Source organism: Pelophylax lessonae, assembly GCF_965119305.1.
Source record: "Pelophylax lessonae genome assembly, chromosome: 4".
NCBI lineage: Eukaryota > Metazoa > Chordata > Amphibia > Anura > Ranidae > Pelophylax > Pelophylax lessonae.
The window spans coordinates 294,230,687-294,374,865 of record NC_138771.1 but is presented as its reverse complement, the minus strand read 5'-3'; the positions used below and the strand labels follow the sequence as shown (position 1 = coordinate 294,374,865).

At 45.0% G+C, this 144,179-nt stretch overlaps 1 protein-coding gene across 1 annotated transcript; it reads left to right on the top strand.

Annotated features, from left to right (window-relative positions):
* The first annotated feature begins 73,995 nt into the window (after nt 1-73,995).
* TMPO (thymopoietin) lies at nt 73,996-130,423 on the top strand. The gene is made up of 9 exons (XM_082252688.1): nt 73,996-74,481; nt 95,924-96,062; nt 106,042-106,185; nt 113,411-113,508; nt 119,881-120,000; nt 120,109-120,204; nt 120,347-120,457; nt 122,524-122,648; nt 130,093-130,423. The coding sequence occupies exons 1-9, from the start codon at nt 74,257-74,259 to the stop codon at nt 130,382-130,384; spliced, it is 1,350 nt and encodes a 449-aa protein (XP_082108814.1). The 5' UTR covers nt 73,996-74,256; the 3' UTR covers nt 130,385-130,423.
* Nucleotides 130,424-144,179: the final 13,756 nt, after the last annotated feature.

The following is a 144,179-nucleotide window of genomic DNA, read 5'->3' as shown; positions in this document are numbered from 1 at the left end:
CCCTTGCCCAAAAGCACCCACCCCCCCCCCCATGTTGAGGGTATGTGGGGAGGGCATGCGGGAGTTCTGCTGCCAACTGAACAGGGGGTTGTTTGGCCCATCTCTAATGCAGATACTAGACATGAGTTCAGGGCCCAATGAATGGAGACAGGTATGATGAATCGAGGGAAGGTGGCAGAATTTAAGTTCAGGTAGAGATCACCTCCCTCTGAGTGACCTAGTCCCAAGAGTTTTACTGAGTGAACTGGGCAGGACTTTAATGTGTAAAAGTTGACCGCACAGTAAAAGCATCAGCTGAATTTCAGACTAGATTGCTTTTGTGGCATGAGGTATGTTTGCCCTAATTGCATAGGTTATTCAGATGCCAGAATAGCTACAGAGGTGGGTTGTTCAAGAGCTTTTTGGAACACAAGTACTAAACAACCCACTTGGGGATAACGTGGACCAGTCTTCTCCAGATCACACTCCTGGAAGTGGGCATTTATTTGGATGCTAACGGCAATCAAGTCATCCAGGGTGTAGGGTATGTTTCTACCAGCTAGTACATCCTTAATACAATCCGCTAAGCCCAGCCAAAACATAGCAGTAAGGACATCATGCCATGCTAGATCCTAGGTGTGAAACTAAACTGCATATTGACCAACAGTCAAGCCAAAAAAGAACCCCAGCAACAGATGAGGCCCTGCTTTGCACATCGAAGGTCCCAAGAATGTGGTAAGACTGAAAATTATAGGATTTTGACACTCTCACTGGCCCAAGCCAGAGATATGAATAAAAAAAAAAAAAAAAAACAACAGCAATACCCTGTACGAGTCAATGGCAACCTATCAGACGCCTGTAGGCTACATAATGGGATTAGACAGGGTTGCCCTCTCTCTCCCTTACGCTTTGTTCTCACCTTTGAACCCCTTCTAAAAACAAAATCAGATCCAACCCAGACATAAAAGGAATTACAATACATAACCACACATACAAGCTAGCTGCCTTTGCAGATGATTTTCTTTTTCTTACTGACTCCCACATATCGATTCCAAACCTACTTCAGGATTTAGATTTCTTCCAGAGAATCCCTAATCTGAAAATAAATCATTCCAAATCAAACGCCCTTATTATTTTGTTATCACCAGACTTAGTTAAACTTTGTAAAACTAACTTCCCTTTCAACTGGGCAAAAGACGCTATAACCTATCTTGGTATTCATATCCCCACAAAGCTTTTTCAACTCTTCAACTGTGGCAACACTCTGGAGGAAACACACAAAGACTTGAAACATTGGGCTTCTCTAAAAATCTCCTGGTTTTGGAGATCAGCATTGATTAAAATTACAATACTATTGCTATAAAGTGTTAATTGTAAGTAGGTCTCTCCCATAGAGTGCCTCCTAAGTGTTCTTCTCCAAATTGTTAATTGTGATAATTAATTCACCTATTGTTTTTGTCAGTCTGCTCATCTCTTGAATAGGTGATTAATATTGTGACCACTGTACCTTGTTATTGAACCATTGTGGGATGTTACATGTTTATGTTGATTAACCACTTAAGCCCCGGAGGATTTGGCTGCTCAAAGACCAAGGAATATTTTGCGATTCGGCACTGCGTGACTTTAACGGACAATTGCGTGCGAAGCTGTACCCATATGAAATTGACGTCCTTTTTTTCCCACAAACAGAGCTTTTTTTTGGTGGTATTTGATCACCTGTGTGATTTTTACTTTTTGCGCTATAAACAAAAAAAGAGCAACAATTTTGAAAAAATAACAATATTTTTCACATTTTTTTATATTAAATTCCTCAAAAAAAATGTAAAAATCAAAATTGTTTAACATTTTAGGCCAATTTGTTTTCTGCTAAATATTTTTGGTGAAAACAAAATCGCAATAAGCGTATTTTGATTGGTTTGCGCAAAAGTTATTGCGTTTACTAACTATGGGAAAGATTTATGTCATTTTTATTGTTTTTTTTTTTAACTAGTAATGGCGGCGATCTGCAATTTTTTTTTTGCGGCACTGCAACATTGCGGCGGACAGATCGGACCCTTGACTGACATTTTTGACACTTTTGGGGGTACCAGTGACATTACTACAGTAAATTTGCTATAAATATGCACTGTTACTGTAAAAATGACACTGGCAGGGAAGGGGTTAACTTTATTGGTGATCAAGGGGTTAAATGTATCCCCAGGGGCGTGTTTCTAACTGTGGGGGGGGTGTGGCTAGTGATGTAACCACAGAGACATACGATCCTACATAGCAGGATCATATAGTCTCGGCAATTACTTCAGTAAGAATGACAGGCGGCTTTGTTTACATCAGCCGCCTGCCTTTCTCCCTCTCCTGCGAGAGATCACGAGTGGCCGGCGGATATCGGAGCCGCCGGTCACTCGCGCCGGGATGTTACTGAACGAGCAGGGGCTGGTTCACGCCTCTGGCAGCGCGCGCTCGCCCCTAGAGGCTCGTGGGCGAGCGACGTAGTACTACGTCGCTTTGCCCAGTAGGGGCTGACTGCCGCAGTAAATAGTCGTGCGGCGGTCGGCAAGTGGTTAACTTACAGGTTAATTAAATCACTGTCAGCTATTAGTTGCAAGATGTGGATTAGCATATAGTAAATGTTGGTTGTTCTTTAGCTATGTTAATTATATTTCCGTTTACAGTTTGTATTGTTAGGGTAATGTGGTCAGGGGAATATCCCCCTGTGGGGTATAAAGTATCTGAGTTTAAATAAACAGTTATTCCATTGATTCTATCCCCACATATTGTCTGTGTACAATGATTGATGTAAAAAGGGCTGGTGTTAGCTCTTGGTCTGCTCGGAACGGTTTGGAGAGCAGGAGGCTCTGGTTGGGGAAGCAAGTATCCTATTGGGGTGCCAAACAGTTCCGTCACAAGTGCAGAATTAAATATTCTAAAGTGCAATCTGTGCTCCACATAATGTGTAGATAAGGGCAATCTGGTGTTGTGCTCCCCTCCTCATGTGCCCTCACTCACCAACTCTCAATATGTATGCACCTGTCAGTATATGGTAAACCTTGGAATCCTTAGAATCCTTTGTTGTATCCCCAGCAGTTCTCCATGCATCCTGCAGAGACAATCTCTCAGTGTTGGCATGTAAGAAGAATAATCAGGAGATAGCCATAGCGTAATCCCGTTTATTTAACAACTTGCCGACCGCCGCAAGTACATATACTGCGGCGGTCAGCCCCGGGCAGGCAAAGTGACGTATCCATACGTCACTAGTTCCCGCCGCTCTGGGGCGCGCGCGTGCGCTCCCGCGGTCCCGCTGATGGCTTGATTGGGTTCAGAACTGATCAGTCATCAGGTCCAGGCCAATGATTTTTGGCCTGGACCTGTTGATCGGTCCTGCCCAATCAGCTTACATGCTGAGCCTGTGTAATGTAAACACAGGCTCAAAAAAGACGTGCTCTCCCCTCCCATGATCCTTTTTGGATTCATCTCAAGAGGAGAGCACATCTAATTGTAAGTACTGCACCAAGCACATACATATACACTTAGAGAGGCACATTTAACCCACGATCGCCCCCCCCCCCAGTTAACCCCTACACCCCCTGTCAAAACACACACTGTATACTATACATAGCATTTTCCTATATACCCATATAAGTGTGATTTGTGATGACCAGGTGTAGCGCTTGCGGCCCCCCCTTTTACATTTAAAATACCCGCCCCCCCCCTAATAAAGATTTAACCCCCTGATCCCCCCTGATCACCCCCAGTTAACCCCTTCCCCCCTGTCACATTGCACACTAATACAAACGTAATATACTGTTTTTCTGTATTTTGTATTAGTGCGATTGTGACTTGAGTTAGCTCTAGCGACTTAGTTTCTGTCCCAAGTAGGTTTAGGGTACCCGACACCCCCCCCCAATAAAGATTTAACCCCCTGATCCCCCCCTGATCACCTCTACACCCCCTGTCACAACACACACTGTATACAGTATATAGCATTTTCCTATATACCCGTATAAGTGTGATTTGTGACCAGGTGTAGCGCTTGCGGCCCCCCCTTTTACATTTAAAATACCCGCCACCCCCTCCCAATAAAGATTTAACCCCCTGATCACCCACAGTAAACCCCTTCCCCCCTGTCACAATGCACACTAATGAACAAGTAATATAGTGTTTTACTGTATTTTCTATTAGTGTGTTTGTGACTTGAGTTAGCGCTAGCGAGTTAGTTTCTGTCCCAAGTAGGTTTAGGGTCCCTGCCACCCCCCAATAAAGATTTAACCCCCTGATCCCCCCCTGGTCACCCCTACACCCCCTGTCACAACACACACTGTATACAGTATATAGCATTTTCTATATACCCGTATAAGTGTGACTTGTGACCAGGTTTAGCGCTTGCCGCCATTCCTTTTATACTTAGGATACCCGTCACCCCCTCACAATAAAGATTTAACCCCCTGATCCCCCCCTGATCACATCCAGTTAACCCCTTCCCCCCTGTCACATTGCACACTAATACACACGTAATATAGTGTTTTACTGTATTAGTGTGATTGTGACTTGAGTTAGCGCTAGCGAGTTAGTTTCTGTCCCAAAGGAGGTTTAGGGGTTAAATAACGATTTAACCCCCTGATCCCCCCCTGATCACCCCCAGTTAACCCCTTCATTGTCCTGTCACAGTGTCACTTTTACAGTGTACAGTTTTTTTCTGATCATTATTATTAGTGACACAGGTGACATTAGCTAGTGTTAGTGTCAGTCTAAAATAGCGCAGATCCCCGGCGCATAGTTAGAAATAACCCATTGATTACCACACACACACACACACATACACTTCCATTACTAGTATAGTGTTTGAACAGATCAATATCTGATCTGATCAGAACTATACTAGCGTCCCCATAGTTTAGGGTTTCCAAAACGCGGTGTTTGCACGATCAGCACTGATTCCTGCCAGCACCTGCGTTTAACCCCTCTGCTCAGCCCACCCCACCCAGTCAAGTGTAGTAATCAATAGATTACTGTCACTTACAAAAAGACACAACACACAAAACCGCTGTGTTAGCAGAGTCAGGCCTGATCCCTGCTAGCATTAGCAGTTTTTTTTGGTAGCCGTTGAAATAGTCCTTGACAACCAGGTGCTTTTATTACCTGTGAGTCACACTACTGTACCGGTAAATTTAGTTACTAAAATGACCAAACGTTGGTACAGTAGTGCAGAGGCTTAAAGTATACTGACCATGTCAGATGAGAGCGATGGGGAAGCCTCACTGGCAGAATCAGGGTCAGTATACGAACCTGATGACGGCAGCAGCTCCCTGACAGATAGCTCCGACGTCGGATGGGTCCCTGTTAGACCCAGGAAGCTTAATGCAGACATGAGGATGAGGAACAGGATACCTTTATGGGATTACAGTGTACAGGGACTATTTGTAACAGCACTAATTCATGCAGGTCTCATACTTGATTGGTCCCGAGTCACTGTTCCGGTTTGGAAGTCTGAGGGAAGCTGTTATTATCTGCCTGTTCGCTCTGTCACGAGAGTGACTGAGCCTATGGAGCTGGTGAGTGGGCATTGCTTATCCCCCTTCAGAGCACAGTGGTGACGGTTTGGTGATCCCATACATCTGCACCTACAATCTGCTTCTTTTAACAGATGCTTGTGGACTAGTGCTGCATATCAATCTATGAACTGTACCTCATTGGTGATTTTTTATTTATTGTCAGTGCTAGCTGACGAATTGGTAGGGGCTGGATTATGGTCTCCCCTTGCGCTACAGGAATATTTTACCATATGTGTGTTTGATTATTCTTTTTTGTATCTAACCATAGAGCTGATTGGAGAAGAGAATGGCTCCAATCATCTCTATGGCCTAAGATACCTGAAGCCACGAGCATTTCATGACTTCTGTTTCGTCAGAAATAAACAGCGCCATTGGGAAATTGGGAAAGTATTTTATCACACCAATTTTGGTGTGGTCAGATGCGTTAAGGTCAGAGGAGAGATCTAGAGTCTAAAAGACCCCAATTTTTTTTAAAAAGAGTACCTGTCACTACAGATTGCTATCATAGGGGATATTTAAATTCACTGTGATAACAATAAAAATGATTAAAAAAAAAAAAAAAAATGAAAGGAAAGGTGTCATAATAATACAAAAAAGCAAAATTAAAAAAAAAATCAAGCCCCCCGTCCCCCCGTGCTTGCGTGCAAAGGCGCACGCAAGCGTTGGTCTAGTGTCATATGTAAACCGCAATTGCAGCATGCATGTGAGGTATCTCCGCGAATGCCAGGTTGAGTGCAATAATTCTTGCAGTATACCTCCCTTGTAAGTCTAAAGTGGTAACCTGTAAAGACTTTTAAAGGCTTTTAAAAATGTACGTAGTTTGTTGCCGCTGCACAGGCGTGTGAAATTTTTAAAGCATGTCATTTTTGGTATCTATGTTCTCGGCATAAAATCATCTTTTAAATTTTAACAAACAATTTGGAATTATATAGTGTATTTGTGCAATTTAAAAAAAATTAATTTTTTTCGCAGAAATTGCGTTTGGAAAATCTGTGCGCAAATACCGTGTGACAAAATAATTTGCAACATCCACCATTTTGTTCCATAGGGCCTCTGCTTTAAAGAAATATATAATGTTTGGGGGTTCAAAGTAATTTTCTAGTAAAAAAAAAATATTTCATCATGTAAACAAAGTCACAGAAAAGGCTTGGTTTTCAAGTGGTTAGAAGAGTGGGTGATGTGTGGCTATGATTGAGCATAAAATGCCGGGACAGTTCAAACACCCCCAAATGACCCCTTTTTAAAAAGTAGACACCCAAAGCTATTTGCTGAGAGGCATATTGAGTCCATGGAGTATTTTATATTTTGCCCTAAGTTTCGGGAAGATGACAATTTGTTTTTGCTTTTGTTTTTACAGAAAGTTGTCACTAAATGATATATTGCTCACGCATGCCATGGGAATATGTGAAATGACACCCCAAAATACATTCTGTTGCTTCTCCTGAGTACAGGGATACCACATGTGTGAGACTTTTTGGGAGCCTAGCTGTGTACGGGACCCCGAAAAACAATCCCCATCTTCAAGTTTTCTAATGGAGTAAATTGCTTATTTTACCTCTGCACTACCTGTCACAGTTTCAGAGGCCCTGAAATTTCAAGATAGCACAAACCCCCCCCCCCCCAAATTACCCCATTTTGCAAAGTAGACACTCCAAGCTATTAGCTGAGAGGCATGATGAGTCCATGGAATAGTTTATATTTTGCCACAAGTTTCGGGAAAAATATTATTATTATTTTTGTTTTGTTTTGTTTTTTTACACAAAGTTGTCAGTAAATGATATAATGCTCACACATGCCATGGGTATATGTGAAATGACACCCCAAAATACATTCTGCTGCTTCTCCTGAGTACAGGGGTACCCCATGTGTGAGACTTTTTGGCAGTCTAGCCGCGTACAGGACCCGGAAAATCAATCCACACCTTCTGGCTTTCTAAGGGCGTAAATTGTTGATCTCACTCCTACTACCTATCACACTATTGAAGGCCATGAAATGCTAAGATGGAACAAACCCCCCCCCCCCCAAATGACCCCATTTTGCAAAGTAGACACTCCAATCTATTTGCTGAGAGGCATGGGGAGTATTTTGCAGCTCTCATTTTTTTGGAAAAATGAAGAATAAACAGGAAAATGCCTTTTTTTCCTCTTTTTTCAATTTCCAAAACTTTGTGACAAAGAGTGAGATCTGCAAAACACTCAACATGCCTCTCTGCAAATATCTTAGGGTGTCTACTTTCCGAAAAGGGGTCATTTGGGGGGGGGGGGGGTTTGCTGTCTTGGCATTTCATGGCCTCCGAAACTGTGATAGGTAGTCAGGAGTGGAATCAACAATTTACGCCCTTGGAAAGCCTGAAAGTGGGGATTGGTTTTCGGGGTCCTGTACTCGGCTAGCCTGCAAAAAAGTCTCACACATGGGGTATCCCTGTACTCAGGAAAAGCAGCAGAATGTATTTTGGGTAGTCATTTCACATATACCCATGGCATGTGTGAGCAATATATCATTTAGTGACAACTTTGTGTAAAAAAAAAAAAATATATATATATATTTCCCGGAACTTGTGGTAAAATATTCCATGGACTCACCATGCCTCTCAGCAAATAGCTTAGAGTGTCTACTTTACAAAATGGGGTCATTTGGGGGGTTTTGTGCTATCTTGAAATTTCAGGGCCTCCGAAACTGTGATGGGTAGTGAGGAGTAAATCAAAAATTTACGCCATTAGAAAACTTGAAGATGGTGATTGATTTTTGGCGTCCCGTACACAGCTAGGCTCCCAAAAAGTCTCACACATGGGGTATCCCCATACTCAGGAGAAGCAGCAGAATGTATTTTGGGGTGTCATTCCACATATACCCATGTCATGTGTGAGAAATGTATCTTTTAGTGACAACTTTGTGGTAAAAAAAATAAATAAAAAAAAATTGTAATTTTCCCAAAACTTGTGGCAAAATATAAAATATTCCATGGACTCACCATGCCTCTCAGCAAACAGCTTGGGGTGTCTACTTTCCGAAATGGGGTCATTGGGGGGGTTTTGTGGTATCTTGACATTTCAGGACCTCCTAAACCGTTATAGGTAGTGAGAAAATGCAATGAAAAATGTACGCCCTTTGAAATTCTGATGGTGGGGATTGGTTTTCAGGGTCCCGTACACAACTAGGCTCCCAAAAAGTCTCACATATGGGGTATCCCTGTACTCAGGAGAAGCAGCAGAATATATTTTGGGGTGTAATTACACTTATACCCATGGCATGTGTGAGCAATATATCATTTCAATGACAACTTTGTGTAAAAAAAAAAAATTTTTTTTTTAGTAATTTTTCAAATACCTGTGACAAAAAAAGGAAATATTCAATGAGCTCAACATGCCTCTCAGGACATTCCTTAGGATGTCTACTTTCCAAAAAGTGGTAGTTTGGGGGGATTTTGTATTGCCCTGCCATTTTAGCACTTCATGAAATGAAATAGTGTCAGGAAGGCTCTGGCAGAGGATGAGTTAAACCCACAGGCTAATCCTGGCTCCACCCTTCTCATCAAGGAAGAGCACTATTTAAGCTGGATCAGCACACAGGTTCAGTGCTGTCTCGTCTTTAGCTTCCCCTGTTGTTCCCTGCATCTGCTACCTGTCTCCTGTGAAATACCAACCCGGCTTGCTTTTGACCACCCCTGCCTCCTGCCTGCATCGACCTCGGCTTGACCTTGACCATCCTTCTGCTCCAACGATTTCATCTGAACTGCTCTTCCTGTGTATGACCCGGCTTGTTTAACTCTGCTTACTTTCAGTTCCTGGAAGCTCCCAGTCACACCCGCTGCCTTCTCTCCACTGGAGTTCTGTGGCCACCTGACATCCTACTCTGCTACTAACCAGCACCAGCATGCCACCAGGCACTCGTGCGACTCTGTACTCCTGTGCCTCCTGTTTACACTACCAGGGGCCCAGAGTAAGAGGTGTAAGAGAGGCCTTCCTCAGCATATTCAGGCTCCACCCGCCAGGTACGTGATAGTACGAGACAGCCATGTCTGAGCCTCAGCGAGGAACCTCTCCCATGGATGAACTTTGCCAACACCTGGCTGGCCTTACACAGGCCGTGAAGAGCTTACAGGAAGGTTATGGTCAACTGGAGGAACGGGTCCTATCCCTCTCCTCTACTACCTCCGCTCCCAGTGCTGCTTCCTCATCCTCCACCGGAAACCCTGCACCTCCATCAGTTGTGATGTTACCTCCAGAACCCAGAGTGCCTACCCCAGAAAGATTCTCTGGTGACCGCAGCAAATTTAGAGCCTTCCGCACTGCTTGTGAACTGTACTTTGCCCTACAGCCTCGCACCCTTTCATTGGAAACCACAAAGGTTGGATTCGTGGTTTCCTTGCTACTGGGTGAGCCCCAGTCATGTGCCCACCACCTATTAGAACAGAAGGTTGCTTCCCTTAATACTCTATCCTCCTTCTTTGAGGACGCGGCCCAGATTTATGAAGACCCTTAACGCACCGCCACTGCAGAAACTGCGCTTTATTCTCTCCAACAAGGCCGCAGAGCGGTCGAGGACTATGTCTCTGATTTTAGACGTTGGAGTGCAGATACAAATTGGATTAACGCAGCTCTCCGTTACCAGTTTCGTATGGGACTCTCAGAATCCCTAAAGGATGAACTTGCCAGAGTTGGAGTGCCACATTCCCTGGACGATCTCATCAAGCTCTCTATTCAGATCGATCGGAGGTTAAGGGAGCGCAGGTCTGAGAGGTCTACCGGAGTTTATCGCCCTGTATGGATGCTTCCTTGGGTCCCCAGTCCTCCTGGTCCCGCTCTCGTTGTGAATTCAGGATCTGCTGGTGATTTCGCTGAACCCATGCAGCTCGGCCTACTCCGTCCCTCGCTCACCCAGGAAGAACGCCAACGCAGGCGTCTGAATAATCTGTGTATGTACTGCGGGGAACCAGGTCATTACGTGAGGAACTGTCCTGCCAAACTCCGTAAGTGTCTGTCTATCTCCCCTCCCAGGCCTTTCACTCAGCTTAACAACTCTTCTCATCTAAATCTCTCTGTTCTATTACAGTTCCCAGGAAGAGTTATTCAGGTTCCAGCTATCATTGACTCAGGAGCCTGTAGTTGCTTTATTGACCAAACCTTTGCTGCCAAGCATCAGATCCCTCTGCAACCCAAGACTCAGAAGCTTTCTGTTCACCTTGCGGACGGATCCGCTATTAAATCCGGACTAGTCTCACAGGAGACCATACCAGTACCTGTCATCATTGCTTCCTGCCATAAAGAACTTTTATGTCTTGATGTCATCGCCTCACCCTTTTTTCCTATCATCTGGGGGATGCTGTGGCTGCAGGCTCATAACCCACACATCAATTGGATTACACAAGAGATCCAGTTCAACTCTTCCTATTGCTGCCAGCACTGCTTATCAGATTCCCCTGGTTCACCTTTGTTATGTATGGACTCAGATTCCGAATGTTTATAAATTTGTTCCTACTGCCTACCTGGACTTTCTGGATGTCTTTAGCAAAAAGGGGCGGAAACTCTTCCCCCTCACCGGTCTTATGACTGTCCAATCGAGTTACTCCCCGGGGCTGAGGTACCTTTTTGGTAGGATTTTTCCCTTATCTGAACCAGAACTCTTGGCCCTAAAGGACTATATTGATGAAAGCTTGAAAAAGGGGTTCATCCGCCCTTCCACCTCTCCGGCCGGAGCGGGCATTTTCTTTGTTGAGAAGAAGGATCATTCCCTTCGACCTTGTGTTGACTACTGTTGAACTTAAAGAGGTTGTAAACCCCCAAAAAAAAATTATTATTTTTTTTTTGCTACCTGCAAGAGAAAGGCATAATGAGCTAGTATGCATCGCATACTAGCTCATTATGAAATACTTACCTTAGAACGAGCCCCCGCCGTGCCATCCACTTACCTGCATGACGGGCGACATGTCCAGTCGCCCGTCTTCCAGGATCGCGGCATCCGGCCATCTGATTGGCCGGAGCCGCGGTGACGTCACTCCCGCGCACGTGTGCGGGAGCCGACGGTCACGGCACAGAGCTCTGAAGGAACGGCACGAGCGGCCGTTCCTTCAGAGCGCATGCGCCAGTGACGTCACTGGCTGCATGTAAGGTAAATATCTCCTAAACGGTACATGTTTAGGAGATATTTACAGTACCTATAGGTAAGCCTTATCATAGGCTTACCTATAGGTACAAGTTACAGAGGAGGGTTTACTTCCTCTTTAACAAAGTCAAGATCAAGAACCGCTACCCCTTACCCTTGGTACCCGAACTTTTTCAAAAACTCAGATCAGCAACGATCTTTACAAAACTGGATCTTCGAGGAGCGTATAACTTGGTCCGCATACGGGCCGGGGATGAATGGAAGACGGCATTTCGTACCCAATTTGGGCACTTTGAATACCTGGTGATGCCCTTCGGTTTGTGTAATGCACCTGCTACATTTCAGCATTTTGTCAATGATATTTTTCGAGACTTTTTAGACCTTTTTGTTATTGTCTATCTGGACGACATTTTGATATTCTCTTCTTCTTTGGAAATTCACAGGGAACATGTAAGGAAGGTGCTAACTCGTCTTCGACAACATGGTCTATACGCTAAACCAGAGAAGCGTGAGTTTGAGCGGTTGAGCATCCAGTTCCTGGGACTGATCATTTCTACCGGAGGCATAGAGATGGACCCTCAGAAGGTTGCTGCAATTCTGGACTGGCCTGCTCCCACTGATAAAAAAGGAATCCAACGTTTCATTGGTTTTGCAAACTTCTATCGAAGATTCATCAGAGGATTTTCAACCATCATTTCCCCTATTACCCAATTAACCAAACAGGGCAACAGGTTCTCCTGGACTGCTGAGGCCCAGTCTGCCTTTGAAAACCTCAAACAATTATTCACGTCAGCATCCATTCTTAAGCATCCTGACCCAGTTCTACCATATGTCCTGGAGGTTGATGCTTCAGAAACGGCAGTAGGGGCAGTACTCTTCCAGCGCCAAGGAACCAAGGGCCTTCTGCATCCAGTTGCGTTTTTTTCCCGTAAACTCTCTCCAGCCGAGAGGAATTACGATGTAGGGGATTGTGAACTCCTAGCAATTAAGGCAGCACTGGAGGAGTGGAGATATCTTCTGGAAGGGGCAGCTCATCCTATTCTTATTTTTACAGATCATAAGAACCTGGAATACTTAAGGACAGCGAAACACCTGAGGCCACGTCAAGCCAGGTGGGCATTGTTCTTTGCGAGATTCTGCTTTCACATAACATACAGACCTGGGTCAAAAAATACTAAACCAGATGACCTATCCCGAATGTTCGCAGAATCTGAAGAACCTGATCTCCCAGACACCATTCTATCTCCCGGAAACTTCCTCCTGTTGCAGGAAGAGTTAATTTCTCGAATCAAGCAGGCTTCTGTAGGAATTCCCTTGCTCCCTGAGACACCTTTACACACCAGGGATGGTCTAATATGGCACCAGGACAAGATCTTTGTACCGGAAGGTGTACGCATTTCTGTTCTGAACCTGTGCCACGACCATGCGTTGGCAGGACATTTTGGGGCCAGCAAAACAGCCGAATTAGTACTCCGTACATTTTGGTGGCCCCATTTACAGGAAGACTGTAGGAAATATGTGGGGGCATGCACCAAATGTATCCGGAACAAAAGCAGCAGGACGAAAGCATGGGGTTTGCTCAAACCACTGCCCATCCCAGACAGACCTTGGAAAATTGTGTCAATGGACTTTATAGTGGAACTTCCCCCTTCTGAGGGGTGTACAGCCATTTTTGTAGTCGTCAACCGGCTCTCTAAAATTGTTCATTAAAGAAATTGTGAGGCTTCATGGAGTCCCGAATAATATTGTATCTGATCGAGGGGTACAATTCCCCTCAAGATTCTGGAAAGCTCTATCTGAGGCCCTGAAGATTGAGTTATCCTTTTCCTCAGCCTACCATCCTCAAACAAATGGACAGACGGAAAGGACGAATCAGACTCTGGAACAATACTTTCGGTGCTTTTCCTCCTTCTCTCAAGATGACTGGGTAAAACTGCTGCCATTAGCCGAGTTTGCATACAACAATACTAAACACTCAGCTACCCAGCAAGCTCCTTTTTTTGCTAACTATGGTTTTCATCCATCTTTTCTTCCCAATTCTATCCCTGAATGTCCCGTTGAAGCTGTGATGGAAACAGTAACCTTCCTCGAGGCTAACAATAAATTGTTACAGGAAGCAATTACCAAGGCACAGGAATACAGTAAAAGAAACTTTGACAAGAAGAGACGTGGGGAGTTAATCCTGGAACCTGGCGATCAGGTATGGTTATCCACAGTTAACCTGAAATTAGCCTGTCCTTCAAGGAAATTGGGACCTAGATTTGTAGGACCATTCCCAGTAAAAAGGAGAATTAACAACGTAGCTTATGAATTGGAACTACTAGCTTCCTTTAAAATCCACCCGGTTTTTCATGTCACCCTGCTAAAACCTGCCATCCCTGATCCTTTTCCTCAGTGAAATACAGGTCCCCCCCCGAGCCAGTAATTGTGGACAGTGAAGAGGAATTTGAGGTCGAAGCAATTATGGGTTGCAGGAAAAGGAGGAATAAAATACAGTACCTGATTAAATGGAAGGGGTATGGTCCTGAAGACAATTTCTGGGAACCTGAAGAAAACATCCATGCCAAAAGACTCATACAGGTTTTCAACCGGGCCCACCCAGCAAGAATGGCCCAGTTGGGCATCCGGAGGCTGCCCATTGGGGGGGGGGGGGCCATATCAGGAAGGCTCTGGCAGAGGATGAGTTAAACCCACAGGCTAATCCTGGCTCCACCCTTCTCATCAAGGAAGAGCACTATTTAAGCTGGATCAGCACACAGGTTCAGTGCTGTCTCGTCTTCAGCTTCCCCTGTTGTTCCCTGCATCTGCTACCTGTCTCCTGTGAAATACCAACCCGGCTTGCTTTTGACCACCCCTGCCTCCTGCCTGCATCGACCTCGGCTTGACCTTGACCATCCTTCTGCTCCAACGATTTCATCTGTTCTGCTCTTCCTGTGTATGACCCGGCTTGTTTAACTCTGCTTACTTTCAGTTCCTGGAAGCTCCCAGTCACACCCACTGCCTTCTCTCCACTGGAGTTCTGTGGCCACCTGACATCCTACTCTGCTACTAACCAGCACCAGCACGCCATCAGGCACTCGTGCGACTCTGTACTCCTGTGCCTCCTGTTTACACTACCAGGGGCCCCGAGTCAGAGGTGTAAGAGAGGCTCCACCCGCCAGGTACGTGATAGATAGGCAGTCAGAAATTAAAGCTGCGTAAATTTCAGTATTTACACCATAGTTTGTAGACGATATAACTTTTGCGCAAACCAATAAAAATTTAAGTTTTTTTTTGTCAAAGACATGTAGCTAAATACATTTTGGCCAAAAAAAAAAGTTATAAATTGAGTATATTGGATATTTTTTAAAAGACAAAGTTGAAAATGTAATTTTTTCTCTAAATTTTCGCTCTTTTTTTTATTAATATCGCAAAAAAATGAAAAGCGCAGAGGTGATCAAATACCACCAAAAGAAATCTCTATTTGTGGGAAAAAAAGGACGTAAATTTTGTTTGGGTACAGCATTGCATGACTGCGCAATTGTCAGGTAAATTCACTAAGTTGAAAAAAGGGGTCTGGTCAGGAAGGGGGTAAAATCTTCCGGGGCTTAAGTGGTTAAAAAAAAATGATAAGGGGGCGTGGCCGGAAGAGGACTGTGGCGGACTTGAAGGAGAAGAGCTCCGCCGGCTTCCCAAAAAAATTCCCTGCCATCGTATACATATCCCCTCTTTTGAGGGTAATCCAGCACTTACAGCAGCTTTCCTACCTCCTGGGAGCTGACCGGCCGAAAATCGCCGGGAAAAGAGCCGCTGATCGTGGACATCCAGCCGAGGCCTAGGCGAGTGAAAAGCCGCGGCCTTTCCTACAGCGGTACCCGGCCGCATCCGGGAACCGGATTTCTATTAACCTGTATTCCTGATATTGCAGCTGATAACCACTTAGGGACTGCGCACCGCCACCCTGCTCTCCCGCTAGCATACTCCAGGCCAAAAAAGCACCCTCCCCTGGGGAAATCGGACCGAGCAATCTCCGCCAGCCGTTCCCGCTCACCCAGGGACCCGGACACACAAAAAGAGAAGTAACTCCCAGATATTTTCAAGGCACACCAGAAGGAGGCCCTGACCCTACTACAAGCCTCAGGAAACAAAATGAATGCCCTCACCTGCATGCTGAGTCAGACTGATTCACCCCACTCCTCATCCACTGCCATCCATCCATTCACTGCCGTCCACCCACCCACTACCACCCATCCCTCCTTTAATGCCGCCATAGCAGATCTCCGCAGAGACATGCAGAACGTCACCAATAGACTAGACGAGGTGGACAGGGGCGGGCTGGGCCGGGGGGCAAAGTGGCAATTTCCCCCCAGGCCGCTCTGATTCCCTGTAAAATGGGCCGCTGTGCAGGCAGCTCAGGACTGAGCATGTGCCGGAGCTGACCGAGTGCTACTGCTCGGGTGGCTCTGGCAGGGGTTACAGAGTGGAGGAGAAGTGAAAGAATGTCTCTATCCTCCACTGCAGCTGCGAGCCGGCGATGTGTCCTGTGACAGGGATGTTAGCTGTACCTGTCACACAGGGCTGAGAGTGTTCCAGTCTTATGGAGCACAGCCCTCCCCCTCCTCTGCAGAAATGAGAGAACAGATCTGCTCTGCCTCCTCCCACCCCTCTCTTCCTGTGCCCGCCCACATATTCTCTTCACATCACACGGGCTGTCTCGCGTGTGGGCGGGTAAATTTAAAGCTGGCTAGTCGGGAGTGCAGCACCTTTCTAATCCTGCTTATGCATCCTTTTGGATGAGTTTGTTAGGCAGCCTGCAACTGAGAGTTGTTTTCCTGACTTTGAGTGGTGTTTCTAAGTCTAGTACCCAGCTCACAAAGAACTGTTCTTGTTGGCCATAGAAACCAGTCAGACTTTCCTGCTCCTCTTAGGGCCCATGTCAAATGAGTGTTTCTGCTACTGATGACAAATCCCTAGACAAACCACTGATAGAAGTGCTCCTTTGCTGGGTCTAAATGCTGTAGAAGTTCACTCACTTGGAAGCAAAGAGCGACATTTCACTGGTCCAGTGAGGAAGCCACTCCATAGAAAAAGGTAAGTGGTTTGTTACTGGTGAGTTTTAGAGGATTGCTGGTCTGACATGGCCTTCATTCTCCTGGACTTATACAATGGATACTCTGATTACTATGGGACATGTGCTGTTTTTTCCTTTTCGCTTTTATGTATGGAGTCCAGTGTGTAGATCTCCACTGGATGTACGGTCATCGCTGTATGTCCTTTAAAACCACTTCCGGACTGGAAGGATTCCCCCCCTTAATGACCAGGCCATTTTTTGCGATTCGGCACTGCGTTACTTTAACTGACAATCAGGGCCGGCGCTACCACTAGGCAAGTTAGGCAGCCGCCTAGAGCGCACTGCCGCCTAGGGCGCCCTGCCGCTGGTTTCAATTCCCCTTCTCAGTCTCTCCCTCCCTCTCCCCTGTGCTGTGCAGCAGCGAGCCGCTCTGGTCTCTGTACTGTATAATCTATCAATCACTGACAGGCGCACTGTGATCGGCAACTCGGCAAGTGTCATCACCGTGTCCTGTGCTGCTGACTTTTTTCAGTCTGATGTCTGTGACAGTCTGTCTCTGTCACTATCTCTCTCACGGAGTCTCACCCCCCCCCTCCTCCCCCTCCTCCCTCCAGATGTAAATAGAACAGTCAGCCTCGGCTCCCGTAGGTCCGTCCGTCCTCTTCTCCTGTCCTGTGCTAAGCTGTGGAGTGAAATCATCAATCACTTCACATATCAGAGGGACTGGGCGTGTCACTGCAGCCAGCGTGGGGGTCTGGGAGTGGGAGAAGAGGCGGCAGAGAGGAAGCATGGAGTGTGGAGTCTATGCTGTTGAGGGAGCAGCAAGCCAGCAACTGAACCGAGGAGTAGAAACCCAAGCAAGAATACAAGAAACGATTGGAAGGTGCGTGCTGGAACTTGGCTGGAGGACTCAACTCATAGAATCATAATTTAAAATATGTTTTCTACACACTGTTACAATATCCTGGTTCAGGCTCGGGTCACACTTATGCGATGCGGGAAGGCTGCAAATTTGCAGCCTGTTCCCGCATCACAAACGCACATCTGGAAGTTCACACTGCCATATGCGATACGCTGGGGGTGTCAATGTAATGTTAACGACACCCCCAGTTTGATCGCATATCGCAGTGCGATCTTACACTTCGCACAGGATCGGATCGCACAAGTGTGAACCACTGTGCGATTCCTATCCTGATGCGGCTCAAAAAAAGGGTCATGTGCGACTTTACTGGGGGGTCAGTGTGAATTTAGCCATACAGAGTGTATGGCTGAATTCGCACCGCACAGCCGATCGCATATAATGAAGGAGCAGTGCGCTCCAATATTATATGCGATCGCCGCAGCCGCACATATGTGAACCGGCACTTAAGAAGCTATCCTAAAAGATCCTGGTTTAGAATTAGAAGCTATCTGGGGGCCAGGGGGGCCAGGGGGGAGGGTGTTAAGGTGGTTATTTCTGACTGCTATTAAGTTAGACATCTAATTTCAGTAAAGCTGGCTATATACAGTACTTTTTGTTCAACCTGCAGTCTGCAGACTAAGTGCCGGTTCACATTTGTGCGGTTTGCAAGATCACATGTAATTCAGAGCGCACTGCTCCTTCATTACATGCGATCTCCTGTGCGGATGCAAGTTCAGCCATACACTTTGTATGGCTGAATTCGCAGCACATCCGCAGCAAACACGCACATGAGGCATTTTTTGAGCTGCATCCGAATCAGATCGCACAGTGGTTCACTGCGATATGCGATCGCAACTGGGGGTGTCGTTAACTTTGAATTGACACCCCCTGCGTATCGCATATGGCAGTGTGAACTGCCAGATGTGCGGATGCGATGCGGGAACACGCTGCATATTCGCAGCCTTCCCGCATCGCACAAGTGCCGGTTCACACTATTGTGACGCAGGACGCTGCGAATCTACTGCATGTTCGCAGCCTTCCCGCATCGCACAAGTGCTGGTTCACACTATTGTGACGCAGGAATGCTGCGAATCTACTGCATGTTCCCGCATTGCATTCACAGCACAGGCAGTTCACACTGCCATATGCGATACGCTGGGGGTATCAATTAAAAGTTAATGACACCCCCAGATCAGATCGCATATCGCAGTGCAAACTGAGAGTTCACACAGGAATCGTATCGCACTGGTGTGAACCACCATGCAATCCGATTCTGCTGTTGACAAAAAAAGGGTCCTGTGCGAGTTCAATGCGATTCAGATTTGAATTCAGCCATACAATCTGCATGGCTGAATTCACACCACATAGACATCGCATGTAATTTTAGTGCCAGTTCACACTATTGCGATGAAAGACATCGCATGTGATTCGGAGCGCACTGCTCTGCAAATCACATGCGATGTCTGTGTGATGCAAATTCCGCCATACAAATTGTATGGCTAAATTCACATCTGAATCGCATTGAACTCGCACAGGACCCTTTTTTTGTCCACAGCAGAATCGGATCGCATGGTGGTTCAAACCAGTGCGATCCGATTCATGTGCGAACTGTCAGACTTAGATTACACTGCAATATGCGATCTGATCTGGGGGTGTCGTTAACTTCGAATTGACACCCCCAGTGTATCACATATGGCAGTGTGAACTGCCTGTGCTGTGAATGCGATGCGGGAACACGCAGTAGATTCGCAGTGTTCCCGCATCGCAATAGTGTGAACTGCTAAGTTATGTTTTGCATATGAGAAAATGTTTACAATTAAAATCAACTATTTTAAAATTAGCTGGTCTAGTAAAGCGTTGTATGCAAAATGGTAGCAGTCATTAAAAAGGTGAGGTATACATGTGGAGGGCAAAGGAGGTGGAGCCTGGGCGGAGCCAATGGGGTGGATCCAAGGGGCGGAGCCAAGGGGGCGTCAAAATGAGGTTTCGCCTAGGGTGTCAAAAATCCTTGCACCGGCCCTGCTGACATTTGCGCGGTCGTGCAACGCTGTATCCAAATACAATTGATGTCCTTTTTCCCCACAAATAGAGATTTATTTTGGTGCTATTTGATCACTGGTGCGATTTTTATTTTTTGTGATATAAACAAAAAAAAGTGACAATTCTGAAAAAAACAATATTTTTCACATTCTGCTATATAACATTCACAATAATAAAACACATAATAAAAAAAAAAAATTTAAAAATCAAACTTTTTTATCATTTTAGGCCAATATGTATTCTGCTACATATTTTTGGTAAAAAATAAATCCCAATAAGCGTACAGTAATCCCCCGCTCCATCGCGGTTCAGTTTTTGCGGTCCCGGTAATTCGCGGTTTTTTTTGTAATGTTATTTTACTATATAAATCATTAAAAATTAAATATTTTTGTGTTTTTCACAGCTCTTGCTCTGTCTCTTAGTATCTTTTATGTGTTTAAATGAGTTTCTATTGTTTTAAAAGTGTGTTAAAAGACCTTAAAATGCTTTTACACGTACAGTGACAGTAAAAAAACATGCCTACAATGCATTTTAATACGGTTTTTCTATTTCGCAGAATTTCACTTTTCGCGGCTGGGTCCGGAACGTAACCCCCGCAATGGAGGGGGGTTTACTGTATTTTGATTGGTTTGCGCAAAATTTATCGTGTCTACAATGTCAGTTAGGTGTCCGATCTGTCCGCCGCAATGTTGCAGTCCCGCAAAAAAACGCTTATCGCTGCCAATTAGGCCTGTACGATATTGGAAAAAATATATATTGCAATATTTTTTTTTCAACGATATATATTGCGATATTGAGAGACCCGTCAATCCAGGCTAAAGTCAACAATTACCTTACAAGGGACACCTGGGACAGCCATATCAGAGGCTGCGGGCATGGTGCACGAGATGCAGGGGCTGCAGGCATGGTACAGGAGATGTCAGAGGCGGCGTACATGGTACAAGAGATGTCAGAGGCTGCGGGCATGGGACAGAAGAACATGTCAGAGGCTGCGGGCATGGTACAGAAGAACATGTCAGAGGCTGCGGGCATGGTACAGAAGAACATGTCAGAGGCTGCGGGCATGGTACAGAAGAACATGTCAGAGGCTGCGGACATGGTACAGAAGAACATGTCAGAGGCTGCGGACATGGTACAGAAGAACATGTCAGAGGCTGCGGGCATGGTACAGAAGAACATGTCAGAGGCTGCGGGCATGGTACAGAAGAACATGTCAGAGGCTGCGGGCATGGTACAGAAGAACATGTCAGAGGCTGCGGGCATGGTACAGAAGAACATGTCAGAGGCTGCGGGCATGGTACAGAAGAACATGTCAGAGGCTGCGGGCATGGTACAGAAGAACATGTCAGAGGCTGCGGACATGGTACAGAAGAACATGTCAGAGGCTGCGGGCATGGTACAGAAGAACATGTCAGAGGCTGCGGGCATGGCACAGAAGAACATGTCAGAGGCTGCGGGCATGGTACAGAAGAACATGTCAGAGGCTGCGGGCATGGTACAGAAGAACATGTCAGAGGCTGCGGGCATGGTGCAGGAGATGCAGGGGCTGCAGTTATGGTGCAGGAGATGCAGGGGCCGCGGTTAAGGTGCAGGGGCTGCAGACATAGTACAGGAGATGCAGGCTTGCAGGCATTGTGCAGGGCTGCATGCATTGTACAAGAGATGCAGGGCTGTGGACATAGTGCAGGAGATGCAGTGCTGCAGGCATGGTACAGAAAAATCTCCTGTACCATGCCCACAGCACTGCAGGAGCTCATAGTGTAGACTTGGCATCTCCCCTCCCGGTTCTCCGCTGCCCAGCTGTACCCCGGCTCTCTCCCTCTCTCTCTCTCTCTGCCCTCCTCCCTTGGACACAAACCTTTTTCACTCTCCTGCTGGTGTACAGCCCCATCCCGTCTTGGGAAGACTTCAGGGAAAATCTGTCTGGCACGTACATGCCCAGCATGTTTTTGGCCGTGCTGTGTAATAGCTAGCAGCGGGCCCGGCTACTTTATTTCATGGTGTGGGGGTCAGCAAAGCAGGCATCACTCGGACACTCCGCACTCCCCGGTGTCCGCACTCCTCTTCAGGGCGGAGAGCTCACCTCCTATTGGCTGCAAGTTATGCTCGTCCCAGAGAGCTCGGACTGCCACTGGAGGATACATTCATACGGCGGGGGCGGCCATTCATACAGTCCGGCCCTGCGCCGTGAGTAGCGGCACAGCGAACCAATCAGGTGTGCAGGCACACGTGATTGGTTAGCTGTGCAACTGCTCATGGCGCGCTGCTCACCGCTGAAGTGTGGGATGGCTGTGAGTCCTCCTCCGAGTCCCGACTTCTCCCTGCCTGCCTATGCAAAATATCGTAACCTCGGCGATATGAATATCGCCCACGTCCGCAGAACGATAGTCATTATCATATCGACTATCGTTCAGCCCTACTGCCAATACTAGTAAAGAATAAACATGACATAAATCTTCCCCCTAGTTTGTAGACACGATAACTTTTGCGCAAACCAATCAATATACACTTATTGGGATTTATTTTTTACCAAAAATATGTAGCAGAATACATATTGGCCTAAAATTATGAAAAAGTTTGATTTTAATTTTTTTTTTATTATTATTGTGAATGTTATATAGCAGAATGTGAAAAATATATTTTTTTTTTCAGAATTGTCACTTTTTCTTGTTTTATAGCACAAAAAATAAAAATCGCACCAGTGATCAAATAGCAGCAAAAGAAAGCTCTATTTGTAAGGAAAAAAAAGGATACAAATTTTATTTGGTTAGAGCATCGCATGACCGCGCAATTGTTCCTTCAAAATAACGCAGTGCCGAATCGCAAAAAATGGCCTGGTCATTAAGGGGGAAAATCTTCTGCCCCAGAAGTGGTTAAAACATTTTTCTAGGTGGCACTGATGTGGAGACACTAATATGAGGCACTAATAGGTGGCACTGGTAAGCAGTACTGTTGGGCACTGATGCAATGATGGGCTGCACTGATGAGCAGGCACTGAAAGGTAGCACTGATTGGCGTCACTTGCTGGGCATTGCTGAGGCTGTACTGTAATGCTGTGCTCTGATTATCTGTACAGGTCTCCCCTGCGAGGAGATGCCACTGATCTGGCTCTCCACATTTTACACATGATCCACTGTGATTGGACACAGCCAATCACATGTGCAATGAGCTGCAGCATCGGCTCTTTAACGAGATCGGGGTCATATTGGTCTTGTTTCATAACAACATCAATACCCGCTATAAAAACCAGATGGGCATGGATGGTGAGCTGATTCGGTGGTTCAATGGGCCACTTGACTAGACTTGCCCCCCAGGCCTAAGGCTGCCAGCCCTCCCCTGGAGGTGGAGGATCTTACTGACCGCCATGAATCTGAGATAGATGAGGCGCAAAAAGCTCTTAACTCGCACTCAGCCCAGCTAAGAGAAATTAATAGACACTTAGAGGACCTGGAAAATAGGGGCAGGAGGCATAACATCAGAATAAAGGGGCCTCCCTGAATCCATCGAATCCCCCAATCTCACAAGGTCAGTTCTATTCATCTTTAACAATTTACTAGAAAGACCACATGGCCAGTGGAAGGATTAAAAATTTTTAGTAACCAGTTCCGACCTTCAAGCATGGTGTAATTTCTTTTTTATCTAATGTCAGTTAGGGGTCCGATCTGTCCGCCGCAATGTCGCAGTCCCGCTAAAAATCGCAGATCGCCGCCATAATTAGTAAAAAAAAATAAATAAATAAAAATGACATAAATCTTTCCCCTAGTTTGTAGACGCAATAACTTGTGTACAAACCAATCAAAATACGCTTATTGGGATTCTTTTTTTGTCGCTCTTTTTTTGTTTATAGCGCAATAAAAAAATAAATATCGCACAGGTGATCAAATACCACCAAAAGAAAGCTCTATTTGTGGGAAAAAAAGGACATCAATTTTTTTTGGGTACAGTGTCGCACGACTGCGTAATTGTCAGTTAAAGTAACGCAGTGCCGAATCGCAAAAAATGGCCTGGTCATAGACGCTAGGTGGCTGGCCACCCTAGCAACCAGTGTAGCGCACAGATGCTTCAATAAAAATACCGGCAATTGCTGGGGATCCCCAAATACCAGCTGTGCTGGTAAATTACCGGCTGGGTGGCAATAACGGAGCAGCCCGATCTCTGGCTTGCACCGGTTCGGGGAACTTGTGAAATGTTAGTAACAGGTTCCAACGAACCGGTGCGAACCGGCTGAATCCCACCACTGCACATGACTCAGAAACTGAAATGGAGAGGCTGCACAGGACCCTTAGACCCAGAGGCAGAGAAGGAGACCCACCCAGGGATATAATCGGATGTGTAGTGAATTTTCAATTAAAAGAAGAAATCCTGAATAAAGCCAGGCTTCGAGGCAGGATCACTTTCCAGGGAGCTGAAATTAAACTATTTCAAGATCTGTCGCAGATCACCCTGCAAAAAAGAAAATCCCTACGCCCCCTCCTTGATATTCTGAGAGACAGAGACATACCCTATAAATGGAAGTTCCCCTTTTGCCTGTCAGTAGGTGCCGGGGGGCGCACAGCTCAGTTACGCTACCCAGAGGATGTCCCAGAATTTTGTGATGCGCTCCACATCCCTCATTTTCCTATCCTGGATTGGAACCTGCTTCCTTCCCAGCAGAGGCCCCGTTATGAAGAAGCCATGGATATTCCCCTTCAGGACTCTCCTAGACTCTCCAGACGCAGAAGAAGTCCCCCTTGTCAATCGCCTCCCCCTGCCAACCACAGATCTCCTGGGAGAAGCAGCGTTCCTCCATCTCCAGCACATAGGAGACTCAGAACAGAATAACTTTCTTAGTTAAACACTTCTCTTAGAAATGTTTATGCGGGGCTTTAATAGGGCAGGTGTCTCGGGATGACTCTAATTACCCTATAACTCCACTACTCCTACTCCATTACATCTATATAAACTATTATTTAACCCTGTCAAACACCCCACAAGCTATACGCACTGCTAGTATGATCAAAACTCACAATATCAATTATTATGCCCACTAGAAACTCCACCCAACGCCTTCCGCTAACATTGATTATTCCCCAGCTTCTGATACTAAATAAAATCACCAGCCAATATATTTGGTCCACAAAAATTTACAGAGTCTCTAACAGACACCCTGCTCAATATTGTGCGTTGATAATCTTGCAAACAGCCCTTACATGAACAGTGTTTTCTCTTTATCATTCATGATTTCTGTTTCTGTGTTATATATTGCATTTATAGTGCTATTACCTAGGAACAATACTAGAATGTATCCACTAGATGGCGACGTCGACTCACAATTTGTCAAACCCTCTACAGCCTTGAGTGTTACAAGTTATTCTGAATAGCCTGCTTGAAGGTATGTCTCTGCACTCTCACTTATGCACACCTGTTCTGCAGTTTTCGGTTATCACACTGCGGCTCTGGAGAACAGGTACTGATACATCTTTTATTATTGTTCTTCCAGTCTACAACCTATTTTATGTTCTCTCTGGTCTAACGCCTCTATACTTACATTCACAAGTATACATCCCCACGCTTTCATACAATCATACTGCTTTGTCCCTTTACAATTCATTTGTGTTCCTTTAAACCAAGTTCACTTATCCCCTTTGCAACTTAAGCTTAATGATTTATTTCACCTTGGATTTCAGGTTACATAATGTCTTTCGCAACAGTCACGGGAGTTGCAGGGTGTGCATTGCTTGGATCTCTTCTAGACTCTATTGTTATTAAATTTCCAGTGTCACCCTCCAAATCCTTCCACGCACCTACCTAGTTCAAGTCCTTCTTGAACTACACTAACTGTCCTTTACAAGTGCTATAGCTGGTCTACTCGCACTGTCAGAACCTTCTTTCCAATCCCCTAGCTCACCACTTTCACCCCCCCCCCCTTTTTTTTTTCAATCCCTCCTTCCCTCTCCTCAATTCTAAGTTTAGCACCCTTTATCTAAATCGGAAGTAGTGACTCATCTCCTTTTAATTAGACAGAATTAAAATAACATATCCAAATGGCTTCTGCGTACGAACCTAAATCACAAAATAGCTTAGGTGGAGACACCGTTTCCCGTCCCGCCACCCTAAAATGTGTCTCACTTAATGTCAAAGGTCTCAACATCCCGAGAAGAAATCCCAACTCTTACTAGCCATGAAAAAGCTTAAGGCAGACATGGTCCTACTGCAGGAAACTCACTTCCGATTGGACAAGATCCCCAAATTCCACTCAATCGACTTTCCAACAATGTTACACGCAACTAATCCCTTAACCAAAAATAAGGGAGTATCTATCTTTGTAACTAAATCTTTACCTCTAAAAATCTCTGATACATTAATTGATCCGGAGGGTAGATACCATTTTGTCAAAGGTCTTGTCTGGCAAACTCCCATAACAATTGCCAACATTTACAGCCCAAATAAAGCTCAGGTCTCCTTCTTTAGGGACATGTCTGCATCTCTTGCCGCCTTCCAAGAGGGGGTGGTGGTCTTGGGAGGTGACTTCAATGCGGCTCTCAACCCGCTTGAGGACACCTCTACGGTAAGGGCCTCCTTGCCATTCGCGGCCTTACGTAGAATCAAGCTACAATTGCAGGAACTCACCTTACATGACACATGGTGAATCACACACCCCAACACCAAATATTATATGTTCTTTTCAGCCCCTCACAATAGTTACTCCAGAATAGACTATTTCTTTATTTCTCAAAAAGACATTCCCTATATTGACACTACATCCATCGAACCCATGTTTATATCAGACCATCACCCAATAACACTAAAATTAACTCTCCCACATACCAATTAATTCACTATAACTTGGAGACTAGACCCTACACTACTACCTGACCCTAAGAATACAGAAAAAAATTCTGCCCAAATTTTAGACTTTTTCCAACTCAATGACACCCCAGACTCTTCCCCTCTTTCACAATGACAATCCCATAAATGGAACCTCAGAGGATTGTTCCTCAAGCTATCAGCACAACGAAAGAGAGTCCAACAAAAGTATATCAACTCTTTAATAGGAAAAATAAGCTCCCTAGAAGCCCTGTATAAGAAATCAAAAGCCCAATCCACCCTTTCTGAACTAGAAGAAACACGACAATTGTTAAGAAATGAACTTAATAAAAAATTTAGAAAAAGATTCACTTTATCCCAAAAATTGTTCTATGAATTCGGCAACAAGTAAAGCAAATATCTGGCCAGGGCTATAGCTTCCAAAAGAAGTACCCACATAGTCCATTCCCTAACCTCAACACAAGGTGGGAAGCTCAGTGCGAACGAAGACATAGCAAATTAATTTGCCAAATACTACACTAAGCTATACAACCTAAACATCCCTTCCAACAATAATATCCCTCCTCCAGACAAAAAAACAAATTTTTAAGAACTTTCTACATACCAATGGCCTTCTTGCTCTTTCACTGGAACAGGCTGGAGACATTGACGGACCCCTTACAACTGATGAATTCAATACAGTCATTAATCAGATGAAATTAGGTAAAAGCCCATCTTTGCATTGGTTTACTACAAAACTTTTGCAAACATCCTTGTAGACCCCTTTCTCAGGGCCTTCAATTCCCTCTCTACGTCCAAATATAATAACCCTTCCCTACTAGAAGCACACATCACTGAGATCTCCAAACCGGGGAAGGACAACTCCCAACCATCCAACTTCAGGCCCATATCCTTACTCAATGTAGACCTAAAAATCTACGCGAAGATCCTGGCGAACAGGCTACTTCCCTTTATCCCTTCTCGTTTGTCCCCCGACCAAGTGGGTTTCATCCCAGGGAGAGAAGCGAGGGCTAATACCATAAAAGCAATTAATATCCACCATTATCTGACCTCACATAGAAAACCTGGCTTTTTCTTATCCTTAGATGCGGAGAAGGCATTCGACAGGTTGGCATGGGACTACCTAGAGGCGGTCCTTATCAATCTGCGTCTGGGTCCAAGACTCCTAAACTTCATACTGGCTTTATACCACAACCCCTCTGCTAGAGTTAGAGTCAACGGCCTCCTGTCAAACGCCTTCCCCATCACAAACGGGACGAGACAGGGCTGCCCTTTGTCCCCCCTCCTATTTATCCTAACCTTGGAACCACTATTGAATTCCATCCGTGCCATTGAGATTGAGGGCAGACACTTTAAAGTTGCAGCCTTCGCTGATGATATCCTTCTTTTTCTCTCCAATCCCCACATTTCTATCCCCCATCTTCTACAAACACTCAAAACATACCATGACCACAACCTTAAAATAAACTATTCGAAATCCCAAGCCCTTAACATAACTCTCACTAATCACCTAGTTAAAAATTGCGAAAAGAACTTTCCCTTCAAATGGACCTCCGATTCCATTACTTATCTGGGAATCCAACTTCCTAAACGACTCACAACATTATTTGAATTAAATTACGTTCCCCTTCTTAAGAAAATTGACAAAGATTTGACCTCATGGCAAAAAGCTCACTGGGTTTGGGAGAGCTGCAATTTTTAAGATGAATATACTCCCTAGATTTCTTTATCTTTTCCAAACTCTCCCAATACACTTACCAATAACTTTCTTTAAGCAACTCTGTTCCCAATGTAGATCCTTCATATGGGCCCGCAAGCCTCCCAGAATCAATCTCACCCAGCTTACAAAACCCAAACTAAAAGGAGGCCTGGGTATCCCTGATTTAAAAAAATATGCATATGCTTGCCACCTACAGCGTGTTGTGGAATGGAGCACCCAATATAAAGAAAAAGATTGGGTATTACTAGAAAAATATTTCTCCCACTCTCCCCTAGCAACTCTACCTTGGTGTACTTTTGAAACTATACCCCAAGACACACTTAAACATCCCTTAATTGGTCCTACCCTGAAATGCTTCCATCGCATTTACAAAACTCAAAACATTACCTCTGTTCCAAACCCCTTTCGCCCATCTTACGTAATCCACTCTTCCCACCAGGTCATAAGAACTCCCGCTTCGCTCATAACTCTTTCACTGATCACACTAGAATTATACACCTCCTTAACCAAGGGAAAATACGTCCATACGAGGAATTGATATCCATCCCTCACTTTTCAGAGATCCCCTTCTGGAACTACGTCCAAATAAGAAACTTTGTGCTTCATAGCCTAAAAAACAACGTCAAACCCATCAAATTGTCATCCTTTGAAGAATTATGTCTTGAGTCAGACCACAAACCCCACCTTATATTAAAGCTTTATTCCGTCCTCTGGGAAAGAACAAAACCAGGGGAAAGCATTTTCTGCAAATCTTGGTCAGCTGATCTACAGACCTCTGTGTCAGATGTCCAGTGGTCAAAGATCTTTTATGCTGTCCACAAGGGGTCCGTCAATGTCTCCACCCAAGAGAATAACTTCAAACTCCTCTCCCGGTGGTATCGTACGCCCGCTATCCTTCATAGCTGGAACAAAGACATCGATAATAAGTGTTGGCGATGCCAAGATAATGACGGGAGTCTGCTACACATCTGGTGGAATTGCCCCGCAATACAGACTTTCTGGAAACAAACACATAACATAATCCATGACGTAACACACAACATATTACCTCTTTCACCACTCACATACTTATTCCATCTACAACCCCGAGCCAATAAAAAATACTGTAAATCTCTAAGTATGTTCCTTGTCAACGCAGCTAAGCTTTGCATACCAAGATACTGGGGCACTTCCCAGGTCCCCTCCCTAAAAAGCTGGTTCAACCAAATTGACAAACTTGCGGAGATGGAAGAGCTCATAGCCATCTCACATGACTCACCAATCAAATATGCTTTAACATGGGATCTTTGGAATAAATTCTGAAATTCCAACACTTACACTTCAATTATGAAATAAAGACTTTCATTCCAATTAATCCACGGATACCATCAGCCTTACTCTACATATCCCCCTCGAGCGCCACTTTCCTTCCACTGTTTAAACACTGGTCCTCTCACAGTGAGTTACTGCTTCCATTAACCCTTCCTCATCTCCATCCCATCATCCCCCCCCTTTACTCTAACCCTTCCCACCTTCCCTTTACTCTACCCCTCCTCCTTACTCCTTTGGGAAGAGTTGGTGCTGGTAACTAACTCTCTCCCTCTTTCATAACCTTTGCACAACCCATACACGCCAAACAGGCGCTTGCTTTAATCTTTGAGATTGCATTCCTAATTCATGTTTATACAATATTTTGTTTGGACAATGACACTCACTCTACCTGCGCCTAAGTTCTTTGTTATACATGATCCTTCAAAAACATTCTGATCTCTGTTTCGTAAAGCTTAAGTATTAGCCTATAATATGTTTGAATTCCTGTTTATTCCTCAAATATACCTTGAACACCGAGGGCACATGAGGAGGGGAGCACAACACCTGATTGCCCTTATCTGCACGTTATGTGGAGCACGGATTGCACTTTAGAAGATTTGATTTTGCACTGTGAAGACTGCATGAACTAGCACTTTGTGATGGGAGTTACTTTGGGCGCAGGGTGACCAGGAAACTGGGGGGCACTGGGGATATGGTTTGGATGGCTCCAAATGGGACAGTGATATTCAGGAATGATGTCTATCTTGAAATATAAAGATTTTATCAAATGTACATTGTGAGGTCCATGACCAGGAAGTACAACTCCTAATATGGGCATTCCAGGAAGTTTAATGTGGAGACTGACTGTCTATTGCTTAACGATGTTGCTTTTGTCTGAATAAGTAAATTGTGATATTCTTGTCTGAGGTGGCTTTCCTTTCACCTATTGTTAAGTGTGCTAATGAACTGACCTGTTGTCTGCTAAGGGATGTATTGACACTCAGAGTAATGTGTATTGGGTGCTCGTTATGTAACCATTGTGTGATGTTGGGGGCTGGATTTGGGTCATTGTTCATGTAGTGACTGCATTACTTCTAACGTGTACATAAAGCGTGTATTCCTTTTCAATAAACAGTCTGATTCCTGCTTGACCCTCAATACAGAGCCTCGTCTCGTACTTGGGGGGGGGGGGGGATTATTCATATGGGTTTCTTGTTTGGCTGAGTGCAGTGTCCGGTAGCTGCCTTTGTTTTCGGGAATTTAATGTCCTAAACGACTGTAACCCCTTTCATACCTGGGGTGTCATTACACACTTTATCTATGAACTTTATTTATGAACAGATTATTATTATTGTTTTTTGGTTTAACTGAGGAGGTTAGGATTGGAGGGTTTAATTGAAGTAACACACTACCCCTGCATAGGGATAAACATTGTTAAGACAGCGCTGGGTATGACCCATAGCACATCTTAAAGGGACATTGCACCTTATGCCCAAGCAGCAGTCCATCCAATATTTCCTAATTAAATTGTCACACCGTAGCGGGGGATTACGTACAATTTAATGATAAAAAGCATGTCAGGGTTCATAGTAAACACAAAGCAACCAGGTCACGGAGAGGATGCCCTCTTCCACAGAGCCACTGAGGAAGAGGGGATCTCCCCACAAAATGGGTCAGAATTCTGGAAGGTCCTCGGGCTTGCTGGGAACAGTTTTGGTGACCTGGTTGCTTTGTGTTTACTATGGACCACCCTGACATGCTTTCATCACTTATTTGTTTGTGAGTATCCTTGTTATTAATTTATTATTAAAGATACCACTTGGGTAATGCTCAAGGCTGGTGCTTCCTCTTCTCTTTGTTTTACAGAGATATGATCAGGAGTAGGAATGGAAGGGGAAGGAGTGGTCGCAACTTTGAGCTGGTCCAAATAGAAGGAAAACTCTTACAAACATTACATGATCCTCTCTTGATAGGCCTGCTGGAAGTCAACTCTCTGCACCGAACACTGAAGTTGTAGATGTAGCTGTAGATGCTGCGGTGTCTCCAAGGAGCTTATGGCCTGAACAAACTGTCAGGTTTCTGTGATAGTGAGCCCTTTGTAGCATGCCAACCAAGGGTTGCTCAGGGCATGGAGTCTACAGACCCCTGATGGTGAGTATGGACTTGCAGCAAGCTGGAACCATGTTGCAGCCCCCAGATAAGCACAGCTGATGAAAAAGAGACCATTCATGTATGCAGAGTAGAGATGGCAGGAGACAGAAGTGGATCTGGGAAACAAGCCGAGAGCAGGCGGCAGACAAGCACAAACAGAAGACAAATCCAGAGACGTTACACTGGAAGTAAGACACTGAATACAGGAAACACTAGGCAAACAGAAGCTCAGAGAACTGCACTAAGCATGTCATATATAGGAAAGCAAAATAGGAGGTGGGCCAGGAAGTGATAGAGCTGTTACAGGCTGTGAGCATGATCTGTGTGTGGCCGTGAGTGTATTCTAGTGGGGGGAAGTTCTCCCTTGTCATAATACAGTAGCACAGTGGGGGAGATCGTCTCACCAACATGGCTTGTGTTGGTACGGCAATCTGTCAGTACCCAGAGGGTTGAACATTAAAAAAACTTGCAGTTTGTACTGGGTTTAGGAAGTTTCTAATCAATGACACCTAATTTGAAGTACAGTAAACCCCCGCTCCATCGCGGTTCAGTTTTTGCGGTCCCGGTATATTGCGTTTTTTTTTGTAATGTTATGTTACTATATAAATCATTAAAAATGAAATATTTTTGTGTTTTCCATAGCTCTTGCTATGTCTCTCTATTTTATGTGTTTAAATGAGTTTCTATTGTTTTAAAAGTGTGTTTAAAGACCTTAAAATGCTTTTACACGTACAGTGACAGTAAAAAAAAACATGCCTACAATGCATTTTAATAGGGTTTTTCTATTTTGCGGATTTTCACTTTTCGCGGCTGGGTCCGGAACGTAAACCTCGCAATGGAGGGGGGTTTACTGTAGCGGTAAATGAAGGAGTGTACTTCCTTTATCTATATGAGAGATCTGCATTTTGATGATTTCGATTATTAAAAATTGTTACACAATAACAACTTTATGTGCCATTTGTTCAAATATATCACCTTAACCTGTAGGCACTATTTAAATAAAAACTTTAACAATCTCCAAGGAGTGTGCTTACCTTTTCACATCACTGTATGTGGCTACAATAACCCCCTCATCCTCAGAGATGCCACTGAGGTGAACATTTTGGAGAATTGGATAAAAAGAACAAAACAACTTGAAACTGAAGATAAATGCTACAAGAACCTCACAACTGACTAAAGAAACTGATAGAACAGTATATAAAAAAGATGTGATAGTAAACACATTTCAAATGTTAAGGTAAAGTTCAAAATGTTGAGGTAAATCAGTTCTTCTAAATTACATAAATACATTACATTATAATTATTATTATAAAGGATTTATTTAGCGTCCATAGTTTGTACTACAGTTTACAAAATAAACGGAGACAGTACAGTACAATACAAGAGGGTTGAGAGGGCCCTGCTAATGAGAGCTTATAACCTAAAAGAGAGGATCAAGTGATATAAAACATAATGTGATGCTCAGCTAAATGCCTAGATCAGGAACTACAGCTGGCAAGTGTTTCTTCTTACTTCAGCAGTCCCTGTTCCCTTAACCACTTTAGCACTGCTCACTGTGCTGCTACTGTGGCACAGTGGCTCGTTATCGTCTGGCGACGTAGACCTACGTCACCAGACATTCACATCTCTCGGCGGCGCGCTCCCGCGGTATTCAGTCACAGCGGGAGTCGGGCCAGGGGAGGAGCGGCGGTGATCACCGCTGCTCTTCCCCCATCGTCGGGGATCGAGTGTGGAGATCCGCCCGCTTGTGTAAACAAAGCGGGCGGATCTCCTAAGTGACAGGCAGGGTCAGATTGCAGGATTCAGCATAGCTGAACCTGCGATCTGTGCCTGTCTCACATAGTCCCCTCCCCCCACACACGCCAGTAAGCACCAGGCATACATTAACCCCTTGATCACCAATAAAAGTTAACCCCTTCCCTGCCAGTGTCATTTTTACAGTAACAGTGCCTATTTATAGCACTGATTACTGTAGTAATGTCACTGGTACCCCCAAAAGTGTCAAAAATGTCAGTCAAGGGTCCGATCTGTGCGCCGCAATGTCGCAGTCCCGCAAAAAAAATCGCAGATCGCCGTCATTACTAGTTAAAAAAAAAACAATAAAAATGACATAAATTTCCCGTAGTTAGTAGCTGCGATAACTTTTGCGCAAACCAATCAAAATACGCTTATTGCGATTTTTTTTACCAAACATATGTAGCAGAAAACAAATTGGCCTAAAATGCTAAAAAAATTTGATTTTTAAATTTTGGGGGGGGGGGGGAATTTCATATAAAAAATGTGAAAAACATTGTAATTTTTTCAAAATTGTCGCTCTTTTTTTGTTTATAGCGCAAAAAGTAAAAATCGCACAGGTGATCAAATACCACCAAAAGAAAGCTCTATTTGTGGGGGAAAAAAAGGACATCAATTTAATTTGGGTACAGTGTTGCACGACTGTGCAATTGTCCGTTAAAATAACGCAGTGCCGAATCGCAAAATATGGCCTGGTCAGGAATGGGGTAAAATCTTCCGGTCTTAAAGCGGTTAATAATATGCTCATTGAGAATTTTTTTGTCAAAGACATGTAGCTAAATACATTTTGGCCTAAATATATGACAAAAATTGAATATATTGGATATTTTTTAACTGTCAAAGTAGAAAAATATTGTTATTTTTTCAAAATTGTAGCATTTTTTTATTAATATCGCAAAAAATAAAAATCGCAGAGATGATCAAATACCACCAAAAGAAATCTCTGTTTGTGGGAAAAAAGGACGTAAATTTTGTTTGGGTACGGCGTTGCATGACCGCGCAATTGTCAGTTAAATTCGCACAGTGCCGAATCGCAAAAAGTGGCCCAGACGTAAGACAGCAAAATACTCCGGTGGTAAAGTGGTTAAGGCAAGAAGGCCTACTTGTACTTTGTTGCCCCCCCCAGGTCTTAGTACACAATGTTGTAGTTTCTGGCCAGACGACACAAGGGGCAAAGATAAAAGGAAAGAGTGACCGTAGTCTAGGCTGGTCAGGCAAAGGTCAAGATTGCTCTGGAAGAGCATCAATGCCACAGTCCAGAAAGCTGTAAGTGGTCTGGGATTGCAGCAATTAGGGCCGGTGCTTCCACTAGGCAAACTAGGCAGCCGCCTAGGGCGCGTTGCCACCTAGGGGCGCAGCCAGGAGTCAGCACTCTCTCTCCATCATGAATGATTATTGTGAGCTGAGGGGAGAGGTGGCGGTAGAGGAGGAAGGGACAGAGAAAGATGCCAGGTGTCTTGGGCAGTGGCGGAACTATCAGGCCCTGGCTTTCCAACACTGTTAGAGGGGCCCCAAGAGGCAGGAATGGAGCCCACCAGAGTGCTTCCTGCATGATGATCCTCTTCAGCTGGAGCTGAATGGCCTTAACCCCAGGCAGGAAGTGACTCTCTGCACTGAGCTGGTAGGCAGCCGTTCATTTCCCTGGGTTGGTATTAAGCAGGGAGCAGAGGAGAGCTGAACCTGAGCCGGAGCTCGGCACTGGAGGGCGGAAACTTTACTGGGGCAGAAGCGACGAGGCACCGGAATAGCCTGAGGAGGTTGGTGATGAAGGACATGCAGAGCTCTCTGACTGCTGCTTTTCCCTCCACCAGGAGCCAGTTGGAGCTGTGTGAGCACTGTGGTCCAGGAGAGGAGAGTCCTGGGAGAAGCAATCAGCAGGATCACTGTGAAGGAGGGCAGAGTGGGGGCCACTCTCTTCATACTGCCCAGTTAGTGTCCCCAGAACAGGGGATCGGGGTCCCTGGGTGTTACATGGAGCATCCCTGGTATGAAAGGGAATCGGGGTCACCAGGTGTGCCATGGAGAATCAGAGTCACCAGGTGTGACATGGAGGATAGGGGTCACCGGGTGTAACAGGAGTTCGGGGTCACCAGGTGTGCCATGAGGAATTGGGGGGTCCCTGGGTGTGCAATGGGGGATTGGGGTCCCCAAGTGTGACACGGAGGAACATCAGGGTCCCCAACTGTGACATGGAAAAACATCAGGGTCTGACATAGAGGAACATTAGGGTCACTGAGTATGACAGCATGACATGGAGGAACACGGGGGTCCCTGGGTGTGACATGGAGGAACATCAGGGTCAGTGGGGATGACAGCATGACATGGAGGAATATTGAGGTCCAAGGGTGTGACATGGAAAAACATCAAAGTCTCTGGGTGTGACACGGAGGGACATTAGGGTCCCCGGGTGTGACATGGAGGAATATGGGGGGTCACTGGGTATAAAAGCATAACATGGAGGAACCATCAGATCAGGGTCACTGGGTATGACATGGAGGAGTTTTTAACCCCTTCCCTTTTTTTTTTTTGGGGGGGCGCAAGTAGCTGGTCTTGCCTAGGGCGTAAAATAGTCTAGCACCGGCCCTGGCATTTTTTGATAGTGCAATCCAGAAAACAGTTCCAAAGTCAGAGCAGGTAGCTGCAAGCATAACCCAGTAAACAATCTAAGGTCACGGCAGGTAGCAGACAAGTGTAATCCAATGAACAATCAGATGTCAAGGCTGGCAGCAATCCAAAAGAAGATTCCAAGTTCAAGCAGAGTTCAGCAACAAGGAAATTCACGATGCATACTAGCACATTATGCCATTGTCCTGCAGGAGTTTTTTTTTTTTCTCAGGGGATACTACCGCTTTAAGAGTTGGTCTTTAGGGATATGACAATTTGTGACCCCAAAGCTAGCTATTTGATTCCTAAAGTCAAAGACAGAAGGGCAGGACCAAAATCAGCAGAAGCAGAAGCACCGCCTGAAAGATCAGCGTCTGCTCCAAGTGGAATTGGAAAAGAGCCTGGCTTTAGAAGCCCATAAATCCCAGCCCACCTCCGCCACTAAGCATTGTTTGGATAAGATTTGTACAGAATTAAATCTTTGCTCTACTGATATCTCAGAAAAACAGCTCCACTAGGCGAACCAGAAACTTTATGCCCAAAGCAACGAACCAGGCATCATATTGGCGAAATGCCTACAAGGTTTCTCAACGCAACATAAACCTATCACTCTCCATATACGTTGTCATTAGGGATGGGCGAATGGTTCGGCTCGAACATGAGTTCAGGCCGAACATTGGCTGTTCGCCCATTTGACGAAACCCCCCGAATTATCAGGGGGCATTTAACCATTTGTTCAGCCCGCGGAATGACCACAATGCACTTCCCACCGCACAGTGCATTGGAAGCCTTGATTGGCTGAAGCAATGAAAGCTTTGCCCAATCGAAGAACAGAGAACTGTCAGAGCCTTGATTGGAGAAACTAATGATGACTCTATCCAATCATGGCTCATTGCTTTTAGTCCCACCCCACACTATAAAAGTATTGTTTTAATAGCGACCATTTGTAGTGTGATATTGGCGTAGAGAGAGAGAGAGAGAGAAGAGGGCTCAGTGCTACTAGAGAGTTATGCCTCGTTTCCACTGAGCGGATCGGTTCGGGTCGGTTCGGTACGGTACGCTAATTTGAGTGTTTCCATTATGAAAGTGGCCCATACAACCGAACCAAACCGCACCATTCCTGGTCCTGCTTCAGATGTAGGGCCATAGGAAATGGTACAGTATGGTTAGGGCGGAGCTACTGGCTTCACACGATAGAGTCCACTGATTGGTGGACAGGAAACCATCAATGCTCACGTCAAATGAAAGAGCAAAACAAACACCTCATTTGGTGTAAACCCCGCATGGTCCCTGGTGGCCCGACTTGCAGTGGAAACGCTCACCTGAATAGACCGGACCATTCTAACCCTTCCAAACTGTACCGACCCGAACCGCTCCGCTCAGTGGAAACGAGGCATTAGTGTGCTATAGGGTGCTATTCTGATTCTTTTGTCAGTGTAGAATATCAGTTTAGTGTGAATCTAGTGATAATTCAGTCAGAGTGAATGTAGTAAACATGAAAAGAAATCATTGCCCAAGAGACTTTAGTGAGTAACACCCCAACACAAAAAAACAAAGAAAATACACAAAATAGTTTAATCTAAACCAGCAATGTAACATACATTTAAAAACATAGTCATATACAATTGCCAACTAAGAAGAATACAATAATAGACAAAATAAGAACAATTAAAGTTAGAAGCTTTCCATCAAAAAACTGATAGTTTGTGCTGATGGTTTCTCTACGCGTTTCGCAAGATCAAAGCTCACTTCCTCAAGAGAATCACAGAAGGAAATCTGACAATAACAAGCAGCATTGTTGCTGTTGTACTGCAATATAGTTCAGTGCATTAGTGCACATTTAACAAAGTATGTTTTTTTGCATAACTGCACGTTTAACGCAGTATATTTCTGTGAGTTACGTGCCGTTTAACGCAGTATAATTCTGTACGTTAGTGCACGTTTAACGCAGTAAATTTCAGTGTGTTACTGCACGTTTAACGCAGTATATTTAATGTGTTACTGCACGTTTAATGCAGTATATTTTTGTGCATTAGTGCACGTTTAACGCAACAGATTTCTGTGCGCTACAGCACATATAAGGCAGTATATTTCAGTGTGTTACTGCTCGTTTAGCGCAGTATATTTAATTTAAAGGTTTTTATTGAGTGTTTTTAAAAACATACATAAAGAAAAAAAGCTTTACAATAGCAATACAACATTCCAAAGGACCACAATGTGGCCGCATTGGTGGCATAAACAACGAAGAAGAATACGCTTCATCTGTCATCAAGAAGCAAATAGAACTAGTTAGCAATGCAAGTAATGTATTTTCATACTGAACTCAAAAACTAAAACGGAGTGATGTGATAAAACAGTATTACATGACCACCAGTTGACACAATAATGTTGGAATCTCCTGTCTCCTGTAATCCCGGGTAGGTAAAGTGAACAGTCGGGCGCACCCCATAGTCTCCGCTTCCCGGGCACCCCCAAGGGGATCAAAACTGTGCCCAAGGGCAGAGACCATGAGGAGGAGCCGCACCGTTCCTTGACAGGGGACTAGGTAGTAACCATATCAAGGGAAGAAAATGAACTAGATAGGGGGTAAATTGACTGCTCTGTGCTTAGACCAACTTATCCAAGGTTGCCATTGCAGATTAGTATATCGTGCTGACTTATCTTTGAGGGAGAGAGTGCGCTCAAACATGTAGTGCGTGTTCACAAGGTCAACAACCTCCCCAACTGTCGGGGAAACCTCTTGTTTTCAAGCTCGGGTAAGAACAAGTCTCGCTGCCAACAGGATATGTAGGGTTGAGTGCCTTAGGTTCTTGGGGATGTCTTCTATCCCAAGTGATAGTAACGCCAAACTCGGATTGCTCAAGATAGGCATCTGCGATACTTCAGAGATGACCGCAAATACACCTTTCCAATAAGGCAGTAGCTTTGGACATTGCCACAGTGTATGGAAAAGAGTGCCTTCCTCCCCACACAACCTCCAGCAGGTATTATCATATTTACTATCAAATCTGTGTAATCTCGAGGGGGTCAGGTACCATTTAAGAGATATTTTCAGGGATAGCTCCCATAAAGTTGAGCAGCTAGTAACTTTATGGACGGATTGGAGTGCCCGGGTCCATTGCCGGTCTGTGTAGGTTATCCCCAATTCCCTTTCCCATTGCATATGAGGGGTGGTCTTGGTAAAGAGCATTTTATGTTGGAGGAGGTTATAGAAGAGGGTGATCCCCTTTTGCCTAGTGGGCCCAGAAGCAGAGAGATATTTCCAGGCTGGGGTAGATATAAATTGCGGCCATGGAGGAATTTAATTCAGGAAGTGAACCAATCTCAGATATGTGAAGAGAAACATGTGGGGAAGGTGGAATTTAGTTTGGAGTGCGGTGAATGATAGTATCTTGGAGCCCTGATACATGTCATCTATATATTCAATACCTTTCCTCCGCCAATCCACAAAGTATGCACAGTCCATAAGGGAATGAAGTGCTGTAATAGGAATCCGAAGAGGAGTTTGTGCAGAGGCGGATTACTGTTGTGCTAGCAAAATCCTCCAGGCTGTAGCCGCTGCTTTCATAAATGGTGGTAGATGTGAGGGTATCTTAGCTCCTAAGGTGGTTGCCATAAGCTAGGCCGGTAAATCCTTTTTGATACAATAGGAGGCTTCGATCGAGCCCCATAGAGTCATGGGGACCGGCCGGAACCAACCCTGTAATTGGGTGAGAACCGATGCGACGTAGTAATCTTGTACGTCCACATAACCCGCACCCCCCACTGATCTATGTTTAACAAGTTTAGTATGCGCCTCCTAGGCGTGCCGTCATTACGTCATCGGAGGTCCGTGCTGCAGCCGGACCCGATGCAAACAGAGATCCTCAGCCTGTCACCATTTGATATTCTGCTCATATTTGTTCACCCCAATGTAAGTGCAAGTCTGTTTACCCAATAAATTGTTTTAAACGGTAATGCACTATTAGTCCCATTTACACTTTCATGTTCACTGGAACATCGTGGGGATTACACATCCATACCTTAAGAGAGTAGGAGACTAACGTGGTGTCAACAGAGGGAAGCAAGTGGGAGCCATCCATCCATCCGCAGTGTTAAGGAAGCATCCTCATGTCCATAGTGTCATCTGACATTTTAGAGGCTTGATTGTCTCTTACATCTGGTAAGAGGCTTGCATTGTTTTAACACCAGTGGGATTTTGCACGTGTGGAGGTGGAAATAGAACACTGGCTTTACCTTTATAAGAATTATCACTATCAGGCACTTACCTTCTTTCCGCCAGGTAAGGAGGCATTTCACCAGGTGGAGGGAACATCATAATCATCACCAGATTTTTTATTTGGACTTTTCCACCATTTTCCCAATTTTTGGGATCACTTCATTAATTGGACTTTATTTTTTGTGTATCACTTATATTTTGGTATATTTTGATTGTCACAATTCAGTGTGTTTTTTGAAGATTTGTTTATTTATTCTTTACACAAACACTGTGACACTTATTTGTACACACTCTTAAATTGTATATATTGCACATTATACAATTTTTTATAATTTGAAAAGCGCACCATCACCTTTAACATTTATACTTCACATTATCTGGTAGCAGCCTTTCATTCAATCAGCGCACCCCTTTCTTTCCACAACAGACGATAGGAATCCCCAGTGGACCCTGTCGAACGCCTTCTCTGCGTCCAAGGAGAGGAGCAGAGAAGGCGTTCCAGAGAGGTCCGCCTGGTGGATAACATTGATAACACGTCTCGTGGCATCTGATGCCTGACGGCCTGAAGCCTGATTGGTCCTTATGGATAATGGAGGGAAGAAGATCCACCAACCTGGTAGCTATCAATTTGGCATATATCTTTACGTCCATATTTAAAAGGGAAATAGGCCTAAAGTTCTGGGGTTGAGTGGGCTCCTTTCCAGGTTTGGGTAGAGTTACAACCATAGCCTTTAACATTTCGCCAGGGAAGGCGGAGGAAGAGGCAGCACTATTAAATACACCACGCATTAACGGAATTAAGGAGGATTGAAATGTTTTATAGTATTCGGCCGAATAGCCGTCAGGGCCTGGGAATTTCAAGTTGGGAAGAGCCGAAATGGCTACAGCGATTTCCTGATCTGAAAAAGGACTGTTGAGGGACTCCAGGTCAGTAGTAGGAATAGATGGCAATTTAATGTGGTCAAGGAATGAAGTGATGTCCTGCGGAGAGGGTTGGTGTGTCATCGGGTCATCCTTGAGATTGTATAAGGATACGTAATAGGAGCTGAAAGCATTTGCTATGAGATTTGGCTTAAGTAATTTTGTCTTCGAATCAGGATAGTACATGTAGGGGATCTTGGATTTAAGTCTTTGCCCCTTAATACGTAGGGCCATTGCTTTAGTGGCTTTGTTGTTAGTGGAGTAGGCGGTAGCTTTCCACTTTTTAAGAGAAGTGCTAAATTTTTCTAATAGGAAGGCTCTAAGGTCCTGTCTTAGGGCAAATATTTGTGATTGCAGGGCAGGAGAAGGAGATTGTTTGTGTTGTGAGTCCAGGGAAGAAAGTTTGCGGGTAATCTCATCAATCTGCTGTGTCCTCCTCTTCCTGTCCCTGGCTCCTAGTTGCATAAACACCCCTCTCAAGACCGCTTTGTGAGCATTCCACACGACCAGCGGATCAGAGTCAGGTTGTAAATTGTCAGATATGTAGTTGTCAAGATGTAGTTGGATTTCTTCAACATATGACGGGTTAGAGATTAGATGGTTGTGCAACCTCCACACAAAGGTGGAGTATGCTGGTGGACCATGGGAGATTGTAATGCTCAGCGGTGAGTGATCTGACCAGGTAGCCGTGTGGAGCTCAGCAGCCGAAACACGTTCTAGTAAATGCTTATCAGAGATACACAGATCTATGCGCGAGTAGGTGCCGTGACACGGGGAAAGGAAGGAGTAGTCCCTCTCCGATGCATGACAGCACCTCCACACGTCATAGAGGTCGTTGGACCAAAGAAATTTAGACAAAGAGGAATTATGCCGTTTTGACGCTGCGGAAGAATCCATATCACTGTCCGGAGCTAGGTTGAAGTCCCCACAGACAAGGAGGTTGCCAAATTGGAGTGCTTTAGCTTTACATATTACAGAGCGTATGAAAGGCATTTGGTGGCTGTTGGGTGCATACAGATTTACAATAGTATACTGTCTATTGTCTATAGAGCATCTGAGGATGATGTAGCGCCCTTTGGGGTCTAGGATAGATTCATGGTGCTGGAACGCCAGAGAGTGCTTGATGGCCAGAAGAACTCCCTTGCGTTTCTTTTTCCCTGATGCCATATTTATATATTGGGGAAGTTCTTGTGGCTACACTTGGGAGTAGCCGAGCTAGCGAAATGCGTTTCTTGTACACAGAGGATGTCTCCCTTTAGTGAGCATGCTGTGGACCACAAAGAGGCACGCTTGGCAGGGTGGTTCAAACCCCTAGCGTTGATGGACACAATGTTAAAAGACATAGTATGTGGTTTAGAGAAGGCTTATCCGGTGCAAGATAATACAGGTGCGCTTGACAGTTGGTATGTACAGATACCTTACCAGGAAGGATGATGCTGGATGGAAACTCTCGTGGTACAGCAGGTAGATGCACAGGACCAAAGGAGACGGTGAGTTCTCTGCGTAGAGGTCAATGGTGGTCACTCCAAGATCAACACACCAGCCAAGTAGGGCTGGGTACTGAAAGATGGTGAGAGAACAGTGCGTTCAATGTAACAAGAGTTGCTTCTGGTGGAGAGAAAGAAAATTACAACAAGAAAAGACGTGCACAACTATGCACAGGCACTGAAGCAAAGGACTATGCTCTGTGGTCTGAGTATCTACAAGTGCCAACAATCAGCAAGTGGAACCCTGTGTCAGGCTTGCTGATAACAAATCGGGGGTTCTCCACGGAGGTGGAAGGACAGTACGTGGAGCAGAAGAGGTAATCACACATTTGTAGCCCGGCCGGACTATGTGAAGCTGATGAGGGGTAGCTCTGAACTCATAGTTAAACTCTGTAATTTGGAGGCCCCTGAGGTGGTCTGGATCTAGGTGGAAGAGCGTGTCTTGCGTCATCATGGGAGCTCTTAGGGAGTTCCGGAATGATACCCCAAGAGTGTAGTAGCTTCATCCCACCGTCGATAGTAGAGATAGTGTGAGGAATGCCGTTGTGCGTGACCAGTAGCGTGGCAGGATGGCGCCATTTATAGGTGATTTTGTGGTTGAAGAGAGCCTTGGTCAGGGTCTTCAATTGCCGTCGCTGCTGGAGAGTATATTGAGACAGGTCTGCGTACAGCTGAATAGCTGAATAGCCTCGTATGGAGCTGGCAATGTGCCCAGTTTCCTGGACATTTGCAGGATTCTTTCCTTAGCAGGGTAAAAGTGTAGGCGCAGGAGTACATCCCTGGGAACAGATTCCTCTAGGTGATGAGGTCAAGGGAGCCTATGGATCCGATCGATAGTTAGCTCTATAGGTGTCAGCTCCGGAACCAGGGTGGAGAACATAGTAGACGCATATTGTTGTAAGTCAGCGGGTTGCACAGACTCAGGAATGCCCCTTATTTTGATATTACTTCGGCGAGAGCGATCCTCAAGATCCGCCAATTTATGTTTGATCCAGTCATGATCATCTCGTTGTTCAGTATAGGCATCAATGAGATCGTTCACTGTGTCTGTGCATTCCTCCATTTTGTTTTCTATATGTGTCACCCTTCTGCCCATTTGCAACATTTCACAGGAAAACTTCTGCATAATAGTGGACAGATTCGCCATCAGAGATGATTGGAACGTCATCAACATGTTTTTCATGGTGGTGTCCAGCACAGGTTGTCCTGTGGTGGGAAATGCAGCAATTGAGGACTGTAGCGCTGACATGGCGTACATAGAGGGTAGCGGTGTACTCACAGTAGGATCCGACATGTCCTCCGGCTCCATCCGCATGCGGATCTTGGCGGGGCTGCCTGTGACCGGGGTCGCTGGAGGGGATGTCGGTGAGGAGCCAGGTGCTCAGGCATCCGGAATCAGCGGTAGCGCATCTGGAAGGTCCGTATAGGCAGCGGCATCTCCACCCTCAGCGGGCGCGGCGGCGCCATCTTGGGACTTCTCAGGCTTTGCGGGCGGCTTAGAGAAAAAGACCGTAAGTTTGGTAGGGCCCCTCTCCTCCTTTCGTTGGCGGGATGTCATGTCTCCAAGTGATCAGGGGTGCAAGTGGGTTGAATTTGGGTGCTGGATTTCTTCGTGCTGCCCCGATGTTGGTGGATTCTGCGGCCGGTTACAAGGAGCTCTCAGCTCATGCAGCCATTCAGCTCGCGCGCAAGCCACGCCCCCCCCCCCCCCCCTAGCGCAGTATATTTCAGTGTGTTACATGTCATTTAACACATTATATTTCAGTGCGTTAGTGCATGTTTAACACAGTATATTTTACTGCGTTATGTGCCATTTAGCGCAGTATATTTCTGTGTGTTAGTGCACGTTTAATGCAGTATATTTCAGTGCGTTAGTGCACATTTACCGCAGTATATTTCTGTGCATTACTGCACGTTTAATGCAGTATATTTCTGTGCTTTAGTGCACGTTTAATGCAGCATATTTCAGTGTGTTCCTGCATGTTTAACACAGTAAATTTTAATGCATTAGTGCACGTTTAACGCAGTATATTTCAGTGCGTTAGTGCATGTTTAACGCATTATATTTCAGTGCGTTACGTGCCGTTTAACGCAGTATATTACAGTGCTTAAGTGCACATTTAACACAGCATACTTCTGTGCGTTACTGCACGTTTAACGCAATATATTTCAGTGCCTTTTTTGCACGTGGAACACAGTATATTTCTGTGCATTAGAGCGCATTTAACACAGTATATTTCTGTGCGTTACTGCATGTTTAACGCAGTATATTTCACTCTGTTACTTTTGGTTTAACACAGTATATTTCTGTGCGTTACTGCACATTTAACGTAGTATATTTCAGTGTGTTACGTGCCATTTAAAGCAGTATATTTCAGTGCATTACGTGCTGTTTAACACAGTATATTTCAGTGCATTAGTGCACATTTAACCACTTCAGCCCTGGAAGGTTTTACCCCCTTAATGACCGGGCCATTTTTTGCGATTCGGCACTGCATTACTTTAATGGAAAATTGCGCGGTCATGCAAAGCTGAACCCAAACAGGGCCAGGCTGGGAATAAAAACCAGCCCTGGAAATCATTTCATACCAGCCCCAGTGGCGTAGCGTGGGTTGTCAGCACCCAAGGCAAGACAAGTAATTTGCGCCCCTAACCAGCGGACATTTAGCGCTCTCTGGGTCCCTACCACTCATACAGAATAAAAACCCCCTTATGGTACATTTGAGGATTCACCACTCCTTGTCTTTGTTCTCCTTTCTTTCCCTTCTATCTCTCTCTATCCTAATTTCTTGTTTTTTTTTCCATCTCTCTCTATCCAGCTTTCTTGTTCTTTCTCTTATTCTTTCTCTCACTTTTTCTTTGTTCCTCCCCTACTTTTCCTCTCTCTTCCATGTTTTCTCTCTTTTTATTCCTTCTCTTACTCCTTGTTGGGGGGGGGGGGGGGGTGCTGGGAGAGCGGTGCAGGCTCCAGGGACAGCCCAGGGAGGCCACAGGCTCTAGAAACAGCCCAGCTGGGCCCCCTCCCCACTATCTAATACACTGCTGGCCCCCCTCCCCGCAATCTAATACACTGCTGGCACCTCTCCCCACTATCTAATACACTGATGACCCCCCTCCCCACTATATAATACACTGCTGGCCCCCCGCCCCGCTATCTAATACACTACTGACCCCCCTATCTAGTACACTGCTGACCCCCCCCCCCCCCGCTATCTAATACACTGCTAACCCACCTCCCCACTATCTAATACACTGCTGAACCCCCCTTCCCGCTATCTAATACACTGCTGACCCCCTTCCTGCTATCTAATACACTGCTGACCCCTCTTCCCGCTATCTAATACACTGCAGACCCCCCCTTCCTGCTATCTAATACACTGCAAAGCCCCCTTCCCACTATCTAATACACTGCAGACCCCCCTCCCCACTATCTAATATACTGCTGCCCCCCCACTATCTAATACACTGCTGGCCCCCTCCCCACTATTTAATACACTGCTGGCCCCCCTCCCTACTATCTAATACACTGCAGACCCCCCTCCCCACTATCTAATACACTGCAGAACCCCTCCCCGCTATTTAATACACTGCAGACCCCCCTCCCTGCTATCTAATACAATGCTGACCCCCCTCCCCACTATCTAATACACTGCTGGCCCCCCTCCCCACTATCTTATACACTGCAGACCCCCTCCCCACTATCTAATACACTGCTGGCCCCCCTCCCCACTATCTTATACACTGCAGACCCCCTTCCCACTATCTAATACACTGCTGACGCCCCAGAGGGCGATATGGGTCTACCAGTGGTTGCCTAAGGAGTTGAAAAATCACCCAATAATAGGAAATACACTGCGGATATGCTCGCATCCGAGCATATATAGTAAACTAACGAAGAAGGAATCACCTTTATTTCCAATATTAGGGAATCCGCAGTTTACTCCGGGCTTAGACTCCAGAAGCTTTATACAGTTGAGAGAAAAGAAACAGGAACAGGCCTCATCATTTCTTATACAAAATAATTGGGTTTCGATCAGTGAATTGCTGGAGAGAGATGGTGCATATAGCTTATCTTTCTGGCAAGCAGCGCAACTACATCATTTCCTGGACTCCATACAGGATTCAGAGAAGTATGGTAGAGCATTAACAAAATTTGAAAAGCTATGTGTAGAACCAGGGAAACTACTACGTACACTGTCAATCTCCTACGATTTACTGATGGAACCAGAAGAGCAAGTTAAACCTCAGTGGGTGGGAAAGTGGGAGAAGGATTTAGGGTTTGAGTTAACAGAAGGGCAGGTGCAGAGAATAATGAGACTAACTTTTAAACCAGCAAGATGTACCAAGACTCAAGAGATGAACTATAAGTTCATGATGAGATGGTATATTACTCCTGAGAAATTGCATAATTGGTACCCAAGAGAAACCAGTGAATGCTGGAGATGTAAAAAAGAAATAGGTACGCTGGTCCATATTCTCTGGACATGCACAGAAGTTAAACCCTTTTGGGGAAGAGTAAAGGAGGTAATCCAGAAATTTACTGAAAATAGAATAGAGGAAAAACCAGCCCTTTTTCTGCTACACTTGTCGGATATACCGACAAAGAGTTACGAAAACTCGATCGTCCCATTTTTGATAAATGCAGCAAAGGCATGTATACCGAGTAATTGGAAAAAAGCACACCCCCCCTCGATAGGAGAATGGGTAAATAGAGTAGAGGAAATAAGGAGAATGGAGGAAATGATTGCATCCTCTCAGAATAGGCAGGGAAGATATAAGAAAATATGGGAGGAGTGGAGTCAATTTATAATCTCGGAAGAAGGGAAACAACTTACAATAGGATAAAGTAACCTGGAAAAACTTATTGATTGCTTTGATCACTTGAACATTGGCTATGGATGGAGGGGCGAGGGGGGGAGAGAGAGGAGGAGAGAAAAACTTATGGGGGTTTTCCCTTTTTTTTTTTTTTTGGGTTTTGATAGGGAGGGAGGGAGGGAGGGAAGAGAGAAAAAATGTAGGAATATAAGAGGTAAAAAGTGGAAGAGGAAGATTAAATTACGTGTTAAAAAATGTTGTAAATTTCACTTTGAAGTAATGTTTGTATTTTGTTTTTTGTATGAATATTCCTGAATAAAAATTTCATATTTGAAAAAAAACACTGCTGACGCCCCCTCCCCGCTAACCAATACACTGCTGGCCCCCCTCCCTACTATCTAATACACTGCAGACCCCCCTCCCCACTATCTAATACACTGCTGGCCCCTCCTCACTGCTATCTAATACGCTGCTGACCCCTCTCCCCACTATCTAATACACTGCTGGCCCCCCTCCCCGCTATCTAATACACTGCAGACCCCCCTCCCCGCCATCTAATACACTGCTGATCCCCCTCCCCGCTATCTTATACACTGCTGACCCCCCTCCCCACTATCTAATACACTGCTGACCCCCCCCCACTATTTAATACACTGCTGACCCCCCTCCCCGCTATCTAATACACTGCTGACCCCCCCCCTCCCGCTATCCAATACACTGCTGACCCCCTTCCTGCTATCTAATACACTGCTGACCCCTCTTCCCGCTATCTAATACACTGCAAAGCCCCCTTCCCACTATCTAATACACTGCAGACCCCCCTCCCCACTATCTAATACACTGCTGGCCCCCCTCCCTACTATCTAATACACTGCAGACCCCCCTCCCCACTATCTAATAAACTGCAGAACCCCTCCCCACTATCTAATACACTGCAGAACCCCTCCCCGGTATTAATACACTGCAGACCCCCCTCCCCGCTATCTAATACAATGCTGACCCCCCTCCCCACTATCTAATACACTGCTGGCCCCCCCTCCCCACTATCTTATACACTGCAGACCCCCACCCCACTATCTAATACACTGCTGAGCCCCCCTCCCCGCTAACCAATACACTGCAGACCCCCCTCCTCGCTATGTAATACACTGCTGACCCCCCTCTCTGCTATCTAATACACTGCAGAACCCCTCCCCGCTATTAATACACTGCAGACTCCCCTCCCCGCTATCTAATATAATGCTGACCCCCTCCCCACTATCTAATACACTGCTGGCCCCCCCTTCCCACTATCTTATACACTGCAGACCCCCTCCCCACTATCTAATACACTGCTGACCCCCCCCTCCCCGCTAACCAATACACTGCTGGCCCCCCTCCCTACTATCTAATACACTGTAGACCCCCCTCCCCACTATCTAATACACTGCCTGCCCCCCTCACTGCTATCTAATACACTGCTGACCCCTCTCCCCACTATCTAATACACTGCTGGCCCCCCTCCCCGCTATCTAATACACTGCTGACCCCCCTTCCCGCCATCTAATACACTGCTGATCCCCCTTCACGCTATCTAATACACTGCTGACCCCCTCCCCTCTATCTAATACACTGCTGACCCCCCTTCCCACTATCTAATACACTGCTGATCCCCCTCCCCACTATCTAATACACTACTGGCCCCCCTCCCGCTATCTAATACACTGCAGACTCCCCTCCTCGCTATGTAATACACTGCTGACCCCCCTCTCTGCTATCTAATACACTGCTGACCCCCCTCCCCGCTTTCTAATACACTGCTGGCCCGCCTTCCCACTATCTAATACGCTGCTGACCCCCCTCCCCACTATGTAATACACTGCTTACCCCCTCCCCATTACCTAATACACTGCTGCCCCCCTCCCCACTATCTAGTACACTGCTGACCCCTCTCCCCGCTATCTAATACACTGCTGGCCCCCCTCCCTGCTATCTAATACACTGCTGGCCCCTCTCCCCGCTATCTAATACACTGCTGGCCCCTGTCCCCGCTATCTAATATACTGCTGACCCCCCTCCCCACTATATAATATGAGCAGTGTATTGGGGGGAAAGGGGGTCAGCAGTATATTAGGGGGAGGGGGTCAGCAGTGTATTAGGGGGAGGGGGTCAACAGTGTTAATACTAATGATCGACCGATTATCACCAACACCGATATATCTGGGGCCGATATGCACTTTTCCCTGATTTATCGGAATCGGCTCCTGAGGTTATCGATATTGTCGATACTTAGGGGAAGTGCATGCACCGGGGTGATGCCTGCAGCTAGAGGCATCACCCCGGTACCGGTGTCCATAGCCGACGGTCGGCTGACTTGTAATGACAACCGATGCGGCTGAAAAGCCGCTCGGCCGTCATTACAGGGAGCGGGAGGGGACGTCCCCCCTCCTTCCGCCTTCTGCGGCTTGCCCGGGTCTCCCGTCCCACCGGGAGACCTGGGCAACCTACCTCCACCGCCACCGCCACAAAAGAGAAGACCCAAGTCTCCATGTAAAAAAAACCTGGAAGTGATGTCATGACATCACTCCCGGGTACTCTGCGCCGAATTAAAAAAACTGACAGCATTCAAAACAGCCAAACAGCATTTTGAATGCTTTTCAGTGCCCAGGAGGGGTTTGGGGGTCTTTTAGTGTTATACGCTTAACACAGTATATTGCTGTGTGTTAGTGCATGTTTAACGCAGTATATTTCAGTGTGTTAGTGCAAGTTTAACGCAGTATATTTCAATGCGTTAGTGCATGTTTAATGCAGTATACTGTATTTGAGTGCATTAGTGCACGTTTAATGCAGTATACATATTTAAGGGTATTATCGCACGATTAACGCAGTATAATTCTGTGCGTTAGTGCACGTTTAGTGCAGTATATTTCAGCATGTTACTTCACGCTTAACACAGTATCTTGCTGTGCATTAGTGTATGTTTAGCGCAGTATATTTCAGTGCGTTAGTGCACGTTTAACGCAGTACCTGTATATTTCAGTGCATTAGTGCATGTTTAACGCAGTATATTTCTGTGCATTAGTGCACATTTAACGCAGTATATTTCAGTGCATTACGTGCTGTTTAACGCAGTATATTTCAGTGCATTAGTGCAAGTTTAACACAGTATATTTCTGTGCATTACTGCACATTTAACGCAGTATATTTCAGTGCATTACGTGCTGTTTAACGCAGTATATTTCAGTGCATTAGTGCACATTTAACACATTATATTTCAGTGCGTTAGTGCACGTTTAACGCAGTATATTTCTGTGCGTTAGTGCAGTTTTACTGCAGTTTTACTGTGGTGGAGTGTGTCTGTGTAGTGAGTACTCAGGTTAAAGTGCACCAAATACAGCTTTCTATTGATTAACCACTTGCTGACACCCCGCCTGCAGCAAGGTGGTATGGCTGTGTGAATCAACATACCAGTACGTCGCTTGAGACAGCAGGTAGGGGGTGTATGTGCACTTGCCCGCCAGCCCAGCGGTGATCGGATTTGTTCCAGGAGTGATAACTCGTCAGGTCCAGGCAAATGATTTATTGCCTGGACCTGCTGAAAAGTTCTGGTGAATCACAGAACGTCCTTGCCAGTGTAATTTAAACACAGGCACAGCAAATTATGCAATCTCCCCTCCTAGGGCCCTTTTCGGTTCCAGCGAGCAAGGAGAGAACACCAACAGTGAGTACACAAGCACCGCACTGACACCACTAAACATAGGCACATATTTCAACCCCTGATTGCTCCCCCCCAGTTAACCCTTTTACTCCCTGTCACAGTGTCACTATATACAGTGTACAGATATATTACTAGTCACTGTATTAGTGTCACTGGTGACTTCAGTTATTGTAAGCAGCAGTTAGTGGAAGTTAGCGTCACTCCTACATAGGTTTAGGGTACCAGTCATATATTTCCTAATAAAGTTTTCACCCCCTGATAACCCCAGTTAACCCCTTCACTGCCCTGCCACAGTGTCATTAGTACTGTGTACAGATCTTTTTTATGATCACTGTATTGGTGTCACGGGTGACGACAGTTAGCGTCAATCCCGGATAGTGTCAGATTCCCTGCCGCATATTCAGTAATTAACCATTTGATGGCCAGTGACACACTAAACACCTCCATTACTAGTATAGTGTCTGAACAGATCAATATCTTTGATCAGATCAGAACTATAGCATCCCCAATAGTACAGTATAGTGTTCACAAAATGCAGCGTTAGCAGGATCAGCTCCAACACCTGCCAGCTCCTGCGTTTACCCCCTTCGTTCAACCCCTAAGAAGTGCAGTATCAGAAGATCACTGTTGTAATGATATCGTGCGTTGGCACTCTAGTTTGTCAGGCCGCCATTTCCTTCAAACGCTGTCACAAGCATCCATCTTGTATTGCGAGCTTAGTGGACAGTGTTGGAAATGGTCATTCATACCAGCTTCATCCCCAGCCTTTTGACACTGTAATGACCCCCTGGGTCACTGAATGCCAGGTTCCTGCTAAGCTGACATTTTTCACACCTTTAATATACACAAGCAGCTTGACCAAGCAGGAGTTGTGTCTCCGAGGACAGCAGGGGGTCAGAGCAGATGGCCAGTGAAACTGCCTTGTAAATTCCCAAAGCCAAACTGTTAAGTTACATCTCACAATCCGTGCTCAAATCATATCTTTTTACCCGAACATAACATATTAACAAAAAGTAGATATTTGGGTGCCCCATAAAATACCCATCGAATTAAGTCCCAACACGGACACCTTTATGCCTAGGAAAGACAAGCTAGCGATCCGATGCCTTACCGGTCAGGGGTTAGTCCGTGATAGCCCATGTTTAGTGTCTAAAGATAGGACATTCAAAAACGTACCATAAAATATCGTATGTAATAGGTACGTATGTAACCGTTTCATACCTCCCAGATATGAGTGCTTTTATGAATCTGTCAAAGCGGGAGGTCACTTAGCAGTTTATAGACTCAGAGCCATTGGCTGAGTACTTCTGGTGACACCCCCTGGAGGGTCAGAGAAAAACACAGGAACTGAGAGAGAGCTCAGTTCTCTCATTCTAACATGGAAGCCATAACATCGCCCAAGGGGAACCAATAATACCTGTTCAGCTTCTGAAACTAAGGTAATACCAGGACCGTTTTAATGCAAGTATTTTCATCCTTTGTCTTCATATTTCTCCATTGCTGTATTGTGTCTCTATTTCTTTGTAACCCATTTTTCTGTAAACATTTTTATTCGCACCAATTTTAACCTTTCTTATAATTAAACCTTATTTTGAAAAGTGTTAACTTTGTCTCTAAGCTCTTAAACGCAACTTGATCCAAACGAAATTGCCTCCTGAAGCGCGCTACTGTGTGTTACAGATGGTTATTTTAAAGTCATAATTGATATTTGTACTGTTTAGGCTAACCTATCTGAACCATTCTGGTCTGAGGTGACAGTGGGTGTGTTACAGAGGGTTATTCTAAAGTCATAATTGATATTTGTAAAATCACGAGCGTCCGCTAAGCTCAAACGTAGCGGTGGAGGCAGAGAAAGGGTTAATCGTTTAATTAACCCGGTGACAATCGCTCTCAGTCTGCTGGCATCTAGATTGTGGTCCCGCAAGCTGGACAATCTGGGTGCTGGGTGCAGCTGAGAGTGGCATTGTTACGCAAGTGACGGCAGGGTGTGAGATTGCTTGGTCTTTGGTCACGAGGTGGATGAGAAGGCCAGGGGTCTGATACCCGCCACCGTCACAACTGTCACTTCCAATACACAGCACACAAAACCGCAGCGTTAGCAGAGTCAGGCCTGATCTCTGCTAGTGCTAGTAGTTACATTTTTTGGTAGCGGTTCAAACAGTCCTTGACAACCAGGTGATTTTTTACCTGTAAGTCTCACTAGGTACCTATAAATTTATTGGCCAAAATGTCCAAAATGTCCAAACAGCGATGTGAAAGCCTCACTGTCAGAATCAGGCTCAGTATTCGAACCTGTAGAGAGCAGCGGCACCCTGACAGATAGCTCTGTCGAAGGAGTAGTGGTCCCTGCTAAGGTCAGGTGTACCCAACCCCATTCCCAGGTTGCTAAGGTGCAACAATCTCATATGCAGCAGAGTACTAGTGCCGCTCAACCTTCTGGTGAACTGGCAAGCACTAGTGGCCTAGTATATCCTGGTCATAGACAAACCATCACTGCAGTAACACTTGGTGATGTGGCGAGTGCCATAATTGCAGTTCAAGCTGGTGCAGTGGCTAACACAAGTAGTGTCCCACAGCCACCAAGACTTCAAAGAGAGGCCCATAGAGCCCAAAGTGTCCTTCCTGATGTCGGGGAAATACTGATTGGGAGCCCACCACTTCTGCAGCACCCGTACTTCCCCCATTCACTGGAAAACCCGGATTTCAGATGGAAACAGACGATTTTATGAGCTGTTTTTCACGGAAGATCTGTACAGATCTATTGTGGACCAAAGCAATTTATATGCCGATCAACTTATCGCCGCAAACCCAAATTTGACCCTTGCCAAAGAATTTGCCAGGAAACGTATCACTGTTTCCAAATTTGGAACCTCTATGGGCCTATCCCTCATCATGGGCATTACTAAAAAGAGTGAGTTGCGGTCATATTGGTCCACTGACCCAATTCATCATATGCCCATGTTCTCTGCTTTCATGGCTTGAACTAGATACGAGCAAATCTTGCGGTTCATGAATTTCAAACAGTTTCTCCGCAGCAAGCGTGCCAGATATGGGGTCAAGATATATAAGCTCTGTGACAGGGCAACAGGCTATACATGTAGTTTCAGGATATATTATAATGTTTTATTAGTACTATGTTTTATTGGTAACCAATGTTTGCTTTGCAGGTACACCCATCAGCTGCAACACTGATCTGTTTATCCTGACAGCAACAACATTTTCTTTTAGCATATACTTAAATCAATGATTGCAGCCCTGTAGGAGGTGATTTCACCATTGCAGTTTAAAAAAAGAGCATATATGGCGAAGCATAGGGGATTAGGTAGACACAGAGGGCGGATCTCCCCTGTGCTTCGCCATATATTTTTTTACACTTTTCTTAGCAGAGATTTCTTCATCCACATTGGTCGATGTGAATGGAGGAATCTGTTAGGTTCTCTTTTTTTGTTCAACCCACATTCTGCATGAAAAATAAAAAAACATTACAATATGCCCAACAAGGACCAGTAACGTTCTGGTAGGTCGCTGGACTTTGAGTTGTCATACTGGGATGATGCCTGAAGGTTTAGGCATCACCTTGGTATTGTTTTTTTCAACAGGCGGTCGGCTTTCATATAAAATAAATCCTAGCAGACAATTAGCCGCTGGACTGCTTTTGCCAGCAGTGGGAGGGGACCACCTTTCACGGGTTTCTCGGGCTCTCCTATCCCACCAGGGAACCCAAGAATGCAGCCGGTGGTTCCGCCAGCTGACAAAAAAGCTGATCGGAGACCAGAATGGCTCTAATCATCTCTATGGCCTAAGATACCAGAAGTTACAAGCATTTTATCACTTTAGTTTCGCCAGATATAAACAGCTCCATTTTTTAATTGGAAAAGTATCTTATCACACTGATCTTGGTGTGGTCAGATGCTTTAAGGGCAGAGGAGAGATCTAGAGTCTACTAGACCCCAATTTTTTCAAAAAAGAGTACCTGTCACTTCTACTTTTTGCTATCATAGGGGATATTCACATTCCCTGTGATAACTATAAAAGTGATAAAAAAAAAAAAATGAAAGAAAAGGTGTAAAAATAAAGCAAAATAACTAATAAAAAAAATTAAAGCACCCCTGTCGCACCATGTTTGCGTGCAAAGGCGAACTCAAGCATTGATCTTGTGTCATATGTAAACAGCAATGCACCATGCATGTGTGGGTATCACTGTGAACATCAGATCAAGGGCAGTAATTCTAGCAGTAGACCTCCTCTGTAAATCTAAAGTGGTAACCTGTAAAGGCTTTTAAAGGCTTTGAAAAATATACGTATTTTGTTGCCGCTGCACCTTTTTTTGCACCTGAGATCATCTTTTATATTTACCAAACAATTGGGCAATATATTGTGTTTTTGTGCATTTAATTTCAAAAAAGTGTTTTTTTCCCCCCAAAAACTAGCGTTTAGAAAATCACTGTGCAAATACTGTATGACAAAAAAAATACAACACCCAGCATTTTATTCTGTAGGGCCTCTGCTTTATATATATATATATATATATATATATATATATATATATATATATATATATATATATATATATATATATATATATATATATATATATATATATATATAATGTTTGGGGGTTCAAAGTAATTTTCTAGTAAAAAAAAAAAAAACATTTTTAATGCAAACAAAAGCATCAGTAAAGGCTTGGTCTTCAAGTGGTTAGAAGAGTGGGTGATGTGTGGCAAAAGCTTTTAATATTGAGCATAAAATACCAGGACAGTTCAAACATCCCCCCAATGACCTCTTTTTGGAAAGTAGACACCCCAGGCTATTTGATTTTTTTTTTTTTTGCACAAAGTTGTCACTTAAATGATATATTGCCCACACATGCCATGGGTATATTTGGAATTACACCCTGAAATACATTCTGCTGCTTCTCCTGAGTATGGGGATACCCCATGTGTGAGTATTTTTGGCAGTCTACAGGACCCCAAAAACCAAACAGACCACAAGGATGCAGCTGACTTTGTGTCTTCTGGTATTCTAGAGGTTATGGCAGCTATTAACACCTGCCAAACTGCCCTAACCTCCAAGATCGAAGCAGTTCAACTAGATTTCAGCCTGATTCGCCAAGATCTAGACAAAATCTGCTCCAGGATCACCACTACTGAGCACCGGGTCGGACGCGCTAATTGAGCACTCCACATCAATTCGTGCACTGCAGGTCAAGATCAGGGCCTTGGAATAGAGAGTGCAGCCGCAGGAATAACCTATGGATCATGGTAACTTCCCGAGGGTGTGGAGGGGAAGGCCCCACTGTCTTTACTGAGGAGCTGTTGAGATCGCTGCTTCCAATGGCCCAGCTCTCACCATATTTCACGGTGGAGCAGGCTCACCGTGTGCCTTCCAAACCTGACCCGAAAGGCTCACCAGCTCACACATTTATGTGACTACTTAATTTTAGAGATAGAGCTGAATTGCTCAGAGCTGCTTGGATGGCTGGGGAACTCCTGTACAGGAATACTACTATTACTACTGTTTCCAGATTACACAGTGGAAACTTAGCGACTGCGTCAATTCTTTGACTCGGTCAAAGCTGCCATGAGGGCCAAGGGTGTAAAATACAGTGTGGTTTTCCTAGCCAACCTGAGAGTGATCAATGGAGAGACTGTGTGATTCTTCACTAACCCTAAGGATGCTGCTGCATGGCTGAAGGCTCCACCTTCATAATATGAAATACCACCTATGTGATGTCTGCTTCTTTACTTTGACCCCCCTGTTGCTGATGTGTCTGGGAGCCCATGGTCTTTGTTCCTGCCCACACCTCCTATTAAATGGCACTATGTTACAAAGCAATGTTCAGATGATGTTGAATTTTGCCATTGGAGGTTGCAGGATCACTATTGAAGTTTTGGTTACCCTGTTGCCTATGGGCTTGATTTTTTCGTTATAACATTGACATTCAAGTTTGTGCCCCTTGTTAAGTCCAGGTGATGATTGATATTAATGTTCTGATCTCTAGTATATCCACCAGCAGAGAAATCCTATAAAAGTGACTCCTAACAACTTACTGTGTGTATGCGACTTGGCAGTGTTTCTGTTTGGCATTTTAGATTGAACTTGATATTAACTGCTTCATCAGTGGGTTCACCCGTTCTACCCCCCAGAAATGGAGACCCCCTCGGGTCACGCTGGTGATGCTGACGGAAATGGGCTGATACATTGTGCTCCCGCTTTCCTTTCAGTATGTTAGTAATATGCTCCCCCACTCTTATTTTGAGGGTACGTTTAGTCTGTCCTATGTAAATTCATTTACATGGGCACATGAGGGCATAAACTACGTGAGTAGTCACAGGTGATAAGGTGATTAATCTTAAAAGATTTGTTTATGGCTGGAACAGAGAATGAATCCCTTTGTCTACAATTGGTCGGTGTGAAGGAACATTCTCTGCACCTACCACACATATAAGACCCCTTGAGGTCTGGGAAAAAAAGATAAATTAGAGGGCTCAAAGACCTTCTTTACCACCCTATCTTCAAAATTTGGGGCCCTCCTATAGATAAAGGATGGTACCGCGGGCAACACAGGGCCCAGAGTCCTATCCATACGGAGAATGGGCCAATGTTGTTTGAAGATAGACTCCACCCTCCTGTAGTCGTTAGAGTAATCCGAAAGAAAACTCCATTGTTTCGGGTCATTCTCAAAGTTAGCAGCAGGGGCCGGTGCCCTCGGGCCTAAGGGTCTAGGGGCATCCAAAATACTCTTGATTTCCCTATCTAGGGGTGCTTCCTCATAGCCTTTCGCCAGAAATCTTTGCTTCAAGATGTCTGCCTACTCCAAGTAGTCCTCACTCGATGTACAATTCCGCCTCACCCTCATAAATTGGCCTCTTGGCATGTTTTTGAGCCAATTAGGGTGATGGCCACTCTGTATCGCGAGGTAACTGTTACGATCCGTAATTTTAAAAAATACTTACGTACTTAATCTGCAACCAACTTTTGATCATTACATCCAAAAAATGAATTTCCTGCTGGTTCCACTGAAACTCGAGCCTGATATTGTTGCAATTCGAATTTAAGTGTCCCATGAAGGATACTAATTGGTGCTCTGGGCCATCCCAAATGAGGATTATATCGTCAATGAAACGCCTATAAAATATCAATTCCGGACGATTTTCATTGAAAACAAATTTGTCCTCCCACTCTGACATAAAGAGATTTGCCAGATAGGGAGCAAATTTAGCGCCCCCCAACATGGCGGGGGGCCAAATGGGTCAGGGAATTATCCAAGTGTGAGACCAAGTGGATTTTACGGACCCAATCCCTAGCCCCGGTGGGGCTCAACATTGAACTCGATATGAACTGCTTCATCAGTGATGATTGAATGTAGGATGTATTTGGTTATATCGGGCTCTGTCCACATTTTGCTAATTTTTTGCGAGTTCTGTGCCTTTTGTAGCATTTGCTGATTTTTCAGGTTTTAGAGTGTTTAAGACTTTTATAGTCATTTTAATAATTGTAACATTTGTTATTAAATGTTTCAGCAACTGTATGATTTTAGTTACCCATGTTTATGGATGTTTAGATTAAATCGAGCAGTTTATTACTTTGTGATTTTATATTGTGAACAGAGGACTACTCTGTTATTTTAATGTGCATTACCATTATTATATATTTTTAATGATGTCTACAGGTACACTAATAATGTGTATAACCTATGAGGCAGCACAGTTTGGTGTCATTTATGTTTGGATGCCTAAATAGTTTATATGGATCTAACACACCAATCTCCTCTTACCAATCATGGATGGTCATAGTGATAGATTGCATACATTTTTATAAATAAGAGTAAGCTGTCTGTGGCCGCTTAATCTTTAACTACGGTGCTTCCGCCATTGAGTATTTCCACGGAGGGGGTCACTGTAGGTGATTGGCGGAGGAGAGGTCAGTTGGTGTGTAGTTGTGGTTCCAGTGTGACGCGCGGCGTCATCCTTCCGGTCAGTCGTCAGGAAGACTGATTGGTGGAGGCGGCGCGCGCCGGACTACAAGAGCATCGGGAGACACGGGGCGTGGCCAGACGACGTACTCGGTGTCCCGAGAGAACTGTAGGAGAACTTCCGGGGGGTCTTGCCTTGGCGTGGAGCCAGGCAACGGCAGTTTATCCTTACAGCCCTATGTGTTGATGTTCCTGTAACCTCCATATTACAAGTGAGTGCAATATTTTATGTATGCTTTAATAAATGACTGCTTTGACTTATTGCACTAGTGGAGGCTCTATTTATTTCCCCACATGTTCTGAGTACCAGGGCATTGATGACCGAGTGGTGTACTAGATGGCTTATTTCTTCATCTGACCACATTGTGGTTCAAACACGGTGAGAGCTCATTTTCGAGAGTTAATGAGCATGGAGGTCTGGTGAGTTGCCATCCGTTACTAATCCCTGCACTTGGTGGTGGAATAGTGGTGATCCTTACATATTTCACGGCTATGTGGATCCATGGTGCACTACACAGTTGTTTGATCAACTATTTTATTTCCTGCATCTGAGGCTGAATGGACTTTGGGACTTTTTAACGTGTCAGTGACGAGATTGATTTTAATATGTCAGTGACTGGATTGATTTTATTGATCAGCATTTTATTGTGAGTTCCACCTTTTTGTGCCTTAGAATTTATTAATTTATATTTATATATATATTTTTTGCGCTACTAATATTTGTCATGTGCTTTGGGACTAATATTATCATCATCATTTTTCTATTTTTCAAGTAGCAGCATCTTGTTTAATGGCCAACTGGTGCATACAGCTGACACCTCCTAAAGCACAGAGTATTCTCTTTAGGTATTGGGCGGCTCTGTGAAAATAACGGAATTTTTGTAAAATCTTACCTGTAAAATTTCTTTCTCTGAGTCCTCTGACAGTCGCCGCCACCTCTAAGTCATCACTGTTGGGTATTGACTTCCTATCCGCAGGAATAGCTAGGCATATAGACTTAGTCCAAAGACAAAAGGCATTAGCATATACACACCCATGGGGGCTGTCCCATCTGGTCAATACCCCCCCTGCATCACCACTCCCAACTCAGTTTGGTAGCATAGCAGTAGGTAATAAGAACCCCAAAAGAGGGGCGGGGGCGGCGACTGTCGGAGGACTCAGAGAAAGGAATTTTACAGGTAAGATTTTACAAAAATTCAGTTTTTTCTTACGTCCTGACTAATATTTGTCATGTGCTTTGGGACTAATATTATCATCATCATTTTTCTATTTTTCAAGTAGCAGCATCTTGTTTAATGGTCAACTGGTGCATACAGCTGACACCTCCTAAAGCGCAGAGTATTCTCTTTAGGTATTGGGCGGCTCTGTGAAAATAACGTAATTTTTGTAAAATCTTACCTGTAAAATTTCTTTCTCTGAGTCCTCCGACAGTCGCCGCCACCTCTAAGTCATCACTGTTGGGTATTGACTTCCCATCCGCAGGAATAGCTAGGCATATAGACTTAGTCCAAAGACAAATGGCATTAGCATATACACACCCATGGGGGCTGTCCCATCTGGTCAATACCCCCCCCTGCATCACCACTCCCAAGTCAGTTTGGTAGCATAGCAGTAGGTAATAAGAACCCCAAAAGAGGGGCGGGGGCGGCGACTGTCGGAGGACTCAGAGAAAGGAATTTTACAGGTAAGATTTTACAAAAATTCAGTTTTTTCTTACGTCCTGACTAATATTTGTCATGTGCTTTGGGACTAATATTATCATCATCATTTCTCTTACGTCCTCCGACAGTCGCCGCCTCTTCATATTCGTCACATATGGGGTATTAGACTTTGCTCCGAAGGAGTAGCTAGGCAACAGAATATGTTAACAATAAAGCTTTAACATATCCCACCCTCAAGGGGTGGTCCCCTCAGTCAATACCCTCCTACTTCCTGCAACCATATCTCAGTTTTAATGTCTAGCTTGTCAGGAGTGGCTGGCTCTTTCTGTGCTGGGACTTTTTGTCCCAGACTCTTTCTTCTTTTTAATATTTTGTTTGAGTTTTCTCTCTACCTTTACTTAGCTGTTATTTTTGTCAGCATTAGTTAGTTCTTCGGACGAAGAGGATCATGCGGACTGGGTCTCGGGCTGATCCCCCTGGTCGCAGGTCGTGGGTCAGTGGCTTCCCAGTCTGCCATCGAGCGTTCAGCCAGGTAACGCTCCTGGCACAGTGAACGACCCATCCCTGTTCGGTGCAGGGATGATTGGTGAGGTGGCTACCTCACCGGACGCTGTGCGGTTTCTTAACCGCCATTGTGTGCGTCTTGAATTGCGACTCTCCCTGCCTCATGTGCAGTGGCTTGTTCGCCTGTGCGGGTTCCCCACGCCATGAGGTAAGTGTATCTATGTGGGGACCTGTCTGTCTGGGGGGGGTCTCAGTCTGGGACTGTGTAACCTGCCTTTGAATCACACTGCTTGTCTCCCTATCTCTCGGCTGCATGCTGTGGGCTGCAAGGGGGGGGGGGAGCTGTATGACACTGAGTGTGTCAGACTGGGCTGTGTGAGGAGCTGTGTGCTGTGGGGCATGTTTTTAATGGCATGTTGGGGCATATACAGCGATCGCTGCGGCGATCTAACATGTATCCATATAATGGGATGAAATTGTGTGTGTTTTTATGCACTGTGGAGCGGCGATTTCGGCGCCAAACGACGCCATTTTACCGGCGCCCGCTCCGGCCGCATGGTTTACATGCACGGCGTCCATTTTCTTGTAGCCTCCATAGGCTTACATAGAGCGCCCTGGCAGCATCACTTCCTCTTTCCTGGAAGCACCGATCGAGGCAGCAGCAGCAGCGGAGTCTCCTCAGGTTTTATCCTTCTATTCCTGTGTTCCATTGCCTGTATTCAGTCTGTATATTCCCTGTGGGGGTCTCATTGTGCCTGAGTGTGGTGCGGTGGGCTGCGCTTGCCGCGCTTGCTGTAAGGGGGCAGTTAACCCTTGGTTGTCTGGCATACAGGGGCAATGGATTCTCAGGAGGGCAAGTTTCCCACAGTATTGGTGGAAAGCCAGGGGACCGCTGTTTCCCCCCCAGGGGGGGATTTAGCCACTATTGTGGCTGGCCTTGCTGCCCAGGTGCAAATGCTAGTGGCTGCTCAATCTACTAAACGGCCCAGAGTTGCTCTGTCCTCTGATTCTGAGGGTGAAGGTGATGGGGCTGTTCTGGCAGGGACCCCCCTATCGGGGTCCCGCTCCTCTCTTGATCTAGTGGGGTCTGAGGTAGAGGCTGAAGTTGAGGGGGTTGATAATTCTCCCCCTGGCTCGCCTGAAGAGCTTGCAATCATGGATGAGTTGATTGCTTCCATTAAGCAGACGCTGCGTTTGCAGGACGAGGTGTGTCCCCCAGCTGCCTTGGCGGCGTATGGGACGCAGAGAAAACGCAGGACGCCGCAGGTTTTTCCCTGCAATGCTGATTTTCAGCGCGCTGTTAAGGACCAATGGCGCGATCTGCGCAAGCCTTTTGCGGTTCCAAGTAAATTTAAGCTGCGTTATCCTTTCTCGCCTGCCACTGATGAACGGTGGTGTGTGCCTCCACCAGTGGATCATGCAATTGCGGTTTTGAACAAAGCCACTGCGATCCCTGCAGAGGGATCCCCTGTTTTCCGTGATGCCACGGATAGGAGACTGGAGTCTCTTGCCCGTCATACTTATTCTGTTACGGGTTCTATGCTTAAGGCTCTGTTTGCTTCTCTCATGGCGGCCCAGGCGATCGCAAGTTGGACGCAGATGCTTAGGCGCGTCCTAGTGGCCGATTCGGCCTCGGCGGCGACCCTGGATATGGTGGATCAGATCCACCAGGGTGTCATGTATCTGTGTGATGCGGACCTGGACCTGATTCCGTTGGCTGCACGTGTGCACAGCGTGGCGGTGTTGTCTCGCCGCCTGGTTTGGTTGAAATGTTGGTCGGTGGACCAATCTTCACGTAAAACCTTAGCCAATCTGCCTTATGATGGGTCTCGCCTTTTTGGGGAGTCCCTGGATGTGTTGATTAAGGGGATCACCGGGGGTAAGAGCACTCTCTTGCCCCATTTCCCCAAGGCTAAGGGGGCTTCTGGGAAGAAGCATGCAACTTTTCGGCCCCCTCAAGGGTCCTTTCGTGCCTTTCGGCCGCACTACAAGGGCAAACCGTTCAAAGGCCAAGGCTCTCAGAAGAAGCCCTGGTCTGGGAAACAGAAGTCCGGCCAATCCGGACCTGCGGCCCATAACAGTTCGGCCTGAAGGGGCGCCCTCACCCAGTTTTGGGGTGGGGGGACGCTTGCTCGGTTTTCTTCAGCCCTGGTTGGCCCGTGTGCGGGACAGATGGGTTCTGGAAATCGTTCGATCTGGTTACAAGATCGAGTTTCTCTCTCGGCCGGAGAGCAGATTTTTTCCCTCAAATCTACAACTGTCTCCAGAGCGCCTGCGGGATCTGCACCTGGCGGTGCGGGACCTGAGGGCTCAGGGTGTGGTGGTTCCGGTACCTCATCGGGACAGATTTCGGGGGTTTTATTCCAATCTGTTCACCGTGCCCAGGAAGGAGGGCAAGGTTCGTCCGATTCTGGACTTGAAGGCTCTGAACCGCTCTGTGCGGGTTCGCAAGTTCCGCATGGAGTCCCTGCGCTCGGTGGTGGCTGCCCTGGTTCCGGGGGAATTCATGGCCTCCATCGATTTGAAGGATGCGTACCTTCACATCCCCATATTCGAGGGTCATCAGAGATACCCTCGATTTGCCATTGCGGAGGATCACTACCAGTTCGTGGCGTTGCCCTTTGGGCTCGCCTCGGCTCCGCGGGTCTTCACCAAGGTGCTTGCACCGGTTCTGGCATTATTGAGGGCCCAGGGCATTTCTGTCCTAGGGTATCTGGACGACATTCTGATTCGGTCTGCGACCAGTCAGGGTCTGGAGAAGGACCTGTCTGTCACAATGCAAACTCTGCAGGAGTTCGGTTGGACGATAAATGTTCCAAAGTCGACACTGAGTCCGTCGGTTCGTCTTCCCTATCTGGGAATGATACTGGACTCGGTGCAGGCGAAGGTCTTCCTGCCGGAAGACAAACTCAGGACTCTTCAGGAGGAAGTCAGGTCCCTCAGGGACGTTCCACACTCGTCTCTGCGGGCGTGTATGAGATGTCTGGGATTGATGGTCTCGGCCTTCGAGGCGATTCCTTTCGCTCAGTTTCACACGCGGGGTCTCCAGGCGGAGATCCTGTCCAAGTGGGACGGGCGACCTCAATCTCTGGATCTTCAGATCTCGTTGAGTCATCGCACCAGGGCAAACCTTTTGTGGTGGCTCCAGTCCCCGTTGGTGTCCGGGGGCAAGTCGTTTCGTCCGATCTCGTGGACGATAATCACCACGGATGCCAGCCTGTCGGGCTGGGGTGGTGTTCTGGGCGTTCTGTCCGCCCAGGGGACCTGGTCGGAGGGGGAGTCTTCCCTCCCGATCAACATTCTGGAATTGCGTGCGATAAGGCTCTGTCTTCATCGCTGGACGGACCGGCTGCAGGGCTGCCCGGTTCGGGTGCAGACGGACAATGCCACGGCGGTGGCCTACATCAACCACCAAGGGGGCACCAGGAGTGCCCGAGCGGCTCGAGAAGTGGCCGACATTCTGTCTTGGGCCGAGGCTCATGTCCCGGCGATAACGGCGGTTCACATTCCGGGAGTGGAGAACTGGCAGGCGGACTATCTGAGTCGCCAGACCCTGGATCAGGGGGAATGGTCTCTCCATCCGGCTGTCTTCCAGATGTTGTGCGCGAAGTGGGGTCTTCCAGATGTGGACCTGTTCGCGTCTCGCCTCAACTACAAGGTGAAGAGGTTCGTGGCAAGGACGCGCGACCCTCGGGCAGACGCGTCGGACGCGTTAGTGGCCCCGTGGCATCAGTACAGGCTGATGTACGCTTTTCCACCGATTCAGTTGCTGTCCAGGTTCCTTCGCAGGTTACACTCGGAACGCAGCACGGTGATTCTTGTGGCACCGGACTGGCCTCGCCGGTCCTGGTACGCAGACCTCGTGAATCTGGCGGTCGACGCCCCCTGGCGTCTGCCTCTTCGAGACGATCTACTGTCTCAAGGCCCGATTTACCATCCTGCTTTACAGTCGCTGGCTTTGACGGCCTGGCTGTTGAGACCGAGGTCCTGAAGGAGAAGGGTCTCTCTCCAGAGGTCGTTCATACCTTGATCAACGCGAGGAAGTCTTCCTCGGGAAAGGTTTATTACCGTACTTGGAAGGCCTATTTTGCCTGGTGTGAGTCCTGGGGGTTTTCACCCCGCACGTACTCGGTTTCCCGTGTGCTGTCTTTCCTTCAGACGGGTGTCGATCAGCGTTTGGCGCTGGCCACGATAAAGGGTCAGGTGTCTGCGCTGGCCGTTCTGTTTCAACGTCCCGTGGCTTCCAACTCCTTGGTTGGTACTTTTATTCAGGGTGTGCGGCATCTGGTTCCTCCTAGGAGGGATCCTTTGCCTCCCTGGGACTTGAATCTAGTTCTTTCTGTGTTACAACGTGCTCCTTTTGAACAGATCAGGGAGATCTCGTTGTCTCTGTTGTCCAAAAAGGTCGCCTTTTTGGTGGCGATCGCTTCGGCTCGCAGGGTGTCGGAACTGGCGGCTTTGTCCTGCAAGTCTCCGTACCTGGTCGTTCATTTGGATAAGGTGGTCTTGCGACCTAATCCTTCTTTTCTGCCGAAACGAGTTTCGGAATTCCATCTTAACGAGGATATTGTTTTGCCTTCGTTGTGCACGAAGCCTAAACATCCGAAGGAGGTGAGATTGCACTCTCTGGATGTTGTTCGGGCGATTAGGGTTTACCTTAAATCGACTGAGTCTTTTCGTAAGACGGACTCCTTGTTTGTTCTTCCAGAGGGTCCTCGGAAGGGCATGGCGGCTTCGGCCTCTACCATCGCCAAATGGATCAGGCAGACCATTGAACAGGCCTATGCTTTGCAGGGGAAGGTTCCCCCTGTGCCTGTGAAGGCGCACTCTACTAGATCACTGAGTACGTCTTGGGCCTGCCGTCATGGGGCTTCTGTAGCCCAGGTGTGTAAGGCGGCGACTTGGTCGACCGTGCACACTTTCACAAAATTCTACAAAGTAGATGTTCAGGCATCGGCGGATGCTTCCTTTGGCCGCAAGGTTCTTAGTGCGGCTGTTCCATAGGGTCCCTTGTTGGGGACTCCTGGCTGTTGGGATATCTTTGTATTCCCTGTTTTTTTTGTCTTTTCCTGGGTTGTTGCTCCTGTTGAGCACTTATTTTTGCTGTTGCCCAGCTGGTTTCCTTCCTTTGGTAAGGTTCCTTTCTTTGATGTGGAGACTGCGTTGCCTTTCGGCGCGGATGCGTTTCCCACCCCTCATGTTTGCACTGCTTTGGGACGTCCCCATATGTGACGAATATGAAGAGGCGGCGACTGTCGGAGGACGTAAGAGAAAACGGAATTTTTGTAAAATCTTACCTGTAAAATTCCTTTCTCTGAGTCCTCCGACAGTCGCCGCCCCCGCCCCTCTTTTGGGGTTTGAATGTATACTCTACTGCTATTCCACTAAAACTGAGATATGGTTGCAGGAAGTAGGAGGGTATTGACTGAGGGGACCACCCCTTGAGGGTGGGATATGTTAAAGCTTTATTGTTAACATATTCTGTTGCCTAGCTACTCCTTCGGAGCAAAGTCTAATACCCCATATGTGACGAATATGAAGAGGCGGCGACTGTCGGAGGACTCAGAGAAAGGAATTTTACAGGTAAGATTTTACAAAAATTCCGTTTTTTCTATTTTTCAAGTAGCAGCATCTTGTTTAATGGTCAACTGGTGCATACAGCTGACACCTCCTAAAGCGCAGAGTATTCTCTTTAGGTATTGGGCGGCTCTGTGAAAATAACGTAATTTTTGTAAAATCTTACCTGTAAAATTTCTTTCTCTGAGTCCTCCGACAGTCGCCGCCACCTCTAAGTCATCACTGTTGGGTATTGACTTCCCATCCGCAGGAATAGCTAGGCATATAGACTTAGTCCAAAGACAAATGGCATTAGCATATACACACCCATGGGGGCTGTCCCATCTGGTCAATACCCCCCCTGCATCACCACTCCCAACTCAGTTTGGTAGCATAGCAGTAGGTAATAAGAACCCCAAAAGAGGGGCGGGGGCGGCGACTGTCGGAGGACTCAGAGAAAGGAATTTTACAGGTAAGATTTTACAAAAATTCAGTTTTCTCTTACGTCCTCCGACAGTCGTCGCCACCTCTAAGTCATCACTGTTGGGATGTCCCAAAGCAGTATAGACATGGAGGGGTGGGAGACGCAACCGTAGAAAAGGCAACGCAGTACCCACATCAGAGAAAGGAATCTTACATGCACTGTAAGAGAACCAACTGGGCAACAGAAAAAAACAATGCTCAACAGGAGCAACAGCCCAGGAAAGCAAATGCCAACAGCCAGGGACCCAGAAAAAAACTCAAGGGTCCATCATGGCACTGCCGCACTGAGAACTTTGCGGCCAAAAGAAGCATTGGCTGAAGCAAGAACATCTACTTTGTAGAATTTGGAAAAAGTGTGCACCGACGACCAAGTCGCAGCTTTGCACACCTGGGCCACCGAGGCCCGATGCCAATAGGCCCAGGACGCACTCAAAGACCTGGTAGAGTGCACTTTAAAAGGGAAGGGCGGAACCCGTTCCTTCAAGGCATAAGCCTGTTCAATGGTCTGTCTGAACCATTTGGCAATAGTTGCTGCAGACGCAGTCATGCCCTTCCGAGGTCCCTCAGGAAGGACAAATAGGGAATCCGCCTTCCGAAAGGATTCTGTAGACGACAGGTAACCCTGATTGCCCTGACAACATCCAAGGAATGCAAGGCAATCTCCTTCGGATGTTTCGGCTTCGTACAAAGCAAAGGCAGGACAATGTCCTCATTAAGGTGGAACTCGGTGATCATCTTGGGAAGGAAGGATGGGGGTGGTCGCAAAACCACCTTATCCTTGTGAATTATCAAATAAGGGGAGCGGCAAGACAACGATATCTCCCTGACGTTTTCAAAGGGCCAGCGCCAGACGCTGATCCACTCCAGACTGGAGGAAAGCTAACACTCTCGACACCGAGTAAGAACGAGGGGAGAACCCCCTGGATTCACACCAGGTACGGTAATAGATCTTACCAGAGGAGGATTTCCTAGCCTTGATTAAAGTAGGGATAACCTCAGGGGAGAGACCCTTGTCCCTCAGGACCTGGGTCTCAACAGCCAGGCCGTTAAAGCCAGCGACTGTAAAGCAGGACGGAAGATCGGACCATGAGACAGGAGATCTTCCCGCAGAGGCAGACGCCACGAAGGTGCCACTGCCAGGTGAACAACGTTGGCGCACCAGGACCGGCGTGGCCAGTCCGGAGCCACCAGAGTCACCGGGTGCGGTTCCGAGACCAATCTGCGGAGGAACCGGGATAGTAACTGAATCGGAGGAAAGGCATACATCAGACGATACTGATGCCAAGGGGCTACCAACGCATCCGTCTGCCAACGGATCGCGCGTTCTTGCCACGAACCTTTCCACCTTTTGATTTAGCCGGGATGCGAACAGATCCACGTCCGGGGATCCCCACCTCGCACACAGCATCCGAAAGACCTCCGGGTGTAGGGACCATTCCCCCTGGTCCAGGGTCTGGCGGCTCAGATAGTCGGCCTGCCAATTTTCCACACCCGGAATGTGAACTGCTGAGATCGCCGGGACAAGAGTCTCGGCCCAAGACAGAATGTCGGTCACCTCCCGGGCCGCCCGAGCACTCCCGGTGCCCCCTTGGTGGTTGATGTAAGCCACCACGGTCGCATTGTCCATCTGTACTCGGACAGGTAGGCCCTGGAGACGGTCCGACCACTGGAAGAGACAGAGTTTTATCGCTCACAGTTCCAGCACATTTGTCGGGAGGGAGGATTCTTCCCCCGACCAAGTGCCCTGGGCAGATAGGTTGCCCAGAACTCCACCCCAGCCCGACAGGCTGGCATCCGTGGTAATCACCGTCCACACCCAACGGACAGAAGGACTTGCCTTCCGCAACCGACGGGGACTGGAGCCACCACAGAAGAGCCAATTTGGTCTGACGACTCAAGGAAACACACAGATCCAGGGACTGAGGCAGTCTGTCCCACCTGGCCAGGATCTCCGCTTGGAGAGCCCACGTGTGAAACTGAGCAAAGGGTATCACCTCGAAGGCCGATACCATCAACCCCAGGCCCCGCATACAGGTCCTGAGTGACGAGGAGGGGCTGTCCCTGAGGGACCTGATCTAGTCCCGCAAAGTCCAGAGCTTGTCCTCCGGCAAGAACACCTTTGCCTGAGCAGAGTCCAGAATCATTCCCATATAGGGAATAGGACGCACTTTGCCCCCCCCTTCCTGGGCACCGCGAACAGATTGGAACAAAATCCCTGAAACCTGTCCCAATGAGGTACCGGGACAATCACCCCCTGAGCAAGAAGGTCCTACACCGCTTGATGCAGGTCCTGCCGACGCCCAGGAGGCAAGCGAAGCTTCGAGGGAAAGAATCTGCCCGCCGGCCGGGAAAGGAGTTCAATCACGTATCCTGATCAAATGATTTCCTGAACCCACCTGTCCGATATCCGGAGCAGCCAAGGTTGGAGGAAACCGCGCAAGCGTCCACCCACCCCTGAAACGGGTGAGGGCACCCCTTCAGGCGGAGTCGGACTGACCCGCCGAGCCGGCATAGCGCGACTCCTGCTTGCCCTCCCAGGGCTTCCCCTGGCTGCCCTGGGCCTTGATGGGCTTACCCTTGGATTGGTTCGAAAGGTACAAAAGGACCCCTGATTGGATCTTGGGGCAGAACCCCGCTTGCCACAAAAAGACTTGTTCTTCGGGTTCTGGGGCAGCAAGGTGCTCTTGCCCCCCGTGACGCCTTTCACCAGGGCATCCAACGCCTCGCCAAAAAGGCGAGAACCAGCATATGAAAAATCAGCAACTGTTTTCCGCGAGGACTGGTCAGCCGACCAGCTCTTCAGCCATATCAGTCGCCGGTTAAGCACCGCGACACTAGAGAGGCAAGCCACTAAGGGGGCCTCATTCAAGGCTGCATCACACAAATACATGACTCCTTGGTGGATCTGATCCACCTTTTCCAGCCGGGCAGGCGGAACACCATCAGACACGAGATTGCTCCTAAGCATCTTAGTCCAATCAGCCACCGCCTGAGCCACCAGAAAACGGGTTTGAGCAACGAACCTGCCACCGTATAGGAATGGCGAGCTAGAGACTCCAACCGCCGGTCCGTGGAATCCCGGAAAACCGGGGTATCCTCAGTAGGAACCAAGGTAGCCTTGTTTAACACGGCCACAGTGTGATCTACCTGTGGAGGCACACACCATCGTGATTCCGTAGCCGGCGCAAAAGGATAAAGCAATTTGAACCGACTAGGTACCAGGAATGGACGTTTCAACGTGCGCCACATTTCATTAACAGTGTAATGAAACTCAGCTGGGCAGGGGAAAACCAGCGCAGACTTGCGGGTCCTATGCGTCCCAAACGAGGACACAACGCCTGGAGGACAGGGCTCATCCTCTAAATGTAAGGTGTCCTTTACAAACACAATCAACTCATCCATGGTCGCCCGTTCTTCAGGCGACCCCGGGGAGGAGGTATCAACTCCCTCCATCTCAGCCTCCCCCTCAGACCCCGGGGGGTCCAAGGATGAGCGGGACCCTGAAAAGGGCACGCTCGCAGCAGCAGCCATATCCCCATCTGAATCAGAAGAGAGAGACAACCTGGGCCTCTTTCTCGCAGCACGTTCAGACATCAGCATTTCCATATTTGCCACCAAAGTCGCCACCACAGCAGCCAGATCGGGTCGCAGCGGAGCCACAGGAGAACTGGGGCCCCCCACTAAAGCTGGAGGAAACTTGCTTTCCTGAGAATCCATTGCTCAAGTTATCAGAACAAACTACAGTGCAATACAATGTACTGTCCCCTTTAAGAACGCTGCGGTGTGCGCAGCCCACCGCTACTGCTACAGAGATAAAAGACCCCCAAAAGGAGAAAAGAAACTGAGCCAGAAGCAATAGCACAGAGGGAAAGTGAGAGTGATAACCTGCAGAGCTCGCAGAGCGTTGCTACCGATGTCCCGCTGCTGATGGAAAGGAAGTGCTGCTGGAGTAGGCTGGACTATATGCCAGACCCTGGGAAAATGGCTGCCCCATAGGGATGCATTGGAGGCTACGCCAAAATGGCTGCCGACATGCGGCCGGACCGATCGTTCCACCGCCCACAAAATGGCAGTGGATGGCGCCAAAATAACATGCAGGATCGCCCCAGAGGAGCTACACATGTTTGCCCATAGTTAAGATGGCGGACAGCGCGAAAATGCACCGCTGCGGTCGCCGCATAACCAGAAACGTCTGCACCCCCAACAATGCACCTAAGTGACACAGGGACAGGGACCCCCGGGCAACATACAGTATCTGCACAACCGATCCCCACAGGGATCGCACAGGGAGTCACACAGGCACAGACATGGGGAACACACAGCAACACAGACTGCCACCCCAGACAGAGGCCCCACACAGAAGTACTTACCTGTACCAGATGGCGTGGGGAGACTCTATGCACGGAAAAACCTCTGTCCTCATCTGACAGGGAGTGCCGTGAGCCAGGGACATGACGCTGCAGCACCACAGACGAGTCCTGTGTGGTAACCACCTCACGGCTGCATCCCTGTAGCGAACAGGGATGTGTCGTTCGTAATGCCAGGGCGAACCATAGCTGAACGCTCGATGGCGGGCTGGGGGTCCATCTGACCCTTTTGCTCTGGAGAACCAGGGCGGTCAGTCCGAATCCCAGCACCGCATGATCCATCTTCATCCGAAGAGAAGACTAACACTAGAAGCTGACAAAATAAACAGCTAGTAAAGTAAGAGAAAAAAACTGACATTTTCAAAGAAAATCAAATAAAAGATTAGGAAGGCTGAGACTGAAGCCCCAGCACAAGGTAAGCCTGACTATTCCTGACGCTAGGCAGATTAAAACTGAGTTGGGAGTGGTGATGCAGGGGAGGTATTGACCAGATGGGACAGCCCCCATGGGTGTGTATATGCTAATGCCTTTTGTCTTTGGACTAAGTCTATATGCCTAGCTATTCCTGCGGATGGGAAGTCAATACCCAACAGTGATGACTTAGAGGTGGCGGCGACTGTTGGAGGGTGTAAGAGAAATATAATTTTTGTACTGATTAACTACTTACATACTTGGCACTTTTAACCCCCTTCCTGCCCAGGCAAATTTTCCGCGCTATCGCACTTTGAATGACAATTGGTCATGCCAAGCGGGACCCGAATGACATTTTTCTTATTTTTTTTCACACAAATAGAGCTTTCCTTTGGTGGTATTTAATCACCGGCTCCCCGCTGAAAGAGAAGGACAGGCAGCTGTTGTAAACACAGCTGACCGTTCTCTCTGAAAGAATCACAGAGCATCTGTGATCCTTCTATGTAGGATCACAGGTCTCTATGGTCATTTCAAAAGCCCATCCTCCAGTTAGTAAACACTCCCCTAGGCTTATATTTAACCCCTTGATCACCCACTAGGTTAACCTCTTCCCTGCCGTTATTAAAATAACAGTACATATTTTTAGCACCGATTACTGTAGTAATGTCACTGGTCCCCCCAAAAGTGTAAAAAATGTCAGTTAGGGATTCGATCTGTCCACCGCAATTTCGCAGCCCTGCTAAGAAAAATCACAGATCGCCGTCATTGCTAGTAAAAAAATAAATAAATAAAAATGACAGAAATCTTTCTCCTAGTTTGTAGAAGTGATAACTTTAGCGCAAAGCAATCAAAATATGCCTATTGGGATCTTTTTTACCAAAAATATGTAGCAGAATACAAATTGGCCTAAAAGGATGAAAAAAAATTGGATTCTTAATTTTTTTTTGGGGGGGGGGGGGGGGGGGGTGTTATATAGCAAAAAGTGAAAAATTGTTTCTTTTTCAGAATTGTTGTTCTTTGTTTATAGTGCAAAAAATAAAAATCGCACAGGTGATCAAATACCACCAAAAGAAAGCTCTATTTGTGGGGGGGAAAAGGACATCAATGTTTTCTGGGTACATCGTTGCACGCCCGCGCAATTCTCCGTTAAAATAACACAGTGCCATATCGCAAAAAAAATCCTGGTCCTTGGGGGGGGAGGGGGGGAATCTTCCAGTGCATAAGTGGTTAAATGAGTTTACCAAAAATGTAAATATTGCAGAATATACAGCCTCATGCTACATAACTACGCTCCATTTCATGCTGAATAAACTAAATTATTAATGTATCCAATATAGAAAACTATCTTTCGATCGATCTTTTTCTCAAAAGGCATGTTATTAAATTAAATTTGCTAAAAAAAAAATCTAAATTTAAATAAAGAAATAATAAATATATATATACACACACACACATATTTATATATAAATATTTTTTTTATTTTATTTATTTATTAATGATTGGATTTTTGGCCACCCTGCCATTCACTCGGAAAACATGCATTGCATTCAGAATCCCCAAACTGCACGCGCTTACGAATATAAACATATGAATACAGATTTGTACGTGTATAAATTGAGTGCAAACAAAGTAGGAAATAAAGTATACATCGTTACACGTCTATATGCAAGTCCTTTCATAATCATTACACTGGAAGTTTTCCCGTAGGAAACAGATCTGTGGTAAGATTTTCAGGGCTGTGTAGGCAGAGCCCTGGATGAGAAGTGGATGCTGTGTGTTACAATGTTTTCCCTGTCAGTCCTTAGTACATTGTTACACATAGTATACACACAAGCAGGGCAGGCCCATCCCCTGACACAAAGGCGTGCCCCCTCCACACGCGCTTCTCAGCCGGCGTCTCTCCTGGATAGGCCGCGTTCTGTGGGTGATGTCGCTTTATTTTTTAAAGACAACCAGCAACCAATGAGCGGGCGCCTTGCTTTCCTCGGCAGCCAATCGGCGCGCATGTTATTGTTTGGCGTCCCGCTCCTCCGTCGAACACAGGACGGCCGTTATTAGCTCTCAGGCTGTTTCCTTTCCCCTCTGAGGAGAACAATTGGCGCCTTCCTTCCTTACTCTCTTCGCCGCGCAGTGAGCATCCCCGGGCGCCCCGTGTCTCCTGTATGTCCTCGCCATGCCGGAGTTTCTGCAAGACCCGTCCGTCCTCACTAAAGAGAAGCTGAAAAGTGAGCTGGTGGCCAACAACGTGTCTCTGCCGGCCGGGGAGCAGCGCAAAGATGTCTACGTGCAGCTGTATCGGCAGCACCTCACCGCCCGCAACCGAGGTACCCCCGACTTCTCCAGCGATGAGGAGAGGGAGGCCACCCCGGTACGGGGCAGAGGACGCCCGCCTGGACGGGTGAGTAACGTGGGGAGCGGGAGGAAGGCTTCACACTGACTTCTAGGTCCACTGAGACCTCTATAAGACAGCACGCGGTAACTCATAGCAACCAGGCTCAGCACTGCCACCAATCCCACAGGAGACTCCGCTAAACTCGGGCTGCTATTGGTTACCGCTAGCTGGTGACAGGTTATTACATCGCTTTGTTTACTAATCGTGTGTGTGTGCAGTAAACTTCTTACTGATCGCAGGCCTGAGTGTGCGGAATGAATGGGATTGTGGTTGTTAGCGTCCTTAGGAGTAATCAGGAGCTGTCTGTTACTAATCCGGGCCTCCAGCGCTTTCCCTCTGTCAGCCCCTGTCTGATCATGAGAGAGGAACATAGAAATGAGTCTTTATTTGATCACTCCTCTATTGTTCTCCTGTATTGTCCATGTATCCAAGTTAGCTTTGCTCAATGTAGGATCAGAAATGCTGTGCTATTTATGTACTGCTACCAATAATGACTGATCAATACCAAAGCAAGCCCACTCTTGTGTTGAGCTATAGGTGCCGTTCATGGAATTTTACTAAACTGTCAGATCCTGTTGTCAGGAGATCAGAAAGAACTAGTCTTTTTCAAGGGTCTTCAAACTATGGCCCTCCAGTTGTTCAAGAACTACAATTCCCATCATGCCTAGTCATGTATGTGAATGTCAGAGTTTTACAATGCCTCATGGGACGTATAGTTCCGCAACAGCTGGAGGGCTGTAGTTTGAGGATCTCTGCTTTAGATCGTTAGCGTTCAGGATGTATAATACAGGTAAAGGTCAGTAAAGGGACAGGTATGAGTAGAGGATGTTTCACTTGTTTGCTACTATTACTAATCCCAGCTGTACACCCCGAGGGTTGCGTCCTGTATTTGGCACTGTACATCTGCTAGTGTAATAGAGCTCCATCTGTAGGCATTGGCTAGAAAGTTCCCGCCTTTTTTCTTTAGATGCTGTAAACTGACAATTTGTACCATGTCTGCTAACTGTATGCCTGGGTTTAGGAGACAGCTGTTACCTGCACCAAACACTTCCAGGCTCTGTTCTTACCTCACCTAATTGTTTTTTAAACATCTGGTGCAACAGTTCCAGAGCTATATATTAGAGCTGCATGATTCTGGATAAAATGAGAATCACATTTTTATTTTTTGCTTAGAGTAAAGATCACCATTTTCTCATGATTCTTGGCATAACATCTTCTACATTGTTAAAAAGATTGGGCTAACTTTACTGTTTTTATTTATTTTTTTTATTCTATAAAGGGTGTTCTTTTCCAAGAAAAAAATGCTTTTGAAAGACTTCTGCGCAAATACAGTGTGACATAAATGCTTGCAACAATCGCCATTTTATTATCTAGGGTCTCTGAAAAAAAAAATATATTATATAAAAAATGCTTGGGGGCTCTAAGTAATTTTTCTAGCCAAAATAATGCTGATTTAACTTGTAAGCAACACGTGTCAGAAAAGGACTTGGTCTTTAAAAGGTTAAACTGCCCTCATTTAGCCCCCGTTCACATGCAGGCAACGCTACTTCGCACCGAGACCTCGGAGCGGCCGCCACGGACTTCATAACATTGAAGTCTATGGCGGTCGCCTCCTGGTCACCCCAAAGAAGCTCCGGACCCTTTTTCTAGGTTGGAGCGACTTGTGTCGCTCCTATTAGAACGGGTCCACAGCTTCCCTATGGGAAGCGACCTGTGAGGCGACCAGGTCGCCTCACAGGTCGCCCTAGTGTGAACCGAGCCTTACAGATGGAAGTTCATTCTTTTGATCTAAAAGAAATGATACATTGTAAAACATTGTGTTTTAGTTATCTGGCAGCCTTAACAATGTTGATAAACATTTTACAGGAGGCTTTATTTTTGTGACAGCTGTTAGTGAGCAGAGAACAGCTCTGTCAGAACCGAGGACATACTGTTTAACGCGGTAGTATCCCGCTTTTTTACACTTTTACCTACAGGTAAGCCTATAATAAGGCTTACCTGTAGGTACAATTAATATCTCCTAAACTGGCACGGTTTAGGAGATATTTGCAGTTCATGCAGCCGCTCACGCGCTCTGAAGGTCTGGGGGGACCTTCAGTTTTGCTTGCCGGAAAATCACTCCCGTGCGCATGCGTGGGAGTGAAGTCATCGCGGCTCCAGCCAATCACAGCGCCGGAGCTGCCGAACCCAGAAGAGACAGCGAGGGATCATGGCGGCGCCCGCAGCGATGTCCGGGGGTCCGTGTCGGGGCTTCGTTCTAAGGTAAGTAATACATGTATGCGATGCATACTAGCTCATTATACCTTTGTCTTGCAGGTTTTTTTTTTTTTTTTTTTACTTTTTGGGTTTACAACCGCTTTAAAGATTGTAAGGGGAGGTGAATCGAGATTACGCTTTTTTTTTTTTTTTTTTAGCAATTTCTGCAGCTCTAATATATAATCATTTTTTCCAGTGTAATTTCGTTTGCCAGATGCCAATGTGAAATTGCAGGTGCATTGCAGTTTGTTTACAGAGTCAAAGAGGTTGTAATCCTCCAAATTTTTTATTTTTTTAAATAAGAAAACACCTGAAAGACAAAGGCATAATGAGCTAGTAATATGCAACGCATGCTAGCTCATTATGAAATACTTACCTTAGAACGAAGCCCCGAAAGTGCTGACCGCTCACCTCTCTCATGGGTGACATGTTCTGTCGTCCTTCTTCTGGGTTTGCGGCATGCGGCCATCTGATTGGCTGGAGCTGCGATTACGTCACTCCTGTGCGGGAGCCGACAGTCACGGCACAGGGTTCTGAAGGAACGGCACCAGCGGCCGTTCCTTCAGAGCGCATGCGTCAGTGATGTCACTGGCTGCATTTAACCACTTACCGCAAAGTGACGTAGGGGTACTTCGGCAAACTTTGCGGTAGTATATTGGGGATGATGCCTCTAGCTAGAGGCACCATCCCGGTACCGTGGTTTACAGCCGACGGTCGGCCTTCCGTCAGTAACGACCGATGCGGCTCGGGAGCTGCTCGATCGTTACCCGGGTGAGCGGGAGGGGACGTCCCCCCTCCTGCCTCCTTCCGTGACTTTGCTCGGGGCTCGTACGCCGGCTGGATGGAGTCCCGATCAAAGCAGTGTCCATGACGTCACTTCCGGGTTACTTATCTGCAAAAGGCGGCAAATTTAAAGAACGGCTGTATGCAAAAACGCAGTTTTTGGCGTTTTGCATACATGGAAGTGTAGTGGAGGGGTCTAGGGTCTTTTAGGCCCTCGATCCCACCATAAAGAGTACCTGTCACTGCATATTGGTGTCACAAGGGATGTTAACATTGCTTGTGACAGCAATAGAAATGATCAGATTTTTTTTTTTAAACCTGTAATAAAGTTAAAAAAAATTTTAACCCCCCCCCCCCCCCCCCCGTCACCATTAGCTTGCGCACACAAAAAAAAGTATACGAAAGTCGAGCCGCAAATGAAATCGCTGTTCAAACCACACGTGAGGTATCGCCGCGATCGCCAGAGTGTGAGCAATAATTAAAAAAAAAAAAAAAAAAAAAAAAGCTACACTCTAACTCTAACTGGTAACCGTTAAAAAAATGTAAAGCGTCACCTATTGAGATCTCTATTGACCGAAGTTTGTCGCCATCCCACGGGGGGGGCGCAATTTTAAACTGTAACATGTTGGGTATCTATTTGCTCGGTGTGACATCATCTTTCACAATATACAAAAAAAATAAATGGGCTAACTTTACTGTTTAGTATTTTTTAAATGCAGTGAATGTGATTTTTTTTTTTTTTTTCTCAAAATTTTTCCCCAAAAAAATGGCGTTTTAAAGACCGATGCGCAAATACCGCGTGAGAAAAAATATTGCAATGACCGACTTTTTTTTCTCCAGAGTCTTTGCTAAAAAAATATATATAATGTTTGGGGGTTCTAAGTAGTTTTCTAGGAAAAAATACTGGTTTTAACCACTTTACCGCTGAGTACCGGAGTACTACTGCGGCAAAGTGGCTCGTTTTCGTCTGACGACGTAGACCTACGTCGCCAGACTCCTCCCCCTGTAGGCGGCACTCGCGCGCCGCCGGAGGCGCGCTCCCGCTGTTTTCATTCACAGCGGGAGTCGGGCCAGGGGAGGAGCAGAGGCGATCGCCACTGCTCTGCCCTGATCGTCGGGGAATCCAGTTTGGAGATCCGCCCGCCTGTGTAAACAGAGCGGGTGGATCTCCTAAGTGACAGGGAGTGACAGATCGGAGTGTTCAGCATAGCTGAACATCCGATCTGTCCCTCACTCACTCAGTCACCTCCCCCCCCCCCCCCCCCCCACACGTTAGTAAGCACCAGGCATACATTAACCCCTCCCTCTCCAATAAAATTAACCCCTTCCCTGCCAGTGTCATTTTTACAGTAACAGTGCATATTTATAGCACTGATTACTGCAGTAATGTCACTGGTACCCCCAAAAGTGTCAAAATGTCAGTCAAGGGTCCGATCTGTCCGCCGCAATGTCGCAGTCCCGCAAAAAAAAATAGCAGGTCGCCGCCATTACGCGTTAAAAAAAAAAAAAACACCAAAAATGACAAATCCTTCCCATAGTTAGTAAACGTAATAACTTTTGCGCAAACCAATCAAAATACGCTTATTGCGATTTTTTTTTTTTTTTTTTTTCCCAAACATGGGTAGCAGAAAACAAATTGGCCAAAAATTAAAAAAAAAATTGGTTTTTACATTTTTTTTGGGGGGGGGGGGGAATTTCATATAAAAAAAATGTTAAAAATATTGTTCTTTTTTCAAAATAAACGCTCTTTTTTTGTTTATAGCGCAAAAAGTAAAAATCGCACAGGTGATCAAATACCACCAAAAGAAAGCTCTGTTTGTGGGAAAAAAAGGACGTAAATTTCGTTTGGGTACGGCGTTGCATGACCGCGCAATTGTCAGTTAAAGTCGCACAGCGCCGAATCGCAAAAAGTGGCCCAGACGTAAGACAGCAAAATGCTCTAGTGGTAAAGTGGTTAACTTGTAAACAAAAAGTGTCCGAAATAGGGCTGGGGCTTAAGTGGTTAAGGTAAATATCTCCTAAACGGTACAAGTTTAGAAGATATTTACAGTACCTATAGGTAAGTCTTAATATAAGCTTTCCTATTGGTACAACTTGCAGAGGAGGGTTTCCGCTTTAATACTGTAAACATTTTTGTTTTGATTGCACATGTACAGTAACGTGATCAAACCTGAAGGCTGGGTTTACACTTCTGCAAGGACCTCATGTATATCATACGCTTTCCAGCACACATGTTGCGCCATGTATATCATACGCTTTCCAGCACACAAGTTGTGCCATGTATATCATAAGCTTTCCAGCACACAAGTTGTGCCATGTATATCATAAGCTTTCCAGCACACAAGTTGCGCTGCTGCTAATGCATTGGTGTGCTATTCCAATTGACACCCTCACGCACTGGAAACTGCAGCACGTGTTGCAGTGCTGGAAACCGCATATCATTGTGTGGGTTTCCTGCAGCTGTGGTTTTGGAAAAGATGCAGGGACCTTTTTCCTGCATTTTATTATTTTTTTTACATAGGTGCAGCAGCCTGGCCATATGAATGGGCTGCTGTGCCCACACAAACAAGGCCTCAAGCAAACCAGATGTGAGAGGTGGTGGATAATAAGCGCATACCATATACAGGATTGTAATTGCCTGAGTTGTGAGGGTCTAGGTGGCCCAAAGATATCTGGTGAGTGCCCCCCCCCCCAATATATACAAGGTTGTGGGGCACATGGCAAAGTAAAGCACTACTGAGTGTGAAGAGCATTCATCACTAATTTTATTGCACACGGTGAAGGAAAGATGGCGAGATAGACTGTGTATATCTGCACAAAAAAAGGACTTTCACTTGTCAAAAGTTGTTGTTTTTTTTTTTTTTTTTCGGTTATTATTATTATTGTATGAGTACATTTACTAGGTATCACGGTTTTAAAGCGGTTGTATCCTCCAAAAACAAACCTTGCAAGACCAAAGCATAATGAGCTAGTATGCATCACATACTAACTCATTATGAAATACTTACCTTAGAACAAAGCCCCAACACGGTCACCTGGACACTGCTGAGGCAGCTGACATCTTCCCTCGGCGTCTCTTCCGGGCTCGGTGCTGTGAGTGGCTAGAGCCGTGGTGAGGTCACTCCCACACATGTGCGCGGGAGTTCACTTTCTGGCAAGGAGCTCTGAAGGTCCGCCGGAGCTTCAGTGCGCATGCGCCACTGGTGTCAACGGCTGCATGCAGGGCGAAATATATCTCCTAAACCCTGCAGGTTTTGGAGATATTTTACCTACAGATAAGTCTTATTATAGGCTTACCTGTAGGTAAAAGTGGAATATACTACCGCTTTAAGCTAGCACATCAAACACATAGTTGATTTATAGCCTAGCCCTGGCTTTAGAGTCTATTCACAAACAGTGCTGTGTCACTACACAGCTGGTGTGCGATGCAGTAGAATAACTACAGCATAGATTGTGGCACGTCACACTGTTCACTTTTTTTAAAACAAACTTTAATGTATTGCCACACAGTGGCGTTAAGTTATGTTGGTCAATGCTCTGCCAGATCGCTTCCGGTGGGAGAGGAAGGAGCAAACCATTACAAAGTGTGGAAATCTTTTGGCTGTACAAACTGCCATCCCAAAAAAACAATCAAGACACCTTGCTCATACATAAAGTCGGGGGGGGGGGGGGGGGTTGGCTACAGGACCTATTTGGATGTCATTACTGTTGATTAAAGACAAGCCAGAGGAGTGTTGGAACACTTGTATGATCACCTATAATCTAGTGGTCCATACCTTAGGGTAAGATGCCCGGTGTGCTGTCAGTGGAGGAATTTCAGTTTACCTTTTTGCACCATGGGTGTCCCCTAGGACTTAGGGATTTTTACACCTATAGTGTTTGTTGCTTTTCTTATGCTTTGGGTGTTTTTGATTGTGTGTGTTTGTGTGTATGTGGACTTTTTCATAAAGGAGTTTAAGCACTACATCTTCTGTTATAATTGTGGTAATTGTCACAGCAATATATACTAGCTGCTTCGTATTAATCCTAGTGCAGTGAAAAATGTTTTTTCAGAAAGGGAAAAAAAAAAAAGGGGAAAAGTACAATGCACTGTAGTGTTCTTTAGTAAATGCCAGTGCAATGCGGTGGTTTGGACCGGCCAGGTAGGAGAGAAGGCATTTTTACTTGTCTTGCAGTGGGACTGTGCTGGAATAGCTGCCCGATGTGGGCATATGGCACCTGGTGTAAATAGTCCCTAAAGGACTCACACCATGTAATTTTAAAATGCATTTATCTACATAGCTCAGTACAGACTCTGTTCCTGGGCAAAAAAAAACGTGTCTTGTTCGCTCCATACTCGTTTGGTGTGCACTTCTTAACTGCTTCCTTACCATTGGATGTCAAATGACGTCCTGGGCTTTAAGTGGGGATATCTGAATGATGCCTGCAGCTGTTGGCATCATTCAGGTATCATTTTTTTTTTCTTAGCTGGCGATTCCCTGCACCGTAAGAACAATCATAGCAGCTATTTATCTGCTTGATCTTTCCTACAGGCGGTGGGAGGGGACACCCCCCCCCCCCCCCCCCCACACACATACACCAACTGCCCTCCCGACACCCTCCAGTGCTTCTACCGGCTCGTCCGTGTGGCAAGCCGGAGAAGGAATTTGGTGGAGGTACACTATAGAGACTGCCGAGGACCAGATGGTTTCCGGCAGTCTCTGACTCTTGGAGGCCCAGGATCGACGTTAGGACATCATGCCTGGCCTTGCAGTTGTCATTACTGCCGTGATCTCGGCTGGATAGCAGAGTTTTTTTGATTTCAGCCTGCAGGGAAGAGATCTGAGGTCTTATTGACCCCCAGAGCTCTCCATAAAGAGGACCTGTCATGCACTATTTCTATTACAAGGAATGTTTACATTTCTTGTAATATGAATAAAAGTGATCAAAAAAAATTAAAGGCAAAGTGTAAAAATAAACAATTGAAGAAAAAAAATTTAAAGTGCCCCCGTCCCCGCGTGTTCGCACGCAGAAGCGAAAGCATGCATGTGTCGTGGCCACATATGAAACGGCGTTCATGAGTAATTTCCTAGCAAAAGTTTTGTACATGTAGGAGAGGAGTGCCGGAAGTGGTTGAAAATGTCCATAGTTTTTTTTTTTAGCGCGTCTCCGCACTGAGTTAGTGGGAATGTCTTTTTGTGATACTTCAGAGTTTAGAAAATAAACCATGTAATGTATTATAACAATACAACACATCACCCCTACAAAACCTACACCAGCATGCTGACATGAACGAGCACTTAAAGCGGAGTTCCACCCTGGGAATACTTTTTTTAATAAAAATACCCCCGGGACAGTCAGGGCTAGTACATTCCACAATGGATAGCCTCTGATCTGTCCCGGGTTGCACTTACCTTTTAGGAGAAATACTTACCTTGAAAAAGTATTGTCCAGTGCTGCCATCTCAGGTGTGGGCAGCTTGAAGCCAGCGCGATCCTCTTCTGTGTCTTCTTCGGTCCCATGATGCACTGCACCGGCCCCGCCGTCACTTCCGGTGCCGCAGCGTCATCCCTCCACAGCTTCTGGGCATGCCCAGAAGCTGTTTAGCAGGGAATGATGCGCGCGCACCGGAACTGACGTCAGGGCCGGTGCAGGCGCATTGATTCCTGGGAGCGATGACGTTCAGCTCCCAGGAATCATTGCAAAGCCAGGAAGTGACGAATCGCCGTGGCCGCCGAGGGGAGGAAGAAGGAAGTAAGGTAAGTATGTTTTCTTCTATACGAGGTAAGTTAAAAAAAAAATTGCGATTATCCATTTGTTTTTCAGGTGACCTGGAGCGAGAAGATGGAGGTAAGTATAAATTTAGGGTGGAACTCCACTTTAAAGTATAATTTTTTTTTTTTTTTTTTCATCAAGTGGAGAGGGATTAGAACACCTTTTAGGTTTTTATGGCTGTCTGTGCCCCGTTGGGGTGGTTCTCCCCCCACATTAGTTTTGTTTACCGTAATCACTAAAAGTGAAAAAATGTCAAATTTGGGGTTGTCCTCAGCACAGAGGAAAAAGCTAATGGGGACACACTGATGACCCTGGTAACAACCAAGAATTCCCTCAGTCTGAAGGGATTTCTTTTCACTTTCTTTTTTTGGCTGTGACCGGATGTAAAGTTAAAGTTCTTCACACCTGAGCGTATCGTTTACATGCTTTTTTTTTTTTTTTTTTTTTTTTTTTTTTTGCATGTGTTTGGAAGCAGGCATTGACATCTAACCTCAGGCGTTTTGCTTCACGTGACAAAAAGCTCAGATGTTAATAGGGGCCATTAAAATGAATGGGGTTTTGCTTGTTGGGCATTTTGAGACTTCAGAGATGAGCGTTTTACGAGCTGAAAAACGCTCCGGTGTGAACAGGGCCTTAATCTTCCTTATGGGACACAGATTTAATAAAAAAAAAAAAAGTGTCTTCATTGGAATGGTTTCCCCTTTCTGTTCTAGTGGCAAATTTTGCATGTTTGTGTTCTCTAATCAGACAATATTCCCGCCATTTCTCCTATAAGAATGATTACTCTGTAATCCAATCCGTCCCCATAGATAGAACAGAGAGCGAGGCAGAATCTGACAATAGATTCTCTCCCCACCGCTCTCTATCTACCGTCGGATAGTGCATTTGACAAACTGCTCGACCAGCCATAGCCCGCCCAATAGAATTTTGATCCGGCTATGACGCTGCGCGTATGCGCAGATCGTCAGGCAGAATCAGATGATTCTTCCCGTAGTCTCCCGTCGAAAAATGCATCTGATGGACTGCGCATGCGCAATAATGACGTCAACCTCAGCTGAGCGGAACAGTCAGTTGGAGTGATGTGATTTACCGCGCATGCGCAGTCCGTCAGATGCATTCTTCGATGAGAGGCATTATCCGACGTTACACCAGCATACAATTGGACAATAGAAGTTAGTGTATGTATAGCTAAAACATTTTTTGTTTTTGATAAAGTAGAAAAGCTTAAGAGCCCATTCAGACTAGCGCGACGCGACTCGGCAACACTTGGGGGGGGGGGGGGCGACTTGTCAGTCCCGTGCACCACAACTTTGGAGCGACTTGCGGGGACTTCACATAATGGAAGTCTATGCAAGTCGCTCCGAGGTCGCCCCAAAGTAGTACAGGACCCTTTTTCTAAATCATAGCGACTTGTGTCGCTCCTATTAGAATGGATCCTGTGCTAATCAATGGACCGCTAATGTGAATGGGCTCTAAAACCTTAGTGTTTAATGTAATTTGTGTATGTATGTATGTATGTATATGTATGTGTGTGTGTGTGTGTATGTATGTATATATATATATATATATATATATATATATATAAATATAAAAATGTGTGTGTGTGTGTGTATATATGTATGTAACCCATCCGCAATACACATTTATTGACAGGAACCACCTCTTTTGTGTAAGATCTCTCAGGATCTACATATGTATAGGTACATACTACTACGATTGGGGTGTATGCACATTTGCACATAACCTAGGCAATGCCTCTGTTCTGTCGGACAGGAAGAGAGAGATCCTGTGTTCCTACTAATCAGGAACACAGATCTCTCTACCTGCAGTCAGTCCATCCCCCACACAGTTAGAAAGCTCTCTGTAGGAGCACACTTAAAGGAGTTGTAAAGTCTTTAAGCTTTTTTAACCTTAATGCATTAAGGTGAAAAACCTTGGTTGCAGCTGTCCCCCAGACCTGACACCCCCCCCGTCTTACCTGAACCTGAATGTTCCAGCGACGAGCATGAGCCTAGCAGCTCCAGCCACTGTCTCGGGTCCTCATTGGATAGATGCATAGCAGCAGGACCCATTGGCAGAGTTCCGCTGTCTTGTGTCAATGGACGCAGCAGTGGGACTTGTGAGGAGGAGCCGGGAGTGCCGCTGGGGCACCCCAGAAAAGGAGGATCGTAGCTGCTCTGTGCCAAACCCTTGCACAGAGCAGGTAAGTATGACCTGTTTGTAATTTTTTTTTATCACTTTAACCCTTTGATTGCCCTTGGTGTTAACCCCTTCCCTGCCAGTGTAATTTATACAGTAACAGTCCATATTTTTTTAGCACTGATTACTGTATTGATGTCACTGGTCCCCAAAAAGTGTCCAGTGTCCGATTTGTTCGCCACAATGTTGCAGTCCCGCTAAAAATCGCTGATCGCTGCCATTGCGAATTTAAAAAAAAAGTCCATAAGTCTATCCCATACTTTTGCGCAAACCAGTCAATATACGCTTTTTGGGATTTATTTTACCAAAAATAAGTAGCAGAATACAAATTGGCCTAAACTGATAAAGACATTTTTATTAAAAAAAAAAAAGTTACTGGATATGTTTTATAGCAGAAAGTAACTTTTTTTTTTTTTTGTTTCTTTTGTTTTTTTTTTTTTCGAAATTGTCGGGCTTTGTTTAAAGTGCAACAAATAAAAACCGCACAGGTGATCAAATACCACCAAAAAGCTCTATTTGTGTGTGGGGGGGGGGGGAGAAAGACATCAATTTTAACTTAGTACAACTCCACACAACTGTGCAATTGTCAGTTAAAGCAATGCAGTGCCATATCACGGAAAATGGACTGGTCATTAAGGGGGTAAAACCTTCCGGAGCTGAAGTGGTAAAAGGAATAGTTCACCTTTACCGCAAAACTGCCTATGCAGATAAAGGGAATCTGTAGATCTAAAAAAAAAAAAGCAGTGCAGCTCTGACTAAAGTTGAATAAGGTGTAGGTCATTTACATACCTTATGACAGGGCTTAACAAATTTGCTTGAAATCTTAGGAGCCAGCTAAAGTTAGGCTGCGGCAGTTTTTTTTTTTTCATGCATGCTGAATGGCTGGCTTCTTTCGGACCTGTTGCCATACACACAGGCCAAATGGCATGCAGTTTTTAATGGACCGGCTAATGTTGCCCGGCATTCGACCCATGTGTACTTGGCGTGATGGGTAGTGGCTCACTGGGGAAGGACAGTGCAGCAAGTGCAGTTTTTAATGGACCCGCTTATGTTGCCCGGCATTCGACCCGTGTGTACTTGGCGTGATGGGTAGTGGCTCACTAGGGAAGGACAGTGCAGCAAGTGGAAGGCAATGGGAGATCCAGTAACTCATGCCATCTTAGGCCTCCTTCACGCGTGCACCTCCGCTAAGCAGAATCTACTTGCTTAGCGGGGATTTCTCCGCTAATCCCCGCTGAGCAGGTCGATGACAGGTCTTGTCCGCTCTGCTATGCAGAGCGAACATGGACACAGTCCTGCTCTCCTCTATGGGGCAGTCGGATGGGAATGGACTGTCTGTCCATTTCAATCTGATGCCATCTGATTTCAATCCGTTGGATGGATGGAAAGTAGGACCACCATCCGTCTGTTTTTGGCTAACAGGATCGGATGGCGGCGGTTGTCAGCGGACATCCGCCACTCCATAGAGGAGACTGGAGGGTCAGATCAGATCCGCCTGAAAAACTGATACAGACCTGTTCAGACAGCCCATGTGAAAGGGACCTTCGGCTTTGTGGCATGACGGGGAGAGCAAAAAGGAATTTTAATGGGGAAAAAATAAAAACGGTTTCCATCTTTGTGGAATTGTAAATGGGACTAAGGCTGTTCTGACCAGCTGCCCCTCACTCCCTGTCCACTCACCGGTAAGGACAGGGCGCCAGATCAAGCCCTCAACATCTTTAAACTCATCTTCTCTGAGCAGTGAGAACGGTCAGGGGAAACCCTCAGCGCCGCCAGTGACTGCTTGTTGCAGCCCCGGCCACCACAAGAGGGCGCCATCTCCCTACAGCAGGCCACAAAGCCGCATTCTCAATTACCGGCCGTCGAGGCATCTTAGTCTGTGCACCCATGGGAGGGGGGGGGGGGGGGCCACATGGGGACAACACATCCCAACCTGCAAAAACTCATTTCAGGAAGGTGGCAAACCTACTTTTTGGATGTATGGCCAAATGGTTCAACTTTGGTCTCATCAGACCATAACACATTTTCTTACATGCTTTTGGCAGGCTGGATGTAGGTTTTTGCACAATGTACTGCACTTGAATGTTTTATTTTGGTAAAAAAGGCTTCTGTCTTTCCACTACAGCCCACACATTTGAACAATAAGGGAGATTGTTGTCACATATAGTATGCAATCAGTACTTGCTCAACATTACTGCAGATACTTTAAAGTGATACTAAACACACATTGTTTAATTTACATTCTCCCTTCTCTCTCTGTGTGGATGATGGTACTGTAATTATTTTATTAAAGTTTTTTTTTTTTTTTTTTTTTTCCTTGTCGATATACAGGTGTCGCATGACACAGCTCTTTCCCAGCTTGTCTGTAGTGAAATATTGTCAGGAAGAGCTTCTATTCCACATCCCATAATATATAGAGGGGGTATAAACCTATGCAGCTACATTATTTATTTTATTTTTTTTGTTCACCACTAAACTAATTGTTTGCCTTTTGGCCTCATGCACACTAGAATGCTGCTGTAAAAGCGCAAGTTTTTTTAGCATTGTGCAGCATTTTTGCATTAGCGTTATTTAGCAAAACTACCCCCCCCCCCCCCTTCCATAAAGAGATGACTGGCAGGATTTTCTGTCTGATGATCTAAGATCTTCTCTTTGCCATGCTATGGATCATATGGGGGTTCAGGGATGGGCCAGCTCATTGGAGTTAGAGGAGCAGGATTCCAGTATGACAGGGTCACCCCGAGCCTGCAATTTTCAGAAGGTCCTGTGCTGAGCAAATTGGATCTCCGCCATTTCGATAATAAAGGACCAGTCCATATACCAGCAGCCATTACCATGTTCTTGACTAGATGCATGTCTGATTTGGAGATCTCACAGGGAGATCCCCACTGAGCTATTGTGTTCTGATGTGATGACGACCCCCGCCAGAACACATCGGTCAGCACTCTTAGCCATTGGATGCCAATCAGCAGACCTTTTTTGGTCATGCCCTCTTCGACAGAAGCCAGACATTTTGCCAGCTTCTGGCTACATAAAAGAAGGGGTTTTGTGGTTTTAAAGCTTTGTATTTAAAATACAAAATCTTACAAAACTAACTAACTTTTTTTTTTTAGCTGGTTCCTAGCTTCAAACCAAATTTGTAAAGCCCTGGCTTACAGATAGTAAAAAAAAAAAAAAAAAAAATGATTATCTCAGAAAATGATAATATTGTGAAAGTTCAATATCGTAGACTTAGTCCCCGTTCACACTGGGGCGACCTGGTCGCCTCACAGGTCGCCGTAGGTCGCCTTCCATAGGGAAGCTGCGGACCCGTTCTAATAGGAGCGACACAAGTCGCTCCGACTTAGAAAAAGGGTCCGGAGCTTCTTTAGGGCGACCGTCATAGACTTCAATGTTATGAAGTCTGTGCCGGCCGCTCCGAGGTCGCCCCGGGAAGTCGGATCGCGGCAATGTGAACGGGCCCTTATGGTGTTAAACTCTAATCAACTAATTAACTCAAAACACCTGTAAAAGGTTTCCAGAGCATTTAAATGGTCTCTGTCTGGTTCAGTAGGTTACTCAATCATGTGGAAGTCCGCTGACTTGACAGTTGTTCAGAAGACAGTCATTGACACCCTCCACAAGGAGGGTAAGTAACAAAAGGTCATTGCTAAAGAAGCTGGCTGTTCAGAGTGCTGTATCCAAGCATATACATTCTAGTAGTAGAAGGGTACACAAGCAACAGGGATTACCGCAGCCTTGAGAGGATTGTGAAGCAAAAGCCATTCAAAAATGTGGGGGAAGATTTTCAAGGAGTAGACTGTAGCTGGTATCAGTGCTTCAAGAACCACCACGCAGACATATCCAGGACATGGGCTACAACCGTCACATTCCTTGTGTCAACCAACACCTGAACCAGAGACAACGTCAGAAGCATCTTACCTGGGCTAAGGAGAAAAGGACTGGGCTGTTGCTCAGTGGTCCAGAGTCCTGTTTTTGGTGTAAATTTTGCATTTCATATGGAAATCAAGCTTCTGGGGGAAGAGTGGAGTGGCACAGATTCCAAGTTGCATTAGGGCCTGTGTGAAGTTTCCAGTCAGGGATAATTTTGGGAGCCATGTCATCTGCTAGTGTTTATCCACTGTGTTTTATCAATTCCAAAGTCAGCACAGCTCTCTACCAGGAAATTCTAGAGTACTTCAGGCTTCCCTCTGCTGACCAGCTTTATGGAGATGCTGATTTAATTTTCCAGCAGGACTTGGAAACTGCCTACACTGCCAAAAATACCAATACCTGGTTTAATATTAATCGTATCACTGTGCTATATTGGCCAAAAAAACTTTCCTGACCAAAACCTGAGTATCTGTGGGGTATTGTCAATGGGTAGATGAGACACCAGACTCAACAATGCAGGTGAGCTGAAGGCTGCTATCCAAGTGACCGGAGCTTCCAGAACACCTCAAAACTGTCACAGGCTAATTGCCAGCATGCCACACCTCATTGATGCAGTAATTTATGCAAAAGGAGCCCCGACCAAGTATTGAGTGCATACTATACTGTACATCGTCATACTTCAGTAAACCAACATTTCTGTATTAAAAATCCTGGAGGAATCGATGGAGAAAAAGAATTTCAAGACATGGCATAATTATTGCATATCTCTTGTGCTGATTGAGATGTATACAGGTGCATCTCATAAAATTAGAATATCAAAAAGTTATTTCAGTAATTTAATTCAAAAAGTGAAACTCAAATATTTATGCGTTTACATCCAGTGATATTTCAAGCATTTTTCTTTTAATTTTGGTAATTATTACAGCTAATGAAAACCCAAAATTCAACTTCTCAGAAAATATGGAATTACATAAAACAAATAAAAATATTTTTTTAATAACAGAAATGATGGCTTACTGAAAAGTATGTCCATGTACAGTACTCTATACTAGAGCTGCACAATCTTAAAATTGCATGGCCTCAATTATTACAGAGCTGTTCTCTGCTCACTTCAGCTGTCCAAAAAAAAGAGCCTCTGGCAAATGGTTATCAACATTAAGACCCCGTTCACACTGGGGCGATCTGACTTGCCGGGGCGACCTCACAGGTCGCGGCGTGCAGCTCGCACCACGACCTCGGAGCGGCCGGCACGGACTTCATAACATTGAAGTCAATGCAGGTCGCTCCAGGTCGCCCCAAAGAAGCTCCGGACCCTTTTTCTAAGTCGGAGCAACTTGTGTCGCTCTTATTAGAACAGGTCCACAGCTTCTCTATGGCAGGAGACCAGGTCGCCTGACAGGTCACCCCAGTGTGAACGGGGTCTAAGGCTGTGGATAACTTTAAACACAATGTTTTACAATGTATCTTTTCACTCAATTCTTTAAATCAAAGGAATGAACTGTAAGTGAGGACAGTTTACCAATTATGGCCCGTACACACGTACCGGTTGTCGGCCGTAAATATTCGGCCAACGTCCGATCGGCCGATTGTCGGCTTGTTAGTATGATGCTTCCGACTGCAACTTTTCAGCCGAACAAAATCTGGTGTGCAGGCTATAAAATTTTTGTAGGCCAAAAAAGAACGGCCGATTGTTCGTCAGTCAGTACAGATTTCGGCTGACAAAAAGCAGATGAGCAAGACTGGGCATGCTCAGAGAAGAAAAAACACACGGAAAGTAAACCAGAACATGACATCACTTCTGAAGTTGGTTATTGGCTGACACAATTTGTGTGAGGTCTAGAGCACTTTTCAACCAACACGACCGCACTGGACAAAAGACGGCCGATCGTTCGGCCAACAATCGGTACGTGTGTACGGGCCATTAGTGCCGGTTCACACTGAAGCGGCACGACTTCGGGGGCGACCTGTGAAGTCGCGTGCACCGCGACTTGCATGGACTTAATAAAATGTCTGCAAGTCGCTCCAGGTCGCCCGAAGTAGTACAGGAACCTTTTTTCTAAGTCGGGGCGACTTGTGTCGCTCCCATTAGAACCGTTCCTGTATTAGACCGCGACGGTGCGCGACTTGTCAGGCTGACCAAGTCGTCTGACAGTCATACTAGTGTGAACCGGCACTTAAAGACTCAGCCTTTTTCTGACACTTCTTGGTTGCAAAGTTAAAAATATGTATTTTGTGCTAGAAAATAACTTGGAACCTCCAAACATATTTTATATATGTATGTGTATATAGTGTGTGTGTGTGTGTGTGTGTGTGTGTGTGTGTGTGTGATTTTTTTTTTTTCAGAGACCTTGGGGAATAAAATGGCGATTGGTGCAATCTTTTATATCCCACTGTATTCGCGCAGACGTCTTTCAAACACATTTTTTTTTTTGGGAAAAATACACTTAAATTAAAAAAAAAAACAGTAAAGTTAGCCCAATTTTTTTTTTTTATATAATGTACAAGGTATTACACAGAGAATCGATCTTTATTCGAAGGAAAACATTTTTTTTTTTTTTTTTTTCAAGAATCGTGCAGCTTTACACTATACCAATACTTCGGCTCCTTTTGCATGAATTACTGCATCAATGCGGCATGGCATGAGGGTGCTCAGCCTGTGGCACTGCTAAGGTGTTATGGAAGCCCAGGTTGCTTTAAAAGTGGCTTTCAGCTCATCTGATTTTTGGGTCTGGTGTCTTCTCATCTTCCTCTTGACAATAACCCACAGATTCTCTATGGGGTTTAAAGTGATTGTAAAGTCTTGTTTTCTTTATTGTACATCACAGGACACAGAGCTGTATTCATTACCATATGGGTTATACACCACCTATAGGTGCATGGACACTGGCAACCAATCAGACAGTCCCCTGATATAACCCCTCCCACACAGAAAGTATCACTGTTTTTTTCACCAGCGTCTTAATGGTGATACCTTCACGTGCCTTTTTTTCATGCCCATCAAAGGTTTTTAGGCTTTACAGTAGAAAACCGTAATTTTCAGTTTGTGGCCCTGCCCTTGGGGTTGTCCACAGCTCCAAGAGTGTTCACAAAGATCCTAGCTCCAGTATTGGCCGCTCTTGGGTCTTAAGGGATCAGTTATAGATCTAGACAATCTATTACTAATGCATCAATCGGCTTCGACTCTAAGCCGGAATGTTTTCCAGATCGCTCAGTTTTTAGAACGTCTGGGCAGGATTCTGAACTTGGCAAAGTCAGCATTACAGCCAGTCCAGCATCTGGAATATCTGGGTTTCCTTGTGGACACAATGCAGGCAACGATTCTTGCCATCAAGAAAGGTCACAGACCTGAAGTATCTAGTTAGATCCGTAAGAAGGCAAAGGTATCCTTCGTTACGTCTTTGCATGAGGTATTAGGGAAGATAGTGCCCTCATTCAGAGCAGTTCCCTATGCTCAATTCCATGCCTGACCTTTACAGAACAACATTCTGTCACCATGGACCAGAAAGGTCCAGTCCCTAGACTGCTGCATGTCTCTGGAACCAAGAGCACATAAGAGTCTAGGTTGGTGGTTGATGACCAGAAAGTTGAAGAAAGGAAATTCCGTTCTTTAGTAGTCTGGAAAGTAGTGACTACAGATGCAAGTCTCTATGGCTGGGGAGCATTTCTGGAGGAAGCCACTGTCCAGGGAAAGTAGTCAGGGGTAGAAAAGTCTTCCCATCAATTTCTTGGAAATCCGCGCAGTTTGTCAGACTTTAAAGTACTGGACGCCCAAACTTCGGGGTTACCTTGTCAGGGTAGAATCCGACAATGCCACAGCTGTGGCTTATATCATCCATGAGGGAGGCACCAAAAATCAGACCAGAACGAGAGCCGCACCGCTCCCCTATCATTTGATGGTGGGTGGGCAGGAAGTGGATAATGCAGGAAACACATTAAGGGGAAAAATACTTTGCATTTAGCACCTCGGGTGTTTCTTTTTTGTGAAAAAAAAGTTTTTTTTTTTTTTTTTTTTTTTTTTTTTTTTTTTTTAATAAACATGCACACTTATACCATATAACATAAATTGGCCACTCATATGGGTCGTTGGTGGTGGGGGTCACAGCATGTAGATGGTAAAAGATGCTGGGAGGCTCATAGTGTAGTATTCAATATAAATGTTTATTAAGATAAAGTAGTCACATTTGAGAAATACAAATGCCGGCTTGGATGCGTGGACACTCCTTTCCGGCTTGCGTACCAACAACCCGATGTGACGAAAGGACGTACCTCAGGACCCGACGCGCTTCGTCAGCATGTCGTCTGACATCATCTGGGACCATGGTCGTTGGAACGCAAGCCGGAACGGTGTGTCCACACATCCAAGCCGGCATCTGTATTTCTCAAATGTAAGTGACTACTTTTATCTTAATAAACATTTATATTGAATACTATACACACTATGAGCCTCCCTGCATCTTTTACCATCTACATGCTGTGACCTCCACCACCAACGATCCATATGAGTGGCCAATAGGAGAATCGCCCCCACCGCGCTCTCTACAAAGGGACAGAGCGGAACCCCCCCCCCCCCCCCCCCAGAATTATCCCCACTTCAGAGGAAGACCACCGATGTACCATACCAGATAGAGGGATTGCTAAGATTATCCACAGAAACCACTTAACACTAGACCCCAAGGGGTCATCTGGTAAGTGGGCTGTATTTACGGTGAAGGATTTTTTCCACTCTAGATTCCCCACTGGAGTCTTCCTTTAAGCACAATCAGCACCTTAAGGAATATTGGCACTTTAAAATCACTATTGGACTTTATATAGTTTAATGAAATTTTGCACAAAGTATTTTTGTTATACAAAGTATCTAAACATTGCGCATTAATGTTTACACCCACGTTACGCACAGTTACTTTAAATATTTTACTGAAGCATAATTTTTTTTTTTTTTATATAGATCGTATATGTCTGTGCACAGTTACTTTATCGATTTAAGCACAATTGGTGTTATTCATTAATTTATTGTAATTTATGTGAATTTTATACTTATTCATTTAAATAGAAGGTGACTTTAACACATTTATGAGCGCGGTCCTATTTTGCTCTTAAAATATGTTGTCTAGACCAGCAGCCTATAGGTATTATGTATTTTTTTATTCATAATTTAGATTTCCTCACTTTTGTCACCAGAGATCTTGGGTAGATCCTGGGCGCAACTACCTGAGTGATGAATCATCACTCATTTTTTCCCTCATTTTAGATAGATTGGTTATAACCCCAATCTGATTATTTTTTTTTTTTTTTTTTTTCCCCACCATCTGTATCCCATTGGGGAGATTTTTCTTCACTTCCTGTCTCATAGCCAAATGGGAAGTGATAGGAAATCGCTGCAAATTTGGGGAAATCCTTGGGGCCCCCAGGTCATTGGATGATTTCCCCTCTATTCCTTTTTTGTGGACAACCCAAAATTTGGATTTTCTTTTACTTTCACCTTCAATGATAATGGTAAACAGGAGAAATCTCCCTAATAGGGGCACAGACAGCAAATTAGAACTGACAGGTGTTCTAAACACATTTGACATTTTACTGGAAAGTATTATCACCAGTGTAAATGTTCACATACTTGTACGTGTGAAATACAGCCTTGGATAATGACAATAATTTGATCAAGCTTTATTCGGAAAAAAGTAAATGGTCCAAACATGGTTTAGTGTAGTTAAAAAGTTGTTTGAAAGGTTCATCAGTCCACGATTTCATGAAATGCTTGTTTTACTGTGTGTTCCCTTTTACAAAGTACATTATACAGGATTTAATTAGCTCTGACCATTTACGCAGCTCTTTACAACTTAAGGGTAGTGCAGTGAGTTAGTGTGTGGAGGCAGTGGAGAACGTTAAAGGTAGAGAAGAGTTGATGGGTACTTGGATGATAATGTGTTTATTAATGAGCATGATAAAATGGGTCTGTTTGGCAGTGAGGAGGCAGAAATCGTATTTTAGGAGGGAAAATTTATATTGGTTGTAGTCCTCCTGGGACTTAGTCTTACAGCACATACTTATAAGGGCGCTGCTTCCTTTTCTGAGACTTCTGGTGTCATCTGTTTGCCAGGGCTGTAGTGGTTGAGGTCTTATTCTGTGTGTAGTGAGGGAGGTGAGCTTGTCTAGGGAGGATGACAGTGATCTATTGTAGACGAACTTGGCTAGGTTGTGGCAGGACGGTGAGATTTTGTCATAAAGGTGGTGAGTAGTAGACCAGAGAAGGGTTGAGGTGGCGAAGGTTTATACGGGTGACCGTTGGGCGGTTGGAGGGAGAGGAGATGGAAGACTGAGAGAGCGAAACGATTAAGGTGGTGATCAGGGAGTGGGAGAGGATTGTTGGGAGTGGCTAAATTAAAATGTTATAGTGTAGGTATTCGATATGAATAGTTAAAATGCACATAAAGCAGCTAAGTCCACCAGCTCTTGAAGCCGAGTAGATTGTCTTGAGATGGGGAATTTGTCTAGAAAATGCAGGAGAAATTTAGTGTCCAAGTGTGTTTGATTTGTGGTGTGTTTTTTTGTTTTTTAACATACTGTAATATATTTATATTTCTTAAAGAAAGCAACAAAGAAAACGGATAAGCCTAATGTAGAAGAGAAAACTGAAGAGAAACCTGAACAAGATGTAACAGAACTCAGTAATGAAGCTCTAAAAGAGGAACTATTGAAATATGGAATAACACACGGTCCTATTGTGGGTATGGTTTACCAGTTTCATTTGACGTTTTTCCGTGGTAGCTTTACTCTGTTTAAAATATTATTGTATTGCTTCTTTATTACTGAATATTGCTTTTAAGTTGGTTATGGAGTGCTGCCATTGAGTTACTAAAATCGTTACTCTTTATGACTTGCTAGTATTTGTTTTTATTAAAGCTAAAGTTTTAGCCATAAAAAAAAAAAACCAAAACATTCTTTATAGCTTTAGGGCTCTTTCACATGTCTTTTGTCCGCTGCAGGACTTTTTTTTTTTTTTTCACGGAGCGGATGACTGACATTTGTGTCATCCACTCCGTATGCCCACATATCATCCCATCCGTTTGCGGATGATTTGCGGACATAATGTAAGTCTATGGCATTGCGGATGACACCGCTGACATCTGATTTTCCTTCCTTTCCGTTTTTTGAACGGATGAAAAAATAGGGTTCTGTTCCATTCCAAAAAACGGAACAGAACTGAAAGGAAGAAAATCGGATGTCAGCGGATGGTATTCCGCTGACATCCGCAGTGCCATTGACTTACATTATGTCCGCAAATCATCTGCAAAAAAAATAGGATGATTTGCGGACAAGCGGAGCGGCCGTGTGAAAGAGCCCTAAGTGAGCTAATTTGCTGTAATTCTGTCCCATGTCATGCAGGCAGCTGGATCCTGTAGAAATGATCGCTGCAGGGGTTCCTCATCTTGCAGCACTGCAGGGGTTAATAGCAGTGTTAATTTTGGTGGCAAATTTCAATGTAGTTTTAGTCAGTCTTTTGGCTAAAATTCTATTTTAGTTTGTCCTATTTTAGTCAAGAATAAAATCTCCAGTACATTTTAGTCAACTAAAATCAAATGGGTTTAGTTAAATTTGTGATGCATTATTTAAAGTTTTTTACTAAACCCAGAACGTGCATTCACTATCTCTCGTCTCCCACAGTACACAGAACATGGAAATGCAAATATTTTAGTAAATATAAATGGATTAAATACCTTTTTTCTTTCATTCATTGACGGACACAGCTCCTGTCATTCTTGACCATTGGGTTAAACTGCCCCCTACAGTAGTAGGACACTAGGCAGAAAAAAAACTTTTAGCTACACCCATGGGCAGTCCCAGGGGGTATACTCCCTCCTCCCTTTTTATAGTTACTCAGTTTTTTTCTGCCTAGTCAGGAGTAAGGACCTAGTTGGTGGACCCTCCTAATTTCCAGATTAAACAAGGCAACCATGAATCCAGTGGAAGAGTTCCTGGCCTTTAAGGATCCAGTTGACCAGAAGGCGGAGGCTGTGGCCAGCATTATGTACATCTTAGCTGGTTCGGCAATGAGGTCGGTATTTACCATTGCCCTAGTGTCGCAAACTTTGAACGAGTGGGCTAAGCTCCTATGCCATGACCTTCTTTCTCGGTTCATAAGTTTTTTTCGTCCCTCAGGGTGGACTGATAAGGACTTAAAGGCTTTCAGGGCCTCCTCTGGCTGATCCAAACTAACCTGGGCTGGCAAGCGGGCTTCTCTAGTCCAGTGACCAGGCTTCTTCTGCATTAGGGTGCGCCCTCACCCGTATCGGGGGTGGTGGGACGTCTTCGCTGGTTTCTGGACCCGTGGACCTCCCTGGTACAAGACAAGTGGGTCTACGAAGTCATCGGTCCGTTTACAAGATACGTGTATGGTGTGAAAAATCGGCGCTAATTCAAATCATAAATAAATGTGATACACTCTGTGACAATAACGATGTCCACCACTGTGGATAGTGCTCTATATGATAAAACCTGATGCAAAAATGTCGAAGTAAAATCAATCCTCAATGTATAACTGTAAAAGCGAGCCTATACACAAAAGATCTTCAGTGGATGACTCTGAAAAGACTGTGCATAAATAAAGTCCTCAAAAAAAAAAAAAAAAATATATATATATATATATATATATATATATATATATATATATATATATATATATAATATAATGCAATCACAAAATCAATGCAATAGATGAAAAAGGGTGATGATCAATATAATCGTTGATGACCGATATGTGATGAAAAAATTCCTAAAAATATTTCATAAAACAATTCATAAAAAAAGTTGTGTATAAAAATATAAGTGTCTGAGAAAATCCCACAGTGTCCAGACACTTATATTTTATACACAACTTTTTTTATGAATTGTTTTATGAAATATTTTTAGGAATTTTTTCATCACATATCGGTCATCAACGATTATATTGATCATCACCCTTTTTCATCTATTGCATTGATTTTGTGATTGCATTATATATATATTTTTTTTGAGGACTTTATTTATGCACAGTCTTTTCAGAGTCATCCACTGAAGATCTTTTGTGTATAGGCTCGCTTTTACAGTTATACATTGAGGATTGATTTTACTTCGACATTTTTGCATCAGGTTTTATCATATAGAGCACTATCCACAGTGGTGGACATCGTTATTGTCACAGAGTGTATCACATTTATTTATGATTTGAATTAGCGCCGATTTTTCACACCATACACGTACCAATTCACGGTGGGGACACCGATTTAGATTGGCAGCTTTTTCTACATTTTTTTATTTTTTTTTTTTATTTATTTGATATTTTGGAATTGATTTACTCCTATCAAACCCCTCTGGGTAGCGCATTGATCCTCTTATTTATTTACCGTTTTACAAGATAGTTTTGCTCTTGTCCCCTGGCAAGGTTTTTTCTTTCCAACCCGTACCTGTCCACAGACCACTTCCAGGGCCAGTTTGGGGTGGTACAAGACATGTTCCTTCAAGGGGTAATTGTTCCAGCTCTGACTTTGGAACATTTTCAGGGTTTTTTTTTACTCAAAGTCCCCAGGAAGTAAGGCAAAGTGCTTCCAATCCTGGACCTCAAAGCGCTAACCTGCTTTGTGTGGGTACAGAAGTTCAGAATGGAGTCCATAAGCACGGTGGTGGCATCCCTGTGTCAGGGAGATATCCTCACCTCCATAGATATCAAGGATGCATATCTTCACATTCCAATATGTGCCAGTCACCAGCGTTTTTCTCTGCTTTGCCATAGGAGCATTATCAGTTTGTGGCATTACTGTTTGGTCTCGCCTTCACTCCTCAGGTCTTCACAAAAGTGTTTGCTCTGGTGCTAGCCTTGCTGCGCTAACTGGGGATTGCAGTACTGGGCTACTTGGACGTTCTTCTTCTGCGAGCGGAGTCTCCCTCTGCTCTGGTGGAGAACCTGGAGATCACAATACAAACTCAGGAATTTAGCTGGATTCTGAATTTTTAGAAGTCTGCCCTGGTTCCGTTCACGAAGCTCGACTATTTGGGCCCGACTCTGGACTCGGCCTTAGCTAGAGTGCTCTTTCCTCTGGACAAACTCCAGAAATTGCAGGCTGCAGTCCGCCTCCTGCTATCCAAGAAATGGTCATCCCTCCGGACTTGCATGCGGTTGCTGGGCCTGATGGCATCTACCTTCGCTGCAATTCCGTTTTGCACAGTTCCATACAAGGTCCCTGCAAAGGGAGATTCTGACCAAATGGGAAAAGACTCTGCAGTCTCTGGACAATCGGATCCGGCTGAGTCGGGGAACAAAGGAGTCCCTGATATGGTGGCTTCGCTCTCCGGCGCTTCGGTTGGGAAAATCCTTCCTCCCCTTGTATTGGACAGCGGTCAAATTAATTCTGCTCAGGGGATCTGGATCTGTACAAGAAGTGCCCTGGCGGCTCTGGAGGTAGCCGGCATTCTAAGGTGGGCAAAATGGTTCGTTTCAGCCCTCTCCCCCTGTACACATTCCAGGGGTGGAAAATTGGCAGGCGGATTACTTCAGTCGGCAGGCGTTGGACCAAGGGGAGTGGCCCCTTCATCTGGAGGTGTTTCATCAGCTGTGTCTCCGGTATAGCACCCCCTAGGTGGATGTGAGTTTTGGCTCAACAGAAAGGTGTAGAGGTTTGTGGCTTGGTCAAGGGATCCTCTGGCAGAAGCCCCAGGCGCGCTGGTGGCTCTGTGTAGTCAGTATCTTCGGATCTACGTCTTCCTCCTCCTCAAGCTTCTGCCCAGACTCCTACGCAGGATTGAGGCAGAAGGGATTCCGTTCATCTTAGCTCCCGACAGGCCTCGCCGGGCCTAGTACGCCAATCTAATGTGGCTGGTCGCTGATGTTCCCTGGGAGGATCTGCTGTTCCAAGGACCGATCTTCCATCCTGCTTTACAGTCGCTGGCTTTGATGACTTGGTGGTTGAATAACAGGTGCTGATGGTTAGAGGTTTATCTGAGTCGGTGATTCCTACCCTGTTAAAAGCTAGGAAATCTACTTCCAGGAAGATCTACCATCGTACGTGGAAGACATATATTATGTGGTGTGAGTCTCCTGGGGTTCGTCCTTGCTCCTTCTCGGTAGCTCAGATCTTAACCACTTCCCGTCGCACTGCCTTTTTATGTCGGCAGTGTGGCTCTCCCAGGCAAAATCACCTTAATAGGCGTCATCTGCCTGGGAGTCCACTAGGGGGGCAAAAACTTGCTACTACAAGGGGTGATCCAGTCTCCGAATCGGAACATTTGTTTCATGGCTTTTATTTCAAACATGTTCGCACTTCCTAGGAAGTAAAGTGTGATACGTCCAATCTTGGACCTCCAGTTCTGAACTTTTTTTTTTGTGCGGGTACAGATGTTAATGGAGTCCATTCGTACGGTAGTGGCATCCACATCCCTACCTCAGGGTATCTTCTGGCCTTGATATTAAGAAGGCTTACCGTCATTCCGTTATGTCGGTCATCCGCGCTTCCTCCGCTTGTTGTGGGCAAGAAGCATTGTCAAGAGCCTCAGTCCCTCAGGCTTTCACAAGTGTTGACCCCGTTGTTGCATCTGTGGGAATAGCGGTACTGGATTACCTGGCTGATCTTCTACGAGCAGAGTCTGACAGACATCTGGGAGATTACTGTGCAGACTGTAGGAATTTGGTTGGAAATTTAATTTCCAGTTATTGGTCTTGGTTCCGTCCACCTAGTTGGGACTATCTGGGCCTGTTCTGGTCTCGGCCTCAGCCAGGGTGTTCATCCCATGGGACAAGTTCCAATATCTGTTCACACGAGACCTCTGCAACAGGATTTTGTTTTTTGAAGTGAGAATCCAGTCTCTAGATCTGATCCTGTTGAGCCGGGGTACGAGAAGGAAGGTCCATGCTTCGGTGGCTTCACTCCGGTGCTTTGAAGAGTTATTCTTCCTTCTCCTGTACTTGACGGTGGTCACCATGGATGCCAGCCTGTCTGGGTGGGGTGGCGTGGAGTGTTTTTGACACATCTGGTAAGGATTCAGTTGGACAACACCACGGCTGTGGTATGTTAATCAGCAAGGGGGCACCAAAAGTGCCCTTGCGGCCAGAGAAGTGGCTGGCATTCTAAGGTGGGCAGAATGCTTTGTTCCAGCCCTCTCTGCTATTCACATTACATGGGTGGAAAATTGGCAGGCTGACTACCTTAGTCGGCAGGCGAGTGGTCTCTTCACCCAGAGGTGTTAAACTGTGTCTCCGGTGGAGGACTCCCAATGTGGACCTGTTAGCCTCTTGTCTCAATCGGAAGGTTCAGAGGTTTTTGGCAAGGTCTCGGGATCCTCTGGCCGATGGGTTATTACTTCTGCACCCAGGGGGTCCTGAGTTGGCTGCGTTGTCCTGACGGTCTCCTTACCTGGTGGTTCACAGGGACAAAGTGGTGCTACATCCCTGCCAGTCATTCCTTCCTAAGGTCATCTCTGGTTTCCATTTAAATGAGGACATTGTGTTTCCTTCCTTGTGGCCTAAGCATCCTAGAGAGATTGCCTTACATTTCCCTGCATGTGGTTTGGGCAATCTGTGTACCTGAGTCGATTCAGAAATCTGATTTCCTTTGTTTACCCTTACGGTTAGGTCTCATAAGGGGCAGGCCGCATCTGCTGCGTCCATTTCCAGATAAATCAGGCAGACGGTGGTGCAGGCCTATTCAATCAAGGGTCTGGTTCTTCCTTTCCCTGTTGAGGCACATTCTACAAGGGCGTTTAGTGCCTCCTGGGCCTTCCATCATCAGGCGTCCGTGGTCCAGGTTTGCAAGGCCGTTGTCTGTACACACATTCACAAAGTTTTACAAGGTGGATATACTCGCATCTGCAGGTGCTGCTTTTGGCCACAAAGTTTTGCAGGCTGCTGTTTCAGAGGCTCCTGCCTCTTGAGGGTCTATTTTTCTTTGGTAGGTGAGCTCCTGTTGTTTGTGGTTTATCTGGCTGGCTACGTTTTTAGCCCTTTTGGGAATATGTTTTTTTCCACCCCTCACATTCCAAGGGTCAAAGAAGATATGGAGCTGTGTCCATACGAAAGGGAGAACTTGATTGTTGGCTTAGTGTAAAAAAATTTTCTCTGATGTTCAATAATGGACACAGCACCCACCCCTCTGAGTTGAAATATGTATTCTTCTGACACTGCTTCTTACAAAACTAAAGTCCTATAGCAGGAAGTGGGACTGCCCTATGGGCGTAGTCTATTCCCCCCCCCCCCCCCCCGCCTAGTGCAGAGCAGCATAACCCAAGGGTCAAAGATATGGAGCTGTGTCCGTCAATGAACATCAGAGCAAAGGATTTTTTACAAAAATCCAGTTTTTATTTTTTTTTTTTTTTCCTAGAAAATTACTTCAAACATTTTTTTTTTTTTAAGCAGAGGCCCTAGAGAATAAAATGGAGATCGTTGCAATACTTTGTCACAACGTATTTGCGCAGCGGTCTTATAAATGCAATTTGAAAATACTTTTTTATAAAAAAAAAAAAAAAAAAAAAACAGTAAAGTTAGCCCAATTTGTTTCCATAGTGTGAAAGATAATGTTACGCCGAGTAAATAGATACCAAACATGTCATGCTTCAAAATAACGCACGCTTGTGGAATGGCGACAAACATTGGTACTTAAAACACTCCATAGGCGAGGCTTTAAAAATGTCTACAGGTTACCAGTTTAGAGTTAGAGGGGGGAGGTCTAGGGCTAAAATTATTGCTCACTCTTAACTATCGCGGCGATACCTCACATGTGTGGTTTGAACACAGAGTACATATGTGGGCTCGGCTTGCGTATGCGTTCGCTTCTCAGAGAGCTCCGAGGTACGGGGCGCTTTTACATTTTTATTTTTTTCTTATTTATTTTACCCTTTTTATTTTTACATGGTCCCCTTTTTTTTTTTTTTTTATCACTTTTTTTCCTATTACAAAGAATGTAAACATCCTTAGAACCTTAATAGACATAAGCAAGACCGGTCCTCTTTAATGTGCGATCTGGGCCTGGGTCAAAAAGACCTCAGATCTCACATCTACACCTAAAAGAAAAAAAATGGGCCCTTCAAGGCCGTTGGGCAGAAGCGATTGTATGACGTCGCTCTGGTCCTCCAAGGCCATAGTCGAGTGGGGTCCATCTTGCCCTCCCTTCCTGCCTGGGCTATCTGCTGCAATAACACGGGTATTTAACGTCAAAAGTACCGACGTAAAACTGCAGTGGGCGTAACTGTAAACTCTATTGGTTGTAATGTGATTGCACATATTCCCTGACTATATTACCAACCTTAATCACTTCCATACTGGGCCTGTTCTAGCATTCCCCTCCTACTTGTAAAAATCTTAATTTCTCGATCGTAAAATCCTAATTCTTTTGCAGAGACCCTAGGGAATGAAATGGCGGTCATTGCAACTTTTTATGCCACATGGTATTTGCGCAGAAATGTTTTCACGTAAATAACTTTCATGAATAAAAAAAAAAAACACTAAAGTTAGCACAATTTGTTTGTATAATGTGAAAGATGAAGTTACGCCAAGTAAATAGATATATCTAACATGTCACGCTTTAAAATTGCGCGTGGAATGGCACCAAACTTTGGGAGGGGGTGAGGCGTTCCGTCCTGCTGCCTGTAAAAACAATCAATTGGCTGAACAGCGGCTATGATTGTGTTTTTATGGTGCAGGGAATCACCGGCAGAAACAAATATCTGAATGATGCCTGTAGCTGCAGTCATCATTCAGATATCGCCACTCAAAGTCCAGCACGACATATGGTAGCCTTAAGCAGGCCATACACGATGCGAATTTTGAACGATTTATCGTGCGATAAACGCAAGCGGCACTCGTGTACATCATGCGAGTGCACCATCAATGTGATCCCGAAAATCGTACTTCCAAACACTATTTTTTGTGTCCTTTTAACCACACCTCTACTGGAAACACCCCTACTGTTCTGTGTTTTATTAGGTGAAATCATACATCTCCCCCATTAATGATACGAAATTTGGCCAATTTTCGCAAAAAAAACCCAACATGTTGGATATGTTAATTTTTGCTGTCGTACGAAAATCGCATGTTGCACATACCACGCTAACGATACGAAAAACGTTCAAATTCACTGGCAATTTCGATTTTCGGACGAAATTCACATCGTGTATTGCCTGCTTTAGGCTTAAGTGGTTAAAGGTATATCTGAATGCAATTTTTTATCATTAAAGATGAAAGGGAAAAAAATGAAATTTTGGGTTTTCCCCATTAAAGTAATAGAGGGGAAATCTTCAATTTGGGACACTAGTTTTCGTGATCTGGGAGTCCCCAAGGAATTCCATTAATTTGCAGGGAAGAATCTCCCCCAGTGGGACAAAGATGGCAAAAATAAGCCTTACAGCAGGGGTCTTCAAACTTTGGCCCTCCAGTTGTTCAGGAACTACAATTCTTATGTCTAGTCAGGTCTGTAAATGTCAGAGTTTTACAATACCTCATGGGATGTGTAGTTCTGCAACAGCTGGAGGGCCGTAGTTTGAGGATCCCTGCCTTACAGGGGTTATAACCCTTTCTTGCTCCATCCAATATTAAAGTTTTTTTCTATAGCTCTAGTTAAAATATTTTTAAGAGAACTTTTTTTTTTTTGGCATTTTAGTTGAAAAGTGTAAACATACAAGGAAAATATTTTAGTCAACGTAATTAACACTGGTTTAATAGCTTTGGGTCCTCAGTGAAGCTGCAGTGCATAGACCCTGACTTCCAGGACCCCATCGCTGCTGCCTTTTTAAAAAAAAAAAAAAGTGATCCTCTAGGATCTTGTTTGGCAGCTTGGATATACAGTGTGTCATTGTCTCACCTACTACACTGCAGCCACGTGCATTACACATAAATGCAAAGTGGTTGCAGCACATCCAAATTAACTTGAATAGGTGATGTTTGCCGGAGGTACTGCCTGTTGAATGTCACGTAACCTCTGGTATAAATTTTGATTCAGTGTGCGCTAACCTGGCTGCTGGCCATGTCAATTCGTGGCTTGGCAGTTGAAGCTGTAAAACCGCAGCTTAATTTTTTTTTTTTTTTAAGACTAACCACTCCTTAAGCTCAAAAGGGATTCTTTGTGGTGTTTAACTCGTAGTGTAATGCCCCATACACACGTGCAGATTATCTGCAGACTTTTTCTATGTAGTGCAAGGGCCTGCCGGATTGCATACAAATTGAAAGTGTTTAGGTTTGACCTCATATTATATGGTTTTGGTAAGTCTGCAGACAAGTCTTCAGATAATCTGCACGTGTGTACGGGGCATTAGGGTTGTGCGTTGTTATAGCAACAAATTGTTGTGTTAGCTTGAGGTTTGGTTGTAAAGAACAAGGTTTTTTTACCTGCAGGAAGGTAAAAAAAAACCTATGTGCGGCACACACGTATACAAACACAAACACACACACACACACACACACACACACACACACACACGTACGTAAGTAAAACGTTAATTTAAAAAAAAAAAAAAAAAAAAAAACTTCAATCGCTTTAAGCCCATACGAGTCATGTGACAGCACGTATTTTTCTGGAGATAATTTTACTTAGCAACAGTCTGTAGCCAATATTATTCAAATGCAAGACCAGGTGTTATCCACGGACATTATTTTTTTTTTTTTAGGACATATCTTTTTTTCAAAGAAACTGGGTGTACTTTGTCTCGTTACAAGGCTTTTAAAACTTTTTTTTTTTCTCTCCATTCTAGCCAATACTAGGAAGCTTTATGAAAAAAAGGTGATAAAAGCAAAGGAGCAACAGGTCACATCCATAACTGTAGCAGATACCTCAAACACAGACAGTAACAAGCAAAATGGAAACACTGATCCTGAACAGTACAGTGACAATGAAGGTATGCTTTAGTTTCCTCATCTAAAACAATGTGCTGAATATGGCCTATCCTTATTCTGTCCTATGCCAATCTGTTTACCTTACCAGTTTATACAGGTTTAATTTTGCAACCTGTGTAGACAAGCAGTCTAACTTCCTGTAAGAAGCATTTTTAAATAATTTGCAAGATCGTTCCTTTAAGGGATATATGTTGGGACTTCCTGCTGCCTGGTAGGGTAACACATTTATCCAGGATTACTTACATCCTAGGGAGTTAAAGATTGTAGTGACTTACGAGTTTATGTAGATGGTATGAAATTGGAACAATGGGTGCTTAAGAGGAAATTGACAATGGATATTGAATTTTTTGGATGTACAAAGGAATGACTCAAACTAGTTTCCGGTGGAGCTGATTTTATGGATCATTTGGTCACTCCTTGTGTGCATTTTTGTATGGACGGCTATCTAATCCATGTAGAGATCCTTGGTGTGGACAAGACATTCCTGTTTTACATCCTATGACTTTTGCCTTAACGGTTATTAGGCCTTCCATGACTGTAGCCTGAAACACCTTATATTCTATATTCAGGCTGGATGCATGTTAAACCATATAAGACTCATTTGCTGGTGAAGTCTGATTGGTCTTTGTTGCATAGCAGATGAGATTGCAATTGATCAGTGCTCAATAAATCAGTTTCAAAGATCTGTATAGGGTGTTTACTGTCATGTTAGATCATTAATTCCTTTCTCATTGGGTATTAAGGAATCTTTAAAAATAGTAACCGCTTTGTCCTTGGGAATGAGTAGTTCATACATTTTGTCATGCAGCAGGGGTTTTGGGAAACGCCAACAGCACAGTTGTTTTCTTCAATCTAAGGCAGGCCATACATTATTCAATACTTTTCTTTTTTTCAAATGTGAGTTGAAGGAAAGAAACTTTGCTCAACTTCCCAGTAAACAGTCAACGTTGATGGGACAATCCCTTTCGCAGCACTATTGTGTTCTGTCTGTGGAGATCATGGGGAGCCTTCTCCAGCGACAGAATACAATGTTCGCTGCTGGCTGCTATAGCTGCCAGCAATGTTCAAATGGAGAAAAAAGACATGCTGGGTGTACTGAAGTCCATCAATGGATCAACTTCAGTACAGCCTGCCCATAGACAGGTTGAGAATCAGCTGGTTCCTGCTGAACCAGACGCATTTCAGTCAGTCTATTGCTGGCTTAAGGGGACAGATCTGCTTTATCTGGGGGCTTTAATTTCTTCAAGCCTCCTTGGTAATAGACTGCTGTCCCGAGATTGAAGTGTGGCTGAAGTACCCCCACGCGTTTCGTCATAAATGTCCACGGGTTGATCAGAGCGGACAAAACGCGTAGGTCTGCAGCGGCTACATCATCACGCTCTACTCGCTCCGATTGGCTGAATGCACCTGTGAGCTGGAAGTTTGAAACGGAGCCCGCAGGAACACCGTTCGTCTACAGTTATAATTATCTGAATTGCCTGCTTACCACTGGGAATCTGTAAGTGCATTACTTACGTTTTTAATTTAAGAGATCTGATGTTTTTTAATGCACTATGGAATAGGGCTGGGCGATAAAACGATACCGATAGGTATCGCGATAGTCCCGTGCTCGATAGCAATAAGAAAACTTGAACGATAAATCAAAGTCCGCTCCGACGGGTTTAAACTTTTAAAAATGGCGCCACCCGGCGCCAACATGTCATTGCGCACGCGCCGCCGCCACTCGGGAGAGGCCGGGAATAGCCAAAAATTACACGAGCGGTGGCGGCGCGTGCGCAATGACGTATCGGCGCCGGGCGGCGCCATTTTTAAAATGAAGGCGCCTCTGGAACAGGTAAGTGAAACAGCTTCACTACCTGCCGTTATGCAGGGCTGCGGGCACACTACAAGGGATGCAGTGCTGCGGGCATAGTCTACCTGTACCATGCCCACAGCACTGCATCTCCTGTAGTATGCCCACAACCCCGCATCCTCTTGTACCATGCCAGTCACCCTGCATTCTCCTGCACCATGCCAGTCACCCTGCATTCTCACCCTAGGGTCCTTATTTTAAATGGGTAATAAAAAATATCAATATATATCGATATCGACCGATATGAAACACTGATATCGTGATACAGTTTTCAGCCATATCGCCCAGCCCTACTATGGAAGCTGTTTTTGTTTTTATCCCATTGGTAACTGTTATATGCCTGCTGTAAGTGACATCCTTTCTAAAGGAAAATCTACTATCAAAGCTCATTTGACCACTTATAATACGGTGGTCCAGGTTGTCTGGTAAGCGCAATTTGACTTATCACCTTGGGTGTGAAGTGGCGGAATTTGAGTCACCCCCTTACCTTTTACCTATACCCATCTCTCTCCAATGGTGATTCGGTTTCTGTCTTTTAAGTTGGGTGGTGTGATTTTTAGAAATTTCCTATCCTATTGTGTTTTTTATTTCAATTATTCACATTGAGCGCTGCACTTCTGTATTTATATTTTGAGATTGGCTGATTTCTCCTAGTGCTGGCACCTGTTGCTTGCTCTCGTGCTGGCACCTGTTGCTTGCTCTCTAGCACAGTGTTTTCCTTTTTCTTTTTTGTATTTTTTTTTTTTTTAAACATATTTTATTTTATTTTTTTTCATGTGAGATCTACAACCAACTGCCAGACTGGGTGACAGGCTGGATAATCAAGGTCTAGTGGTCACCCCACCGGGCCCGACCGGGCTGGCCTGCGAGTTAAACGTCTCACGAGGTCGTATATGACTGAGTCTCAGCCCAAGTTGCAGCGTTCCTCCTGGCCAACAGCCCCCCATTTCGATGGAGAGGAGGCTCTGTCTGGAACGCTGCCTGTCTGGTTCCTGCCTGTGCCATTTTCTGAGGCCTAGGGATCCCTCCTGGGAGCTTCATGGTGCCGCCGTTTTCTTGTAGCCTGTGCGCCTAATGCACGGTGGTCATGTTTGTGTAGTCCGGTGGCCATTTTTTGGTGGTTTGCCATTGAAAATAGCGGCGGCCATGAGAGTGGAGCCTCCTCTGAGCAGGGAGGTGGGAGCCCCTCATCCTCTGGTGCGGACTCCTGAATCTTTTTATTTCCTAAACGCAGTGGTCCCGGTGGAGGTATCTTTTGGGCGATGGGCTGGCAAAAAGTGCCCTTCGCCTCCTGTCTCCTCTGTCTCATCAGATCCTGAATCTGATTCGGCAGACGTTGGTCACTCTGCTGGGTTTGCAAACACGCACCCTGAATCCTCATATAGTGAGGAGTCCTCCACTTCTGCAACCGTGTATAAAAAGGCACTGTTGGGAGCATTGATTGTAGCTGTGCGTGAGACCCTAAAAATGGAGGGGGCAGCTGAAGCTACGGTGGAAGCGCTGGTTCCCATTGACATTTACAAGCCGTCCAGTGCGGAAAAGTTGTTTCCTTTCCCCTCCTATTTTGACTGAATTGTCACTAAATAGTGGAAACGACCAAAGCGTCCCCTTGGGGTCCTTAAGCGATTTTGCTAGGCGATACCCCTATGACGTGTACCTTCTTAACAAGTGGACTCTTCTACCAGTGATGGACCCTCCGCTTTCCAGATTGAACAAGGTAACCATGATTCCGGTTGAAGAGTCCCTGGCTTTTAAGGACCCGGGTGACAGGAAGGCGGAGGCTGTGGCCCGCAATATGTACACCCTGGTTGGTTTAGCACTGAGGCCGATATTCACCATTGCCCTGGTGTCGCAGACGCTGACCAAATGGGCTAGGTTTTTGCTCCGTGATCTGGATGGGGAGTAGCTCCCCCCTGCCTTTGTCAAGCTGACAGACCAGCTGGTCCAGGGGTTGCAGTTTATCTGTGATGTCTCTTTTGGACCTTCAGCATATCTTTTGGCTCAAATGCTGGTCTGCAGACCAGACTTCTAAAAAGGTCTTGTCTGATCTTCCCTTTCAAGGAGATTGCCTATTTGGTGCTACCCTGGATGAAATCATTAAAGGTTTCATGGGGGGATGAGTACCTTTCTTCCGCAGGCTACTAAGGGCAAGGACCCTTGTTCGTAGACATGGGCCCTCCTCCTCGGCGCAAGTTTTTTCGTCCCTCAGGGTCGACTGACAAAGGGATCAGAGCCCTTCGGGATTTCCTCTGGAGGATCCAAGCGAACTTGGTCTGACAAGTCAAGGGCGGGCTTCTCCAGACCGGCGGACAAGGCCTCTTCAGCATGAAGATGCGCCCTCACCCGTATCTTGGTATAAGTCAGGTGGGTCCACAAGGTCATTCGGTCAGGCTATGAGATTGAGTTTTCTTACCCTCCGGTGAAGTTCTACCTTCCAATGTGCGACTGTCCCCTTACAGGCTCTTTTTGGGGCGGTGTAAGACATTTTACTTTAAAGGGTGATGGTCCCAGTTCCGACTCGGAGCGTTTTCAGGGGTTTTTACTCTAATTTGTTTAGAGTCCCCGGGAAGGAAGGCTAGGTGTGTCCAATTATTGACCTTAAGGCGCCGTATTGCTTTGTGCGGGTTCAGAATGGAGTCAGTTCACACGGTGGTGGCTTCCCTACATCAGGAGGATTTTTCTTGCCTTCATTAACATCAAGGACGCTTACTTTCACATTCCAACATGTCTATCTCCAGCGCTTCCTCCGCTTTACTGTCCAAGAGGTACATTATCAGTTTGTGGCGTTACCGTTTGGTCTCGCTTCCTTGGGTCTTCACGAAAGTGTTGGCCCCAGTGCTAGCATTTTTACGTCAGTGGAGGAATCCCACTATTTGGGTGACCCCCTTCTGTGAGCGGAGTCTTACTGCTCTGGTGGACAACTTGGAAATCCCCATACGAGCTTGAGGGTGTTTGGCTGGATTCTGAATTTTTCAGAAGTCCTGCTCTGGTTCCGTCCACAAAGCTGAGCTATCTGGGTCTGACTCTGGGCTCGGCCTTAGCCAGAGTGCTCCTTCCTCTGGACAAACTCCAGAAACTGCAGGCTGTAATTCGTCTCCTGCTGTCCAGCAGATCGTAATCCCTCCGGACTTGCATGCAGTTGCTGTGCCTGATTGTGTTTACCTTCAAGGCGGTTCCATTTGCACTGTTCAATACGAGGTCCCTGCAAGGGTGATTCTGGCCAAATGGAACAAGAATCCACAGTCTCTGGACAATCGGATCCAGCTGAGCTGGGGAATGAGAGACCCTGATATGGTGACTTTGCGCTTTGGCTGAGCAAATCCTTCCTCCCCTTGTATTGGACAGTGGTCACCATGGATGCCAGCTGGGGAGGCGTCCTTGGCAAAATTTCTGCTTAGGGGGTCTTTACACTTGGAAGAGTCCAGACTACCGATCAATAGCTGGGTACTCTGAGCAATCAGACTGCCGTGGCTTATGTCAAAACCTCTACACAGGTTTTAGGCACAAGGGATTCCAGGCATCTTGGTGGCCCCGGTCTGGCCTCACCGGGCTTGGTACGCCGCTCTGGTGCAGCAGTTCCCCCGACCGTTCCTTGGAAGCTTCCTCCTTGGGGAGAATTTGCTGTCCTAAGGACCAGTCTTACATCCTGCTTTACGTTGCTGGCTTTGACGGCTTGGCTGTTGAAAGCCAATGCAGATGGATACAGGTTTGTCTGAATCGGCATTTCCAACGCTGTTAAAAGCTAGGGAATCTACTTCTAGGAAGATCAACTATTGTACGTGAAAAACGTACATTGCGTTTGCGAGTCTCTTGAGGACTATCAAGAGTCAGATGTCGGCCTTAGCGGTCTTCTTCTTTCAACAGCACTTGGTCACATACTCCTTGGTGCGTACTTTTCTTCAGTTAGGCACTTGGCCCCTCCAGTGCAGGCTCTGTTGCCACCTTGGGACATCCATTTGGTGCTCTGTCCTCCAGAAGCCTCCTTTTTGAGAATCATCGGGAGATTACCCTGCTTACGTTGTCCCAGACGGTGGCCTTTTGGTGGCTTTCACCTCTGCGCACAGGGTGTCTGAATCGGCGGCGTTAACCTGTCCACCTTACTTGGTGGTTCACAGTGATAAGGTGGTTCTTCGCCCCTGTCAGTCGTTCCTTCCTCAGGTTGTCTCTGCTTTTCACTTGAATGAAGACATTGTGTGGCCTTCCCTGTGTCCCAGGCCAGAACATCCGAAGAGAATTGCTTTGCATGCCTTGGATGTCGTCCGGGTTATTAGGGTGTACCTGGCAGCTACAGTCTCTTAGGAAATCAGACTTGTTGTTTGTGCTTACGGATGGGCATCGGAAAGGGTTGTCTGCTTCCTCTGCGACCATTTCTAGATGGATCAGACAAGCGATGATTCAGGCCTATTCCATCAATGCTCAGGTTCCTACTTTCCCTGTCAAGGCGCACTCTAGTCGGGTGCTCAGTGCCTCCTGGGCCTTCCGTCATCAGGCGTCAGTGATGAAGGTTTGCAAGGCGGCAACCTGGTCATCGGTGCACACTTTCTCAAAGTTCTATAAAGTGGACGTGTTGACATCTGCGGATGCTTCCTTTTTGGCCGCATGGTTTTGCAGGATGCTGTTTAGAGGACCTGGTCCTCTTTGAGGGTGTATTGTTTTTTTTTTTTTTTTTTTTTTTTTTTTTTTTTTTTTTTTTTTCCGTTTCGCTCCTGTTTACCTGATTGGCTATAGTTAGCCTTGGGAATTTATTTTTCGCTGTTCCCACCCCTCATGTTAACACTGCTTTACGATGTCCCAATAGTTGACGATCAGGAGCTGTGTTCGTCAATGAACGAAAGAGAAAATGGGATTTTTGGCTTACCGTCAAATCCATTTCTCTGATGTTCATTGACGGACACAGAACCCACCCCTCTGTGGAGTTGTAATTCTTCTGACACTGGTTGTAACAAAACGGAGTAACTATAGCAGAGAGAGGGAGTATACCCCCTGGGACTGCCCATAGGCGTAGTCAGAATTTTTTTCTGCCTAGTGTCCAAATCCTGTAGGGGGCAGGTATAAAGCAATGGTTAGGATCATCAGGAGCTGTCAATCAATGAACATCAGAGAAATGAATTTTACAGTAAGTTAAAATCATTTTTTTGGAAGTTAAGAATATTTAGTGTCGGGTAAAAACTTGAATTATAAATGTAGACCAAGCTGAAACATGTAACTTTGAGGGTTTTTCAGGAACTAGTTTTTATACTTTTGAGATTGACTGACTAGATTTCACATTAAAATTTTCTGGCTAGTTTTCATTGTATAATGAGAATGCAGCATTTATGCACAGTGATATCTGCAATATAGTTCTATTCTAAATACAAAAATGCTTTTATTTGAAGAATCCAAGATCGATCTAACTTTTGAGACAAGAGAACCAATCAGGGGCAAGTCGAAGGCTCAGATAACATCCCGGTCCAGAAGGTTGGAACAAAATGAGGTACGTTCACAATCAACTCGTGTGCTAGAAAACTCTCTTAATAGATTTTGCCAACATGAAAATGTAACCTTTTTTATAGCACTGGTGATTCAGTGCAGTAATTGTACATGATATTTAAATATTGCTGCATTCCTGGTAAAGTACTTATTCAATCTCCTCCTGAAGATTGGCACCTCACAAGATCCTTTACTTGCATAATTTTTGTCTTTGTTTTGGGCTTTAGTGAACATTACACTCTGTAGCTAGTCTTTTTGGCAAGTTGTTGGGACATACCACTTGATTCTAGTCAGTGTTGCACTTTTTCCCCAAAAATGGAAGTACGTGTACGTCCTTGGGGTTCAGTGGTAATACCGGGATGATGCCTGCACCTACAGGCATCATCCTGGTATCATTTTGTTGAGCTGGCAATTCTCTTTTTGGCAGAAGTGATCAGAGTGGCTAATTAGTCACTCAATCGGAAGGGGGTCTGGTAAAGAGAGAGAGGAACTGCTGTCGTTCCCCTCTCTGTAACCCTGGAAACCGGAAGTGACGAGTATTCGCCACTTCCGGTTCTGCCTCTTTGTTTACCTGGCCACCAGGACCCAGAGAAGCAGCCGAATCTCAGTCTGATTGGCTGCATGGGGAGCCAGAGGTGAGATTTGGGGTCTATTAGACCCCAAATCTGTCCATAAAGAGGACCTGTCGCAGCCCGTGCTGTCACAAGGGATGTTGTTCATCCCTTGCGATAGCAATAAAGTTATTACAAAAAAAAATTAAGTGTAAAAAAAAAAAAAAAAATTGCTCTCGTCCCACCATGATTACGTGCAAATGCGAACACTTGGGTTACTCCCGCACACATATGTAAATGGTGATCGCGCTACACGTGAGGTATTGTCGCAAACATCAGAGCGAGAGCAATAATTTAGCACCAGACTTCCTATGCAACTCTAAACTGGTAACCTGTAAAAGCGTTTAAAGCATCACCTATGGAGAATTTTAAGCACCGTAGTTTGCTGCCATTCCACGGGCAGACACATTTTTAAAACATACGTGTTGGGTATCTATTTACTCGGTGTAACATCTTTCACATTATACAAAAAAAAATCGGCTAACTTTTTTCGTGAAAGTGTCCCCCCCCCCAAAAAAAAAAAAAAACTGAAAAACTGCTGCACAAATACCGTGTGACAAAAAATTGCAACACACACCATTTTATTCTACAGGGTCTCTGCTAAAACAAAAATGTTTGGGGGTTCCAAGTAATTTTCTAGCAAAAAAAGTAGTGTCCGAATGGGCTTGGGAAGGAGGTAGTTGAAACGAAATTTAAACCCTCCTATCCTTTTTGGATAATGTAAACTCCGCGCAAAGATCTCTATTCGGATGTGCAAAGGGCAAAACGGTGCAACTATAGGTGACAATGTGAAAGGACAGATGTGTGATAAAAATGTATAAATATAAAGGATAATAGTAAGGCTGCAGCCTCCCAGAATATTAGTCCGGAGACTAAATCTGAAGTGGATAGGAGATGGGTATTGGCGCTGCCTTGGGTGAATTGAAAATCAGTGTACAATGTAAACGTATGAATTGATAATGCAATAAAGTGACAAGTGCAAATGTTAAAGTATCACAACTTATAAAGTGCACACTTAAAGTGATATACAGAAATAAAGTGCTTTATCAAATAAAGTGCTAGCATGCACGTGCAAAAGTCCTCAGCAGGATCACACAGTGTGATATAAGTGCTGTGAGTGCTAGTAAAAAGCCAATTAACTCTAGGGTATGAAAAGTATGGAGACACAGTCCAGGTTGGCACTGGTATACAACAAAAAGTTCAACAGTCCGATTTGGTGAAGACTCTAGGGTCCAATGGCTGTGTATGACATAAAGGGTATAAACTAAGGCAGGTGGATAGTCAGGTGAAAAAACACACTACCGATAAAAGGAGTGACCCCGTGTTGGGCGGTGAGGTGCTAGGTGATCCCTTCTGGTAAAAAGACACACTCACCAGAGGCACCCACCCCACACAGGGGTATAAGGCGGGTGTATAGCGATCAAGGAATCCTAGTATCTCCCCTCCTTCTGGGTCGGTAGGTCCTGGAAAGTAATCTCGGCGGTCCTAACTGTAGGTATCCCTAGGATAGCAGTAGGTCCTAATATCCTCTTATGGGCCGGGAGGGATCCGAGATGTCCACCAGACAGGGTATTACAGCCGTATGCCAGGGGACAACAGATAAACAGGGCACATAGCGTAATAACGTCTCAACAAAGTTTATTGTGCATAAAATGGAGAGGTACTTGCAAACAAAGCAGGTAAATAAGCTTGGATACGAGTATGGAGCGGTGTATGGTCCAAGCCTCGCTCTCGATTCCACATCCGGAAGTGACGCGACACGCCGTACGCGTTTCGTAATCAATACGTCATCAACAAGGCTGCTGATGACTTATTGATTACGAACTTTTGCACGTGCATGCTAGCACTTTATTTGATAAAGCACTTTATTTCTGTATATCACTTTAAGTGTGCACTTTATAAGTTGTGATACTTTAATATTTGCACTTGTCACTTTATTGCATTATCAATTCATACGTTTACATTGTACACTGATTTTCAATTCACCCAAGGCAGCGCCAATACCCATCTCCTATCCACTCCTATCCTTTTTAGCCAAGGGAGCTGTTATCTTGGCCTCTGATCTGCAACTGCCATGGTGAGTCACATGTTTATCAGTTATTACTCCAGCCATTTGATGGTTTGACAGTTTAGTTGAAAAAACAGGCAGATGACCATTGGCATTCCTGGCATGCATGAATGTACCTTTTTTTTTTTTTTTTTTTTTACCACTTGAAGGCCAGGCTTTTTCTGGCACTTTTGTTTACAAGTTTAAATCAGTATTTTTTTGCTAGAAAATTACTTTTTTTTTTTTTTTTTTTTTTTTGCAGTAACCCTAGGGAATAAAATGGTGATCGTTGCAATTTGTCACGCAATACTTACGCAGGGTTTTTCAAATGCAATTTTTTGGGGAAAAAAATACATTTTAATGGCGATAAACTTTTATTTCTAATTCAAGGAGTGTAAACCACCCTTGTAATAGAAATAAGGATGACCAGTCTGGTTTGTTTTACTTGTGGGATGATTGGGATTTAGCAACCCCAATGTCTTGACTTGTTGCTAGAACATGAAAACGATTGAAAGCTCACTCAGCATTGCAGGATTGAAAACAGTTTTTCATATCCTAGCAACAAGTATGCATGCTGCAACCTCCCTCCTTAGCTGGAAGTCTGCCTGTCAGGCTTTCACACTGCTGACTGGCTTTCCATTGAAATTAATAGAGTTCAGACATCCAGTAGAGTTTGAGGGCGGTTTGCAAATTTCAGTCACTGTGCTGAGCTATTCACAACAGAGCAGTTCTACTGACAGTGTTGTAAGTAAGCATATAAAAAGCATGTTGAGGGTCAGATGGATAGAAAAGGATTAGTAATATTTTACTTATTTTATCAGTATCCGGGGATGAGAAGTTCTGCTGCTCTTTCCAGCTTACTAAACTCTGGAGTTGCTTAACTTCTAATGCAAAAAGGCTCAAATGGGGTATCTGGTTGCTATAGGCAATGGCACTGTTTTCCTGTTTTCTTTTTTCAGTTTAATACAGTGGTCTAAAAAAAAAAGCAATTTTTTTTTGGTGTAGCAAAAATGTAAATTGGAGTGCCATACCTAAAAGGTCCAGGTATGACTTTATTCCAATAGTCGGGGGGACCATAAAGTTTTTCACGAGGACCAAAATTTACCTGATATATCTGGGCTTGTTTAAAAACTATACGAATGGACTAAAACCTGCACGCTTTTTTATTTCTTGTGGTACAAGCACAGGTATTGTCGGCAGCTGCTTTGTCAGCCTCTTTTCGTTTTTTATATATATATATATATATATATATATATATATATATATATATATATATATATATATATATTACATTAGAAGCTTAAGAAGCCATTGAGATCCTCTGGGGTATAAATTATGCCTGCCTGAGAACCACATTACTTAAATTAACATTTAGTACTTTAAGATGGCAATGCCAATAAGCTAATGACTCCAGCACTATTTTTCCCCACTGCTGTATTACTCTCATTATTTTGTAAGTTTTCGGCTAATGCACAAGCTGAAATATTGTTTTATGTGCTATCCGATGCATGTTGTCTGTGCTGCCAGGTTTGGTTTGCTCTGGGTCGAAGTAACTTCTTTTATACAAATTGTTGCATGAATTTTTCACACTTAAGCAGTTTATTTAAATATAGCTGTATTGGTGACACAGGTTTGTACAGCTTATCTAGTGTTCAAGAGTGCGGACTTAAACCAGAATGCAGTGCAACCCCTTGATAATGGGGGTGATAGCATGCAAAAAAAACTTTACACACAAGAGCTGGCTTCCAAGCTACTATTAATAGTGCAACTATTGTATTTTAGAAATTATATAATATATTATATATTTATATTTTTTCTTGTAGCATATAGTGTTCTTCTGGTATTTGTCATGTAGGTATGCTGTATAGCTACTCTCACCCTTTCCACGTTTTTATTACTTCAGGGAAGATTGCTGTGACTAGCATTGGTTGTTGAAACCAGTCCTAGATACCAATGAATATACAACAGGAAAATGGTGGTCCCAGTTCCGTGGGGTTTCAATTACAGCCTACACTCGACAATTAATAAAAGTAATCAAAAAAAGTTTATACATAGCTAAAAGACAATCAGACAAAACATAATGAATAAAATACAGACATAAATATACCACATGGGGTCAGGCCTCTGTGCTAGAACACGGTTGAACCAGATATGCTACCAGGTAGGGGGTAAAGCCATGAAGATAGCATTGGCGGCACCAGTTAACCCAACATGTTTCGGAAACCTAGATACCAATGAATATGCAGCAGATCACATGCTAACCCCAGAGTACTAATGGTTTCTGATAGACGAATATTCTGATTGTCTGTCTAATCCTGAAGCCTTGGGTTAGTATTTGTTTGGGCCACCAAGCTGGCCCAAAATAACCATTTCCTTTTTGCAAAGTGATTTTGTTGCTGTGAGCAGTCCTACGAAGACCCCGTTCTCACTGGGGCGACCTGGTCGCCTGACAGGTCGCCGTAGGTCGCCTGCCATAGAGAAGCTGTGGACCCGTTCTAATAGGAGCGACACAAGTCGCTCCGACTTAGAAAAAGGGTCCGGAGCTTCTTTGGGGTGACCTGGAGCGACCTGCATTGACTTCAATGTTATGAAGTCTGTGCTGGCCGCTCCGAGGTCGCGGTGCGGGCTGCGCGCCGTGACCTGTGAGGTCGCCCCGGCAAGTCGGATCGCCCTAGTGTGAACGGGGTCTAAGGCTAAGCGTGGTGTGTTTGTTTTTTTTTTTTTTATCAGTGAATATAAGGCTTTCTCTGGCTGAAGTGGAGATTGTGAGGTCATCCACTTGCTCTCCACCTCAGCCAATCAATGGAAGCCTTGTATTCATTGATAAAAATACAATGCTTCCTCTGGCTGAGAAGTACACAGCTCAACTCTGCATGCTGTATGTTGCGGATGCTGCTACATATGATAAAGCGCTCACGGCCTCTGAATAACTTAGTAAAGGAAATGGTTTGTTTGAGCCAGCTTGGCCTAAACTTTATACAGTGCCAGAAAACCTGACCTTAGGCTTTAAATGTCTAGCTTTAAAAACTCCACATGCAAAATGGCTCAAATGGGGAATCTGGTTGCTATAAGCCATGGAAAACTACCCATATCTATTAGCATGTGTGTTTTTGCTAGGACAGTGTAGCAAGCGAGCTATTTACTTGGCAAAATAAAACTGCTGCATACTTCCCAAGGGCACAACCTGTATAGTCCCATTCAGTGCAGGCAAGTTTGTGCCTATTGACAGCTAGTCAGGTTGCTACAGTTTTTTGTTGAGCCCTTGAAACAATTTAATGGATTGTAGTTATGTACAAATACCAGTTTTCCTCAATTTATTTGTAAGCTTTGTTGTCTTGCATTCAGACAGCGGAAGATACTGAAGTGGTGTTAAATGTTAAAAGAGAAACCAGGCTCCCTCCAGAGGATTTTGTTACTGAGATTGAGGAATTATCCACCATTTTATGCGTAAAAAAATAAATGTTTTAAATCTTTTAAGCTTCACACTGGAGATGGTTTTTGTCTTTCATTATAACCAAGGGGTTGCTATGGTTTCACATCTTGCTTGCTTTTAAAGCTGTCCTTTGATAATTTCACTGACTTGCTGTTTCTGGTTTATATTCTACACATACTGATGTGTCCTGTCCTCAATCACTCTTTGTATATGCAACAAGTGTGTGGTCATGGTTAATTTGCACAGGAAAGCATCTCATTTCACATATATTTGACACTTAAATAGAGCATTTCTGGAGATGGAATATCTGAACCCGAGAAGACAGTGGAGCCTGAAAAGGTTGGACGTGTGCAGGCTATTTCTAGAGAGTCCTCAAGAGTAGTACGAAGAACACCAAGAAAAAGGGTGATGGCAGAGTTATTTTATTTCCATGCCTTGGGGAAGGGTAATAGTTTATTCCCAGTAATGCTTTTTTTATTTTATTTATTTTTACCTTTTTTTCCCCCCAAATAGGTGGTAGCTGCAGAACCATTGCCAGATGATGATGCAGATGTCTCAGAGACCCCTCCAGTAACAGAAACTATATTGCCTTCAAGCAACCAGGCTCCAGTAACTATACATATATTTAAGTTTTGTCTTTAAACAGAATTAAAATACCCTATGGGTTTTTGGTGCTAGTTAAAATGGACACATCATATGTTACCTATTTTTATAGGCTAATGCAGTATATTCTTATTTTGAAACTCATCAGGTTGATAATCAGGTGACTGAGACTTTCAAGCACACAAACGCTTTGCGATCATTCAGTGAGTTATCAGAGTTGTCAAGGAGGACTCCAAAGAAACAGCTGATCAGTGAAAAAGTAAATATTCCTAAGTGATGGGTAATTTGCCTGCTACAAACACTTACCAGACAAAGTCTTGTGCACATTTCTTATTTTTACAGATCTTGTGTAATATATGTACAGTGCATCTGGAAAGTATTCACAGCCGCTCACTTTTCACATTTTGTGTTACAGCCTTATTCCAAAATGGATGAAATTCATTATTTTCCTCAAAATTTTACAAGCAATACCCCATTAAGGCAACGTGAAAAGTTTGAAATCTTTGCAAATTTAAAAAAATCAAATGTTCATAAAGTATTCACAACCTTTGCCATGATACTCAAAATTGAGCTAAGGTGCATCCTGTTACCACTGATCATTCTTGAGATGTTTTATACAGCTTGATTGGGGTCCATATGTGGTAAATTCAGTTGATTGGACATGATTTGGAAAGGCACGCACCTGTCTATAAAAGGTCCCACAGCTAACCGGTCATGTTAGAGCACAAACCAAGCCATGAAGTCCACAGAATTGTCTGTAGACCTCCGACAGGATTGTATTGATGCACAGATATGGGGAAGAGTACAGAAAAAATTCTGCAGTATTTTATGGTCCCAATTAGCACAGTGACCCCCATCCTCCATAAATGGAAGGAGTTTGTAACCATCAGGACTCTTCCTAGAGCGGGGCGTTTGGCCAAACTGAGCAATTGGAGGGAGAAGGGTCTTAGACCAAGAACCTGATGGTCATTCTGACAGAGAAGAACAACCATCTCTGCAGCACTCCACCAATCAGGCCTGTAAAGTAGAGTGGCAAGATGGAAGCCACTTCTCAGTAAAAGGCACATCACAGCCCGTCTGGAGTTTGCCAAAAGGCACCTGAAGGAATCTCAGACCATGAGAAACAAAATTCTCCGGTCTGATCAAACAAAGATTGAACTCTTTGGCCTGAATGGCAAGCGTCATGTCTGGAGGAAACCAGGCACTGCTTATCACCTGGCCAATACCATCCCTACAGTGAAGCATAAATGTGTCCACATCATGCTTTGGGGATGTATTTCAGCGGCAGGAACTGGGAGACTAGTCAGGATTGAGGGAAGATTAATTGCAGCAACATACATAGACATCTTTGTTGAAAACCTGTTCCAGAGCGATCTGGACCTCAGACTGGGGCGAAGGTTCATCTACCATCAGGACAAGGACCCCAAGCACACCGACAAGATAACAAAGGAGTGGGTATGGGACAACTCTGTGAATGCCCTTGAGTGGGCCAGACTTGAACCCGATTGAACATCTCTGGAGAGATCTGAAAATGGCTTTGCAGACACTCCCCATCCAACCTTATGGAACATGAAAGGTCCTGCAAGGAATAATGGGAGAAACTGCCCAAAAATGTGTGCCAAGCTTGTAGGCTGTAACATAACAAAATGTGGAAAAATTGAAGTGCTGTGAATACTTTCTGGATGCACTGCATTTCCTAACCTTCACAGCAGTCCTATAAGATCAAAAAATGTGCTTGTTCTTTTTCTTCTTGGTACCAATACTACATATTTCCTTCGGCGCACTGGGTTGCTATAATGAAATGCCTATGCGGACCATGTTTTTTTTTTTTTTTTTGTTTTTTTTCTTCTTTAAATTATAGATCACGTTAACATTTGCTTTTATTGTGCTATTTGCAGCATTTGAATTTGCTACAGCAAACTGATGCAGAATCCCTTATTAATAAGATCAATGCCATTAATATTGGTCGTGCAGATTCCAGTGATCTTCTAAACACAGCACTGATAGAGGTGATAATAATACTCTTAGCATTTTTGATTTCACTCGGAACCTTGCCATACAAATAAACAATTATTGTTCATTTTAAAGGAAGCTGGCGACTTTGGTCAACAACAACTTGAGACTCCAAAAAAGACAAAACAGTTGAAAATAACAAAGTTTGTAACACCCAAAAGACAGGGACGATATTTCCTTTAGAGCACTGGGTGATAACTTGTAATGCTTTTCTTCATTCACGTTCCTATTTGGGTTTATCGGTGCTTCTAGACTCTTCTTTTTGTGTGTTTTTCTTTGTGTAACATGCTTGTTTTTTTTTTCTTTATCTAGATTGTAGAAAAGACCCTTACTGAAGAAAAAAGAGTACAAAAGACCTTTACTGAAGAAAAAAGAGAAGACAGGGATGTTCTGAAGGAGATGTTCCCCTATGATACTTTAACTCCCACAGGAATAAGGTTTTTATATCTTTTAACTCTGCTGTCTTTGCATTTTAGCGCCCTCTGAATGGCATTATCTGGGAAGTATTGCACCCTGCTATATCTTACAGTGCTGTGTACAGTCCTGGCCAAAAGTTTTGAGAATGGCACAAATATTAATTTTCACAAAGTCTGCTGCCTCCGTTTGTATGATGGCAATTTGCATATACTCCAAAATGTTATGAAGAGTGATCAGATGAATTGCAATTAATTGCAAAGTCCATCTTTGCTATGAAAATTAACTAAATCCCAGAAAAGCATTTCCACTGCATTTCAGCCCTGCCTCAAAAGGACCAGCTGACATGTCAGTGATTCTCTCGTTAACACAGGTGTCAGTGTTGATGAGGACAAGGCTGGAAATCATTCTGTAATGCGGATTAAGTTAAAATAATGGACTGGAAGCTTTAAAAGGAGGGTGGTGCTTGAAATCGTTCTGTTAACCATGGTTACCTGCATGGAAACATGTGCAGTCATCATTGCTTTGCACAAAAAGGATTTTGGTTCCATGGGCAGAAAACTCCCCAGACCTTAATCCCATTGAGAACTTGTGGTCAATCCTTGAGGCTGGTGAACACACACACACAAAAAAAAAAAAAAACCCACAAATTCTGACAAACTCCAAGCATTGATTATCTAAGAATGGGCTGCCATCAGTCAGGGTGTGGCCCAGAAGTTAATTGGCAGCATGCCAGGGGCAAATTGCAGTGGTCTTGAAAAAGGATCAACACTGCAAATATTGACTGCATTAACCTAATGTAATTGTCAATAAAAGCCTTTGGCAACTGACATGTTTGTAATTCTACTTCAGTATACCATAGTAACATCTGACAAAATGATCTAAAAACACTGAAGCAGCAGACTTTGTGAAAATGTAATATTTGTCCCATTTTCAAAACTTTTGACCAGGGCTGTGCAGTGAGTGAGGCTGGGTTTAAAAAACAGTTTAACCTCTTCCCGCTGACGTGGTGCATGCTGACGTGGTGCATATCTGCAAATTTTTATCGGGTGGGCTTTAACGCAGTTTTCAATGTTGAAAGCTCACACCCTGCCTTCTCCCAGCACACTCGCTGACAGGCATTGGAAAACTCACAATTGCTACTTGCCCTCGGGAGCTTTACAATCACAGCGGTCACATGACAGCCAATCACAGCAGTCACATGACCCGAATGTCTGCCTCCCGACATTTAGAAGCTCTTAAAGGGCCGGGAGGTGGCGGCGGAAAGTTCTCTATGCAGTTCCATTTGAGATGATGAAATCTACCACAACTCCTGTTTCTGCATAGTGCTGCACTTTTATTTCAAGAATAATGCCACCTAACAGTAAATTCTGTTTTTTTAGAATTACCTTTTTAGAAATCCAGTCACAATTAGACTTATCTGTGAATCTGAATTTTTCAACAAACTTATTTTGTCGGAAGTACAAAAATTACGTTTCCTGGTTATACAGTACAGAAACCAGGCTTCTTTAAATCATTACGACTGGCTTCTATGCAGTTACCTTCAGATGGTTTGACACTAGCTGCAGTAGATAGCAGCATTACCAATTTATTGAAGAAAAGAAAGACACTGCTCCAGGTGTATATTGTGTGGTGATTGCCAGGAGATAGGATATCCAATAGCGTGCTGGCCCCGGCCCGCCTCCGTGGGAACACTTGTAGGAAAAGAATTAGCCGCACATCCAGGGATTCCAATAGGTTTCAAATACCTTTATTTCCAAAAAGTTGCAAGTGATGACACCAAAGACACCAGCATAAAGTCTCGTAGACGCGTTTCACACATACATCTTGTGCTTAATCATTACAAAGACTGTAGCTGACTATAGATCTTAAATAGACCGCCCCAATGAAAACAGGTGTACCGGGGGCGGTGACAATCAGCAGTTGTGCACAACTCAATTAATCACCTGGCCTCAGCCCCAAAGGGCATCTCAGTGGTGATTTAAATATAAAAATCAAGCTGAAGTTCCAGCCCATCGTGTGTACCGTGAACTCACCCATACACACAAAGACCTGGACCGACAATCGCATAGAAAAACGTTTAAAAAAACGTGTAAAAAGTACCAATGAAAATCATTGGAAAAAAATGTAAATACATACAACGTAACAAACAGAGAAAAATAATGACTATAACAAATGTAAGAACCTTTGTATAGTATGTGTATGTACCTGTATGTCGGTATACACCCACACATACCTGAATACACTTCCTACATGAATATACAAAAATACAAAAATAGGTACATAAAATCATTGTGTCTTCCATATGGTGTACTATCACCACAGAAGGATGCCTGAACTCGTGCATCCATGTATACATTACAAGGAAACTATCCCCAACACATTAACCATGCGGACACATGTAATCCACCTAAAAGGAGAATAAACCATAATGTAAAGTATACCCAAAAAAATAGTTTGTGGAAATGTGCCCATACAGAAATGTATGTGGATAACGGAACACTAGCATGATCATAAATATGGATCTTATAAAAATACTGAAAAATACATGGCATAGAGCAATGTGAAAAAAGAGGAAAAAAGGAACAGGGAAGGGAGAATGGGGGAGGGGAAAGGGTGAGAAAGGGGGGGGGAGGGGAAAGGGTGAGAAAGGGGGGGGGAGGGGAAAGGGTGAGAAAGGGGGGGGGGAAGGGTGAGAAAGGGGGGGGGGGAAGGGTGAGAAAGGGGGGGGGGAAGAGAAAGAGGGGGAAGAAAAAGAGGGGAGCTGCCACAACACATGACTGGATATGTTATCAGATCTAAAAAAGGTACCTGGATCGCAGAATGGTGGGGGAAAGGCAACCACTAAATTTACTCATAAAAATGGCTAACATCCCACTCAAAGTTGAGTCCGAGCGGGATGCGACTCTGCAAATGGAAAATCCAAAATACTTCCTTACGGCAAAGGGATCGAAAGGCATCGCCCCCTCGCTTAGGTGTCCTGACCTTTTCAATGACTTGAACCCGCATGGCTGTTTTATCCCCATTGTGGCACCCATTAAAATGTCTGGCCACATTGGTGGACAAATTTTTCTCTATGCTATAAATGTGTTGCTGGAACCGGTCCCTGAGCCCTTGTGTGTATGGGTGAGTTCACGGTACACACGATGGGCTGGAACTTCAGCTTGATTTTTATATTTAAATCACCACTGAGATGCCCTTTGGGGCTGAGGCCAGGTGATTAATTGAGTTGTGCACAACTGCTGATTGTCACCGCCCCCGGTACACCTGTTTTCATTGGGGCGGTCTATTTAAGATCTATAGTCAGCTACAGTCTTTGTAATGATTAAGCACAAGATGTATGTGTGAAACGCGTCTACGAGACTTTATGCTGGTGTCTTTGGTGTCATCACTTGCAACTTTTTGGAAATAAAGGTATTTGAAACCTATTGGAATCCCTGGATGTGCGGCTAATTCTTTTCCTACAAGTATTACCAATTTATTGCTCTTCTCTTTGCACTGACCAAGGCCCCCTGGGTTTTTACCAAGTAAGGTGTTTGCCCCAGTCTTAAAACTGCTCTTTTCTCAAGAGATTCATGTTGTGCTTGGATGCTTATGTTGGAAACTTGGAATTGATCCTCCCTGTCGGCCAACAAAAAGTGGAGATTCTGCAAAGCTTTGATTGGATTCTCAGCCTCCAGAAATTCTCTGGACCCATCTTAAAGATATGCATATCTGGGTCTAAAACATCCTTATCCAGAACTTTTCGGTCTTAGGCTAAACTTTTTGTCTCCTCATTCTCACATCATGGATCTTAACCTGGTTTCCTTGGTTCTGCAGAAGCTGCTTTTAAACCCATCAGGTATATTCCCTACTCTTGCCTTACTCAAAGTAGTCTTCCTTGTATGGCTGTTGTCTCTGTGAAGATAGTCTTGAGTTAGTGGCCTTATCCTGTATGGAACTGTACAGGGACAAAGTTGTCTTGAGACCTAAAGCCTCTTTCCTCCTGAAGGTAGTCGCTGCTTTCCAATTTAACCCCATTTTTATCCTTCCTTACTGATGTCCTGCTTCAAAACCTCCATCTGAGTAAATTTCTATGCACTGTCTGAATATGGTGCATGCAGTGAGTTTACTTCTCAGCTACTGCAGCTTTTAGAAAATTGGTGTCCCACTTTAGCTCTATCATTGCTGAGTGGATCAGACAAGTTATCGTTGGAATCTACAGTCTGAAGGTTGGGGGTTCCTTGATGAGGTACACTCGGGGATGCTCAACCATTTTGAAGCGCAAGGGCCACTCAGTAATTTAACATAGTGGGCCACAATAAAATAAAATTGGTAATTTAATTTTTGTTTTTGTTTTTTGAATGGCATAATGAACATTTTCCTCTGCAGCTGCTAAATGCCAACAGGAAAGAGGGGATGAGAAGCCAGTTTTCAGTTGGTTGCAGTAGGAAAATGAAGAGGATACATTTCTGTATATGCCACCCCACCTGTCAAAGTGTAAAACAGAATGTGACAAGGAGGCTGCACGGGCCCCTTGAAGCATATGGCAGAGTTGCCTTACAACCTCTGATGCTATACTAGTGGTTTGGGGGGTGGGGGGGCAAAAACCACCTGCCTCCCACAAACTGCAAATGTAAAGGGGCACTTACTGTCTGGAGCCTCCTATAAGGCTGTTTTTACAGTGATGTGCCGCAATTTACCCTGCAGCTTTCATGCAGGTTAGCTGTCTTTGCCGTAGACTTCTATTACATCTTGCGGGTGTGATGCATTTTCCGAAAGTGCACCGAAACTCTGGCTTTTAGTTTGAGAGCTACATCAGGGGGCTCTGAAGGCACATGTGGTCTGCGGGCCATGCTTTAAACCCATGCTCTTCCAGATCTGTTGGTATACAAGGGGTTGTCTCAAACAATATTGATTGACACTGCATTTGGGAGGATCAGGGTGCTGTTATAGATCTTTCCCCCGCACCCACTATTTGGGGGCCCAATGGGCATGCTCCAGCCATTCACCTTCACTAGAAAGGTCTAAGATTTACATTTTGGTAACTTAACTGACCAGAAGTTGAATTCCTTTCCTAGACTTCATTTGAGTTAACTGGTTTGGCTTTCTATCCAGTGTTGCCTGTAACTTTGATCTGTCAAACCCATATTTGACTAAATTTAACTCCATGGAGAGAGAATCTTTTCACTACTGGGGTAGGCCCCTGCGTTATAGAGCAGTCTGTACCAGCTAAAGCACTAGACGTCTGCTCCATTATAAGACTGTAAGCTTCCATAGGACTTTTTTCTGCACTAATGTGTAGGGTACTTTGGCTATGTGCGTGGGATGCTGATAAGACATCAGAGGAACTTTTCATTTGTCTTCCCTTTAGGGGGCATTGTCTCCTGGCCGGCTCTTGAAACTGTCCTTGGCATTGCTTTGGTCGTTCACAGTATGCTCCTACTAAAGTTCAGAACGTCTGTGTAAAGGTTAAAGGAGCCCCATCCCTCCACTACTTTTGTCATTTGTACATGCCGGTCCTAGCCGGAGTCTAGCTTTCACTTCAGAAGCCAGAGATCTGCTCGTACCTCTGGAAAACCTTTTTGGCATTAAGGTGTGTTTCAGGTGATTATTGGGCATCCTTGGCTTTTGGATGCTTATGAATACCCCCTTTAGCTCACAAGCTAATCATTTGGAGATAGTACCTATTTTTGTGCCACTACATGGGACATCCCAGTCATAAATTTCAGGGAGGTGTAAGTTAGATCTTTAGTTGTACCTCCCTGTGTTCCCATCATTCCAGAGCAAAAGAGAAATGTAAAGTACTATGCAGCCCAGTGTTTTTGAATATTAGGATCTGAAGATTTGGCATGCCATCAGGCTATAAGATGGCAAGGATCATCCACAAAACACAAAGTTAAAAAGGGATGAATATTTGCCACTTAAGCCCGGAGGATTTGGCTGCTCAAAGACCAGGCCCTATTTTGCAATTCAGACAATTGCGCGGTCGTGCGACGCTGTACCCAAATGAAATTGACGTCTTTTTTTTTTCCCCCCCCCCACAAACCATTTTCTTTTGGTGGTATTTGATCACCTCTGCGATTTTAACTTTTTGCGCTATAAACAAAAAAAAGCAACAATTTTGAAAAAATGTTTCTCACATTTTTTTTTTTTAATAAGAAATTCTCAAAAAAAAATGTAAAAATCTAAATTTTTGTAACATTTTAGGCCAATTTGTTTTCTACTACATATTTTTGGAAAAAAAAATCACAATAAGCGTATTGTGATTGGTTTGCGCAAAAGTTATTGTGTTTACTAACTACGGGAAAGATTTGTCATTTTATTTATTTATTTTTTAACTAGTAATGGCGGCGATCTGCAATTTTTTTGCGGGACTGTGACATTGCGGCGGACAGATCGGACCCTTGACTGACATTTTTTTACACTTTTGGGGGACCGGTGACATTACTACAGTAATCCCTGCTAAAAATATGCACTTTTACTGTAATAATGACACTGGCAGGGAAGGGGTTAACTTTATTGGTGATCAAGGTGTTAAGTGTGTCCCTAGGGGCGTGAGTCGAACTGTCATGGGGCGTGGCTTGTTGGATCATCAGAGACATACGATCCTACATAGCAGGATCGCATAGCCTCAGTGATGATCTAAGGGAGAATAACAGATGGCTGTGTTACATCAGCCGTCTGTCTTTTTCCCCCTCCTGCAGGAGATCACGAGTGGCCGGCGGACATCGGAGCCGCCGGTCACACGCGCGGGGATGTCCAACCGGCGCGCGTTTGCCCCCTAGAGGCTCGTGGGCGAGTGACGTTCCGATACGTCACTTTGCCCAGGAGAGGCGGACTGCCGCAGTATATAGTCGCGTGACAGTCGGCAAGTGGTTAAGTTCACATCTTAACTTGTAGAATTAGTATCTCTGAAGTTGATGAATAAGCTAAATTGTGACTGTTTCTTTCAACTCTAAATAACTCTGATCCAATGTATTTTACTGGTTATTCTCCAGTAACACCTTTTTAAAAAATGACACATTTTACATAAGACTATTATTCTTCTAATGAAGTGTTGGTATGTTTATTGAAATTGTGGGTTTATGAACTGTTCCTGACATGGGTTTGTCACGTTTTTGAGATCACTTAATGAAGATGTTGCATGCTTGGTATATTTACTTTATACAGATCTCATGTAACAGAATCATGCAAGAAAAGATGCTTGTACAAAATGTAGTGACCTATAGTGGCCAGTCTTGAGGTATTTGCATGCCAAAAATGAAATCTGGCTGCCATGGGTTACTGCATTTCACATTTTGTACTTTAATTTGCTTTTTCTCCAGCAACATGTAACCCTACCAGTTACTGTAAAAACTTTCTGATTCTATGGTACTTTTTACCTTTTTTTTTTTTTTTTTTTATCATCAGCTACAAGGAAATTCTCGGCATGCACATAGTTTTTCACTGCAATAGTTGTATACTTACTGGTTTCTTATTTTGCAGCGCCACCTGCCGCAGGCCAATAAGAGGAGCTGCTGGGCGTCCTTTCAGCATGAAAGATTATAAAACTGAAAGTTACACTCCCACGTATGTCTCAAAGTACCAGCCAGTACTTGAACAGAAGGTCACAAAACCGAAAACTGGACGATCGATCCCCATGTGGATAAAGATCCTTATCTTTGTTATTTTGGCTGTGTTCTTGTTCTTGGTTTATCAAGTTCTGGAAACAAATGAAGGGAATCCCTTTTCTGTTTTCCAACAGGTCAATCCGAGTTCGAATAAAGTGGAAAACTGATTTTCAGGGATATTTTTTTTTTTTTTTTTTTTTTTTTTTTTTTTTTTAAAGGCAGTCCTAGGATTATCGAAACTGTTTTTTTTCTCAAACCACCTTCAGATCATGACTGCACTTGAAACTCTTCTGTACAATAATAAAGATGGTACATATGGACATACGCAATTCATTATTTACAGTGGACACCAACAGGAGGACTGTGCCATAACAAATGACATTATTTTATTAGATCTCTGGAGCATTTTGTAGCAGTTATTTTTAACAGTAATGCTTTAGTTAGTTTTGATGGAATACATTTTTGACTCTGGATGCCGAAATTGTAATTCAATGTGAAATATTTCCATACATGTACTGGGTGACTGAACATACAATGCGATCATGCTATTTGGAAAGTTTTTGTCAGATGGTAGACATTTGTCTAATGTATTATAAATTTAAAAAGGGGAATATTTTTGCTATACTTGTGTAGCATTGCTTGTTTAAAGATGCTTCTAGAATGCCTGTAGTTATATCTGTGACTTGGTACACAGCATCAGTCTCCATCATTTGTAAATTATCCCTGCAAAAAGATGTTACGTAAAAGGATTTGTTACAGATGTTCAACCATTCTTGGTAGCCAGCCTTTGAAAAGATAAAAACCTGCAGCTTGCAAATGTGGATTACTGTTTCTCTAGCGCCAACCATTGGCTTGGAAAATATGTTTAATCTTGCATACATGTAATGCTATAAAGGGTCCTGTTTTTATGGAAGCTGAAATGTTTTCTCTGAAGGACAGTAGTGATGAGCAATGCGTTTCCTGGCTAACACATCAGCTGAAGCCTTTATAGGAGTGGACATACTTTCCTGTAGGACATTTTATATTATGGAAAATTTAGCAGGAGATGGGTCGCAGACCACAGTCAGTGCAGAGCCACTGTAGATCTAAAGTTTCTTAATGTGGAAAGTGGATCACTTTGGAATAACAAGGAGGCAGCTGTACAATGAAGAAAAATTATTTTCGAGAAACCTTTTACTTTTTAATGTACTTTAGAAATCATACAAGTTATTAAATCATGATGTGAGCAATATAGATGACTTTTTTTATTTATTTATTTTTAATAGAAAAATGTGGTTCAGAGCACTAACTGCCTTAAACCTGACCTTTTACGTTATGATGTAAATGCTCGCTTCAGCCTGCTTCTCAACTCAAAGCATATTCCCTGAGGGTAATCTAGTACTGTTAACATGCCATCCCTGATTTTAAAGCTTTAAACAGCCAAAATCACAAAAACAAAAATCAACATAAGGGAATAAATGCTGTAGTGCTACTACTATGAATAGAGCAGCAGGGTGTAAAGGGTGGTCATAGTTGGGCTCTCTTAAAGAAAGCCTGTTACCTTCCCTTTGTTATATTACTTCCACCTCACGAGAGGATGGAAGATTTATCAGCACAAGGGCCACATCCTACTCTTTAGGTTGTCTCATGTGCTAATGTCATTATTTGTGATTTTGACTGCACTGAAGGTTTTTATCCCACTGCCTCTAAAACCTATCTGAATGTTTGTTCTGTGGACTATTGTAGATGCAGCCAGCACATGTCATGAGCCTGTTTCACTTCTTTCTGCTGTGCCCCCCCCCCCCCCCCCCCCAAAAAAAAATTGTTAAAAAAATTGGTTACTTAGGTCTCATGCACATGGCCACATTGGGGGGTTTACAATGTATAAATATTCTGACCCATTTCTGTGCCCAGTAAACTCAGATGCTTCATACAGCCAGCCATAGACATGAGAGGCTGTACTTGTAGGGGTATACGCTAGTACTCGCGTAAACCTAAAAATGGCCATATTTCTCAAACAGACGGATCTTAAGCTTTGTGGGTGTGTGGCCATGCACAGCTATCTATGTATATTGATGGCTTTACTCCACACCTGGGCTTCCTAGGTACAGAAGAAAGCCAGAATTTAATGTTCTCTGGCTGTATGAACGAGGCCCCAAAGTGCTATTAAACCAGGACCAAAAATGTTCTATATTGCAGCTTACAATCGTGGTGATTATAATAGTTCTGTCCCCCTCTGTTTTTCACCTGGAGATCAGGCCTGTATCACACCACATCACACCTGTTTTAGAATGCGTCCACTCTGGATGAATGTGAACAGGAGGCATATGGGGGAGGGGAGTGTTAGATGTAGTAGATTTTGATACACGAACAACATTGAAGCCAAAATCCAGCTAATACTGAAGTGTGTTTTTCCTGCTTTTGGGATCAAGGTTTTACATAAATGATCATTGTAAGCACCCCTGTCATTGGTAAATGGTTTGTCTCATGACTAACTGCCACAATCTGCTATAGAGCTTGTTCTTTTAAAAAAAAAAATGAATGCCGATATCCCTTTAAAGAATTGGTAAGCTGCAATATAATTAAGGTTTGCTTTTGGGTTTTAATACTGCTTTAAATAAAGTATAAGTAAATCTAAGGACAGCAATATAATTTCAGCTTTACTGTGTGCTGGACAGTCCTCTGTAAAGAAGATGAACAAAAGCAGGTATGCTTGAAGTCTAGTCTGGTTGGCAACGATGACTGCCTCAGTGAATCCAAGCAGTGCTTAGCTACCTGGGGACAGGAAGTGTTGGTTTGCAAGGTTTCCACTGCTGCGGCTACAGAGTCGTGCTACTTCTAGCGTGACTCTGTAGTGTTACTTGTTCGCGGCTTTCAGTGAGACTTGTCCCTCATTATAGAAGGAAGTCGCACTGAAGTCGGCCCAAAAGTAGTGCACAAACTACTTTTTCAAGTCGCCGCAGTGCGAATGGGCCAAATAGAAATGAATGACTTTTGACTTGCTGTGTGACTTGACATGTGTCAAGTCGCAGCAGTGGAAATGCAGCCTTAAGTGAGGTTGCTTAAAAAAATATGCAATTTTAAAGCAGAGCTTAACCTCCGGAAATACTTGCCTCCACCTTCCAGGGATGTGTTGTTGCGTCCCTTGCTGTACATTCTCCCAACTACTTGTGGGAGCAGGGTTTTAAGCCTCTTGATTGGCCTGTGGTGGAATGACCATCTTGCGCGCAAGAACCAGTCATTCCTGCACAGCCAGTGTGCTGGAAATACACGCTGAGATGCATCAAACATCAGTTCTTTCCAAGTATAGCTATGAGGAATAAAAAGTCCCTATACTTTTTAAAATCTAATACTACACTGTCTCACCCTGTTATGCACATGCTCAGTTGCTCTCCATTTTTAGGTACTGCTGAGTTTGTAGGGGGCGATCTGCTGACAGCCTTAAAGCGGAAATATACCCCCCATATCCTTTACAGCCAAGGAAGCTGCTTCTGCTTAAACTGAAACTGCCATGGTGTTGCACATGTGATCAGTTAGGACACCAGCCATTTGAGGGTTTGATGGCTTGGTTGACACAATCAAATCCAACAGTTATGAATCCCTAATTGATGAGTTTAGTTCCTCTTTATGATTTAGAGCTTGGGCTGTGGGCTTCAGCAAAATGGCAGCAAGAAGCAACACTGCTGAAGGCAATTTACAGCACACTCATTTTGGTAGAATAATTGATGTAGAGTATATGTTCCTTGCTAAAGAACATTTTTTATCAAGTTGTTATGGGTAAGGATCCACTTTTAAGTACCTTGACAGGTACGTTATTCCACAATTCTGTGTCTGTTTTTTATTTTATTTTTTGTTTCTGGGCTTGTTCACACTGCCCTGGACAGCTGCCACACACTAAACTGCAGCTGTCCATTCCAGCTGTGTAATGAGCATTTCATTGTCGGTTACCTTTTTTTTTTTTTTAAGTTTTCAAAAGAGACCCTTCATGTCACTGTACAGCAGTGTGCTGCACTGCTGGTCAGGGATATGCGATAAAATGCAGCATGTGTGCATTGCAGCTCACTGCACCACTTTCAGGGTGCATTGCAGTGGGGAATAGGGCAGATGGAAAATAATTGTTTCTCTTTCGTTCACTGACACACAGCTTCAATTCTTCAGACCATTGGGTATTATACTGTCAGTCTTCAGGAGTAGGACTAGGTGGAAACCTTTTTGGTTATGCCCCTGGGGCAGTCCCAGAGGGCTGTAGGACTTCCAGTTTTTTTTCTGCCTAGTCAGGAGTAAGGACCTGGCTCTCTGCTGGGATCTGTGGTCCTTTCAACAAGTTTTTTTTTTTTTTTTTTCTCCAGATTTTTTTCCTGTGAGATCTACAAGCAACTAAGCTGGATCTGGGTGACGGGCTGGATATATAGATCCAGTGGTCACCCCCCCACCGGCCAGCAAGCTTGCGCAGACCCCAGCTCTGCGCTAGGTCAGCCACGACACACTCCCACCAGACAGGGACTGGCCCTGCAAATTAAATGTCTTGCCAGGTTGCACACGACCGGGTCTAGGCCAGAGTCATAGCGTTCCTATTGGCCAACAGCCCCCCCCCCCCCCACTTCGGTGGATAGGGGTTCTGTCAGGAGATGGCGCCTGCCTGTTCCAGATATGGTGAGTAATTGTCTACCCCCCCTCTCCGATGGTGAGTTTTTGGGTGGACACAGGCCCCTCCTTAGGATGATCAGACCCCTGTGTTTTACCTCTGTCCTGTCAGGCACCCTTTTTTTTTTTTCCTCCCCTGTCCCCCCTCACTAGGGCTATGAGGCGCTTGAACCTACCCCTGGGACTTGGGACCAGATGTTAGACTGACGGTGGGGTGTGTCCCCAGCAACCAGACGCTCAATCGTGCGGGGGGGGGGGGGACTTACCTGTAACTACCAGGGCCTTCATCCTGTCGACCCTATCCAGGGGGTCCTCTCGAGGGTCTCCAGAAGCTCTGCAGTCTGCCATTTTCCTGTATCCAATGTGCTGAGAAGATCATGGCCATATTGCGGTGGATTCCCATTGAAAATCACTGGCGGCTATGTTTTTGGAGTCACTAGAGTGTTTGTTTTTTTTTTGGCAGTGGAGCTCCTCCTTTTTACCTAGTGCTGACAGTCAGGTTTCCTCCTGATCTCAGATTGCTGCAAACATGTGCTGTACTGACATCCTGGGCCTTCCTGGTGCGGATGGTGAGTCTGAGGGTCTCTCTCTCTGCTGGGGGGTCTTCTCAGTGCTTTTGTGCCTGACCTTTTGGGAGTGCTATAGCACGGTGAGACGTTATAAAAAAAATTAAAACATTTTCTGCGTGGTTCCCCTGCAGCACCATGGACTCTGTGGCACATGTTTCCCCATCTCAGGCTACAGGGCCTTCCGGATCCCAGCCATCTATAGATGCACTGTCAGCGGTAATGGAATCCTTTGTGTCCCGGGTGGAGGTGGCCTTTAAGGGGCGAAGTGCTAAAAAAATGCCCCCTGCCTCAACTGATGGGTCAGATTCTGATTCAGCCGCTGCAGATGTGGATCTACTACCTCTCGCCCTGTCTCTAGTGAGGATGACAATTCTCCCTCCGCCACCGCGCAAAAGGCGCTGGAGGACGCACTGGTACTATGTACTCCCTTGCGGGGGGTCTGCACTCAGACCAGTGTTTACTATTGCCCTTGTGTCACAAACCTTGACTGAATGTGCTAAATTACTATACCACGACCTGGACGGGGAATGTTTCCCCCCTGCCTTTTCGGAGCTGACGGACCAGTTGATTTAGGGGCTGCAATTTCTTTGCGATGCCTCACTGGATGTGGCTCCACTGTTGGCGCGACTGTCGGTGTCGGCAGTGGTTGTTTGGCATATACTTTGACTAAAATGCTGGTCTGCGGATCAGACTTCCAAAAAAGCCTTGTCTGATCTACTTTTACAAGGTGATCACCTGTTTGGGGCTACCCTTGATGACGTTATCAAAGATCTTACAGGGGGTAAGAGTACCTTTCTCCCACAGAAACCTCATCGTAGATGGGGCTCCTCCTTTTCAGCGCACAAAACATTTTTTCGTCCCTTAGGGTCAAGTGATTAGGGATCAAAGGCCTTCAAGGCTCCTCGGGTGGAGCTCAAGCGACCCTGGTCTAGCAAACAGAAATCTGGTTTCTCCAGACCTGCAGATAATGCTCCTTCAGCCTGAAGGTGCGCCCTCACCCATATCTGAGGTGGAGGGACGTCTTTGTCGGTACCCGGACCTGTGGCTATCCCAGATACAAGATCAGTGGGTGCACAAGGTCATACAGTCGGGTTACAAGATCGAATTTCGATCTGTTCCTCAGGTAAGATTCTTCCTTCCAATGTGCAACTGTCCCCGCATTGCTTACAGGCTTTTTGGAGCGGTGCAGGACGTGGTACAATAAGGAGTAATGGTTTCGGTCCTGAATTCAAGGTGCGCCAATCCTGGACCTAAAAACACTGAATTGTTTTGTGCGGGTTCAAAAATTCAAGATAGAATCAGTTCGCACGGTGATGGCTTCCCTACATCAGAGGGATTGCCTGGCCATATTAGACTTCAAAGATGCCTACCTTCACATCCCAATATATGCAGGACATCAACGGTTTCTGCATTTTGCTGTGGGAGAGGATCACTATCAGTTTGTGGCGTTACTCTTTTGGTCTTGCCTCTGCTCCTCGGGTCTTCACAGGTGGTACCTTTTTTTTAGCTCAATTTCACATGAGAATACTCCAGAAGGAAATTCTTCTCAAATGGAACAAAGATCCAAGTTCTCTGGACAATAAGGTCCAGGTGACTAGGGGGTCCCTGGTGGTGGCTTCGGTCCCCTATGCTCAAACAAGGCAAATCCTTCCTCCCCATTTATTGGACAGTGATCACTACAGATGCCAGTCTGTCCGGGTGGGGAGGTGTTTTCGGGTAAGTTTTCTACTCAAGGGGTCTGGTCCCTGGAAGAATCCAGGTTACCGATAAATGTTTTGGAGCTGAGGGTGATCAGGCTCTGTCTAGTCCACTGGACGGAGTACCTTTTTAGGGCTGTCCAGTGCACACTGCCGTGGCTTATATCATCACCAAGGGGGCACCAGAAGTGTCCTTGTGGCCTTGGAGGTGGCGTGCATCCTACGGTGGGTGGAACACTTTGTTCCAGGAGTGGAAAATTGGCAGGTGGGATTACCTCAGTCGGCAGACCTTTGCTCCAGGGGAGTCGTCTCTCCCTCCGGAGGTGTTCCAGCAGCTGTGCCTTTGCGGGGGGCCTCCAGACGTAAATCTGTTGGCGTCTTGGATCAACAGGAAAGTGCAGAGGTTTGTGGCCTGCCCCCTTCGGGACCCTCTGGAAGACGCCACAGATGTGCTGGTGGCTCCGTGGGTATCGGCTGATGTATGCTTTTCGTCTGCTCAAGTTGCTGCCAAAACTTATTCGCCGGATCGAGGCAGAAGGGATTTCAGTCATCCTTATGGTTTCAGACTGGCATCGCCGAGCTTGGTATGCCGACCTGGTCAGGCTAGTCGCAGACGTTCCTTGGAGACTTCCTCTCAGGGAGGATCTGCTATCAAGGACCAATCTTCCATCCTGCTTTACGGTCTCTGGGTTTGACGGCTTGGCTGTTGAAAACTGGGTGCTGAAGGACAGGGGATTCTTCACTTCTGTGATTCCCACTCTACTTAAAGTGAGAAAAGCGACTTCTAGAAAGATCTATCATTGCACATGGAAGTCATATATTGCGTGGTGTGAGTCTTTTGGGGTTCCCCCTCGCTCTTACTCGCTGGCTCGGATCTTGGCTTTTCTTCAACGGGGAGTTGATCAAAATTTGGCCTTGAGTACTATCAAGGGTAAGGTTTCAGCCATGGCAATTTTCTTCCAAAGACCACTAGCCTCCCATTTCCTGATGCGTAGCTTTATCCAGGGGATGGGACACTTGGCTCCTCTGCGACCTCCATTGCTACCTTGGGATCTTAATTTGGTGCTGTTGGTTCTCCAGAAACTTCCCTTTGAAAATATTTGGGAGATTCCCCTGCCTACCTTATCTCAGAAGGTGGCCTTCTTGGTGGCTATTACTTCTGCGTGCAGGGTGTCGGAACTGGTGCCGTTGTTTTGTCCTCCCTATCTGGAGGTTCACAGGGATAAAGTGGTGCTGCGTCCGGATTCGTCCTTCCTTCCCAAGGTGGTTTCCATTTAACCACTTAAGCCCCGGAAGATTTTACCCCCTTCCTGACCAGGCTCTATTTTGGGATTCGGCATTTCGTGAATTTAACGGACAATGTCGTGGACGTGCGATGCTGTACCTAAAGGAAATTGATGTCCTTTTTTCCCCACAAACAGAGCTTTCTTTTGGTGGTATTTGATCACCTGTGCGATTTTTACTTTTTGCGCTATAAACAAAAAAAGAGCATAAAATTTGCAAAAATAACAATATTTTTCACATGTTTTTATGTGAAATTAACCCCCCCAAAAAAAAAAAATATGTAAAAATCAAAATTTTTTAACATTTTAGGCCAATTTGTTTTCTGCTACATATGTTTGGTAAAAAAAAAAAAAAAATCACAATAAGCGTATTTTGATTGGTTTGCGCAAAAGTTATTGCATTTACTAAGGGAAAGATTTTTGTCATTTTTGTTGTCGTAGGCTGCGATCTGCAATTTTTGCGGGACTGCAACATTGCTGCGGACAGATCGGACCCTTGACTGACATTTTTGACACTTTTGGGAGTACCAGTGACATTACTACAGTAATCAGTGCTATAAATATTCACTGTTACTGTAAAAATGACACTGGCAGGGAAGCGGTTAACTTTATAAGACATCTAGGGGTTAAGTGTGTCCCTAGGGGCGTGGCTAGTGGTGTAACAACAGAGACATACGATCCTACATAGCAGGACTGTATGATCTCTGTTCTTACACAGGGGAGAATGACAGGCGGCTTTGTTTACATCAGCCGCCTGCCTTTCTCCCTCTGCACCGACGATTTCGAGTGACTGGCGGATATCGGGTTCGCCGGTCACACGCGCGGGGGTGGGCAGGAGCGCGCCTCCGGCGGCGCGTGCTCGCCCCTTAGAGCCTCACAGGCTAGCGACATAGTCTTACGTCGCTTTGCCTGTGAGGGGCTGACTGCCGCAGTAAATATACTGTGGGTGGTCGGCAAGTGGTTAAATGAGGACATTGTGTTACCCTCCTCGTGTCCCAAGTCTAAGAATCCTAAGGAATTTGCACTGCATACTTTGGATGTGGTTCGGGCAATCAGGGTGTACTTGGCGACTACTGAGTCTTTTTAAGTCAGATTCGCTCTTTGTTCTCACTGATGGACCAAAGAAAGGGCTGCCTGCATCTGCTGCGACTTATTTCCAGATGGATCAGAAAGATGGTTATGCAGGCTTATTCAATTAGGGTCAGGTTCCTCCTTTCTCTGTAAAGGTGCATTCTACTCGGGCGCTTAGTGCTTCTTGGGCCTTTCGCCATCAGGCATTTGTGGTTCAGGTTTGCAAGGCGGCTACCTGGTCATCTGTTTATAGCTTCACAAAGTTTTATAAGGTGGATGTGCTGGCATCTGCAGATGCCTCCTTTGGCCGCAAAGTTTTACAGGCTGCTGTTTAAGGGTGTTTTGGTTTCCCTTGAGGGTGTTTAATTTTTTTAAGGTGGGTCTCATCTTGTTCTATGTTGCCTGTGGTTCAGCTTTGGGGAATTGTTTTCTGCTGTTCCCAAACGCCATGTTTTATGGCACTGCTTTAGGATGTCCCTACTGCTGTGAAGAACAGAGACTTCATGTGTCAAGGAACGATAGAGAAAATTGGATTTTTGTCTTACCGTAAAATCCTTTTCTCAGAAGTTCATTGACGGACGCCGTACCCGCCCCTCTATTTTGAATTGGGTTGGTATTGTTTTTCTCCTGAAACTACTTTGTTATAAAACTGACATCCTATAGCAGAGCGAAGTAATATACCCCCTGGGACTGTACATAAGCGTTGCCAGAACTTTTTTTCTAACCTAGTGTCCTCCTGTAGGGGGCAGTATAACCCTACTGCTATGAAGAACAGAGACTACATCTGTCAATGAACTTCAGAGAAAAAGATTTTACGGGAAGACAAAAATCCAATTTTCTTTATCAATTTAGGCCAATTTGTATTCGGTTACATATTTTCGTTAAAATAAATCCCAATAAGTGTATATTGATCGGTTTGTGTAAAAGTTACCGCGTCTACAAACTATGGGATATTTTTATGACGTTTTTATTTATTTTACTAGTAATGGCGGCGATCAGCGATTTTTAGTGGGACTGCGACATTGTGGTGGACAAATCAGATACCTGACACTTTTTTTGGGGACCAGTGACATTACAGTGATCAGTGCTAAAAATATGCACAGTTACTGTACTAATGACACTGGCTGGCAAAGGTTTAACATCAGGGGCCGTGTCCCTATGTTCAATGTGTCCTTAGGGGGTGCTTGCTAACTGGAGGGGGGGTGCTCTGGGGGAAGACTGAGATCCCTGTTCATGCTTAGCAGAAACACAATCTCTATTTTTTTTTTCTCCTGTCATAACCGTGATCTGCCTTGTTTACGTAGGCAGATCACCATTGTGCCTGTCGCAGGAACGATCACGGGTGGCTGGACCTGCTGATTGGGTTCCCTTCTGTCCAATCAGCGTGCGATCGCCCCTCTGGTGGTGCGTGCCATCTAGTGGCTATGGCATGAAATGATGTACAGGTAAGTGATTTGGTGCAATAGAGAGCTACTTTGCTGCAGTAAATGTACGTTAGGTAGTCAGCAAATAGTTAAACAAGATCCTATCAAAGCTGATTGTTGAAAAGAGGTCGTGTACTAATGCTGGCCATAGATGGATCGAAATTTAGCTGGTTCAGCAGAGACTGGCCTAATTTCGATCTATGTATGGGCGGACAAAATTTCACCTACAGACCCCTTCAGTGTGGCTGCGGAACCCTCTGACTTACAGCCCCTGTCTGCTTTCACAGCAGTTTTGGAAAGCCTGGTGTCAAGAGGATTTAGTGTTAAAAAGTAACACTAGTCATAAGCACCCTTTGCCTTCGCCTCCCTCTGCAGTATCTTCAGATTCTGAGGCAGATATGGCCGCTGCAAATGCATCTCACCCTGGTGGCTCTTTGTCATCGCATTCTAATGGCGAAGAGGACATTTCCTTGTGAGCCGCTGCGTGGGAAAGCACATTGGTGGAAGCACTTCTAGTTTCAGTGTGAGAAACTTTAAAAATGGGCGATGAGTCTACAGTGTCAGGAACGCAGGTGTCTTTTGGCACCCGCAAATCCTAGAAATCGGGCAAGGTGTTCCCTTGTCTGGAACTTTTTGACAAGATTGTCAATCAACAGTGGGAGCGCATCAAGCACATGTTAGTGGTGCCAAAACGTTTTAAACTTCATTATCCCTTCACGGATAAGGTTTTCACTCAGTGGACCATGCCGCCAAAGATGGATCATCCAGTTTCCAGACTGAATAAGTCTGTGGTCCCGGTGGAAGAATCCCCGGCCTTTTTGGATCCAGGTGATAGATAGATTGAGTCTCTGTCCCGCCATTTACATGTGTTAGCGGGCTCAATATTGAAACCAATTTATGTGACCACTCTGGTGTCACAGACAGTCACTGGATGGGTAAAGTTACTTAAAGGTGTCTCTGAAACGGAATAGCTCCCCCTGGGCTGATTGGGCTCATGGATCAAATGGTTCAAACCCTGTATATATATATATATATATATATATATATATAATGTCGCTGGATGCGGCTCCCCAGAGTGTCTGCTGTGGGGATTGCTAGTAGACGCAGCATGGTGTAGTTAATGAGCTGGTCTGTGGACCAGGCCTCCTTTACGGCGGAGAGGTTGTTTGGATCCCTCTGGGACGAGTTGATCAAAGGCCTTACGGGTGGGAAGAGTACTCTTCTTCCTCAATCCTCTAAGGGCAAGGTACCACGTCCTAGACAGGGGCCTTCTTTTACTGCTCATAGGCGGCTTTTTCGTGCCTCCGGGTTGCAAGAAAAAGGACAGCCATTCAGGTCTTCTAGGAGTTCCAAGAAGATATGGTCAGGTAAACCGAAGCCAGGAAAATCCGGATCTGCAGACAAATCCTCGTCTGCATGAAGGGGCACCCTCATCCAATTCTAGGGTGGGGGGTCGTCTTTGCTTCTTTCTGGAACCATGGATTTCCTTGTTTCAGGACAAATGGTTTCACAAACTCATCTGTTCAGGGTACAAGTTTGAATTCCGGTCTCGACCTTCGGACAGATTCTTCCCGTCCAATCTGCACCTATCTCCACACCGTTTAAGGGATCTCTGAGAGCCGGTACAACATCTGACGCAAAGGGTGTGTGTGCCGATTCCCTCTCAGGAACACTTTCATGGGTTTTATTCAAACCTGTTTACTGTGCCCAGGAAAGGAAGGCAAAGTGCGTCCGATCCTGGACCTCAAGGCTTTAAACCGCTTTGTGCGGGTACAGAGGTTTCAAATGGAGTCCATTCGCATGGTAGTGGCGTCCGTAGATATCAAGGACACATATCTATTCATCCCTATCCACGCCGGACACCAGCGTTTTCTCAGATTTTCTATGGGCGTAGAGCATTCGCAATTTGCAGCGTTACTCTTTGGTCTCGTCCCAGGGTCTACCAAGTTGCTGGCCCCAGTATTGGCATTACTGCGCCAACGGGGGATTTCAGTACTGGGGTACCTGGACGATCTCCTATTGAGGACTCTCACTCAGCCCTGGGCGAATTGACGATCACTGTCCGAACACTGCAAGAGTTCGGTTGGAACATCAATTTCAAAAAACCTTTGAGGCGGTTCCTTTTGCTCAGTTCCACACGAGACCCTTACAGAGGGAGATTCTTGTAAAGTGGAACAAGGATCCAAAATCCTTGGACAATTTGATTCGGTTGAGTCGCAACACAAAGTTTGCTCTTCTATGGTGGCTTCATTTGTCAGCACTACGCCAAGGCAAGTCCTTCCTTCCATTGTATTGGATGGTGATAACTATGGGCGCCAGCCTGTTAGGCTGGGGAGGCTCTGTGCCCAGGGATCCTGGACAGTGGAGGAGTCCAAGCTGCCGATAAATATCTTGGAGCTCAGAGCAATAAAGCTCTGCCTGAGTCATTGGACGGCTTGTCTGCAAGGTTGCCCGGTCTGGGTGAAATTGGACAGTGACATCGATTATCAAGGGGGGGCACCAAGAGTGTCTTGGCGGCCCGGGAGGTGGCCAAGATCCTGGATTGGGCGGAAAAGTTTGTCCCAGCTCTCTGCTGTGCACATTCCAGGTGTGGAGATTTGGCAGGCGGATTTCCTGAATTGTCAGCACCGCCCCTCTAATTTTGAGTGGAATGGGGTTGTTGTCTTCTAAACACTGCTTTCAACTAAACTGAGGGTTGTAGCAGAGTGTGTGGGGTTATGCCTGCAGGGACAGCCCCATAGGTGTGGTAAAGCTTTTTCCTGCCTAGTGTCCTACTCCTGTAGGGGGCAGCATAACCTAATGGTCAAGAAGATATGAAGCTGCGTCTGTCAATGAACTTCATAGAAAATGATTTTACGGGAAGTTAAAAAATCCAGTTTTTTTTTTTTCCAATGACCATGTAAACCACAAAATAGAACCCATAGCAGTCCCCTACATCTGACATTTACAATAATGCCTTCTGATGTGGGGCTGGTTGTCAAGAAAACAGCCCTTGCCAGTGATCAATTCAGCACATTTCTGAGACTGGGTACAAATGTCATAAATAAAAATGCATACACTAAATGGACCCTGGTTTAGAAGAATTCGAATGTACTTTAGTGTTGTATTTTGACATGAAAAAGAGGAAAATAACTGACAAGTGCATTTTCAGGGATAAAGTGCAAGAAAAGCCTAACTATATCTATTCTTAAATATTTTCCCTCCCTCCTCCTCTGACCTATCTTGCATCTCTTGTATAGAGATTTGTATAAGTACCTATTTTTTATTTATTTTTTTCTGGTTAAGTTTAGATTTT

Excerpts from the sequence above, each read along its gene's own strand:
- TMPO (XM_082252688.1), top strand. The coding sequence starts at position 74,257 with ATGCCGGAGTTTCTGCAAGACCCGTCCGTCCTCACTAAAGAGAAGCTG. Across the intron at positions 74,482-95,923 it reads GAGGACGCCCGCCTGGACGG|AAAGCAACAAAGAAAACGGA; the intron begins GTGAGTAACGTG and ends TATTTCTTAAAG. Across the intron at positions 96,063-106,041 it reads AACACACGGTCCTATTGTGG|CCAATACTAGGAAGCTTTAT; the intron begins GTATGGTTTACC and ends TCTCCATTCTAG.